General features: G+C 39.5%; 2 long non-coding RNA genes and 1 pseudogene across 10 annotated transcripts; all 3 read right to left on the bottom strand.

The window, feature by feature from the left end:
- Nucleotides 1-26,375: 26,375 nt before the first annotated feature.
- Nucleotides 26,376-26,747, bottom strand: LOC106559414 (annotated as a pseudogene).
- A 20,345-nt stretch (nt 26,748-47,092) lies between these two features.
- Nucleotides 47,093-111,265, bottom strand: LOC111093237. Of its 3 annotated transcripts, XR_005353338.1 has the most exons (7): nt 110,739-111,265; nt 89,548-89,585; nt 82,764-82,847; nt 77,992-78,103; nt 54,308-54,450; nt 50,834-50,962; nt 47,093-47,658 (listed from the first exon to the last, which is right to left on the bottom strand). It is a non-coding gene; the product is annotated as an uncharacterized LOC111093237 (long non-coding RNA). The 3 variants fall into 3 exon arrangements; XR_005353340.1 differs by lacking the exons at nt 47,093-47,658; nt 50,834-50,962 and adding an exon at nt 51,060-51,391; XR_005353339.1 differs by lacking the exons at nt 82,764-82,847; nt 110,739-111,265 and having other exon boundaries at nt 89,548-90,394.
- A 114-nt stretch (nt 111,266-111,379) lies between these two features.
- Nucleotides 111,380-141,675, bottom strand: LOC102152669. 7 transcript variants are annotated; one of them, XR_005353334.1, is made up of 7 exons: nt 141,274-141,675; nt 138,524-138,790; nt 121,159-121,259; nt 118,917-119,130; nt 113,822-113,940; nt 112,336-112,490; nt 111,380-111,574 (listed from the first exon to the last, which is right to left on the bottom strand). It is a non-coding gene; the product is annotated as an uncharacterized LOC102152669 (long non-coding RNA). The 7 variants fall into 7 exon arrangements; XR_005353333.1 differs by having other exon boundaries at nt 111,380-112,490; XR_005353335.1 differs by lacking the exons at nt 111,380-111,574; nt 112,336-112,490 and adding an exon at nt 113,129-113,226.
- Between the last annotated feature and the right edge of the window lie 2,504 nt (nt 141,676-144,179).

The following is a 144,179-nucleotide window of genomic DNA, read 5'->3' as shown; positions in this document are numbered from 1 at the left end:
GAATAAACTTTAGTTTTGAAGTGTCAACCCCTCTGCAGGGTTTTATGTGAAAATCTCAGCGTGCTGGTTTTGTAGCACTTAGTTTCCATGGAATGAGGGCTTCTGTTTGGAGCCCTCTGCCCCGTGTAAGGCCAACTTGTGTGTTTGCCTTTCCTGCTTGGCCTGGGGTTTTCCTGTGGGTTATGCTTATCTCACGCATATGGGTGGAAGAGCCACCAGACGTATGAGATCCCAGTCCGTACTCAGGGTGAGGGAGGGACGATGTAGGGTTTGCATTGCACTCTGAACCTGGTCTGCCTCTGCCGGGATTTCATGCTAAAGACAGAGGTGGAACCCAATGGATATCGTGATACACTTTCAATTTACACATTTCCCAAGAGTCTCCTCCTTCTGTTCTTTAGCTGTAATCTCTTTATATCATTCCATTAAATGGTTACTTCACTTAGTCTGCAGCTTCAACATTGGAAATGTGTTTTCACTTCCACTGTTGTATATTCACCTCTTTGGGGTGTACATACCTTATTAAATATGCTATGTCTTAGATATTTTTCTACTACTGATTTTCTTTTTTTCTATAACTTATTGCTTTTTTCATCATCCACTTGTTTCATGTGGCCCTTTATTCCTCATCTTATTTTTTTTTTAAGATTTTATTTATTTATTCATGAGAGACACACAGAAAGAGAGAGAGGCAGAAACACAGGCAGAGGGAGAAGCAGGCTCCATGCAGGGAGCCCGACGTGGGACTCGATCTCGGGACTCCAGGATCATGCCCTGAGCCAAAGGCAGCGTTAAACCACTGAGCCACCGGGCTGCCCTCATTTCTTATTCTTAATTTATTCTAGAAGTATTTAGTTATTTTGTATTTCAAAACTTTTCTGTTTCTTTAAATGTATTTGACTTGTTTCTATATTCCTAATTTTTTCCTTTACATTTGATGAGGCTTTTTATCTTTCTTATTTTAGAGGAATCATCCATATTTCTTTGATTTTCTCCATATTTTATACTCAGCTTTCAGAATTTTTCATTCATGTTCTCAACCTTTTAGGTTATTTTTCAATACTTTTGTTTCAATTGCTATACTTATTTTAAACAATCTATTTCTTTCTCTTTTCTTAAATAAAAATGGTATATTTAAAGATAAAGGCAGTAAAGAAGTGTGGCTGCAGAGAAGCTAGCACTTGGGGAGGGTTCAACTGCAAAGGGAGGTAACTGGGGACTTTTTCCTTTATTATCTATCCTCCAATGTGATTCCTCCCACTTCCCTATATAGATCTTTTCTCTTTTCTGATATCAATGTGCTGGACATTTCTTTGGGATGCTCAGACTCATAGGCTCATTATCCTATTTAGGATGTTTGTGATATTTACAAACAGTATGCACATGTGAACTTTCAGTGTAGCGTTGTACTTTGAATTTGAGCATGATTTCATTTGTGGGACAAAAATAGTTTGAAAAGTATGTTTTATGACAAAAATAAACATTAGGTTTGGGGCAGACTCTGTTGACAGTATTTGCAATGGCAGGAAGTGAAAGTAAGCAAAACCTACACTTAACAATAGGGTAAATCCTTCTTGCAAGGACTTGAGGTGAATTTGGAGAATGACCAGGAGGTACTAGGTTTCCTGATCAATAATACCTGAGACTCACAGGATGTACGCTGTGTTTCCTTAGAGGTAACAGCGATTCAGTATTCACTTATTCAGTGCTTGTGGTGACTTTATAGAACATCATTACTGTGAATAACAAGAATGGGCTGTATATTTAGAAGACACATGGGGCGCCTGGGTGGCTTGGTTAAACTACCCTCAGTTCAGGTCATGACATCAGGGTCCTGGGATCGAGCCCTGTGTCAGGGCTCTGCTTGGTGGTGAGTCTGCTTCTTCCTCTCCCTCTGTCTGTGTGTTCTCTCTTTCTGTGTCTCAAATAAATAAATAAATAAATAAATAAATAAATAAATAAATAAAATCTTAAAAAAAGAGGATGCGGTACAGAAGGGTGTGTCCAAGGCTTCTAGCAATATTTCTACAGTGCGTAGTCCCCTATATGCTTGTCTTGGTTTTATCCACATTCATTTTTAGCTCATCTTAAAAAGTTTCATCCTGCAGTAGCTTTCCTCAGCTACTCCCTGGAGTTCTACAGGGCCGACAAACCCTGGCCAGGACTAGACTTATTCCTGATAGAGATCTCTAGCCATGTCTCTATTAGATAGGTCCACCGATAGAACAATCCAAGACTATCACATTGGTTATTAAAAAAAAAAAAAAAAGGCCAAAAAAACTAAGAAAAAATGCTCCTTTCTTGAATTGATTTTCTGGCATTGGTCTTTCTGAGAATCCTGAGAGGTGACAAAAAGTTTTTATGTTCCACTGGTCTCTCTAGAATAAACACAGAAAGTCATTCTGCAAAGTTTAAAAGTCCCTAGGCAATCCAGACCACAGTGAACTTAGGGCATAAAGATTTTTTTTTTTAACTTAAACAGTTCCTTTGAGTTTTCCTCTCAAGTTTGCTTGACTTTGAGGACTCAGTGAAAGAGAATCAGAGACCTGGGTTAAGCTTCTCCACTAATCTTCATCCTCACTGATTGGAGTTCCGCTGAAAAACAGTAATTTCCCCTCCATCTTTAGAGTGTCCTCAGCAATTTCCTCATTGCCACCTGCCCCGTGGCAGACCAAGAGACTTCTCACCTGCTTGAATTGCCCTTGACTTCTGCTCTAAGACTTTTATTTGATTTAGGAATTATCTAGACTCTCCTACTTTCAGCTGTCTGATAGGTGATCCCTTGTTTTATAGTGAGTGAACTTGGCCCATCAGATATAATGATGACAAATGACAGATGACAAAATGCTGAGTGGCAAGACCAGCCATGATGTTCTTTCACATCTGACAGATTTTCCAGATTTAGTCTTTCAATGATTAATACTCTTTCCTAGAATACAGCTAGTTCTTGTCCCAAAACAGAAACTCAGAGCATGGAATGAAACAAAACCAAAAATGTACTTAGCATATTCAAGGCTTCAGACTGATGCCCTTCTACTCCCCACCCCGTGCAATCATTAGGGAATTAGCAGAACAGTCGTTGGTTATTTTACTCTCTGTCAAATACTCAGATTCCTGGCTCTTTTGATAAATATCTGCTTCTCCTAGGCTTGATTTCCCTGAAGGCTGATCATAATCTGTTTCAATATTTCAATTATTCCTGACTCCTTGGATATCTGGACATATTTGGATAATCTCTTAAGCTTTACTTACTCATTATCTAACAGTTTAGTAAAATACGGGAGTGCTTGAATTGGTAGGGGGATTAACAATGTGTTACTTTCCCTCTTTGAGCAAGAAGAAAATTGCTTCCCCAAGGGCAATTCCAGAATGCAAATACCAGTTGCAAATTTCTTTTCTTGGGGAAGAGTTCTTATTTTGGCTATTTCTTGGCTATCTCATAGATCCAGGGTGAAGAAAAACCTTTCATTGGTAATCAGGTACTTTCTGCTGTTTCAGGGTTAAACTGTACAGATAAATCAGGGTTTTTCATATGTAATAAAGACTTCTACAGAATGAAGCTCTGGGAATCCATATTGACTTGTTTGTCCTCTGAAACCCTATTGATTATAAACTTATGAAAACCTTGAAAATGGTCAGTTCTCTGAGAGGCCAAAGTATAGGAAATATGTATTTATACTAGATGAGTAAAATGAACGATAAAATTATTATTTAAAAAATGCTTTACTTGTTTTGACTTTACAATTTAATTTAAAGGATGTCACTAAAGAAACATCAAGGAATTTTCAAGTTTGTTGAGTAACTTCTTTAGGAAATTAGGTGTCAGGAAAAATGATCAATTAATTAAGCTAGAACTTACAAAATTGTTTTGGTAACTATTGGAGAATTTCCTGTTTGAGATTCTATTTTTCTGATAATTGTCATGGAATGTGAATATTGCATCACAAAATTGCCTCTTATTCTTATAACTAAAAAGAGAAAAATTATAAACTATTTTTGACAATTTCAGAACTGTAATATGATTGCTACAGTACCTTTGGCTGTCTAATACTCTATCTTGCCAAATTAAAGATTTAAGATGTAAAATGAGTTAAAAGACTCTACTGGAAGGTCTATAGGAATTCCAGTAGGATAAATGGTTATTCTCAAAATTTATACACACATATGACAAGAGGTGCCATGCCATTGAGTTATGCAATCTGTTTCAGTATTGATTTCTTATGTTTTATTTTGTGCTTTTGGTAAAACCAATTTTCAAGAGCATATTACTAAGGCATATTGGTTTCTTCATGGCTGCAGCAAGGACGAGGGTCAACTATCTTGTGTATGTGTGTGTGTTAACATATATATGGAATAATTTATTTGTATACAAGTTTTCATGAAATTTGCATGAATTTTAGAGAAGTCCGAGAGGTAGCCTAAAAATAAAGTCATTGGACAGCCCTTCTTTGGGTGACAGTTGGGGAATGAAGTGTAACATGGAATAAAAGCTAACTAAAGGAGTTTAGTAAGTAGTGAAAAGGAATGGAGAATTCATTACCAACAGTAAGAGAGTTTCTGCAGAGTTCAGTAACCCATCATTGTTTCATTGGCTGGAAATACTGTATGAGTGGAACACAAGGAGCTTTATAATGACATTGAGTTATTAATTCTTCTTATAAATCCCTTATGCTAACACTGTCTCAATAATTAGAGCAATCAAGATGGTCATCTGATCTGATTACACTCTATTCTTCTTATGCAACTTCAGTTTCTTTGTTTCTTTCTTTGTTTCCTCCTTTCTTTTTTAAGAGACTTCGAACATATGATTTATTCATGCTAAAGGAATAATAATAGTACACTGAATTTTATAGCACTTGAGACTATATTGCAGAGAAATACCACATGTAATTTTATCTTCACAACAAAGATCTTTGGAAAATAGGTCAGGAGTTAGCATTTTATTTAAAAATATTATTTAAATGTTTAAGTGGCCCATGTGTGATCATGACTGTTCTTGTGGTGTTTTTGCCCCCATGATGACATTCCCCCTGGGTAACCACCATTAACAGTTTTCCCATCAATTGTTCCTTAATTTTTCTAAAAACATATGTTAATGATGGACCTCAGTATTTACAAATAGCGTATATATTTGTACAGATACATGTATGCATATATTTTGATACAGGTTTTTTATTTCTTTATTTACTTACAGACTTGGATTGTGCTGTGTATTTTGTACTACGACTTGCATATAGACCTGACTTGTTAAGGCCATCTCTATAAACTGGAACATATACCTACAGCTTAATTTTTAAAGGTTTCATTCTTTTGCAGAGATGTCCCTAATTTATTTAACTAATTGTTCCTCTACTGATGCTGTTTCTATTTTATCATTATGAAAACGCTACATATATTTCTGTACATTTATCTGTTTCTATATCATTTTTAGGATGCTTTGTTGCTTACCTATTCTAGTGGTTCTGTTAGATTCGATTCTTGGAAGTGAGATTTTTAAATCTTTTCCAGTCAAACTTTGAGAGCTACTATGATGCCATCTACCCCTCAAATGTCATACTATTTTGTCTTCCCAAAGACATTCTACAAACATTTACATTGCTCCATGCTTCTGTTGATACGGGCTGCAATCAATCTCTAAAATTTGATTCAGTCTGTATTCTGTTGTTTGTTTTGGATTTTTTCTGATTACTAATGAGTTTGAGCAGCTTTTCAAATTTTTAAAAATCATTTGCGTTTCCATTGTTTTGGTTTACCTATGAATATTCCTTGCTTATTATTTCATCTTTTCCCCTTCTGTAGTAGTTCATAGTAGTTGCTTAGGTATTCAGAATATTAAATTTTTGTCTTCTGTATGTGTCTTAAGTATTTTCTTGTATGTTTTTGCTTATTATTTAACTTTGATTATCATGCTTTTGTTACACTAAAGTTTTTAAATGTGTGATACTTATTTTGGCAATCAAATTTTTTTCCCTTTCATCTGTGTTCTTTGTGCACTGTTGGAAAATTATTTTTTTATGACACAAATGATGAATATGTTATCTACATTTTCTTCTGTCATTTTTAGAGTTTAAATCTTCAAACTATTGGGAATAAATTTTTGTGTTTGGCATAAGGTATTGATCTAACTTGATCTTTGTACTAATGTATAGTCCATTGTCCTAATAGCACTTATTTGAATTATTTCCCATTGGGGTAAAGTGTCACTTTTATCATATGCTTAGTTTCTTCTTCAATTCTAGACTTTTCCTAGATTTTTAGTATGTTTAATTAGGATAGTTGCTAATTTCTACCCTGACTTTAGACTTTAAAAATTCTACATCTTGGGCATCTGGGTGGCTCCGTTGGTTAAGCATCTGCCTTCAGCTCAGGTCATGATCTTGGGGTCCTGGGATCCAGCTCCTCATTGGGCTCCCTGCTCAGTGAGGAGTCTGCTTCTTCCCTCTGCTGCTCCCCCCTGCTAGTCTTCTCTCTCTCTCTGCTCAAAAAAAAAAAATAAATCTTTTAAAAAATTCTACATCTTTAAATAAATTAAAAACAGATTCCTGCCATACACGACCCCCACTGTGGCCCCCATGTATGGCTAGCTTTGCAGATGTTATCTCCTAGGGATATTTTAGAATCAACATGCTAGTCACCCTAAAACAATCCTGTTGGGATATCAAGTGGGCCTAAATCAACTCTATCATTTATTTATTTTTAATTTTTTTTAATTTTTTTTTTATTTATTTATGATAGTCACACACAGAGAGAGAGAGAGAGGCAGAGACATAGGCAGAGGGAGAAGCAGGCTCCATGCACCAGGGAGCCCGACATGGGACTGGATCCCGGGTCTCCAGGATTGCACCCTGGGCCAAAGGCAGGCACTAAACCGCTGCGCCACCCAGGGATCCCTCAACTCTATCATTTAATGTTGATGATTATCACATAGTTTTGCTTATTTCTAAGAATGTGATCCTGATTACAAGGAAAATTTCATGCTCATCATGTCATCTTTATTAATATATTTTCTGTTTATTTACTTTTTCATTTTATGGATTAAAAATATTTAGAGTTTTAAATTTTTTGACATGTGCTTTTACATAAAGAATGAGGTGTATGGATCTTAGGCTTTTTTCCTTCAAAGTGGATAACCAGTTTTTTGAGTCACATTTATTACTCAGTCATTTCCTCACGATTTTGAATGGAGATCTAGAACTTTAATCAGGACTGCACAAAAGGTGATTCCTCCAAGATGACTCCAACTCATGTAGGCCAAGTACTCAAGTAGCCATGGAATCAGGTTTCCCAGGCTCTACCCTAAGTTGCATTTTTCTTCTTAGTGTTTGAATAACTGAGTCAGCCTGTCAGGGGCCTGAAAGAGGCATGAGCATGCCAGAGTCTCTCTCTCTCTATGCTTTCAAGAAGCTCCATGTATGTAATTTTGCCATTGCGGATGGACAGACTGGAGGGGTGGGTTGCATGCAGCACCTCTGAAGGAGATTTTACTGTCATTTATCTGAAAGAGCTTCAGAAAGGAAAGATATTTGTTCTTAGTTATGGGCAGAACAAACATCTCAATATTACTTGATATTATATCATTTATCTTTGATCTTGGCACAAACACATCTTTGTTCTTGTTGCACACTTTCCCACCAACCCAAAGCTTGTCAGTTGGTTTGTTTTCTGGAAGTATGTAATGCTGTTTATGAGGCCACCAAGAGGCGAGGCAACTTACAAATAATCTATTGCATCAAATATAAAGAAAACCCTATTTTTAAAAATTAGGATGAATGATGAATGGTAACACCTGCGCTTGAAATTTTCCAGAGTAAAATAATACTTCATAATCTATGGAAAAGACCAGAATTCTCAAAAGTATTGTCTAGGTAAGAATGACACCTAAATTTCAATGGAAGTGTTTTAGGTTAGTCAGATGGAAAAGCTCCAGGCATTTACATACTGATTAAGAAAAATTGAGAATGAAATATAAGTAATCCTTGGGGAAACAAAACCAGAAACAATTGCATCCATTTCACACATTTGGATTACCTAAAATAGGGGAAAATAGCAAATGTGTATAATGGCAGAATCAGGATTCTAAAAATGTACTCACTAGGCAGGAGTGACACAATGGCTCTCGCAGAATGAAAGCTGATTAGGACAGAAGTGCGTTCTATGGAACAGCACGTGTACACGGTGAGGGAGGGAAGAGTCACTAGTAGAGATGAACAGGATTTGTGATGATGTTATTGGTGTCAGAGCTGCTCCAATATACATAGGTAACCAGTGGTTTTACTTAATGGCCACTGAAGCCCGACATGTGAAGGTGGAAGGTTTGCTCCTGTTGCCTTCGGATGCTCACCAGCTCCTCAGAGCCTCCCGGGTGTGATAATACGTAGCTGCCAGGTTGTCATTCCAAGTGAGATAGATTTCCTTCATGGCCAAGCCAACATAGAGCCACCTGTATTCACTGCCTCTCCGTTTCTTCCTTCCAGATCCACTAAGGTTGCCACCGTTGCTCTTGTCAAGGCCCCGTGACCTCCACATTGTTACATCCCATGCCAATCCTCAGGCTCCTGAGCTTGGGCAGCATTTGGCACAGCTGATCATTCTTTACTCCTTGAAACACGGTTTTCATCTGGCTTCACAAACTGCTTTACCTCCTGGCTTCTGGGCCTTTCTTCCTCAGGCTCCAATGAGGTTTCTCCTCACTTCCCTCCCTCCTAGATGGTGGAGCACTCAGGGGTTAGTGTGATTTCTTCATACCATCCAGGTGCAGATGACCCTAAATTTAAATCTCCAACCTCGCCTCTCTCCGGAGTGCCAGATTGCATACCTCACTTCTCTTTTGGAATCTCCTTCTAGATAAGCACCTGAAAGTTTGTCCAAAAATGGAGTTCCCATACCATGAAGCCTTCTCTTTCTTCAGTCTTCCTCAGGTCAGTAAATGGCGATCCCACCTTTCCAACTATTTGAAATAAAACCTTTGGGCTCATCCTCTACTCTTGTGTGTCATTCAGAGACCACGTTCTATCCATCTGGAAGTTCTGTTGACTACCTTAAAAATCTCTTCCCAATGGAAGTACTTCTCATCATCTGCTCTGCTAAGGCCCTGGTCACGTCCTCCAGCAGACGTTGCCTGTGTTATTCAAACTGGCTTTTCTGCATCTGGCCTCGTCTCCTCTTCAGAATGCATTCAGCACAACAGCCAGAGGGACCCCGTGGAAACGTGTCAGTTCATGCTACTTACCTGCCCCAAACCCTCTCCGTCCATTTCCTCCAGAATAATTGCACTGCTGCTTACCTAGCAGCCTGCTCACCCCTTGCTCATCTATTCTTTCCCTGTCTTACACTCTCCACTCCAGTAACACTGGCTGCTTGGTATTCCTCAAGTGTGCCTGCCACACGTGCTCCTACGTTAGGGTCTCTTCCTTTGCTATTCCTTATTCCTAGAACACCCTCCATCCATGAAGTTGTCCGGAGACTTGGTTGTGACTTAGCAGAGCTACATTGGAAGGGATTCTACTATAGGGATACCTGAACTAATTGAATACATATAAGGCTCTTTCTGCTTTTGAGACTCTAACTTTATTAATTAGTGGAAGAAATTGACTGTATACTCTGTGACAATTACTGAGTTTCCACTAGATGCTGAACAGCTCAAATGTGCCTGGTTAAAATGGAAACATTTTATCTTGTATACAAGTAATTTTCAAATGTGTTCTTTTGACAGTGAATACTTTTTAATGACTAACTTTGCTTGGAACTTCATCTCCAGTACATAATGTCAATACAATCGGATCTACTTAGGGTTTATAGTAGGCTGACAAACAGCTGTCTGCCCATACCCTTATAAGAGAGCAGATGTCCCCTGGGGGAGTACCTATAACAACCCCATGTTGAATGCTTTGGTCATCACCCATGGGGTGCTTTGGGATTTGTGAAGTGACTTGAGCTCTCATCATTTTAAGGCAGCTGACTCTGAGGAACCCAGGGCAATCTAGTTATTTAGGGGAGCAGGAAAACAGTTCAGCTTTATTTGAAACAGCAGCATTATATTGTATATAAAGAATAGTGTCAGGGACATCTGGGTGGCTCAGTGGTTGAGCGCCTGCCTTCGGCCCAGGGTGTGATCCGGGGTTCTGAGATCGAGTCCCACGTCGGGCTCCCTGCAAGGAGCCTACTTCTCCCTCTGCCCATGTCTCTGCCTCTCTCTGTGTCTCTCATGAATAAATAAATAAAATCTTAAAAAAAAAAAAAGAATAGTGTCAGAAAGAGTAGGGAAAACTCTTGTGTGTGCAGAAGAATTCAGAGTACAATACTCCCTTTAGGAAAAACCCCAGAAGTCAGCGCTGTCTAGTTGCTGGTTATCCCCATGTCTTGCATTTTGTAAGATTCAGCTACAAGTAGAAGAGCTGATTCATGGTAAGAATGATCATTGATTAGTGGTCTTTCATCCATTTCCTCCAACTGAGCTACAACAGTAAAATTTTTTTTTCAAAAGGGGATTTTCCAATATCTGTGGTGGAAAGATAATGATCAACCTAAAATCTTTGAGAGGGTAATCACTTCTGAATGTAATGGAAAATACACGACCTTAAAACTTTTCTTTGGTTTTTATCAAGCAATTGTTACCCCAGTCAATATCCTGTCACCGTTAATTAGAAACCATTTGTGCCATGGCTGATTTGTCGCTCTGCAAAACTCCTACGGAGGGATGCAGGGCAGTCAGCGCCAGGCTCAAAAGGGAACAAAAGTCAGTTTTCAAAGGATCCAAAACACACTAAGTGGTGACCCAAGTTCTGCTCCCTCCATTATTGCTGTTAGGTCGGAAAGCTAATTAAAAATCTCTGCTGGCACAAATGTGTGTTTGGTGTTCTAAAATATGTCATCCCTAAAAGATTGGCAGATTGAAACCACTGGGACAAGCCTTTGACTCGGCTTTGTTTTCATGTGTTCATTGATTCTGACCCTAAAAATGCTACAGTTCTGTCTTTATTGGACCCAAATGTGGCTGAGTAAATTTGATGTTAGCCTGGAAAAGTTTCTAATCATGTGGAAAAAGCCAGGAAGGCAATTACTGCCAGTCTCATTAATGGCTCAAGAAAAATTGAAATCATAACTGTGATTTAGCTAGTTACCTAATTATCTATTTTCAAATCCTATTTTTCTGAAGCCTCACAGAAAAGTCCTCAGTAATTTTTATCTTTGAAAGGTAAGCTTGATGGTCCATAAATGAAATTAAGAAGACCAGATATTTTGCGATTGATTTATGTAAATATGCCAGGGACCGAAATGGGAGAAGTTAATAAAATATAACACTGAAAAATAAAATGACTTTTAAAAAGCCCATCACTCTGTGATATAAATCACCGATTTTTTGGTAAATGGATTATAAGTACTGGTTTTGGTGAATTAACTATTGCTTCTGTATTTTCTCTCACAATGGCCCAATAAATTGTTTTGTTGAGGCAGACATTCAAGGACTGCATTAGATTGTTCAGTGAAACTGTATATGGTTCACAGTATCAATTACGGTATGTAATTATATTTGGAGACCCTTGGTAGCACTTAGACACAGTCTTGCTCTATTTGAAGATGCTAAAAATAGAAATTGTTGGTATAGTTCCTGCAGACTGCTGCGTGAGCTACTCCATAATATGGGAGCTAGGGAGGCCACATCTGACAAAATGTGGGAGATGCTGAGTGAGTCTTAACTATAGGCTGACAAGAAAATGACTGTAGGTTGATTTCTAAAGATACGTGTGACTAATGCGTGTGCGAAGGGCCTTGGAAAGAAATACCTTGCTCTGCCTCTCTGTGCTATTTGCAAGAAACAGGGAAAATAAATAAGGGAGAAAACAAAACCATACTCGTACTTTTATGAGGATCAGAAATTTCTCTCCATAAAAAATTGAGTGTGAAGTCAGTGCAGCACGGCAAAGGGAACTGGGTAGATTTGCTTGCATGTGTGTTGAAATCGTACGGATTTTTAAAAAGGATTTTATTTATTTATTCATGAGAGACCCAGAGAGAGAGAGAGAGAGAGGCAGAGACACAGGCAGAGGGAGAACCAGGCTCCTTGCAGGGAGCCCAGAGCAGGACTCGATCCCAGGACCCCAGGATCACGGCCTGCAGCGAAGGCAGCCGCTCAAGCGCTGAGCCACCCGGTGCCCCGCATGGATGTGTGTGCGCAGCGGTGCGTGCGTGTAGAGGTGGACACCACCAAGGCAGAGGCCAGGGTGAATGATTTTTGAATAATTTTTATTGAAATTTAAATACTTTTAAAAGTATTTCCTCTGATTACTATATGAAGAGGAACCGCTGATTATTTGGCAATTTTTTTTTTTCCGGAGGGGGGTGGGGTAAGGATTCCAGGGTGCAGACCACCCTTGCACACCTTGTATAGCTCACGCCAGGGTTGCGCGCTCTGCCGCAAGGCGGGGACCTTGGCGGTGGGACCCAGGGGATGAGCACCGTCAGAGCTGGGGTAGCGGAGGCCCAGGGGGCACCGTGCGTCGCGTGTGCCCGTCACCCAGGGCACGTGTCCCAGGACATCAGTCCCTCCTCGGCATCTCGGCGGCCTCGCTGCTGCCCGGGATCGGGCCGTCGGTCGGGCTCGCTCCACTGGGTTGGGTTTCTGACGCTGACCCGCGACCTTCCTGTTCCTCCAAGGTGATGTAGAAGCTCCTAGAACGTCTATGCACATGTGCAAGCGACGGGGTATTTTTGTGTCGAGATGTTGCTTTTTGTTGGCGACCTTGCTTACCCTTTTCCTGAGAAAATTAAAGCAGGCAGAAGGGCATTTCCACAGGTTCTCACCACCCCGGGTCCCCACTGGCCGGAGTGGCCCCCCGCACCAGGCCGCCCCCCACTTCCAGCTCGGCCCGCACCCCCACTCCCGCTCGCCCCTGACCCATCGCCGCACCTGCAGGGGTGACCGCACACGGAGCCACTCAGCCAAGCTTTGTTGATCAGAGAATCACACGTTAGAGAAAAAATGAGCTGCTTTTCCCACTTTGCGCAGTGGTGCATCTGGGGTGCATTTTACATATTTTCCACTTGTGTGCCATCGCTGTGAATAACGTACTCCTTTTCCATTGTTCCTAAAAGAATCAGGAATCCTTTAGGTAAAAACAAACAAAAAACAAACAAAAAACAGGAAATACCTTTATATTTATTCCATGTTATTTATTTTATATTTTATTACTCCGTATGTATTCAGCACCTAAAAATGTCTGCATTTTCTTGAAATATTTCCTTGGCATTTTAGATAGCTTTTTCCTTCTCCCTGCACAGCACAAATTCCCAAAGAAGCAACAACAGTAAAAACACAACACAAACAGAAGAGATGAGCCAGGAGTCGAAAAGCGCTTAGTTAGGAGTGCTGAGCAGTTAACAAGCCTGGTGTGTTCTGGGCCGCATTGCTCCCCGCTAGCGGCAGGTGCTGGGGTGCTGTGTGCCTGGGCCCCCACCTGCCAGGACCCCTTCTCTGGGCGGTACAGCAGGCGTGCTTCCAGAGAAAACCAGAGAACAGAAACATTTGTCTACATTATTCAAATAAACACAACCCAAACCACCTCCCACCCTGGTTCATTTCTTTCCCAGAGTGCAGGAGTTAAGGTAGCCGAGATGATTCCACCCAAGCAAGCAGACGGAAAAACAGAGCAGCAATAAGACATGGAGCAGCGTGTTCATGTTTTCTTTCCTCTACACGAGGTCCAGGGAATATGTGTTTAATTTTGAAATAGGGGCAACTGCAGGTAATATTAATGGGAGCAAGAGCAGACGTGTCTGTGCTGGTTACCACGCACAAGGTCTTGATCTGAAACTTTACAGGTTGGATCCTTGGGACAACCACTGTGTGTTTGTAGGAGGTGTGTTGGGGGCCTCTGGCTGGTATATTAAATCAAGAATATGCAGGTTAGGACTTGCTGAATGAGGAGGCACAGGTCACCTGTATGGGGTTGGCGGGTAGCTCCCTCAGCATCTACACTCCCACTTTGGGGAGGTGAAAAAACCCCAAACTCTGGACCGATTTGAGTGTGAGCAGGGTTGTCATACCATAAATTGCCTAAGCAGCCATTCAGAACAGCAGTTTTCTCATCACACAGGAGTGCTGTTATTAATTGCATTTTACAGAAGAAGGAAGCAGAGGCACAGAAAGGTTAAGAGACTTCCTCTTGTTTCTGCTTCTACTGATCAGCAGAGGTGGGACTTGAACTCTGGCCATCCAGCCCTAGCATCTGGGCCCTGGACCTCGGGAGAATGTGGTGTCCTCAGGGAGATCGCCTTCCTCCCTCTTGCCTGGCCGTGCCCCCCGCCTCTGCGCTGTCTACACCTCTGGTGAAGCGTCTCCATGAGCTTGTCGTCAAATTGGGTCTCACAGTTGGTCATCACGCTTCAAACATTCATCCTTTTCTTTCCGGATCTGCTTCTCAGACCTCACAGTAGGAAACCACCAGCTAACGTGGTAGGAGAGGTCATGAAGGACTCTCTTCCCTCCACATCCTTTTGTAGACAGTGCCTTTATTCTGGAGAGCTTCTGTTGAGCCAGAGTTGAGGAGTGAGGCTAGGGTAGTTGTGTGTGTGTGTGATTTTGCTGATTTTGAACCAAATATACTTAATATATAACCTGGTCTAAATTGGCTCACATAGGCCAATTAATTCTCTTAACCATCCATAGACATGTAGATTTACATGTCTTGCTGACAGGTAAATGGTGTTGGTAGGATATATATCCAGTGACTTGTCCTATAAAGATTCCAATGATGGTTAATTTTAAAATCTCAGGGAAAAAAACTTGTGACTATTACTCTTACGTGATGATTAAAAACAGGACCTAATCCTTATGTTTGAAAATGTGTTTGCTTTTCTTTTCACTGTATTAGAGGCGTTTTGGAACGAAATTTAACCTGTTTCATTTGGCTTTGGGAAATATAGTCCATATGCTGAAAGAAAATAAGAGGTGTCTCTCCAGGTCTCTAATACATTGGTATGGAGAAGATAAATCACAGAATTTTCTGGAATGATTCTGCTATGCCATTGCAATAGGTAGAACTCTTGGGGGCAGCAGGATATTGCTAAATTCTCAAATTTGGAAAAATGTAAAACTATTATCTACTGGGCGTCTAGGCAGGTGCTCCTACCTGGTGTCATCTCCCAAGGTGTTTCTTCCTACCTCTGCACTCTCCCAGTGAATTGGCCAACATAAAAGATTCTAACACGACATGTATCATCATGATACACTACTGTGAAATTTTAATAGGTTTTAGATAGAACTGTTCTCTATTTTAAAGTATTCTGTAAGGCGAACGTCAAAATAAGTTGAAATTTTGATCCTACCAAGCATGCAGAGATCCTCAGCTTTCTTACCCTCTTGTGACAATAAAGGAACATTTACTAACTGGAAATTGCTCTCCATTGTTCTCTCTGACCTTTTGAAGGCTCTGCTGTAATAATATGTTAAATTACAAAAACTGTGATCCTAAATAAAAGTTATGGATTTTTGCATAGATTCATCTGAACTGTAATTGATTGTCTAACATGGAAACCATGCTATGTGAATTATTTGGCACAGTGCTAATATTGGCTAATTTAGAATGTAATTATAATCAGCATGGATCCTTTCAACTGCACTTATGAACTTAGCCACAGTGGGAAAGCATATAGGACTCCCCAAAGTGCAGAAAGCACTTGGTTCTTTGGAAGACATATAGTCCAGGTTTTTAATTATATTCGGCTGGAGTTCTTTTTAATTTTATCTTACTAGAAATGGATGGATTTTAATATGACAAAGGTGATGCTCACATCGTAAAAGAAGCACATTAGAGTTTGTAATACTTCCCACCGAGATGAGCTTTAGCATTTAAAATGAGAAAAAGGCTATTCTTTACATTAAACATTTGATCAATCCAAGCGATAACCAGAGTAAAATTTAAATACCATCTTGATAGCATAAGCTTATGATTATTTCAGATGTGTACTATACCCACCTACTTCCACAGTCTGTGTAGCCTCCAGAAGAATTTATTTGCTGAAGTCCTAGGAAAACAAGATCCAAACATCCTACCCCAGGTCATGAGAAGAGAGAGTCATTAGTTTTCCATGAATTACCCAAAGAACTGATAGTAGTGTTTCTTCTAAGAGTGGCATGAAGAGAAAATTCTGGTCTTGCGGTGATATTTTAGACATAGATAATCATAATATTCAGAAACATTTCATACCCAGAAATGTAAAGATACTCTATTTTCCTGAAACATGTGAAGTGTATAAATGAGTGGAATTGACTTGTTAGCAAAATATTAACCATTTGCAAATAGCTCTTGGCTCATATAAAAGTGGAGTTTCATAAAAATGAGAAACTTGGATTTTTAGTATAAAAACACTGTTTACAGGCCATGAATATGGTCACTGCAAGAATATAAATTGGGAAAGATAATTGTAGAGGCTTCAAGACTCTTCTTTTTTTTTAATTTTTATTTATTATGATAATCACACAGAGAGAGAGAGGCAGAGACACAGGCAGAGGGAGAAGCAGGCTCCATGCACCGGGAGCCCGACGTGGGATTCGATCCCGGATCTCCAGGATCGCGCCCTGGGCCAAAGGCAGGCGCTAAACCGCTGCGCCACCCAGGGATCCCTTCAAGACTCTTCTTGAAGAGGGTCACGGAGGTGGGCTGGGTACTGATAGTAACCCAATGAGTCTAAGGGGAGTGGTTCCTTGGAAGCCATGGGCCTGGGGGTAGTTTTAGGAGCTGCCTGCACAGCTCCTCACCTCTTCCCTCACCCTCTAGAACAGCAATTTTCAGGCTTCAGCATGCATCAGAATACCTGGAGGGCTTGTTTATACACATTATTAGGCTCCTCCTGAGTTTCTGATTCAGTTAGTCTGGGTTAGGGTCTGAGAAATTATTTTTCTCAGAAGTACCATGAGATCCTGTTGCATTTCCTCTGGGGACCCTACTTTGAAAACCACTTCTCTAAAGACACAGGACAGTTGACATGCTTGAAAACTTCCAGCTCTGAAAAAGAACTATTTTTTGTGTTCATGATCCACCGGTTGAGAATCATGGCAGTAGACAGACCACCTGTGCTAGCATCCAGTCCATGTCCTTGTCCATAGTCTGAGCATGTACTCACCTTATACATCCATGGTGGGCAGCTGCAGCCTCCCCAAGGCTGCTGGAGCCCACATCTTTAAGCTTACTCAAGGACTTTTCTCTGAAATTATCTTCATTCTTTTCTGCATCATCATGTTCTCCCTTTTTATGACGTCATTCCAATTAGCCTTCCAACATGCTCTATTTTTTTCCATCTTAAGAAAAAGGAATGAGGGCGCCTGGGTGGCTCAACTGGTTAAGCATCCAACTCTTGATTTCTGCTCCAGTCATGATCTTGGGGTCCTGGGATGGAGCCCTGCATTGGACTCCACGCTCAGCGGGGGTTTGCTTGAGGATTCTCTCTCTCCCTCCGACCCTCCTCCTTTGCTCTCTCATTCTCTCACTCTGTCTAAAAAAAATAAGTAAATCTTGAAAAGAAAAGGAAAAAGGGCTAGTCATCCATAAACCCAGCAATTCTCCAGATAAATGATTTCTTCGGTACCATTCATACCAAAACTCTGAAAATTTGAGGTTAGCTTTCTCTGTTTCTTTATCTCCTTATTTTTATAACTTATTTTTCTTCAATAAAATTTTCATTTTTGCTACACCACTAAAATTATTACTCAGTTTACCGGTAACCTCCTCCTTTGGGCAAATTCTGTAATCAACATTCACTTCTCATCAGCTCACCCTTGCAGAAGCATTGGGTGCAGCCGATCACACTGTTATTCTGGAAGTACCTACATCACCTGGCTTCCAAATAGCTTGCTTTGCTGACTTTCTTCTTCTCTCTCTGGCTGTTCCTTCTCTGCCTGAGGAGTTGGCAGCTCCTCATCTTCCCAGGGATTAGTTCTCAGCCTGATTTCCTTCTCCATGCACACTCACCCGCTGGACGATCTCACTGATTTCCATGCCATTCAGTCTGGTTCAGACGCTCATGAATCCCATACACGGATATCTCAGCGCCAGTCCCCTTGGCAAGCATCAGACTCGTGTATTCAGTGCTCTAGCAAATCATTTACAGATGTCTAGGAAGCATCTCAAACTTAACCTGACCAAAATAGAACTCTTGATTTACTTCCTGCAAACCTGCTTTCCACCTAGTTGTTGATTAAAGGCATCCCCATCTACTTTGAGCTCAGGTGAAAATCTTAGAAGTCTTCCTTGATGCTCTTTTCCATGCATCCCACATCCAATCCACCAAGCTCTGTAGCTCTACTTCCAAGATGTATTTTAAATGTGGGGCACCTGGTGGCACAGTCAGTTGACCGTTGGACTCTTGGTTTCAGCTCAGGTTGTGATCTCAGGGCCCTGAGATCGAGCCTTGGGTTAGGCTCCACACTCAGCATGGAGTCTGCATGAGATTTTTCTCTCCCTCTGCCCCTCCTGCCCATATTCCCTCTCAAGTAAATAAATTATATACATATTTTAAACGTGACTACTCAGGATCTTTCCACTCGTCACCCTTACTCATCATTTCTTCTGTGGACTTCTTTAGTCGAATTTTAACTTACCCCCTTGCTTCCATATTGGTTGCTCTGTAGTTCTTCATACAAAAGCCAGAATGCTGTTTTAAACCTAAAAATGAGGTTTACTTTGCTTCCCTGTTTAGAATCCTTTAATGAATTGTCATCACACTCAGAACAAAATCTGTAGTCATGACTTTTTAGCCTATAAGTTCTCCCACAACATGGTTTCTGACAATATGACAGACTTTGACTCCTGGAGCTTTTCCCCCTTTCTCCCTCTGTGCAATCTCCATGGTTTTCTTGCAGTTCTGGTTAGACATTAATTCTATTTTCCTTTCAAAGCTTTTCTTTTCCTCTTGCTGTTCTTTTATAAATCTTTGCTGGGCTTTCCTCCTGGCCTTCATCAGAGATACTACACACAAGTCTCCTCATCAGGAATCCAGCCAACTGCCACTCCCCCAAGTCATTGCTTGCCACCTCATGTGGCTTTATTTTTCCGCGTAATACTTGCTGCCATATAGTGTTCTATGTTTTATAATTCTGTTTCTTCATTGTCTGTTTTCCCAGTAGACTATAAGCTCTTTGAGGACAGGAGCTTTATCTGTCTTATTTGCTGTTTTACCTTTAATACATGGAACAGCCTGATAAAATAAGGAGTTGATAAGAAGAAACATGATTTATCATGTATTTTGTATTTTGTCATCGATTTTGCCTGTAGTTACTACAAAACATTACTATAAAACTATAAAACACAGTTTTGATTAATGAATAGGGATCAGTTTGAACTAGCAAATATATTTTAGAAACGAAATCACAGTTATTATTTCAAATATGTACAAGATTGTTGCAGGGTTTTGAAATTAGATATGGTATAAACAGTAAAATATACTTAAACCTGCAGTTTAAACCAGATTAATAATATTGAGTCGCTGATGAATTAATAACGATGATTTTGCCTTAAGCATTATTGATTTCCAAATGATAACTCCCTAACGTCTTAAAAATAGTAGCTTCTCTTGTAGTGTAGATAATGACATTTCAACTTTACTTCAGATATTCATTTCTTATTCAGTTTCTAAAAAATAATTAAATTTTAAACTCAATATTTATCGATTGTGTAAAATATCCTAACTTAGCACAATTTGAAGTTTTAAATGCTTATTGTAATTTATAAATGAAATGATACAGCACCTGGGATTTGTATCAAGCCAGAGAGGTAGGGAGTTGGTAAGAGCAAGGATGGAAGATTAATAGCAATGATTTCAAAAATGTTAAAATTGTGTGATGAGGAACAGGAAATTCACTCAACTATTCTCTTTATTTTTGTTTGTTTCACATTTTCTAAATACTGTAAAAACATAAAAATTGCTTACTCAAAGTTTGTCACCAAAGCTGTTTAAGGGACATTGTCATTAGTTTGAAAACATTTTCAAAAAAGCTTTGATGAGTTTTGGGCAGTTTTATTTATTAAGTGAAGATGTAGCAGGCAAAATTATTAAATATTTCTTATTGGTCCATTCAAGAACCAACTTCAGAAATTCTTTGATTTGTGACACTCATAATTTTATTACTATAGATTATTTATTTAAGTGCACATTTCATAAAATTTATAGATTTTATGTTTCTCCTTAATTTTATTAGATACAGGCTAGAGATATATGTAATTTATACTGTGAATCCATTGAGTCTTATATTAATCTGAGGTACAACAGTGTTAAAATATTGTGCATACTGGTGATACTGAAAATATGCTTTGTAAGGGCCATTATTAAATATTTAATTACAATGTGGTTCTCATTAAATGATAAAAATCATTTTGTAGATTTTTTAAAAATGAGCTCATGATACTTAATTACCATATTAAGACCCAACACTAGGACAGTTACCTGAGTGTCACTTCCTTCCCTCTTTTTCAGTGGCCTGTCTCAGGTCTGTCAAACCAGCATGATGCTTGTTGAATTTACCAAGATGTTTTTATCTGCTAATGAAACTCCAGTGGATTGTCAAAAGTGCAGTCATTGAACATTAGTATAGTAGTTAGAAAAAAATAGCCCAACTGCCATGTAATTACCTCTAAGTTGTATAGGGCATAAATATAAATTATGATGTCCTTAGAGCTCTGGTCAGAGGTTTTAAATATAAATGCCTTGAGATTTTTAAAATGTACTGTGCATACATGATCATAAGTACTCCTGAGAATTGAATATCGAGGTTTCACAGAGAATGAGGATAAATAGCATTGAACTTCATTGTAGAATTTTATGTTAAAAATTGATGTAATTCAATAGAACAGAAGCACTGTATGCACTCTATCACAAGGGAGGCAGCTTGCCCAGCTCTGACATCTACCAGCTGAGTGACCCTAAGAAAGTTACTTGTTATATGCCTCAAACTGCAATCCATGAAATGGGAGAGCTGCTAGCCCATAGCCTACTGATTATTTATTGAAGCTGAGACAGGTTTTTCTTGTATCAGTAAAATGATTTTATGTGTAGTATTGTTAATATATCATTCTTGATAATATCAAGGCGTGGTAACAAACATGCTTGTTTGACTAAAAATAGGTGTTCTGAAATTTAAATATGCATGCTAACAATTCTTTTTAATATTCTTTGTTTCTTTTGTGATTAAAAGAAACTCATTAAAAGAAGCCCGAGGTAATTCTTTAACTAGAAGTAATAGCCGAATGATTTAATAAAGGTTAGGTAAGTCAGAAAGTAGGGTGTCTGCAGGTGAAGTACCATGATCTGTATTTGTGGGGACATGGAGAAGGTCCTCAGGAAAGCTCGTTGATGGGACAGATTAAAGATGGCTGTGATTTCTTTGACATTTCTCTTGAGAGGTGGGACCTGTGTCTCCTTCCCTTGAACTGAGCTAGGTTCTGTCATGGCTTTGACCAGTTCTTAAGAAAATGTCAGATTCACCTTCTGTTTCTTTGAACGGTCTTTCTGGGATCCCTGAGCCACCGTGTAACAATTATGGATATTCTGACACTGCCCAAAGGGTGCAATCACCTGTAGGCCTGTCAAGTGACAGTCCCAGCTGAGCCCAGACTCCTAACCATCCCTTGCATCATTTCGAAGGTCCATGCACATGAGTGAAAGTGTGTTGGTTTTGCTTTCAGCTGTGTCCCACCAAGTGACCCATCAGTGCCATGTGGAGCATAACAACCACCCACCTGAACCCCAGTAGCTTCTCACCCCTAAAATGAGATATAATAAATCAAATGGATGGCTTTAAGCCATTGAGTTATAGGAGTAATTTTTTGGGTAGCCGTAAGCAAGATTGGTTCCCTAAAAATCACTTGATATGAAGAAACAAGTCAAAAAGCAGAAAATGATACTAAGAATATCTACAAAGGCAATCTTTCCATTACCCTTATTCGGTCTTTCTAGTTAATGTTACTGAGTGTGAACATTAGGTCAAAGAACTAATATTTGGAAAAAGAGAGAATTTATTCATTTTCTTTTGGGACACACAGTTATTGTGTGTAAATAAAAAAAAAAACCCTGTAAATTCTGATTACCATTGTTGAAAATAACTATTGTTTCTGCCTATTTCACAAGGATTATTATATATTAGCAGATTCAGATATAAGGTAGACGATTCTGGTGTGGAGACAAAGAGGATATTGTGGAGACAAAGAGGATATCGATGAACATGCATTAAACCCGTTTAGGAGTAAAGTATAGTTATTTGTAAACATTTAGGATGTCAATCTTAAGATGAGTGAAAAGTTGAACGTTAGAGCTTGAATTTGTCCTTTTTTCTCAAGGTTCAGATTCCAACACTGTTTGACAAGAAGGCTATAGCAACCTTGTTGCCTCAGGTGGCCTTTGCTGTCAATGAGATTTGCGCACTTCAAAGTGAGCACTGTTATTTAAATCCTTTCTGGGAGGAGTTGTACGCGCAGGAGAGGAATGGTGCGCTGAAGAGCTAATGATGTCTTTCAGAAATTGCTAACCAAATTTTGTGCTTCCAGAGCAATGTGAAAGAAGCATTTTTGTTTATAAAGGGGAGCTTGCGCTTTCAAGTTAAAGTATTGCTCTGTCAGAAACATTTGCTGTTCTAAAGCTTCTACATTATTAATAAAACTATGTTGCAGTGTGACTCAATGCTTATAAAAGTGTCTCCACGAACCAGTTTAGAGATATTCTTCATTCTAACTTAAAAGTCATTGTAGAGCTTCTTTATTTTGTTTTGTTTTCCTTCTTATGCTCCAGGCTGCTAATCTTTTGCCTGTTTTTTTTTTTTTTTTCTAGTTCTTCAGTGTACATACCAGAGTGTGGTCAGGGAGGATCTGAGAGGGCAAAACACAAAGCAATTAATCCAGCTTTTCAGCTAAAACAGTTTAAATGGCATTTTGGGCTGAAATCGAAAACAAAGAGGTCTCTCAATTATTCTGATCTTTCACTTCTCCGGTATGAACAAAAGTCACTTAATTATATTTCCCCTTAATTTCATGGATTTGTAAAAACAACCCCACTTGTAATCGATACTCAATGGAATATGTCATTCTATTTTTTTATCTATAATCTATAATTTTTTAAAAAGATTTTATTTATTGATGAGAGACAAGAGAGAAAGAGAGGGAGAGAGAGAGAGATAGAGACAGAGACAGAGACACAGGCAGAGGGAGAAGAAGCAGGCTCCATGCAAGGAGCCCGACGTGGGACTCCATCCTGGGTCTCCAGGATCATGCCCTGGGCTGAAGGCAGTGCTAAACCGCTGAGCCACCCAGGCTGCCCTATTTTGTATAATTTGCATTGAACATAGTATCTGGCTCGCAATGGTTGCCTAATCATACATTTTGAATAAGATTATCCAAATCACCAACTTCGGTTAAAACGTTTTAGCATTACCAAAGGAGAAGCAACACCTGAAATGTTTTTCTCTTTGTGGCTTTCTTGAGATAGAATTGACTTATAACATTATGTAAATTTGAGGCATACAACATGTTAATTTGATTCACTTATGTATTGCAACATGATTTCCAACATAGTGTTAGTGTCCATTTCATTTCTGTGGTGAGAAAAATGAAGACCTATTCTTTCACCAACTTTCAAGTATAAACCACAGGATTATTGGTTATAATCACCTTGCTGTTTATTAGATCACCTGAACTGACTGGTCTTCTAAATGGGAGTTTGACCAACATCTCCCAGTTTTCCCCACTCCGCAGTCTCTGGTAACTAACTACCTTTCTACTCTGTTTCTACGCATTTGGGTTTCTTAGATTCCACAGCATTGGCTTTGCTTTTCTGACTTTTTTTCCCAAAGATTTATTTATTTTTGATAGAGAGAGAGAGAGAGAGAGAGAGAGAGAGGCAGAGACACAAGAGGAGGGAGAAGGAGGCTCCATGCCGGGAGCCCGACGTGGGACTCGATCCTGACTCCAGGGTCGTGCCCTGGGCCAAAGGCAGGTGCTAAGCTGCTGAGCCACCCAAAGATCCCCTGCTTTTCTGACTTTTTCATGTAGCATGGTGCCCTCAAGGTCCACCTGTTTTGTCACAAATGGTGGAATTTCCTTCTTTTTTATGATATACATATCTTCTTTATCCATTCATCCTTTGGTGGACACTAGGTTGCTTCCCTATCTTTGGTATAGTAAATAATGCTGCTGAGAACATGGGAGTACACATATCTCTTTGAGATCCTGTTTTCATTTCCTTTGGGTCAATACCCAGAAGTGAGATTGCTGGATCATTCACCAACAGTGCAGAAGGGTTCAGTGTTTCACTGTTGATTTTTTGTCTGGATGATCTATCCATTGCTGAAGTGGAGTGTTGACGTCCCCTAATATTATCAGTGTCATCTGTTTCTCCTTTCAGGTCTGACACCATTTGCTTAATATAATTAGGTGCTCTGATGCTGGGAGCATCTATGTTTATGACTGTTAGAGCTTCTTGATGAATTGGCTCCGTTATAATGGTATAATGACCTTCTGTGTCTCTTGTTGCAATTTTTTCTTAAAGTCTACTGTGTCTGATGTAAGTATAGCTATCCCTACTTTATTCTGACTTCTACTTACATGGAATATTTTTCCCATGCTTTCACTGTGAATCTATGTGGGTCCTTGAAATGGAAGTGAATCCTTGTAGGCAGCATATAATTAAATTTTGTTTTTGTTTTTGCTTTTCTAAATCGTTCTGGGGTGCCTGGATGGCTCAGTGGTTGAGCATCTGCCTTTGGCTCAGGTCGTGATCCTGGGGTCCTGAGATCAAGTCTCACATCAGGCTCCCCACTGGGAGCCTGCTTCTCCCTCTGCCATGTCTCTGCCTCTCTCTCTATGTCTCTCATTAATAGATGGATAGAATCTTAAAAAAAAAAAAAATCATTCAGCCACTCTGTGCCTTTGGATTGGAGAATTCAGTCCATTTACATTTAGAGTAACTATTGATATGTGAGGGCTTACTAATGCCATCTTATGTTTTCTGGCTATTTTATAGTCCTCCTATTCCTTTTTTTCTACCTTGATGCTTCCTTTGTGAATTAATGGTTTTATGTAGTGGTTTTCATTGATTCCCTTCTCTTTATCCTTTTTGAATGTACTGTAGATTTTTGTTTTCTGGTTACCATGAGGATTACATAAAATATTTTATAGTTATAATACTCTATTTTATGATGATAACTTTATTCCAGGTGCCTACAACAGTTCTACCCTTTTATTCTCCTCCTTTTATATTTTTTGATGTCAGAATTCAGCTCTTTTTATACTGTGTTCATCAACAAGTTATTGTAGCCATATTTATTTTTAATGCTCTTGTCCTTTAACCTTCTAAAAGGCTAACTAGAGTTAAGTGCTTAACATTCCACCATATTGCAGTAGTAGAGTATTATGAATTTGACTATATGCTTACCTTTGTCAGTGGGTTGTGTATTGCCGTATGTTTTCATCTTACTAGTTAGCATCCTTTCATTTCTGCTTGCAAAACACCCTTCCACATTACTTTTAAGGCAGCTCTTGTGGTGAACTCCCTCAGCTTTTGTTTCTCTGGGAATCTATCTCTCCTTTATTCTTGGTTTGCAGTTTTTTTTTTCCTTCTTCTTCAGCACTTAGAATATACTATCCCATTCTCTCCTGGCCTGTAAGGTTTCTCCTGAGAAATCACTGATTGCCTAATGGGGGTTTTCTTGTAAGTTACAAGTTTTTTTTTTCCTCCTACTGCTTTTATGATTTTTCCTTTGTCTGATTTTTGAGTTTTACTGTAATACATATTGGAGAGGATCTCAAGTTGGTTTTCTTTGGTGACCTATGAGCTTCATGATCTTAGATATCCATTTCTCCCCAGATTTGGGTAGCTCATAGCCATTCTTTTATTCTTTTTTCTTTTTAAAGGTTTTTTTAAATATTTTTTTTATTTGAGAGAGCTAGAGAGTGAGAGAGAACATGCGAGTGGGGGGGGTGGCAGAGGGAGAGGGAGAGACTCTCAGGCAGACCCCTACCAGGCATGGAGCCAGACATGGGGCTCAATCCCAGGACCCTGAGAGCATGACCTGGACTGAAATCAAGAGTTGGTGCCTTAATGGACTGAGCCACCCAGCATTATTTCTTTAATTTCTCTGCCCCTTTTCTCTTCTCCTTTGGGAATTTGGTTAACTGAGAGCATTTCTTTTGATTGTGTACCATGGATCATGTAGGTTTCCTTCATTTCTTTTCATTCCTTTTCCCTTTTTGTCCTCTGACTGGATAATTTCAAAGTTCCTGTCTTCAATGTCACAGATTCTTTCTTCTGCTGAATTAAGCCTGTTCTTAGTACTTTTTATTACAGTTGTCATTTCATTCATTATATTCTCTCCGCTCCCCACCCCCCCCCCCCCGAATTCATTTACTGAACTGGGGCAGATGACTTAACAGCAAACTGCAGGATAAGACTGGGAGAGAAGACTTCTTGCTTCTCCTCTCAGGAGCTAGTTGTGTCTTGGATGCTTGTAAATTTTCCAAAATAGCCATCTATTGTTGGGAGGGCTGGGTCTGAATGGAGATTGCATACATGCATTCTAGGAGTCCCAGGCATTCCTTGGGCTTGTGGTCGACTCCTGAGGGCAGCTTTGTTCTCTGGATGTTCAAGAAAGTGGTTGGTGGGGAACATGCTTGAAGATTAATAAAGCTAGGGGAAAGTTTGGCTCGACCCAGAGGGATGGCATTACTTTCCACTTTGGCTTTTCCTTTGGAATGGCTGACATGCTGCTCCATCTGGACACACCAACAGGTGGGCTGCCTGTGCCCAAAAACCTCCTACCAGGCTCCCATCTTTGTGTTCATTCATTATATTCTTCAGCTCCAGAATTTCTGTTTGGTTCTTTTTTGTGTTTTCTGTCTCTGTTAAACTTCTCATTTTGCTTGTATACTGCTTTTTATGATTTCATTGAATTGTCTTTCTGTGTTTTCTTTTAGTTCACTGAGTTTCCCTAAAAAAGCTACTTTGAATTCTTTTTTAAGTAAATTAAAATTTTCCATGTTTTGGGATCCAGTTACTGGGACATTATTTCGATCTTTTTATGAGATTTTGATATATTTCCTTGTTTTTCATGCTCCTAGCTTTGCATTACTCTCTTTGCATGAAATAGCTGTCACCTCTTCCAGTCTTTACTGTGTTCAGGAGAGAGGTACCGAGGCTAGCTCAGACTTTCTGTGGGTACACCTGCTCCATCTTCTTGCTCCATCTTCTTGCTGCTTCTTGTGGCAGCATCCTTAAGCATATCTGTCTTCTCTGGATCTTGAAACACACCAGGCTGAGTGTTGACAAACTCTCTCTGTTTTCCCAAAGGAGGCACTAATCTCAAATTTGTGGTCTCTCCCTGGCCTACAGATTTGGATGGCTTCTGTCCTTGCTCACTAGCTCTCTGCCAAAACTGTGTGAGTGAGACGTATGGGGCATTGGAGATGCCATGTGCCAGATGGGGGGAGTCCTGAGTGATACTTCCCCAGTGGCTCATGGGTGGGCTTTTAATGTCCTCTGAGAGTCCTATCTGCTCTTCTCCCTGTTTCTTCCCAATTCCTCACCATTCAATTCTTTTTGATGTGGTGAGAGAGAAATGAGAATTTTGGCAGCATGTTGCACAGCTGAAGAAGCTGGATGCTCACCCACACCCTCTCCTTTCCCCTACGGGAGAAGTCATACATGGAGAATGATCTCTTTTGCCCCTAATCTGTGCTGCCTTCACGGATGGGTGACATGGTAAAAGTCAAACTGTTCCTCTTAGACCCACCTCTGTGGGTCTATTTGTTTCCTTCTTTTTTCTTTTCTCTAACAGGGTGTTGAAAATTCTTTTCTAGAAACCTGAACCTCCAAGAAGGGTCTCTCTCACAGGGGTGATTCTAAGTCTGTATTCTCCAGGGGTTCCTGGACCATGGCCGAGAGGGCCTGGAGATAGTTCACAGGCCATGGCAAGGCCCGCAGCCAAACTGAGGTCCATCTACCTGTTCCCAAGCACAAGGGTGAGTGAGAATCCTTCCAGGTCAGGTCCCTACGTGCATGGTTCAGGATTCCACAGATCCCTCAATGCATCTTTTTGTCCATAGATAGATGCTGAATTTTTGTTTTTTCATGGGGAGGAAAAAAGCAAGGGATGTCTTACGCTGCCATGATGTTGATATCATTCTCTGAAATGTTAATGAAGTTTAAATGTCCATCCAGTGAGGTTATCAACAGTGTAGCAAAGAGAATTTAGTTATATTCATTTCAAAGATATAGACAGAAAAATTGGAATTTCAAGATTTTTCAGAAAAGGTAATTTAACAGAAAACTTGAAGTTTTGTAAGTATGCATTGTCCTTTGAAAAGTAGTGACTTCTTGACAAATGTAGATTTTTATTATTACTGACATTTTGAGAAAACATCTGCACTGAAGATCCTGGCAATTGTGAAAAATGTCATAAGTTTTTCATGCACCCAGTTCTTTTGTCACAAAGTATTATCAGGTTTTCTGCTTAGAAAATGTTTTTGGGTGAAATAGGCTTAAAATCTCTCTTGGAAAAAAATCTCTCTTGGATATAGGCATATTGAAAAAGTGACAGGTAGTTTTCAAACTTTTCTTTAATGTATTTACATTGGGATACAATAACACACCAACTGTGGTGACAGAGGAGACACAAGTAATTAATTGTAACTTCTCAAAAATGTTTTGGTCATTCTGTTTTTATAGCTTTTTCTGTATCCAACCAAGAGTTGGATGCTTAATGGACAGAGCCACTCAGGTGCCCCTCTACGTTTAATCTTTTGAGGTAACTCCATACTCTTTTTCACAGAGACTACACATTTTACATTCCCACCAGTGATGCACAAAGATTCTAGTTTCTTCACATCCTTGCCAACACTTGTTCTATTTGTCTAATTTTTAAAATTTTATTTTTTAAAATAATAGCCATACTAACAGGTGTGAGGTTGTATTGTAGTTTTGGTTTGCGTTTCTCTTATGATGAGTGATGTTGAACATCTGTTCATGTGGTTATTGGTCATGCATATGTCTTCTTTGGATAAACATCTGTTTAAGTCCTTTGCCCACTTTTGAATGAGGGTGTTTGGTTTTTCTTGTTGGGTTATAGGAGTTCTTTCTGTAATCTGGATATTAATCTGTTTTCATATTATAATTTGCAAATATTTTCTCCTATGCCTTGGGTTGCATTTTCATTCTGTTGATGGTATCCGTTGATATACCAACATTTTAAATTTTAATGAAATCTAATTTATCTATTTTTTCATTTGTTTTCTCTGCTTTGGATAGCATAGCCAATAAATCATTGCCAAATGCAGTGTCATGAAACATTTGTTCAATCTTTTCTTCCAAGAGTTTTATGGTTAAAACTTTTATATTTAGGTCTTTGATTCATTTGAGTAAATTTTTATATAGAGTGAGTAGTAAGAGTTCATTATTTTGCATGTGGGTAATTCAGTTTTCCCATCACTATTTATTGAAAAGATTATCCTCTCCTACCAAAACCTACTGAATGGTTTTGGTGCCCTTGACTAAAATAACTTGCCTATGTATGCAAGGATTTATTTCTCTATTTTATTCTACTGGTCTTTATGTCTGTCTTTATGCCTGTAAAGTGATTTGGTTACTGGAGCTTTGTAGTTAAGTTTTGAAATCAGCATACGTGAGATCCTCCAGTGTTTTTCTTTTTCAAGATTGTTTTGGCTACTAAGTGTCCCTTGAGATTCTGTATGATTTTTTTTTTTTTAGATTTTTAAGAAAGATATTATTTATTGATTCATGAGAGAAACACAGAGAGAGGCAGAGACATAGGCAGAAGGAGAAGCAGGCTCCCTGTGGGGAGCCTGATGTGAACTCGATCCCAGGATCCTGGGATCACAACCTGAGCCAAAGGCAGACATCAACCACTGAGCCACACAGGTGCCCCAGATTCTATATGAATTTTAGGGTGACTGTTTCTATTCCTGCAAAAAATGTCACTGGGATTTTGAATAAATAATTTTTTTAAATGATTGTTTACATAAACTATGATCTAATGAAAAGAAGTATTTTGACTTTATTTTCTTTAGCAATAAATCATGAGATTCTTCCTGTGTGAAAAGAAAATGTTAATATTTACAATTCTTCCCATCCAATGACTAAAATACAGATTTTAGCTTATGGCTTTTGTCTCCAGCTGTGCATCTAAAATAGTTCTACTCTGGGTCATGGGGGACAGAATAGTGAGTGGGCAGAGAGAACTTAGACGTCTTCAGGTTGGTCTTTGCATTTGTTGTTTCTCCACATATGCCCAAATTCTGGTGGACATCTAGGAATAAATGAATGTGTGAACAGCTAGTAGCCAGATAGTACTGGGGAAAATACAGGCCAATCTGGGAGATTTTAAGTTTACCCCCCAAATTTTTAAAATATTGTTACAGTGGTCTTGAGCAGTAGAGGTAAAAATGGCTTTTGTTTCAACACACTATGCAGTGAATTCATGGGAAATCAGGTACAGAGACTCCCCACATTTTTCTCAAATATCCTTTGCAAAGATATTGGAGAGTTTGGAGGAGTCAAGAATCAGGGTTATGGAAGCCTAACCTCTGACTCTGCTAGTATAGATCTCTTCTGTACATTTTCCTTTGTTTTTCTCTTAACCAATATTTAATTTTGAATTTGTTCAGATAATATTCCAGAGTAACAGACTATTAGAACTATAAGTCACCTAAGTAAGTGTTTAGTCCAACTACCTTATTTATTTAAAATATAAAATAGGTACACTTTGCCCTCACCATTATTTCTTCTGCTCGGACAGAAGACAAACTTCCCAGTTCCTCATTATTTTGAACCAGATTTACTGTGTACCTTTTGCAGTAGCTCATGTAGTTGCTATTTTTTTTGTGTGTGTGTGTCAACTCTATCTTTGTGAGACAAAGGTCTGAGGGATGTGAATTATAGCTGTAAGGACTCCAGGTTCCCACTGCCCACACTTAGTGCTCTCTAAATGTTACCATTCCACTGATTCCTAGAATAATGAAGTCTAATTAATGAAAAATGGAAAAATACCCTCCACATTAGTGGAACGTGGTTTTTAAATGGTTTTGACCTCTGGAGAAAGGACACATTTAGGTTGCTTGTCGTCTTCTGAACTCTTCTGATCTCAGTACAGTTATACCCACTAGACTTGTCAAGACACTGGAAAATCCCACTCTTTTCTTTGAGTTTCTGAACCACAACTGTGGGACATGCAGAATCATCTTTTTATGGATGTGCTTTATTATTGAACAACCTAATTGAAACAATTAAAACAATTCACTGAAAGTCTTATTATTCCCAGGAAATATTTACATCCCCAAAGGTGAACTTCTAAAAGCAAATCCAACGCCTATAGTAGAGTGAACTAAGATGATACACACTCATCCCTACCACACAGCATGTAAATATTAGATAATATGTGTAAATAAATAAATAAGGCGGATTCAAAAACTAAATAGCCATGCTAAAAAAACAAAGAATAATACCACGTCCCCCTTCAAAACCTGAATTTCAGAAGAGCCACTTAGGTAACAGCTTACACTTCATTAGCAGGATAAAGGAGAAAAATCATAACTTTTCAATAGGCTCATAGGAAGCATTTGACAAAAACCAAACAGTTTTTAATGATAAAAACAATCAGCAAAGTGGGACTATAAGGGAATTTCTTCAATCAGATGAAGGGCAGCTATAAAAAATGACAGTGAACATCATAATATTGAAATGCTGCTCACTTTCAACTAAGATTGTGTACTCTTACCACTTTTATTCAACATTACCCTGGAAGTCCTAGCCCATGCAAATAAGAAAGAAAAAGAAATAAAAGACATTAAGATCAGAAAGAAAGAAGTGAAAATATTTTTATTTGCAGATGACATTATTGTATCCATAAAAATCCAAAGAAATTTAAAAAATCTTACTAGAACTAAAAAAGAATTTAACAAGTTTCGGTAAAGAAGGTAAATATACAAGATCAGTTTGTTTCTCTATATAAAGGAAACAAAATGTTATAATGCTATTTACATTAGAATGAAAAAAAACCCAGATGCACTCAAGAATAAATCTAAAATATGTGGCTGAACTTTGCAATAAGGACCATAACATACTGCAAGGAAAAATGAAAGAAAAACTAAATAAATAGATACATATGTGTTCATGGGTCAAAACCCTTAATATATTGTTAGCACTTAAGCCCTCTCTAAATTAGTCTACAGATACAGTGTAATCCCAGTCAGAATCACAGCAGGTTTTTGTTTTGGGGGCAGAAATTGACAAGCTGATTCTAAAATATTTATAGAAATGCAAAAGAGCTAGAAGAAACAAAATGATTTTGAAGAAGTACAAAGTTGGAAGAATTATAATACCTAATTTCATGATACCTAATTTCATGACTTTCTATAAAGCTGCAATAATCAAGACAATGTAATATCAGAGTAAGGGCAGAAGAAATAGGTTTATGAAACAGAATAGAGTCCAGAAATAGACTCTCACTGATGTGACTAATTAATGTTTGCAAAGTCACCAAAGAATTCAGTGGGGTAAGAATTATTTCCAATAAACAATGCTGAGACGACTAGAAAGTTGTATGAAAGAAAATGACCCTTGCACTGTACACTAAAATAATTTGAGGTTGATTTTAGACCAAACTTAAAATGTAAACTCAAATATAAATATAAAACTTAAATCTTCAAATACAAAAATAAGATATTTTATGCTTTTCAGATGCCAAAAAAGCAAGAACCATAAAAGAAAAAAATGGTAGACTACTTCAAAATCAAACTTTCTGTTCACTAAAAATTATGATTAAAAATTGATATACAAATTACAGGCTAGGATAAAATATTTACAACGTGTATATATGACCAAGTAATCTTGTCAAAAATATTCAAAGAATAAAGAGAGGTAATAAATAGGAACTTAATTAAGAATCACAAAAATACTTGAATAGTCTACAAAGAAAGTTTTACCAATGGCCAATAAATATAGAAAAAGATGAACGACATCATTAGTCATCACCGAAATGAAAAAAAAAAAATTTATTTATTTATTTATTTATGAGAGAGAGAGAGAGAGAGAGAGAGAGAGAGGCAGAGACACAGGCAGAGGGAGAAACAGGCTCCATGCAGGGAGCCCGACATGGGATTCAATCCCGGGTCTCCAGGATTGCGCCCTGGGCCAAAGGCAGGCGCCAAACCGCTGCGCCACCCAGGGATCCCCGATTAAGCCATAAGATATCTTTACATTCCCACAGAAATGGCTAAAATTAAAAAGACTGATAGGATCACATATTGGCAAGAATGTGAAACAACTATAATCCTCCTATTTTGCAGGTGATAAAGTTTTAAAAATCTTTTTAAAAATACTGTTGGACAGTTTCTTACAAAGCTACACATTCCTACCATCTTGCAATTCCACTTCTAGGTACTACACAAGGTGTGTGTCTGTGAGAAAAAGAGAAGATTTATGGCAGCTGGATTTAGAATGGCCAAAAAATAAAAGCAGCTCAAGTATCCATCAACCTGGGTATCAAAGTAGAGCATTTTCCTATCACTGATGAGTATTGAGCAATAAAAAGCAATGAACTCGGGGATCCCTGGGTGACACAGCGGTTTGGCGCCTGCCTTTGGCCCAGGGCGCGATCCTGGAGACCCGGGATCGAATCCCACGTCGGGCTCCCGGTGCATGGAGCCTGCTTCTCCCTCTGCCTGTGTCTCTGCCTCTCTCTCTCTCTCTCTCTCTCTCTCTCTCTGTGACTATCATAAATTAAAAAAAAAAAAAAAAAGCAATGAACTCCTGATAAACATTAAATATAAAGCATGGATCAGTCTCCAAACAGTTATTCTGAGCAAACAAAATGTTAAAATCCTATTTACATTAGAATGAAAAAAAACCCAAATGCACTCAAGAGCAAATCTAAAATATATGGCTGAACTTTGCAATAAGGATCATAACATATTGCAAGGAAAAATTCAAGAAAATCTAAAGAAATAGATACATATGTGTTCATGAGTAAAGTAAAGTAAAGTCAGCCACAAAAGTATACAAACTTTGTGATTCCATTTATAGACGCCTATGGACACTGTGTCGGCCTGGGCACTCAGTCCCCACCCGTCGGGTCACCCCAGGACCAGCTGGAGCTCCTGCATCAGCTGTAGGGCCTCCTGCCGACCAGTGATGGCGCTGTTCCCTGCAGCTGCAGCAGCACCTGGCCAGTTGCCCGAGTGGAGCGCGCAGCCCGAGGCGCACCTGCTTGTGCACCTGCTGGCGTACCTGGTTCTGCGCCTGGTTCTGCCGCGAGGCCCAGTGAGCCCGGATGCGGTGGGCGGGGAGGGCACCTTAATGGCTACAACTTACGAAGGCGACTCCTCACCTCTGTTTTCACACATACTAGAATGTTCCTCGTTTGTGGCAGAAGTACCTTTATTATTGGTATCTACATTCATCACAGAGAAACTGCCCTGATAATGTGTGCCGATCCTGAAAATTAGATTTTCTCTGGCCAGAGTCAGAGAGATGGAGTAGAAGAAGCCCGAGAGATTTGAAGTGTGAGAGGACCTGGTCCATTCTTGTAGGAGGACCACAGGGAGCACTGGCAGAAATATGGGCAGGGTCTGGGAGCACATACCATCCATTCCCTGACAGCTAGTGAGAAAACAGGGACCCCAGTCCTACAATTGCAAGGAGCTGAGTTCTGCTCAGGATTTGGTGTTTGTAATCATTGTGTACTTTTCTCTATGTTTGAGATGTTTCATGATTAAATAAATTTTAAAACTTAAAGAAAATTCATATAGAAGAATATATGGGAAATACATGGGAGAAGAATATATAGGACAAGGTTGGATGGGGAGTTGTGGGATTCTGGTCTTTCTGAGCAGCCTTCTATTTGGACAGTGGCCAGGAGGCAGCAGTGGCCAGGCTGACACATTTGGGGATGGGGCTGAGCTCAGCATAGGGCAACATAAAAAAGTCTGATGGGCAGGCAGATGATGTCAAGGATATCAGCAATCCCCAAGGAGTTCTACTGCACCAAAGGAAGCTCATGCAAAGAATCTCACATCAGACATCAGAATCACAGGGGCGGTCCTTATCAGAGATCGCTATCAGCACCTGCTCTTGGTCCCAGGTAAAGAGGTTTAGGTACCATTCTTCAGGTTCTCAGATAATTAGGGAAGTAAAGCCATATTTGTATTAAAAAAAAAAAAAAACCAGGACTAGAAATCATGATACAAAGAAATGAGACAGGGACCTTAGCAGATCTGGATCATCAGCAAAAATATAGAGACCTCAGAATGTGATCGTATTTGGAAACAGAATCTTTGCAGATATAAATAGTTTGGGTGATTTCATACCAGCTTAGAGTGGACCCTAAATCCAATGGCCAGAGGCCATGTGATGACACAGAGAAGAACAAGGGGAAGTCAGATCTGTGAAGATAAAGGCAGAGGTTGGAGTGATGCTACTACAAGGCAAGGAACACCCAGGATGATGGGCAACCAAGAGAAACTGGAAGAGGCTAGAAGAACCTTCAGGGAGCATGTCCCACCCACACCTAGATTTGGGCTTCTGGCCTTGAGAACTGAGAGAGAATGTCTATGGTGTTTAGCCACACAGGGTGTGGTACTTTGTTATGTTAGTTTTAGGAAACTAATCCAACCTGGTTCCCAGATTCACAGGACTCTATGCCAGGGGGACAAGTCAGTCCCAGAATCTATAGTAGGAATGAGACAGAAGGCTAGGTAGACTTAGTGATGGAAACCGCAGGAGTTTGGGGTGAGGGAATTGGGAGAGTTCTGCTCTGACACACTTGCTTGCACACACATTCATCCCCACAGGAGCCAAATGCACAAATGATCATCACTACTTAACCACCACACTTCTGCTCTCAATCTCCATCCCTCCTCAGGTCATGAGGCTCTGCAGTGTGTCTCGGTGAACAGTGTCACCCTCCAGTAGAACATCTCTGTCCCTGGGAAGAGTTAATCTCAAGCAAAATCAGTGACTAGCAGGCTCCTGTTCCACAATTACACAGCTTTCCTCTTCTTTGACATGAAATTGAAATTCTTTAACCATCCTAAGTGTTACTAGAATCTGCAGTTTCCTTTAAACAATTAATGATTGTGAAAATTACAGTTTGTTCTTCTTCTATCCCCCTAGGAACACCAAATGCTACTCTGAATGTCATTAATATAATATGCAAATGATCTGTTTGGCTCCTCTTCTCAGTTTGGGGCAACCTTGTCAATCAGCCTGTTTCCACTAATGAGCTATCTGATGAAAGCTAGCCCAGCTGCTGAGAAGGGCACTGAAAATCTCGACCTGTCCTTTCCTTGCTTAGGCCTACATGACCATATTTGATGGAAAAGGAAAGAACTTTGATTGACATTTATCTGAAGTCACCTGAGTGTTAATTAGGGACTATGCAGAGATCTTATTGGAAATTTCTTCCAACATGAATAAAGAGCGGCCATACTTTTTAAATGAGCTGTTTGAATATTTCAAGGTTATTATATAGATAGCTTCCTGAAGTGGAGATGAGGAGGCGTGCTGGATCATTCTATTTTGTATAACCACATTTATTTAATGCTTAGAAACATTATCTTAGTGTGTCACAAAACATTACTATATGACTGTTTTTTAAAACTGATGTTCTGGTTAATATCCTTATGTTCTGCGAAGCTTCCAGTCTGTTTAGGTAAAATGTTTATCATAACTGCTGAACTCAGTGGAAGGGCAGGAAAACATCTTTAGATGTCATCAAGGAATTCCTAACAGCAGGAATGTGAGACCTATTTAAAAAGCTGAGGACATTTGGATAAAAGTTTGTTAGAAACTTTTCAAGGAGTGTCTTTTTTCCACAAGAATTACTGTGGGTAGGAAATGTCCTAAGAGAAGGAGTTGGCTATGAAACAGAGTTAATGATGACCTTGGGTGTCTGGGGTGAAAAAAGAACTCAAATGGTTGCTGTACATGAATGTGGAATAAATAGAAGGCACAGTCTTTGTCTTGCGTGGACTACAAAGTTGGTGTGTGTGTATTCATCTAATTGGCACATTCCATTTAGTGTTTTCAGTTGATCTAAAATGTCCCACCTAAGATGTGGGGTCGGATTGACAATGTCATACAGTCCATCACCCAGGGGGCTGGATTGACATGGGCCATTCCATCTCTATCTCGGCAGATTTATCTTGTTGTCTTCAATCGGAGCCCAGAACAGTTGGCATCTGTGAAGTGTGAAGCTTATCCAGCCTGATAGTTTGAAGGTGATGTTTATTTATCTATCAAGTAGAAGGTCTTATCAGTTGGGGGTACCTTACTCTCCAGTGACAGCAGAATGAAGTGGTGACAATTATCTTGACTTTCAGATAAGGGAAGAGGCCCAGAGAGATCACACAGCTGCATGGTGGGGGAGCAGCCCAGTGGCCTGCTCTTGACTGCTACGTGGTGCTCCCTCCAAATTCAGGTCAGGCAGAAAGACCTAAACTACAGGTTAGAGCAGTGTGGGAACAACTTAGAGTACATCATAGTACCTGCCTCGGGAGGATACAGCCTTGTATGTCTTTCTATAACACTGTTCACAAAAGTGATCATGATTAAAATGTTAATTTGCAACTCCTCCTCAACATCACTAATTATCAGGGAAATGCAAATGAAAACCACGATGAGATAGGACCTCACACCATTTGGGATGGTTATGGTAAAAAACAAAGCAAAACAAAAGACCACAAGTGTTGGCCAGGATGTGGAGAAATTGGAACCCTTGTGCACTGTTGGTGGCGATGTAGACTAGTGCAGCTGCTATGGAAAACAGTATGGAGGTTCCTCAAGAAATTAGAATTACTCTGTGATCCACTTGTGGGTACTTATCCAAAAGAATTGAAATCAAGATCTTGAAGAGATATCTGTACTCCTGTGCTCATTGCAACACTATGCGCAAGAGCCACTATATGGAAACAACCTAAGTATTTGTCAGTGGATGAATCAAGAAAATGTGGTGTATACATGCAGTGAAATATTATTCAGCTTTATAAAAAGTGAAAAACTGACATTTGGAACAACACAACCAACCTGGAGGACGTGTATGCTATGTGAAATAAGCCCGTCATAGAAGGACAAGCGCTGCATGATTCCGTTTGTATGAGATACCTAAAACAGTCAAACACACAGAAGTAGGAAATCCAGTGGTGGTTTCCAGGAGCTGAGGGTAGGGAGAGAGTGTTGTCCAATAGGTATAAAATTTCAGTTCTGTGAGATGAGTAAGTTTAGAGATCTGCTGTGCAATATATTGTCTTTAGTTTCCTGTATTGTGCACTTAAAAAAAAAAAGTGCCTCTCACCTTTCTCTTCAGGCTAGTGACCTACCCGAGACATATCCTTTTCATGTTACAGCAGAAGGGCAAGAGTATAAACTCGACCACACAAACATGTTTTAAGCCTCATGTCATGTTGGAAACATCACACTGACCAAAACCAGTCCCATGCGGAGCCAAAAGACAAGGAGTGGGGAAACACACTCTTCCTGTGAAGGTGTGGGGGAGGGAAAGGAGTATGCATTTTTAAACAATATAACCCAATCTACCACACCTATCTGTTGTGTCCCTTATTTCAACTATTATTTTCATATGTAATACTTCTCTTTCTTTTATCTTCTTCTTTTATGTTGCCACTATCCTTTCACATCAATCTAATATATATGTCATGCTAATGTAAAGTTCTTGGACCCTGTATGATCATGTTGTACAAATTCCTACGAGAATTTGTACTTCCGGTGTGTTGTTTTCCTTCAGAAAAAGTTGTGTTCCTCAAATGTTATGTTATTTTGTTTTGTGGTTGAACCCGTTTATGTCAGCTCCAAAGAGCTTTGGAAGAGGGAAGACCTTTGGAAATAGGAGGTTGGAGACCTCCAAGCAAAGGAAACAGAGTTAATCCTTCCTTAGATTGTAATTCACTAGTCCTGAGGGTTTGAATGGAGAAAGGGAAGGAGAAGTGTCTAGTTTCTACCTGCACCAGCACAGGACATTGTACTACTTTGATTTTACTCCTGATGAATACTAATACCTTAAATAACGGAGAGGAATCCACCCAGATCGTACTCATGGAACTAAGAACCACCATCCAGAGATTCTGTTGAGCCGCTGCCTTGGAATCCAGTAGACCTCTATTTTCTACTGGCTTCTCTGTTGAGGACTGCACTCTGCTGAGAATGACCTTAGGTTGCATATCGTGGGCCTTCAAGGACTTAAGGCAAATGACTCTTAAAAAAGATGACTTAATTAAAAATAATATAATTTTTCTACCTCATTGATTTCTTATTCTATGTGAAATGGCACGTCTCCCAGTGGCATCCCATAGAATGATAATAAATAGCATAGGCTGAGATATGATTCAGTAGAACATGTTGAATAAATAAATTTGAAAACCATTTAGAATCAAGTGTAGATTTGTGTATTCAGTAGACAAACCGTGGACTTCACCTCTGCACTGCTGGTTCAGATCCTTCTGCAGTTGGTAATGATTTAAAGTGACTCTTATGATCATTATAAATCAGTTTGGTCTCTAAATATAAGGATTCCAGCGGGTAGTGGAGGGAACATTTTTATATTTCTTTTTCCAGCTCTTTCATTCTAATACCAAATGTCATTGTAAAACAAATGAAATGCCATTCTAAAATATTTATTAGATTCTTAAAGTGAAATACCAGTTGTGCTTCAGAAGAAAGTTTCATAAAATCTCTGAAACACCACTAACATGATCCTGTCTTTTTTGATGCTTTCTGACATGTAAGCCTATATTTACTTGAAATGTAAGAACACTGATTGACATATTTAAATGTATATATCAAAATTATTTGCAAAAGGTACAGTTATGGCAGAAATACTATATATTTAATTCACAAGCGGTCTAGGGCTTCTATCCATAAGTAAACTCTATACCATACAAAAAGAAAAAAAAATCAGTCCTATCCTAGGAAGATACAAATATCTTTTATAAAATGATATAAAATGTATAAAAATGATCTTCCTTCTGCCTGGACCAAATAGGTGAATTAAATAGGAATGTGGGATTAGTTACCAATACTACTGCCCCTTAGTCTTTATGGTATTTTTATGCTTTGACTAAATTAATAAGTTTCCATATAGATATATGAAATATAATATTGCTTTTGCTTTACTATTTAGTAGCAGAAGGTGTGGCGGTACCTGAATGACATCTATTTGGCTCTTCCTCTTTTGGGTCAGGTAGCCCATGTGAGGACTCTTCTAGTTGCTGAGAACTGATCATCCAGCTACATCTTCAGTAACTGGAGACATTCTCACAAGCTGAGTCTAAACCCACTGTGAGAGGAATGGGGGCCAAATTTCTGTGACTGTGTAAACTGCACAGTCTCCCTTGGGAGAGTTGACCACAGCGACTTTCCCTAGAGATTACTGTCAATTACTGTCAGTTGATCTGTGGATCAATTATTTGGTAGATCCCAGTGATCTGAGTTTTCTGTCTCCCATGTGTATAGCCACCCAAGGAAATGGCCACAGGTCCATTTGAGGAGGGCTTGGGAGAGGGGCTGATTTTACATAGCAGTGAACATGGTAGGATCCGACCGTAAGGGGATCCTTAAGCCCCTCTTCTCCAGTGAAAGGACTCTGGCCTGGGCAGAGGCTTCCTTCCGATCTGGGTAAGAGCATGTGCTCCTCTACTGTGGTAGGTCAAGCTGGTGTCTGCTCACCAGCCCTTGAGATGATCCAATTATATAGACCTGGTGATTTAGTGGGCTGCTCATCTCTCTTTCCAATGGACTGGTCACCACCAATGCTCCCTGTAGGTGGAAGCATTCTGAGTGCTCTTCTGGCCCTGCTGCCCTCTATGGCGATGTGTCCACCTTGCAAATCTGTACTGCAACTTGCTCTCTCATTATTGGCATAATAATTGTTGTTGTGAAAGGGATGAGGGTTGTTTTTGTTTTGTTTTGTTTTGCTTTGTTTTTTTTTTTTTTTTCCAGCTACCCTTCCATGGAAGCTCTTTGGTTCTCTGGTCATACCTTCAACTGAGAGTTTAAACACCTGAGATATCCTTTTTTTCCTGTATCTCTCATGTATTCAGAAGCAATTACCTACCCCACAGTTTTTTTTTTTTTTTAAGATTTTATTTATTCATCATAGACATAGAGAGAGAAAGAGAGAATGAGAGAGAGAGAGAGAGAGAGAAAGAGAGAGAGGCAGAGAGGCAGGCAGAGATGCAGGCAGAGGGAGAAGCAGGCTCCATGCTGGGATCCCGACGTGAGACTCGATCCTGGGACTCCAGGATCGCTCCCTGGGCCAAAGGCAGGTGCCAAACCGTTGAGCCACCCAGGGATCTCCCCCTCCACACACACACACACACACACACACACACACACACACAATTCTTTAAATCATCAGTGTTGGAAGTTACAGTTAAATGAAGTAGCCACTTGATTTCCCAAAGTCTTGTCTTTGATAGAATTTTTATCTCAAGATACCACAGGCGATTAACTAATTATAATGCCATTTCAAGCCGCATTTTGCTGGCTAGCCATTTCTACTGCTGATAAGGGCATCACACCATTTAAGCTTAAACAGGGTAGCAGATCAATACAAAAATCCCAGCTTAGAATGAGTGTTTCCTGGGAATCACTCCTGGTACTGAGCACTGTATTGGTCCAAGTCCTTTCAGCGAAACAGACACCCAGGCATTCCACAAAGAGGAGACTGAATCAAGGGAATAGTTTTTTTAAAATATTGGAAGCACAGAAAGGGCAGAACAGGGCTGGCAAGATTACCCAGAACTTGGTAACATTAGGAGTTTGCTGTGAGCACAGATTTCTGAGAAGAAAAGGAGGAGGTGGTGTTCTCAGAGTGCTGGGTGCTGGGAGGCGTGGCACAAGGGGTGTTGACATCTGTCAGAGGGCTGCCCATGGCTGGGATTGCAGAGGAGCATGCACTTGGGGCCGAGGAAAGCATGGAACGCGTGCTCCCTAGCCAGTGCCCGGACCAGGGATGAGGAGCTTCGTGGGTTGTGCTGGGACTGGAGAGGGGAATCCAGCAACTTCCAGAGACCCTGCCAGGGGAGAAGAGAGAAGAGGTGGAGAGAGAAGAAGAAGTGGGAGAAGGAGGCAGGGAGCAGGGGAGAGAGGGAGGGAAGGAGCCTCCCATCGTCCTGCACCAGCAGCCGGTTACTACTAAGGAACAGGGAGCCAGAGGAGGAGGTAGCCTGGGAATAGTCTGTGGTCGCCTAGCCCCAGCCTTATTGAGCCAAGAAGTGACGGGTGGGTGTGGGCTAAGTGACAGATAAAGAACTAGTCCTTTGAGATTTAGATTGACAAACAAGCAAACAGACTAAAAAAAAAAAAGATAGGAACATATCTTTTTGTTACCATCATACCTAGGAACATCCATTATTGGTATTTTGACCCCAAAATGATTTTCAAAAATTTTTTTTGTTTAAATTTAATTAACATATAATGCATTATTGGTTTCAGAGGTAGAGGTCAGTGGTTCATCGGTCTTATATAACACCCAGAACCCATCACATCACATGCCCTCCTCAATGCCTATCACCCGGTTTCCCCATTCCCCACCCCTCCCTCCAGGGACCCTCAGTTTGTTTCCTGGGGTTAAAAATCTGTTATGGTTTGTCTCCCTCTCTGATTTTTGTCTTGTTTTATTTTCTCCTCTCTTCTCCGATGATCCTCGGTTTTGTTTCTTAAATTCTGCATGTAAGTAAGATCATATGATGATTGTCTTCCTCTGACTGACTTATTTTACTTTGCATAATATCTTCTAGTTCCATCTATGTTCTTGCAAATGGCAAGATTTCAGTTTTCTTCATGGTTGACCCCAAAATGATTTCTTGGATGCATTTTTGGTGGACTTATAATAACTTATACACATAAGATAACCTAAAGAACACAGAAGACAATAATTGAAAGACTTAACAACTATAACAAGCTGCAAAGGACTGGTTTCCGAAATGATGAAGTTTCCTGTTATTTGAATACTCGGTGCCTTGGCCAGGATGACTGAAGATGTGGGCGCTCTTCTTAGGTACCTTGTGTTATCCCTGGACCATTATGCTTCAGCTCGCCAGGAAATGTGGAACGACTTTCTGCCTCAGATCTTATGTGGCACTAAGGAACTTTTTAGTACTCTCCGGTCATCCTCTGCTGACTGGTTTGATTAGAAGTTGGAAAATAACGAAGGAAGGAAGTCTGTAGAAGGAAGTAGCATGCATCCGTGCACTCATAAGTAGAATGTCACTGGAAACAGATGGGACCTCACAAGTCTGCATGCGTATACACATGTACGTATATACATATACAAACACAGATATATTCTTTTTGGTAAAAAAAAAAAAAGATAACTAGGATATCCCTCCAAGGAAAAGGTCTCCCTTAGAAAAACACATAGCTTTCTAAGTGGGGAAATCATCCAGCACTGGAGCATGTGGAGCCCCCAATTCTTGAGGTGGCCATCCATCCCAAATCTTCTGGGAAGGATCTACTTTGGAGAAGATACAAACACTGTGCACCTGCTCTGCGGACCACCTCCAAGTTCACGTACCCTCCTCTCCTTAGCAGTGACCTCCTCAGGCCAGGTGTCTTCCTGCTTTGCTGGGGCTATGGTTGGAGCTCCTGATGGATCTCCCCACCTTCAGCGAGACTCCTCCAGTCTTCAGATTGCTGAGAAATGATCATCAGGTCGTCAGATATGATTCAGAATGCGGCTTTTCACCTACCTGCAGGCCCTGCCCTTTGGCACCGCTCAGGGGCTCTTCCTTCTGGCAAGGGTGGTGGGCTCTTTCTCAGCTCCTGTCTGGGTCACTCTGCCCTCCACCCTCTCACTTCCATCTGCCTGGAACACAGGGCTCGTTTTATCCCAGGCCATCCCAGGGTTCTTCCCTCTCCATCACTTCCCTTGAACTCCTATTCTCCACAATTCGTGGAAGCAAAATCCTGGGCACTGAGAGGTGAATTAACTTGCCCGAAGTGGCACAGCTCCCAAGTTGTGAATCCAGGATTGGAACACCTTCTGCAGAGTCCTGACCCGCAGGGGTCCTGGTGTCTTTATGTCTGGGTTGCTAGCACCTCCTCAGTAAATGCTTGATGATTGAAATTCAGTGTCATTTATTAAAGAGGAATGTTGATGACAATTGTGGGGATTGAGAGACTTTCTTGATTTAAGATGGGAGAGGTAGAAAAATCTCTGTGAAGAAAAACAAGTTTTCTGATCCACCAGGCATCTCTTCTAGCGCGGAACACACTCTCAAATTCCTGCTGACAGAAGGACACCTTGTATAGAAAAGATCACATCCGATCCTTTTCAGAGATGGGCGGTGGCCGTTTATGCTCTGTTCTCTGAAGCACTATCACTAATTTATGATAGAATTGGAACGCATTCTCATTAATGCACCGAGACCCCCATGTGACCCCCATGAAAGACCGTATTTTGAGACAGTTCTTGATTTCAAGGTCAGAGAGAGGAAATATAGAATTTGAGGGCCTCTGACCCAACCATAAAATTTCACAGAAACTGGAATTAAAAAATAGATTTAGGGAATGCTAAGAAAAAAATATATAGTCTAACCACTTGTGAAACTGATATTTCATCGTTTCAGTTTTGGCTAATTTTCCAGTTATTACTATTTTCCTGGAGGGCCATAGCACAGTAACATGTTTGGGAAGCTAATCATTTGGGTATATAGTTCTGTTAAAAATGACAACCCCATTCTTTTTTCTACAAAATCTATGTGATAGAATGATGAAGATACGGTCCTAGAATTGGATGAAGAATGAGTTGTCAAGAAAGATTTGATTTTCAAATACACAGAGGTGGTAGCCGACTAAATCAAGGATGGATTTTCTTAGAGGCATGACACAAGAGTGGTAGATCGATGATTGAATCGGGGGAATGAGCACAGATACAGCCTGGGAGAGGGAGTGAGGTCAGTGTGTGTGTTGGGGGTGGGGGGAAGAAGCAGCTGTCATTTTAGAGGCAGGAAGACCAAATTAGTGTATTACCATATGAGCCAAAGGTAGTGTTTTATTTAGCAAGGAGGGAGGGGTGAAGAGTTTGATGTGCCAAAAAAATGTCACAAAATGAAGATCGAGAAAAACCATCATTTGATTTAGGGAGAAGTAGGGCATTCCCTACAGGGCATGGTGGTAAAGTTGCTTTCTGCTTCTCTCCAGGTAAGCCCTGAGAGGCATTTATGATTTAACCTGGCTTATTCAGAATGCTTTTAAAAGCAGAAAAACATATGATTCACCAAGGGCCTGCAATAAATAATAAAGTAGGTAAGCATGTTATAACCAGGGTACTATTCTTGTGCTTTTTATATGAGGGATTGGATGCTTTTCTTGTGTAAAGAAGTGAACGTGGATTGAGCTAGGGAAGTATCATCACGTGTGAAGCTGACATTCTGTTGCTTCAGGTTTGTTGAACTTTAACACTTGTGTAAAATAGTCCCATTAAAAGAGAAGAATGAAAAACAAATATGGTGGCACTTGTTAAATTTTGGAGATGGAGAAAAGTCACCAAATATCTTCATCTATTGATTATACCTGCAGATAGAAGAGGCCCAGGCACACTAATAATGTTGTCATTAATGTGCACCCGCATGCGCACACACACACACACTCCTCAGAGTGCTTTGTCTCAAAAGCACAAGTAACTTACATTAAAAAAAACCAACTTTTAATAAATCAATGTCTCCAGAATGCATCACATTAAAAACCATACTTTTGCTTCTTTAAAGTCGTAATAAAAGAAGCAGCTCCTTATGTTCCTCTCTAGAGTATTCCCAGCTAATGAGCAGCTGGAGGCCTTGCTGGAATTTAATAAACTCATTTTTGTGGAGGCAGCTTGGGCTGCTTCTCTTTGTGACTGACCCAGGCGTTCAGATGTGAATGGTTCATCCTGTTTCCGTCTTGCTTGGAAATTGCTTATCCTGTGGCCTTACCCATCTCACCCAGTTTCTAATTCTTATGCAGTTTATTTGGCTCTCATTGTTTGTACTTGAATTAAAGCTAATAAACACTCTATATCTTTCCTTGTTAATGTGACTGTTATTAATAGTGATGAATAATTTAATTCTGCATAATCAAAATTACCTTTGTAGATGCCACATGAGGCAGTAAAAAGTGGAGAGAGATTTTCTCAATTGGACACACTTGATTATCCTATAGAAGTTCGTTTTTTTATAAAGAAATAATTGGAATACATCTGAATAGCAAATAATTGTCTTATTAAAAAGCACAGCTGGCTAGAGACAAGAAAGAAAATAGTATAAGGGATTCGTGTGAAAATTAACAGTGAATATTGAATTTCCTGGATTTTATTTCCAGATTGCCTGACACGCTGTTTTCTTTTGCTTTCCTTATTTCCCACCTGGGGCTGGTCTTTTCACCGTGGATAGTAGTTTTCTTTTAATCTTGCAGTTAATCAGTTTTGGGGCAGTTTGAATTTTGTGATTATTATAGAGTGGGACAAAATTCAAAAGTAGGCCGAGAGTGAGAGCCTTGAAAAATTTTTTTATCATTGTCTACTACAGTCTCTCTTTGCCCTGAGAGTGGCAGGTTCTGATCTACTGTGATCACCCCAGGACCCAGAAGTAACTGTTGGCCTGAGGTTCTCCACTTTGACATTCTGGGTTCTGGAAGTTGTCACACAAAACTGTCTCCTCATAACGCTTACCTGTCCAGTTTGGTCTTCATGGTGAGCCATAGCAAGTGGTCTTTTAATGTGGTCTGGTGTGACACATGTTACACCCATTTTAGACACACACACACACACACACACACACACACACAAACACCCATTTTAGACAAATACACCTTGAGTTCAAAGAATGACTCAATGGAATCCCAGGCCTTTGGGTCGTGGATAATAAAATGGAATTTTATTCTCTACTTCAAATCACAGCACATCACATTTGTTTGCCAGTGGCTACCCCGTTGGGGAACCCTTTGTGGAGAAATGGGGAGTTCATCTAGCCTTTTATCTTATTGTGCCCCCTTAGCAGAATGTAGTAGCATTTTGGCTCATGTTACTGGCAGAGCAGTAAATGTTTGCTGAAGGAAGTTGAACATACAAATGATAAACCTTTCCAACATTTGAATTATAAATTGGTAGCCTGCTTGGCATGGCTGGTAGTGCCAGCTGGCTTACCTTGAGCCCGTGACACGTGATTGTCTTTTGCCTTCCTTTGAACAAGATATCTTTCAGCTGTCTCCCTTAAAAAGTGAAAATAAATAGCATCCATTCCATCTCGCATGGTAATACATTGTTTTTCTCAGTCAGGGAGTCCTCAGAAACTCACAAGTGAAATGTGGGTGATCAAGGCATTAAACACTGGGCATCACTGTCTGATAGGACCTTTAAGACATTCAACTCAAAGGCCAGCCTGAGGCTGGATTACACGATGCCCTAACTTTTCATTTTTCAGCATCTCCAACATCTTCTTGGCTAACAAGTGAAGTGGTTCCTGTTCGTTGCACCTGATTTTTCTTCCGTAACCCTAGAGCTTGCTTTGAAGGAGAAAGAGTTCTGTGTAGACTGCAGAAGATGAATAGCAGGGCAGGTAGAGACATTGGGATGGAGAGTTCATCGCGAGCTCATTTGCCTGTCGTGTCTGCTCCTTGCTCTTACTGGAGATGGAGAGAAAGTGCATCCCTGTGTCAGATAAACACGCTGGAGTTTCACGTTTAAGGCAGGATATATGTCCCTGAATCAGTGCGATGTGATTATTTGCTAAGTGTTCATGAATACTAAAAAGAAAAGGTAGGGCTGACAAAAAACCGTACCATGACGGTCCCCTGGGGTTGGGCACTGGCGGGGTCTGCATTCCTGCTTTTTGGCCTTCCATTGATCCCTTTCTGAATATGAATAAAATATACTTTGAGATATAGTTTTGGACTAAGGAAAATTAATGCCTGCCTTTGAGAAATCAGACTCCATTATTCTATCCGTCTTTAAGAAATTTAGGAAATCATCCAGAGTGTAATCAGGAGTCCCTCTTTCTTTCCTTCTCTCCAACTCACTCTTAGGTTATTGTTTAGCTCTTTCAAGGGGGCAGAAAACACCCTGGTTTGCCTCAGCTGTGAGTTTCCCACAGACACCACACATACAGGTCAGTGGGTGACTGTAGAGCCAAGAGGTGAATTTGGTTCCTCTGATTTTTATGGGGAGAGTTAGCCTTGCCATGTGGACCATACAAGATCAAAACTCAGACAAGAGAAGATCTAGCGTCTGTTGAGTCTCGCAGAAACAGGAGGTTGTTTAATCCTTTTGTAAAACAGTGGCATTTGAGCGGTCCTCTAACCACTCTTTCTGTGAAGCATAGCTTATTGAATAGGCAACATGTCTTTTGTAGGCATACTAGATCATAACTGAGCAGATTGTTAGGCAGACATGTATGTATTTACATTTACATCTTCAGATATTTATTTATTTTTAAGATTTGATTTATTCATTCATGGGAGATAGAGAAAGAGAGAGGCAGAGACACAGGCAGAGGGAAAAGCAGGCTCCATGCAGGGAGCCTGATGTAGGACTCGATTCCTGGTCTCCAGGATCACGCCCTGGGCAGAAGGCAGAGCCAAACTGAGCCACCCAGGGATCCCCTACATCTTCAGATATTTAAAAATACTCTACTGATGGGGTGCCCGGGTGGCTCGGTCAATTAAGTGTCTGCCCTCAGCTCAGGTCATGATCCTGGGGTCTCGGGATTGAGGCCTGCATAGGTGCATTGGCCTCCCCGCTCAGCACAGAGTCTGCTTCTCCCTCTACCCCTCCCCTGACCATGCCCTCTCCCTCTCTTTCTCAAATAAATAAATAAAAACCTTTAAAAAAAAAAACCCTACTGATTATAAGTCAGGGAAACATATTTCCCTGCTTTGGTGAGGAATTACAGTGATTCAGGCTCTTGGGAAAAATGTGGTAGATGTGCCATAAAATTGATCATGGAGAAGGCATCAGGTGACAGTGTGGAGTATATAACAGCCAAGCATGGGATTCTCATATTTCTACTTAATTGTCTGTGCTGTAGATTAGGATGATTAACTCAGCTCTGCATTGTAGTCGTGGGAGTTATCAGTTAGGGAAGAACCTTCAGGAAAGAACAACGTGACCTCGTCAGCTAGTGCTAAACAGGTGTGGGTTCTTCACTGGGGATGGCGGGCTGGCAGGGGGAGCACCGTGGGGTCTGAAGACCAGGTGTGAAAATCTCACCTCTACCATTTACAACAGGGTGACCAACAGTGTCACCTAACCGCAGATTTTTTTTTTTAGTACAGATACTAATTTGTGACTTGCACTAAAATTCAGTGCTTATGAGGATGAGACAGGGATGTGAGGCAGCTGTGTAACTGGAGGGCACCATGTAAAGGTAGTTATTTTAATCAATTTGAAAGTAACACTCCCCACATTAGAGATAGTAGTGATGTTTCTCTAGCCTGGTTCATTTCTCATCCTCATTGGCGATGATAGATGGGGCCAAGCTCGCATTGGGTAAGGTGACCATTCCCAGCCCTGAATATTCTGGAAAGAGGGTCAGTAAAACTCAATGATTAACAAAAGTTACAAAATCTTTTCCTGTAGTCAAATTTGGTCATGTGTTGTCTTCCAAAATGTAACGAATGCATGCCGTTTCTGTTTCTGGAATTCAGAGACAGTACGATTGCTCCTGTCAATTGTGTTCCCACGCCTCTCTCTTTCTAACAGTCTTCCTTTTATTTTAAACCTCGTTAAAATGTAAACTGAGGCACATGAACAATTTTTAGAATTTATTGAGCAAAAATCATTTTGTATTGGAGAGTGCCAAACTGGCAAGTGGACAGGAGTGCTTCCTTGACAGGAGCGGGGGGGGGGGGGGGGGGGGGGGGCAGCCTTATGTATAGAAGATGCAGAAGCAAAGAAAGGAAATTATTATTGATTGGCTATCACTTAAAGCCTAGTTGGCTCTGTGTAATTGGTTTTCCTTAGGTTCCAATTTCACAACCCGAGGATATACACAGGCTTAGATTTTGGTTCAGTTACTTAGGCTACCTTGGCAATAGGGCCACATCAGTCTCATGGCTCCTCAATTAATTTAACGACCCTAATTAAGTACTACTTTTTATGAAAAAGAGATCTTTCTTCAGTTGTACAGTAAACACTACCCTTAAAAAGTCTCTAGAGAAAGTGTAATCTCCTGGTTTGTATTGTTATCCTTCATACCATGTATATATTGGTGTGATTTGAAGTAGTGGGGTTTGGAGCTGATAGCCAAGAAAGAATTCTTGAGATGTCTTCGGTGCAAAAAAGGTGGTTTTATTAAAGCACGAGGACAGGATCCGTGGGTAGCAAGAGGTATACTGGGGTTATGAGGGTGGCCTATTGTATACTTTCAAGTTGGGAGGAGGTTAGAGAGAGCATAGGTCTCTAAGGAATTTTGGAAGCAAGGTGTCCAGGACCTTGAAAGGGCTAGCGATTGTTAGGAAAAGGTCGTTTATTGCTGTCTAATAAAACCTTAGTCATGAGACCCTTCAGATGTACGTTGGTGGATCATATGCTTTGGGGATGATTGCCAACATGTATCTTGGGGGAAAGAAAGGAAGTTTCGGAATGAATTTTTATATGTTAAAGAAGACCTACAGGATCCTGGGGATTGGGATAATGTTAAGCTGAGATTTCCTCTTGGCCTTAGCAAAGTATTGACGTCTAGGCAGCTGACCTAGAGGAAGGTCACTCTACCTGTTTCAAGGACTTGTTAGTGGGCTGTAAGCAGCAAGGAAATCTAAGTTTTCTCTTTTGCCTTTGTTTCCCACATCATCTGTGACTTACCTCCCGAAGTGAATTGTAAATTCTTTGTAGGCAGAAATATTCGCTGTACTTCAACTGTTAGAATATGATACTGGGAATTGATGGTGACAGGGATGGTCAGATGAGTAAGAAGAGCATCTCTAGTAGGAACTACTTGAGAAAAAAAAATTCAATTGGTCAGAAAGAGTTCACAAACACATTTATTTGATGGAAAAATGTTTTGAAAATCAATTTAAAGTTTGGTGAATTTGGGATCAAGGAAGCAAAGGATTGACTGGAAGCCACTGGTATAGGACCAACAGATTGTAAAGTAAAAAGAAGAAATTTAACTTTTATATTTAGTAAGAGACAAATCAAGGGAGAAATTAGACTAAGAGGTGTCTGGTGGGAGTCTTTCAGTCACCTTGCCATCTGTGTTCAATGTAATATAATGGTTGTATTTCTCATGCAGAAAAACCCAAGAGAATCTTGTCTCCTGCAAACCACATACTGATCTTTCTCTACGAAGGAACCTTCTTCCCACATCAGAATGTTCTCCTTTTTCAGATGGCTGCATTTTTGAAGGGACTGTGTGAGGTCCTGGGAATGAGAGGAATGCAGGATGGCAGCTTTATTTTCTTTCATATTTAAATGGAAGTCTCCTTCTACTTGTTTTCTTACCTCTTCTAACCAAAGTAAAAATAATGCGGACCTTAAAAGACCAAATGCTTTAGAATTACAGCTTTCATTCTGACTGTCCTTAATGGAACTAACTCTTCTCATGTGTCCCTCTCATTCTCCCAAGTTTTTCAGACAATACCAAGAAAATTTGCTTTTTCAGGCTATAGAGTTGTGTTACATAAAAATGAAATTACTGACATTATCCCTTCTCTTTATCCTTTTATGTTCCTGTTTTATGTTGTCTTACTGTTTTCTGTTCCTGTGGAATTTTCCATTATACTGAGTTTAAAAATAGTACAGTTTCTTAGAATCCAGTCAAAAATGGCCATTGTTCATGACCACTCAGCCTCAGGCCACTGAGAAGAGATTAGAAGGTGTGTAAATTCATTTCACAGACCACAAAACAATATTCAATCACATTGGCTTCTGTAGACTCACTATTTTAGGAATTATTAACAAATGAATAAAAGGAAAAAATTCTTTCGTCTTCCTATCCATTTGATCTGCTTTAGCATCCTGCATTGCCCCCATCTTATTGGCTTTCCTAATTTAAATGCACAGACATAAAAAGCAGACTTTCAAAGATCTGAACAGCGATTCTTAGAGGTGCTAATAATAGAGACTCTAGGGTCTCTACTTTGTGTATGAGCTTGGACATACAGTGGGTCTTTTGTACAATTTTCTTCCCATCTTTGAGGAGAAATTAAGTATTTTAAGTTTCGCTGAGAATAAGTGTAATATGTATAGACGTTAATGAACAAAATTCAACCTATTTGAAGATCTAATTGGTTTTATGGAAACATTCATGAATGGGGCAACATCCCATCCAGCTAACAGAGGGCGGCTCCAAGAAGTTGTACAAAATGGGAGGTTTTTGTAGGAGAAGGTTGGGGTGAGAAAGTTATTAGCAAAAGAAAAGGATTGTTCCAGACAAGGTGGTTTACTCCTAGGGGAAGAAGAGGGGGTCTTATCAGCAGACTGCCTCATCTTCCTTTGGGGGTTGGGGAGGGCCCACATGGCAGGCTCATTTTAACTGATAAGAAATTCTTGGTTTTTTGTTTTTTTTTTTTTTTTTTTTTTTTTTTTTCGAAATTCTTGGTTTGTTAAGACTGTATTTCTGGGGAAGGTTGCAACTGCAATTAGCTTAACTTAAGGCCAGTTTGGGGACTCAGTCTTAGAGATGCCATCTATGGTTTTCTTTTAAACACAGAGTATTAAGTATAAAACAGAGAAGTAGTAAGACAGAGCAGAAAGAAATCTATATACTAGAGGGAATTAAGTTATTGGTTGGACTTGGGATGTGTCATTATTTGCTGAATTATGTCAGCAAAATTATTTCCTGAACATGAATATCATCTTTCATAGTAAAACCTTACTGTTTTGTGAAGAGAGAAGATTTCAGAGTATAAATGCTCTGATCCCAGTGACTCCATTTGCTTTGGTTCATTGCTGTGTCTTTGGCATCCTAACCAGTGCCAGGTACACAGTAGGTGATGAATAAATGTTTCTCGATTAAAGGAGTGAATGAAAATGGAAAGAAGATGCTATTCTACAAATAGGTTTTTTTTTGTTTGTTTGTATTTTTTTGTTTTTTTAATAAGGCTGGTTAAACGGAGTTCTTGGATAGGAGGCTAATTCAAATGTTTGGTCATTTTGACTCTTGTTTTAGGCAGCAAAAAGCCCAGGCAAGCATCTAAGCAAGCACCTAAGAAAAAGCCTAAGTAGTTCTACAGACTAGTTGACATTGGCTTGAGTCCAAGAGCGATTCTTAATGCCCCACTTTACTGTGTTCCATGAAATTTTGTTTTACAGTAGCTTCTAGGAATTTAAATGTTTCTTCCTAAGTATTATATAATATAGACCTAAAGGTTGAAGACACAGGTGTTTTACTCAACTATGCTCATGATGCTTTGGGCAGCTTCACACAAGACTGTAGAATGTATAACTTCCCTTCAGTTCATCATGCTTTAACTGAAAAGATACCATTTTCCTGGCCTGTGAAAAATAGTTTTCTCTGTTGGTCTTTATGTGGATCAGTGCTGCCCAGTGGATGTCTGCTGTCTAGTATCGTGGCCACAAGCCACATGTGGCTTTTGAGCCGTAGTGCAACCAAAGAACTAAATTTCGAATTGATTTACTTGAACTAGTTAGAATTAAAAATATATATATTTATTTGAGAGAGAGAGAGAGCGAGAGAGCACAAGTAGAGGTAGGGGGGTGAGAAGCAGGCTCCCTGCTGAGCAGGGAGCCCTATGTGGGGCTCCATCCCAGAACCCTGGGATCCTGACTGGAGCCAAAGGCAGACACTTAACCAACTGAACACCCCATGTGCCCCCAAACTGGTTAGAATTTAAATTTAAATAGCCACACTGGACAGTGTAGTTGTAAATTGTAGCCTAAGAGTTCTTTAGCGGAAAGAGCACAGGCTTGGAATCAGATAGAGTTTGAATCCAGACCTGCTGTTTGTAGGTTACTGGAATTTTGCCAAATCAGTGCAATTAATAATAGTGTTTGAGGGGAGTATGAGAATTAATGAATATACTGATATCATTTATATACATTAGATAGGTAGATAAATATAGATAGATAGAGTGACTAATGTATATTAGGCCAACAATGATCATTAAAATTCTCTTGTTTTCTGGGTCTTATAGAGATAATAATAATTAGTTTGTTAAGAAATTACTTTGGGACAGACGCCATGCAGAGCACCTTACATGCTGTATAGGTAAGCAAAGTGACCAGGGCAGTATGTGATGTGGCCTGAATTCGAGCTCGAGGCTGAAGGCCAACCTAACACGTTTATGTATCTAATGTATACATTTATTTCCTTACCCCAGTTTTGCCATCTGTCTCTTTGAGTCTGGGAAGAATGGCTCATACTTCTGTTCAGTCTCCTTCAGCAGAGAACCTTGAATTTAATAGGGGCTCGGCCTGTGTGTATTTATGGTTTGGTTGGCCCATGTCCTACTGAAGGCCTGAGCAAGTAAAAGAAAGATAGCATGTTAGGGGTGGCATAGTCACTCTCCATAAAGTCTTAGCAAACAGGTCTCTTTTTCAGTTGCTTCTAAAGCTAAGAGAATCCCAAAGTGCTTCGTGATGGGCAGTTGTTACGCAAATGTCTTGGAAAACTGGCAGCTAGACCTTTGTATCACCTGCAGTGAGAGGCTTCATCTTGGTCAGAAAGCAGTATATGGACCTTATCTAAGAAAAAGCCTCAGCGGATATTTTGGGTTTATCAATTTGCAAAGACATTTCAGAACGTCAGTATCATTGCCTACAGTCCTTGGCTACCGAAGTTTATTGTTATTTTTTTTAAAAAAAACATAGATTTTTAGTTATTTTCTTGTCTTTGGTTCCTCATGTGATAAATAACAAGGGCTCTGAAACATAGACGGAGGCCCAAAGCCTGACAGTTGTAGAAGAGTGGGAAATTCGGTTCTCCTCCCTCAGAAGGAGCAAATGATACTTTACCAACTCACAGGACACTGAGAGGTATGGACGTAGTTTTAGGAAACATGGGTAGAAATAAGGGGAGCCCACACTGACCCCGATTCTGGCTGGGTTACCTAGGGGAGTGGATTTTGACTCCACCCTTACTGTGGGCTCCCTCCTCTGTAGAGGACCCCAGTGTCTATTCTACACAATGCACAGAGTGTGAGCACAGCTGTTCTAAGATAGATAGGGCTGCTCTTTGCAGCTGGTTGGATGTTTGCCACCTGCCCTGCCCTCTGCTCCCATCTTTAACTCTGGGACCAGGACAGTCTGGGCCCTTACCTGATGTTTATGCTCATAGGGGGACCTCCACTAGCATCTAGTAGAGTAAGATTTACCTCTCTGATAAGAACAATTTCAAAAAATGGACAAATGAAACTATATTTGGCCTCTCTTTCTCAACATGAAACTGCGCTGGATGCCCTATTGCTATTGAGGATAAAAAGGAGACAAGGCATTCCCATCAAAATGGATGTGGTCTCAATTGGTGAGTGGTCCTTCGCTGTCCAAGAGTGACTTAAGATCAATTACTCCGAAAACCTAGTCATTATTTTTGGCAGACATTCTTTAAATATAATTGGCATATAGCAGAAATCCTATTTAACTCATTTAGTTACTTGTATTACATTTTTTATCCAACTTATCTTGGAAGTGCCCCAAGAAGTTACTGTCATTAAAATTTGTTGTCCTATGGGTACAATACTGAAAACTTTTAAATTGTTTAAATGGGTAATTTGCAATATCTGCTTTAAAAACCCTCCAGGATAAAAGACTTATTTACAAGCTGTATAGTGCAGAACTTTGATACCTTTTGATTGAGCAGACTTGCATGGACGTGTTGGTGAGAACACATGACCATTTCTGTCACCTTTCCCTTTGCCTGTCTCCAAGAATCAGTCATAGAATTTTCTATTTAAGCATAAATCCTTAGTTTTTATTAGAGGATTAAAACCCCAGTCCTTTTCTTTGTTTATGCATGAAATAAATCAATCTGTCCTTAATTGGCAGTGTAGATTATCTGCAAGTTCTTCCAAAGACCTTTAACTCTTAAGCTGTAGAAACTCAGCATAGGCATCAGTTTAGAACATTTCTTTGAGATTACGTGAAGTACATGCAATCATCTATTCTTGCTGTTCTAAATTTTAGTCTTAGACCAAGTCAGATCACTAGAGAACCATGTTAGGCAAACAGATGACAGCTTTGGCCTTTAAAACAAAATTTACATGTACAGTTTTTCCTTTGTTTTATATACGTGGCCCATGTATGTTGTCAGAGAACTGTTATTTGGACATTTATGGGAGGGCTGATGTGGAGAATGTTGACCTCCACTTATGATGCAGTGTGTCCTTCATGGGAACCCACGGCCCAGACATCTCACAGGTCTTGGTACCAGAGAAAAACTGAACTTGTGAACCTTTTTTTCTCTTGACCATTGTTAGTGAAGCCATTTTTCCCAGACTATATTCTGCAAAGCCCTTGTCATAGGAAGGCCCCTCACTGGAGCATGAAGAGAAGTTTCCCGGGTCTCTACCAGGCTGACCTCTCAGGATGTCAGCACACCGACGGCCAAGAGACAAATGTAGATTTGTTTTAATCCCGCATTTGCCAGTATTTCTCACACCGAGTGTGTCTGTGTGACATTGCAGTTGTGACCTATCAGAAGAGCATTAAATAGATGCCAGTTTGAGGAATACTGTTACACTCTCATGACTTTCTTCTCTGTTTTGGTTGACAGGAGGCTTGGGGTAAAATCTGCAAATTCCTAACCTTCAATTTCCCATCTCTGGCCTGGCCAAGGTGGCCAGAGACAGCGTGGTGAAGCCTCCCATCCGCTGGGCCTTGCTGCCTTTGTGAGCTGTGCACAGGGCTCCCGCTGCCCGCCACCCCCCTCCCCCCTGCTTTACGCTCCCTTTCTCTGTGGCCCAGGCATCAGGCCCTGCCTTAGTTTTCTCATTTATTTCAACTACTTACCTCTTTCTGTCCTGGGCATCTTACTGACTTTTGCCCTTGTTTTGGTTCAGATCTTCCAAACACCCAATAGTGAAGGCAGATCCGTAGGCCGTGTCCCTCTACCACACATCTTCTCCCGTTTCTGTGGCTGAAAACTCAGTCTCGTGCAGTGAGCCCCACACATGCGATCCCCAGCACACACTCGGATATTGCTCCTTTTTATGACCTTTATTCCCACCACCTTGTTTTCCTCCCTTCATTTCTCTTCTCTTCACATTGCCAACTTCTTTATTCATTATTCTGTCTTCTGCACAGTTCTGCAAGCTGGCCCAGGTCCTTTACGCAATGAGATGATGGTATAAACTTGAAAACGAATAGGTTGCTCCCTTTCCAACACCGGAGGAAGCCAGCCAGATGGAAGTGGGGGTGACAACATGGATGGGTCATGGGGAGGAATGTTGGAGAGTCCTTTTGGAGGCTGGGAGATGCCAGGTAAAGCTCAGTGAGCACATGCCTCTTTCAGACACTCGCCTTCCTGGCCTGATGGACCTCAGTGGAAATCTCAGCTCCCACCCCTACTGGTTGTGCCATCTGGGTCAGGGTCTTGGGAGAGAAACCCTATGAATTGTCAGCGCCTTCCAAAATGTGCGGATCTGGAATGCTGGGCTGCAGAAGCACGTAGGCCGCGAATCTGTCTTCCAAGCACCTGCTTGTAGCTCACATGTGCTGCCGTGGCCGTGTGACTTTCTGGTCTCGGCTGCGCACACAGCAGCTACTCTGGCGACTGGCTGTGTCTGGGGAGGAATGCCTCGTGTGCTTATTACTTCATTGATCAGAATTCTTCCAACTGAAGTCAAATGACCTGCACTCATCCTGGCTGCTTCCTGGGTATTCCTGAATGACACAGTGGAATGATGCATTGAGAACCAGCGTTTAATTATTGAACAGGGCCTGCCTCTGAACTGTTTGATGAAAAGAAACACCACAGACGCACTTTCTGACCCTGGTGCCGCATCCTTTCTTTCATGCCTCGATTTGTCAACATTGATTTGTCTTTTTCAAAACCGAACTAGAGAATTTCATAAAAATTTCATTTGTCTTGCGTTAGAACAAACACACCTCACTTATTGGATTGAGGTCGCCTCCTTTTGCCTCCCGGATTCATCCTAACATCACTACCAATTTGACGTTTCTGAAATACATCTTTCAGCTTGTCTGTTGTGGCCAGAGACCCTTCCGAACTCCGGGTATCTACAGGTTAAAATCTAAACACATGATTTTTTTTTTTTTTTTCAGGCTTTCTAAGCTTTGACAGTTTAGATCCAGTTTCTGGTTGTAGCTTTATTTTCTGTTAGTGCTTCCATTCCACGATCCATTAGCTCCAATGACACTAGCTTTTTTAAGTTTCCATTTTAAGATTTTGATTAGAATGGGTACCAGTACATTTCCCAATGTGTGCCATAATGATGCTGACAGTAGCGGCTGTAGTGGTATCAGAAGTAGTGAAAGTGATGGAAACCACACTCAAGTGTTCCAATCTTATGCCTTTTTTTTGTCTCCCGGGCCTTTGTCTTTTATCTTCTTTTCACACCTTTTCTCATCTATCCTAACATCATTTCAAGCTCTTCTCAGGTCACTCCTCCCTCTTAAGGCTCCTCAACCTAGAAAATAAGCTAGAATAAGCTCTCTTCTGAGCTACTATGATTCTTACTTGGCAACCATTGCTTAGCACACCATTGCAACGGTGTCAACTAGCTGCCTTTTTTCAGGTGTGTTTAGAAAGTCCTTAGGTTGAAGGAGAGACTTATACACTTTCCTTACAGGTGAAGGGCATCTACTTCAAATCCTTTGTGAGATGTAGGTGATTCTATATAGAAAATTAAATTCCGGTCTACTCAATATGTACGTGTGGACACACTCATACACAGGAACAATAAACTAGAGAAGCAAAAACACTTGCAAGCAAATGGCAGGTGGTGATTCTTCACCTTTCTATAATTTCTTTCATTTCCCTCCTCCATCCCTCCCTCCTTCTCTCGCTCTCTCTCTCTTTCCTTCTTTCTTCTCTCTCTCTGTGGTGCTACGTCATCCTGACCAGATACAGTGAAATGAGGACTGTGAACTGAGTTGATTAATTGCCAGTTTAGCATTTAATTTATTATCTACTGTTAACTTATAAGAGGTACAATTTGTGTGGAAGAAAATTGAGCAAGATTTTAAAAAAGATTTTAGAAGAGATACATACTTGATCTTATGCTTCCTTGATATGTTCTGATACAGTCCTACAAGTACCCTACTGATGATTATAGTAGAACTGATGATGAAACAGGAATGCAAACATAAAAACTTTGAGTGGACAATTTGATAATTTTTACTCAAATTGCAGTAAAATAAAGAGAAACTTGTTGTCTTCCAATTGTTTGGCTCTAATTTTCCCTGGAAAGATCTTTTTCCAAGGGAAGCTGAGGATTTCTGGGAATAGTGTGAAAGAAGCCCTGGCATTGAGTGTGGTGTGGACTACAGGGAGGTTGGCTGCATCAGCATTAATGCCCTCTCTCAGGCTCCAGCTACACCTATGCATCATTAATTTTTGAGAAATAGGGATCTCACCTTGGGATCTAACCTACTTTTGGTTTATGGACAATTCCTAAATGGAATTGTTAAAATAAGTGTTGCCTAATTATAACAATACATTTGTTTTCCTTGACCATCTTTGGTTTTGACTTCTTTTTACTTGTTATAATATAATTATTTAGGGATGGATGATTGGCTTGTTTTATGTGCCGGATGTGTTGTGTACTGATTAAGCTAAAAAGTATTCGCCTATGCCCACAGGCCACTAATGAAATGAGAATCAGCGTAGAAACCTAATCAATCAATGCTTTGCAAGGATTCCATTTTCTCTAGTCACATAGGATGGATGAATCGGAGCGGGGGGTGAAGGGGGAGACTCATGGTACTTTGGTGTTTTTGCTGAGTTTTATGACACCAGTTGTGGCCTGAAAACCCTCCAGACACCATGATTTCTGTGTGTGATGTTCTGCACCCTGCATTCATTCTGTGCCATTGTACTTTGGCTCAATGGAGGGCAAATCAGTGGGGTTTACATGTAATTTCAGTTGAGCCTGGAATGTGGGGCCAAGAGCTAGAGAAGGATTTGTGTGTAATCTCCGCTGATTATTTTCTAATTGTGTAATTATTACGTTTTCAGTTAAGTCATTCATTAAATGCATTTTATGGAGATTAATGCTAGTGAGTGGGGCTTTGGAATCTTTGGAACTCTTCTTTTGTGAGTGGACAAGATCCTCCCTCCTTTCCTTCCTTCCTCCCTCCCTTCCTTCCTTCCTTCCTTCCTTCCTTCCTTCCTTCCTTCCTTCCTTCCTTCCTTCCTTCCTTCCTTCCTTCCTTCCTTCCTTCGTCCCCTCCTCCTTCCCTTCCTTCTTCTCCTTTGTTGGCTTCCTGATTAACCTAGAAGCAATCCAGGTGAAGCCAGTTCCAGACTTCTTGAGCTAACCGCCATGAAGAAGAAATGCAATAATAGTGGCATATCCCCATACTTTTTACATCCCAAAACACTTGATTTTTTTTCTCCTTTGTGAAAGATTTCAGTTTTTTGAATCCCTGAACATATTTGTTTGTGTTTTTTAAAGAGACGCTTAAAACTTTCAGACTTGTGGGGATCCCTGGGTGGCTCAGCGGTTTGGTGCCTGTCTTCAGCCCAGGGTGTGATCCTGGAGTCCCGATTGAGTCCCACATCGGGCTCCCTGCATGGTGCCTGCTTCTCCCTCTGCCTGTCTCTCTCTCTCTCTTTCTCTCTGTCTCTCATGAATAAATTAAATCTTTAAAAAAAACCTTTCAGACTTGTATGAAATCTAGTGTATGAGATGATAGTAATTATGGGAGGAAATTGGGAAAAGAAAACAAAGGAGAGGGATCCCTGGGTGGCGCAGCGGTTTGGCGCCTGCCTTTGGCCCAGGGCGTGATCCTGGAGACCCGGGATCGAGTCCCACATCGGGCTCCCGGTGTATGGAGCCTGCTTCTCCCTCTGCCTGTGTCTCTGCGCCTCTCTCTCTCTCTCTCTGTGACTATCATAAATAAATAAAAATTAAAAAAAAAAAAAAGAAAAGAAAACAAAGGAGATAATGTAGATTTTAGAGTAGATCACATGTAGGCATACACACACATGCACATTTGTGCACACATTTTACAAGCAGCCTTAGAAGAAGGAATGGTGATCTAGACATGAATTTGGAGTCACAGTTCTTTGCTGGCATTGGCATGAGACTAAGGAGGGAGAAATGACGCTTTTACCAAGTACAATAGGGCAGGACTTGGGAAACCAGTCACCCAGGCATGCTGAATTTCCTTCCTTAGATGTGATGTACACAATATGTTAATTTGAGTTACCTAAATCTTTCTCTAAAGTTATCAAGTGACTTGGCATAATCAGACATGATTAAATAGGGAAACTAGAAAATATATGCATTCCTTCTTTAAAGAAGAATGCACAAAACTGAACCTTGCTTCTCAATATGCCTGAATGCACATCCAGGCACTGGTTTCATGTCAGAACGGGTGTTTGCTCGCAGGGGCAATCTCAGAACTCAGGGTCATGTTTCCATCTGGAGGGCTGTGTATTTGGGTAACACTTCTGCGTCCCTCTGCCCCCTCAATCACTTCTTCCCAGTAGAGGGGAACATGACACTTCTCTGGTTGGTAAAATGAAGGAATCAGACAAGCTTGGCTCAGCCCTGCTGACTTCCTGTTTTTACTCCCACACCTGCCCTGGATTAGCCGTCCATCTAAAGGATGTGTTCTCCTCTGGAGCCAATTGGCTGAAGTTCAAATCTTACTTCTGCTAATGACTACCGATGTGATCTTGGGGACATTTCTTAAATTTGGGGTGTCTCACTTTGTTTTGTCTTTCTAGTTTGAAAGTACATAATAGAATAGATTGCCTCCTTGGATGTTGTGTGGAAGAGCCTTTAATTGGTTGAAGATAATGGAGAATTTTGGGGAGATAAACAGATTAAGCACTGTATACCCTACCCCTCACCTTCAGAGAAAGCCAACAAATTCTGAAGTATGTGTTTTGTTGGAGACTGAAATTAAAGTTGGGGTGTTGTATATACCAAAAATGATGCCTGGCACCTAACAGACACTTGACAAATATTTGTTGAATGAGGCCTTTATTAAAAGAAGGAATGAATATTTTGAAATTTTGTCAGGTAATTCTGCTAAATATTCCCTCACCCCCACAGCACACACGCATGCGCACATATGTGTGTGCAAACACTTCACTTATGCACTCATTCATATCACCTGTAGAGATTCCTTGTAAATTTTACTTTTTTGGGGGCTGATTCTTATTGAATTGTCTGTGATGCATATGCTTTCTAAGGATAGTAGGCTAGATTTTTTTTCCATTTATAAGCATTGTTAAGAATATATTTATTTTGCACTAATTTAAAAAGTCGTATTTACAAACCATCAGCATTTTCTGAGTGTATTTGACAGATTACACCACTTGCTTCATGATCCAAATATAGTCTGCTTAATAGGTAGCAATGTCTTATACAATCACTGTTGAGTCATACACTCCAAAGGGAGGGAATGACTCATGGGAAGTGTGTCTCATACCGGGAAAGAAAAAGCTGGGACACAATCATCAATTTCTTACTTCTTTTATAATCATGGATTTTTAAAAGCTTCAAACTCAAAATCTAAAGTTGTCTTTCTCCATTTTATATTCATTAATACAGTATATTATGGCCAGATACAGGTAACTATAGATCCTCAGAATATTATCATCTAGGCTAATTATTATCAAGCAATCGATTTTTCCTTAGGTTTGTATTGGAGAAACCGCATAGTAGCTTGATGAGGGTTCTTATCACTCATTACAAATTTGCTTTAGTTATACTACTGCCTTTTTAATTCAACGTTGAAAATACATAGTATGATGGAGATTTTCTACTTGGATGTAATGTGGAATGATGAAATAATAGTCTTTCAGTAGTTGAAGAATATAGAGGTTTTAAGAGAGTTAAACTCAAAATGATATAGGAGTCCACATCTTGGATTAAAAAAATACAGGTTATTTACTTGCTGCTTGTAATTAGATCATGTAGTTTGTAAAAAGTAATGTTTAGTTTTATGGTAAAATAGAAAAAAGAAGTGAAATTTACTTAGTATTTTCTTCCTAATGGAAGACTGGTGTTACATGTTTTTTTTATTTTTTTTATACTCAGAGGTAAATGCAGTGCTTCTAAGGGGCTCACAGAGCTCCCAGTACTGTGATAGGTGCCTGGTGAGCATTGGCTAATTTAATTTTCGCAACAACCTGGTGACTATGTTCACCCTGGTTTTTTAAATGGAAGAAAAAAAAAGTATTCAATAAATAAATCCAAAAGCATGATATCTCCAATAGAAATAAATTCTATGAAACATTTTGCTGTAATAGATTTATGACATTTGGGAAGAAAATCTCAGTAGGATTTTGGGAATCCCAAATTTGCACATACATCTTCCCATAAAATACAAGCACAGTGGTCTGCTGATGATAGCAAAGCTCATTGGGGAGGCATGGGGTATCAGAGGTGGGCATGGCTCACCTGCTAACAGCCACACCCATGTTCATATACCCACAAGACCATGCACAGGGGTGCGGTTCCAGGGAGGGCACCAGAAATATGACAAGTCAAGGCCCTTCATTTGTGGAGAGCTGAGATTATGTATATTAAATTTAAGAATGCCCATGTATTCCTTATAATCTCTTTCCGTGCTTGTTTTTATGTATTTGAATAATGCACTATATACAGATATGTATCCTGCTTTTCCCCTTAAATTATCAAAGTATTGCCCATGTCATTAGAAGAATTAAAATTCCTTATAACATCAAGTATGGATTTGATTATATTAAGGAACTACTTACCATTTATATTTTAAGTGTAATAGTGATACTGCAATATTTTAAGACTCCTTATCTTGGAATGACATACTCCATAATTTATGGATGGAATGATATGAATGTGAGGATTTTGCTTCTAAATATGTTTGGGGGGTAGAGTTAGGGGGAGTACAGATGAAGTCAATTCGGTAGTGTATTGATAATTGTTGCAACTTGGTGATGGGAACTTGGGAATTCATTATACATACCATTCTCTGTATTTTTTGCCCATTTAAGCAGTTCCATGATAAAAAGTTAAAATTTTTTACAAATCTAATTTCTTAAATCTTTATGATGTTCACAATATGGATATATTTTAATTTTTTAATCATTTATTATTTGGGCACATTTCCTGATTTATCTGATTTTTCATGATCATATATGATACAACAGTCAACATTTTTTCCCCAACATTTCTTTGTGCATGAAATTTCATCCACATCTAAATTTCTTTCCTTGGGAGAGATTTGCACGTGTCATATTACTGCATCAATGAGTGTAGTCATTTAAATGTGATATGCCATTTGTTTTCAGGTAGATTGAATATATTTGCCATTCTTAAACTATCAGCATTACATGCCATCCTTTAAAAATATATCTTCAATTGATATTTTATTAAAAATATTGGAAGAATATGTATTTCCTAAAATAGGTATTTGAATAATATACAGACATTTATGCTGATAGCAGAAAATATGGAAACTACAGAACAGTCACCACTCTACTAGAGAATCACTGGTGAAATGTGATGATGTTTCATAACAATCTTTTTTCAAAATATTTTGAAATATTCTCTGCTGTTCAGTTATAATGATAGCTGGAGGCATTATATAACTTTATTTTGTAACTTTTTTTTCAGTACAGATGTGAAAAGTTTCACATCTATTATTTACTATTGCAATGTCAAATAAAGTTAGTTAGGAAGAAGTTTCAGAGAAAAAGATAAATTGGGAAAAGACCATAGTCACCGAGTTGGAAAGTGACATGGGGAGTTCTTGCCATATTGCAGCAGTTAGAATGGAAATGTAACATCAGGGTTTCAAAGCCAACTCTCAAATGCATGTCTTCACTTTCCCTTCTTTATGGCCAAATGAAGACCTCATTTGAGATTTATAGGTAGGGCAGCCTTTTCCTGAGCATACGAGATTCCTCAGAAAAGGGTCTTAAAGTCCTATCTTCACCTTGGGATTGGGTTGTCCCTGGATGTTCCTGGTCTCTCCATCTTGTACTTCCCTGAGGGATGACTGTGGAACCTGTTACACCCTCTTCTTGAGATACTGTTTGCTTCCATTTTATAAAGTTATAAAGGCAATATATACTCTTGGAAAAAAATTCCTACAGAACCAAGGAGTGTCATAGGAACAAAGTTTATACACAGTTTTTTAGACTACTTTCCCTTAGTTTTGTACAATTGGCAAGTTTTCTGGGTCATTAAAATACCATTATTAGGGTTGTAAGAGACACAGCCACATCTTGGGCATGTCCCACCGCTGGTTTGATATCCCAGGATATTGCCACATTGGGGTGATGTACTTGCTGCCATAGGGTGAGCAGCCTTTGCCGACTGGCCAGACTCTGCTCCCCTTGCAGCCTCCTACACTCAGCAACCCTGAGTCTGTTTTTCCCTAGTCACTTTAGAACTTGATAAAGTGGGCAGCCTGGGTGGCTCAGCAGTTTAGCGCTGCCTTCAGCCCAGGGCATGATCCTGGAGACCAGGGATCCAGTCCCACATCAGTCTCCCTGCATGGAGCCTGCTTCTCCCTCTGCCTGTGTCTCTGCTTCTCTCTCTCTGTGTGTCTCTCATGAATCAATAAAATATTTTTAAAAAAAGAACTTGATAAAGCAATGCATAATGGGTTGTGGTCTGGCTTCCCAACGAATAAAATTGGAGCTACAACCTGGATCCCTGAGTGAGCTCACTCCCCATGGAAAGAGTTTTGGCTAATGAGAGGAAAAGACCTTGGTGAGAGACCTGGGCAGAATGGTTCTCCCCATTGCTTGCTTCTTTGCCTTCCCTCCTACCATGGACTTGCATCTCCTTAAATACAGCATCAGCATTTATGTAGTCATTGCCTCAGACCTGGCTTCCAGGAGAATAGGAGCTCAGGCAGAGAATTAGCCAGGTGAAGAGGGGGTTAACGTGTGTCAGGGAGGAGACAAAGGATGTCTAAAGCTTTGCGGGTCGGGGAGCATGGTAGGTTAAAAAGGTTTGGCAAATGTGGAGAGAGAAAGAGGAGAGATGCCTGATGTAAACTGGGGTGGGTGAGGGTGGTGGGCAAGGACATTGAAGGCAGTGTAGACCACAGGAAGCAGTTTTGTCCTGATCCTAAGAGCAATAGCAATCCACTACTGGGTTTTTGGCTGGAAAGAAGTGGGATGGGATGGGGTAGTAAAGTCCCATTTGAATTTGTAAAGAGCGCTCTGGCTCTGTTGGGTAGAGTAGATGGAAGCAGGGCTGCACTGTTGGCTGATGCGTAAGGCAGTGCCTGCAGATTGCAGGACAAGGATGACCTTAGCTCAGACTACCATGGAGAAGAGGGCAGATCTGAGAGTCATTTGAGAGACAAAACAGTTAGGACTGGTAATAGCTGGGATGTGTAACCTGAGGCACCAGATGACCCCTGAGTGTCCAGATGGGCTACCTTTTGGGTGCTGGTGGCACTTATGGAGTGGGAAGCACTGGGACATGATGAGGCTGGGGAAAGATCTTAAATTTGATTTTGGAAATACACTGTCCTGTGAATAGTGTAACATTTGTCTGACCTTGGGAGAGAGATCTGGGCTGGGTAGAGATATTCGTGAGGCACCCAGTTTAACTGGTGGTTGGACTGGGCGAGGGAAGGAGGAGAGGGCAGATTTGGCCCCTTGGGATTTCATGTTTTCAAATGACTAAGAGTGTGAGTTGGGTTAGCCTTTTGCTCAGTACATCCATGTAACAGGGAATCCCCCTCTCAAATCTGAAGTTGAATTATATGCTAAAGAGCACATTATGGCCTGAATTATGTCTCAAAAGCGTTGTCCAAGGTAGAGCTTTTAGGCTGGGATTCACTCTTCTCTCATTATTTGGGAGTATTTTATTTTCAAATAATTGGAGACATGCTGGAATTCTTCCCCCAAACTCCAGTTGCCAAGGCTGGATGTATCTGTCCTTGAACACCCCCATTTATGGAAGAGCCCATAGGCAGGGCTCAATATCCTGTACTTTCTGTATTGCTGTCTGTGAAATGTTGCAGTCACAGATCAGCTTTAGAAAATTAAGAGGCACATAACTTTGACTGCCTGAGATAATAGCACCACCATACTGTCATTATGAGGGTGGAATGAGGTAGGGTGAGGTAGCCAACCACGTTGCTGTAGGTTACAGACACCATATTTCTGAGCTAGGTTCCTTATATCAATGTCTAAGGAGATGACAATTCTGAGAACAAATTGGGTATAGACCACTGATTAAGTTTAAAGCCGAAGCATTATTTTCTCTGTATTTAGAAGAAATTGTATCAGAATCCTGCAAATGGCGTATAAATGTCTTGTTTACCCAAGCAATTCAGATTTTCTCTTGATAGTATATTGACTGGTAAGTGGGGCATATCATGAGCAGGCATATTACTACGAGGCCATTGTGAAGCTTCATTCTCAATAACTTTTGCTTTAGATGTTCTGTGTGCAGCTGTACTGAATTATCATTTAATATTCCAGAAGGTAAATGAGCTAGGGTAAGCATCCACAACTGTACATTATTAGTATGTTCTCTAAGTATTTCGGACCCTGAAATTAGCAGAATGTGGATCATTATTATTAACTTGGCGATCATTTTTAGCTCTTTACTTGCTTGGGAGTGTTTGGTCTCCTGCTTCAAATGCTTTCGGGAATGACAGCTCATGTGGACCGTGACAATGCTACGTCCTTTCTCACATCTATCCCTTGGTGGAAGATTTTACTCCTTTCCCAACTGGCTTCCAGTCTCTGTTTGCCCTACACATCTGTCATTCAACCCTTGCTGTTTCCCACTTAACACCAGTAGGTAGGACACATTTATAACAGGATATAGTCTAAACTAATGATTCTTGGGGCACTTGGGGGGCTCAGTCAGCTCAGCATCTGACTCTTGATTTTGGCTCAGGTCATGATCTCAGGGTTGTGATGGGCGTGGAGCCTGCTCAAGATTCTTTTTCTCTCCCTCTCCATCTATCCCTCCCCACCGCCTCCAAAACAAACAAACAAACAAACACACAAACAAACAAAGATTCTTTTCCTGGTATGAAGAAAACAAGTCTGAATAAAAGTGTGAGGTGGTTTGAGAAATTTCACTCAATTAGAATAAGTTTGTATTTGGAATGCAAATGTACTTGGGTACGTGGAAAAGCTTACATTATTTCATAATGTAAATAAAATAAAATAATAAATGTTAAATGAAAATGGAAAAGTAACCCTTGGCAAAAATTTCTTGGCAAGTGGAACTATGCTGACTATGGAATAAGAAAGCATTTGATGTAAATCCCACTATTATGAAAAGTGTGGCATGTTTGTTAATTCTAGATAATATTCTCATGTGATTTAGGTGGACAGATACTGTTGGCCTATGGCCGCTCATTCAATGTTTATGCTTCTATTCATTCTGGCTAACAAAAATTACAGTTTTGGGGATCCCTGGGTGGCGCAGCGGTTTGACGCCTGCCTTTGGCCCAGGGCGTGATCCTGGAGACCCGGGATTGAATCCCACGTCAGGCTCCTGGTGCATGGAGCCTGCTTCTCCCTCTGCCTGTGTCTCTGCCTCTCTCTCTCACTGTGTGCCTATCATAAATAAATTTTAAAAAAATTACAGTTTTGTATAGATGGTAAAGTATTTAGTTTTGGTGGACAAATCATAGTTGGTCTCAGAATCATAGCAATTCTGTGTTGTTTTTTAAAAAGACTTTATTTATTTATTTGAGAGCACACATGAGCAGGGGAGGGGGCAGAGGAAGAAGGAGACTCCTCTACTGAGCGGGGAGCTCAACATGGGCTGAGAACACGACCGGAGCTAAAGGCAAATGGTTAACCGATTGAGCCACCCAGGTGCCCCAATTCTGTGTTTCTTTGAAGGTGAATGTTGTAAGGGGCCATGAGACCCAGTTCTAGGACATAATCTATGACAGGAAGACTGATAGGCTTCTGTGGGAAAATTTTCCTCCTTGATAAGCGAGAGATCTGTAATGAGATCTTATTTTTGCTGTCCCTTGCTTTCTGGGTTTGACATGATGCCTGCGCTGTGGCAGCCATCCTGTGACAATGAAGATTTAAGCCTGAGGACAAGGCCAAGACCCTGAAACAAGGTTGAGGGAGCTTGGGCTTAATGGCCTTCTTGAACCATTGAAACAACTCTGTGATTGCCTCTCAAATGACTTCTTTTTAGTAAATCATAAATATGCTTATGCACATAGCCACCAGTAATCAAGTTTTTGATTACTCTTGTTAAAATCAAATAATTTTTATACTATAATTTAGTACATAAAAGCCATTTTTGAACCCCTAGAAGCATCCTGTCTCTTATTTTGTCTTCAGCAGGAGTTAGGTTTTTTTTTTTTTAATTTTTATTTATTTATTTTATTTTTTTAGGAGTTAGTTTTAATATTGGCTTTATCAGCCAAGTATCAAAAGATTATCAATGTAAAATAATTTATTGTGGGCATCACCAATTACTGACTAGTGATAGACTGAATATAGATTCCTACTGAAAATAAACACAAAGTTCCTTTTTCATCATTCATGAAAGAACACATGCTTGGAAGACTTCTATCTGCTTTCTATCAAAAGCAACCAGCATTGTTTCTTTCTCTGCAAGAATGATGGGTCAGTACTCTTTGTTTTCCTCTTCTTTGAGGTAGCTAATGATGGAAATATAAAATCGAAAAATTTACAAGGCTTATATCTAGGATTGATTCACGTATATTGAAAAGAGTGGAACTGTAGATGGGGACAGAGTATTTCATGTCTAAAAGTTCTGAGCAAGAATTTCACATGGCCCCTCTCGACTACTTTGAAAAATTTCAAGTCATCCTCATGCAGATTTTATGTAAGAAAAAGTTAAAATCTGAGAACTTACAGTTCCAATTAAAAATAGATATTTTTAAAATGTCTTATCTTTGAGGAAACCTGATGGAAAAGTTCATTACAAGGACTTACAAACTGTACCTGGAATGAGGAAGAAATTTAATACGAATTTGTTTATTTTTTTTAAAGATTTTATTTATTTATTCATAATAGTCACACACAGAGAGACAGAGAGGCAGAGACACAGACAGAGAGAGAAGCAGGCTCCACGCAGGGACCCCGACGTGGGATTAGATCCTGGGTCTCCAGGATCACGCCCCAGGCCAAAGGCAGGCGCCAAACCACTGCGCCACCCAGGGATCCCTACGAATTTGTTTAGATGTATAGTTGTATTAGAGTTCTCCAGAGAAACAGAATCAATAGCGTGTGTGTGTGTGTGTGTGTGTGTGAGTGTGTATACATTTCTTCATTTCTTTTTACTTTTTTAAGGTTTTATTTATTTATTCATGAGAGACACACACACAGAGGCAGAGACACAGGCAGAGGGAGAAGCAGGATCCATGCAGGGAGCCAGATCCAGGACTCAATCCCAGGACACCAGGGTCACACCCTGAGCTGAGGGCAGATGGTTAACCATTGAGCCACCTGGGCATCCCTGTGTATACATTTCTTTTTTTTCTTTTTAAAGATTTTATTTATTCACTCATGAGAGACACAGAAAGAGAGAGGCAGAGACACAGGCAGAGGCAGAAGCAGGCCCCATGCAGAGAGCCCAATGTGGGACTCGAACCCGGGACTCCAGGATCACACCCTGGGCCAAAGGCAGGTGCTAAACCACTGAGCCCCCTGTATATACATTTCTTATGCATCAAACATGAACATATAAAGAATATTGGCTCACATGAGTGTGGAAGCAGCAAGTCCTAATTCTACAGTGTAGGCCAGCAGGCTGAACAACCAGGAAAGAGCTGATGCTGCCATGTGGATCTGAAGGCAGAATTCTTTCTTCTTAGAGAGAGGTCAGTCTTTGTGCTATTAAGGTCTTCAACTGATTGGGTGAGGCCCACCCACATTGTGGAGGCAATCTGCTTTAATCCAAGTCTACTGATTTAAATGTTAGTGTCATCTAAAGAAATGCCTTCACAGAAATACCTAAGATAATGTTTGTCAAATATCTGGGTACCATGGCCCAGTTAAGTTGACACATGAAACCAACTGTCATAGTAGTCAAGAATTAAATTAATAATTTAGTGTGTCAAAAAAAAATTTAGTGTGTCAAACTGTAAAATGTGCCAAGAATGATGTCATTACTCTTATGCTATTCATTGCAATGAATTTTACAGCAAAACAATTTTTTCCAACTTCTAATTTATACATATGTGGCTAAAAAAGGCCTATGGAAAAAAAAAATCCAAATTTGTCTCAAGCCCTGAGGATTACAGTAAAGCTTATGATAGCCATTGCCAGTGAATAAAATTTTTTGATATAATGAAATAATCTGGGGAAAAATGATTGAAGCATTAACTGATGAAGTGCCAGCGATGCTGGTGTTGTAATAGAGATTTTCGGTGGGAAGATCAAGAAGGGACACATGTTATTCTCTCTGGAATGCATCAGATTGTTCACAAGCAAATATTAACTTTGAAAACCCTGCCCTGTGATCCAAGGGAGGACTTCATTCTTGCTATTAATTTGGTTACTTACCAACCAATGTTGAATAGCAGATTGTTCACGTTGCAGTGTGAAGATTGTAAATGCTAGAATTTGCTTATTTTCCACAGTGACATCATTTGAACGTCTATCAGAATTTTTGAGATTCAGATTACAGTATCTTCTCATTGGACTTGAAGTTTTAAAAAAATGAAGCTATTTTCCCATTTTCCCCCTGTGTTTGGGAATTTCTTTTGAAGATGCTTTCACTACTCAAGGGAGGGGAAAAAGATAAAACCAAGGGCTTACTTATTTTTAGAGTTGATGTAGTGAATATATTTTGTCCTAATGTATTACACATCAAAAGATAACTTTCTAAGAAGACTATTCTGAGTTATTTAACCCTAAGAAAGATCATAGTTCATCCAATGATCCTTAGAACTCTGTACACTATTAGGGTCTTAGAAGAAAATCATCAATGCAATCTGTACCCTCTTTCTGGAAGCTTTGAAGAAAAAAGATTTATTATTTTTAGAAGGAGAGAGAGTGAGAGACAGTAGAGGGAGGGGCAGAGGGAGTGAGAGAATCTCAAGCAGGCTCCTTGCTAGGCACAGAGCCTGACGTGGGTTTTGTCCCAGGACCCTGAGATCATGACTTGAGCCAGAATCAAGAGTCAGCCACTTAACCAACTGAGTCTCTCAGTGCTCCCTTCCTGGCAACTTTAATGGTTCAGTGAGAATCTGGTTTTGCTTTTTTTTAAGGCAAGAGTAGGTACTATTAAAAAAATATATAGCTTTGCCACATTCCACTGTGGTTGATATGACAACTTTTCCATTAACATGATGTATTGGGATACACCCCCCACAAGATTTGCTTGTGCTTGATAAGATGTTGCTCAAACACTTGGGTCTTAGGTCCAGGAGGAGCCATTAACATGGATTCCCCCCAAAGTAATGACCACCCCAGGCTTATGAGCACCCCGAGCATGGATCAGATGGTGCCAGGTGATAGGCATCATTCCAAAATCTTTCTTTTTTGTCCATTCATCCAATGGACTGACTTCTTTTCTTTAGTAAACGTCCAATGTTAAAAAGAAAAAAAAAAAAGACTTAATTGGATGTACCACAAAGGTTGGCTCAAGAGACCTGAAATTGGCTGCTTATAAATTATTGTAATTAGGCTACAGAAAACATGTTGCAATCTTGTCAAAGGGAAATATGCTTGTCCAGATCTATAACCTGAAGTTGCTCTGGTTTTGGAACACCAGGGAAAAACACTAAATGCTTCAATCTTCCAAAAATGGTAATTTTCAAGAGAGCTTAGCATATTTGGCAAATAACTGAGCTTCAAAAATGTTGAACTTGCAACTGAGGAAAAAACCTACAGCATCTGTAAATAAGTTCCAGCCACAGATATGAGACACTGTGGCACCGAATGCCTCATCCTTTTAATGAAGATCTCAAAGGGCCCTGGTCTTGATAGTGATTGAAAGGAAGGAAAGCACACCTTATCTGGGGAAGAACCAATCTGGAGAATGAGTGCATGGCCTCCTATGCCCTGGTGTAGAAGGGAGCTTGCACAAAACCCTCCTCGGAGATGTTCAGTTTCATCAAATGATCCAGAAAAGTTTTAGTTTTTAAAGTTAACATTTGACAGATTTGGCATAATTAACTTCTAGAAAGTAGCTTTTAGGATTTGATCATGAGGCAAATTGGTGTTCCCTTGCTGGCTTTGGACATGCTCTCATCTTTTAATCTGTATGTGATGGAGAAGTACTTGCCTTATGTGTCTTGTTGTCTATAACTGCATTGATATTGAGCATGAGCTGTGTTTTCTCTCTTTCATGACCCACAGAATATAAAACTTGTAGCCAGATCATATGACTAAATTGTGCGTGTGTTGTGTGTATGTGTATGGATATAATTCTAAAGTTATTCCTTTGTTTTATTTTTAGTTTCAATATTTAATTTATTTTTGAAATTTCAGGGGTGCCTGGGGCAGCTCAGTCAGTTAAGCATTCAACTCTTGATTTTGGTTCAGGTCATGGTCGCATGGTCATGAGATGGAGTCAGACTCTGCTCAGTGAGGAGTCTGAGATTTTCTCCCTCTGCCCCTCCCCCTGTGCTCACTCTCTTGTTCATGCTCTTCTCTCTCTCTCTCTCTCTTTCTTTCCAAATAAATAGATAAATAAATAAATAAAACTCAATTAACATTAAAGGCAGGCAGGAGATGTTTCTGTTTATCTAAGGGGCCATGGGTTAAAAGTTGATAACCCTGATTCTAAACTCTTTAGTCTTGGAAGCAAGCCTGTTAGAAACACAGGAACCCTTTTCTATGACTGTTCCCTCTCCAGGACTCACCATATTTTGTCCTATTTCTTTGTTTTCTCATACTCTGTTGCTTTTCTCTTGATATGCACCACTCTCATATTTCTACTCAGAGTATTCCTATTTATCCCTGAGACTAAATTCAGATGGTACCTCCTCTAAGATGGCTTTCATGATTACACTGGCACATTTAACATTTCCTTCATCCATGCTAGTACAACTTTGTATATAATACTATTTGTGTTTTTGTAAAGACTTTGAAAAATACATAACATGTGCAAAAATATATTCATCTTATAAAAGTTGGAGCATTACAGGTGAAGGTAAATCCTCCTTTGACCATTGTCTTCAGTTCCTCCTCCTACACTCCTTAGATGGAATCCCTATTCTCAGCGTGGGAAATATTATACCAGGCCATTTCCATGTATATGTGTATATATATCTTTATATAAAGTAGATAGTACTGTCTTTTATGTGAGTTGCAAAAATTGGCAGTTATAACAATGCTTGTGGTGTTCTGCAGATTGGTGATTTCTTTGCATATCTGTCTCAGCTTGTAGGAGAATTTCACCCATCCCATCAGATGGCAAAGTCCTTTGGTCTAAAGATGATGATGATGATGATGATGATGATGATGATGATGAGTGTGTATGTGTGTGTCATTTTATCCCTTGGACCTTCTCTGTGCAGTCCTGTCAATAGTGCCTAGACAATGATCATTACGTAGTATTTTAATGTATGTCTGTTGCCTATTAAGTATCCATGTTGCTCTTTCATGACTATAGGAAGACAATAAAAAAAATTTAAAATCTAATCTTTAAAAATTAAAACTAAATCTGCCATACTGCCCAGAAGTTTTACTTCTGGGTATATGTTTATTGCAGCATTATTCACAATAGTCAAAATATGGAAACAACATAAGTACCCATCAACAGATGAATGGATAAAGAAGATTTTATATATATAATGGAATATTGTTATATATAGAGAGAGGAATATTGTCCAGCCATGAGAAGGAAGGACGTCCTGTCATTTGTGACAATCTTGACGCCGGAAAAGATGAATACTGCATGATGTCACTTACATGTAGAGTCTAAAAAAGCCAAACATATTAAAACAAAAGGTAAAGTGGTAATTACCAGGGGCTGAGAGGTGGTGGGATAGGACAGATGTTGTTTCAGGAGACAAACTTGCAGTGAGTAGTGAATAAATCCTAGGGACCTAATGCATGGTATAGGGAATATAGACCAGAATATCATCAGATTTGCTCAGAATCCAGAGCTTAATTATTGCAACCATGTAAAAGAAATGCTAATTACGTAATATAATAAAGGTGCTAATTATCTTTACAATGGCAATCGTATTACAATATGTATCAAATTAACATATTTTTTTCTGGAGAGAGACAAAGCGTGAGCAGGTTGGGGGTGGCAAGTTGGGGCAGAGGGAGAGGGAGAGAAGAATCCTAAGTAGGTTCAATTGTGGGGCTCGATTGACCCTGAGATCATGACCTGAGCCCAAACCAAGATTTGGGTGCTTAACCAACTGAGCCACCCAGGCTCCCTAATATGTTATATGTTTTAAATTTACACAATGTTATGTGTCAAATTTATTTCAATAAAAAAAGATTGTATAGGCTGGTCACAAAGTGATAAACAAGTCTATTTCATGTGAGTGTTTTACTTAAGGAACATAAGAGAAATTATTGTTGGATTATTGAAGGGAGTTAATGGAAGAGAAGTTTACTGAGGCCAAATCAAAACCAGCTTGGTTACATGCATTTCTTCTTTTGTTTTTACAAAGCATGTTGCTAGTTATACTCTGAAAATTAGTTCAAGTTGTCCTGGGGCGGATAGTAGCAGACAAGTAAGCATAAATATTAACCGTTCCAGTATTATAGAAATGACAATGTCTTCTCTCAGGGGGTATACATGCCTCTGGCAAAGAGGAAAATTGCCTGGATGGCACATTTTCTTCTTCCAGTATGTGTCTCCAGTAGATGCAAAGGCAAAAAACAAACTCTTGATGGCTGGTTCTGTTCATGTTTAATGGATTTTTTTGAATCCATACCAAGTCTCAAGGATCTTCTGCTATGGCTAATCGTGATACAAACAGGGTCAGGTAAAATCTGATCTTCCCTAGTGGAGCTACGTCTCAGGCCAGCGGGAAATCGCACTCACGTATTCCTCAGGATGTGGGGTCCCTACAGGGAAAGTGTGTGATTTGAAGTCAGAAAGCTTTTGCTTCAAGTCCCAGCACTGCCCTTTGCCAGTTGTATGAATTTGGGCAATTTATTGAATTTTTCTGCACGTCGGTTTACTCATCTGTAAAATTGGACTAATAGTTTCTCCACAGATGGTAAAGCATGATGTCCAGTCAGGTAAAGTCCAGTTAGGTAAAGCATAACCCAGCCTCATTCCCATGTTTGCGTGGGGGTCATTCTTGGCTCTCCTTTTGTTCTCACACCTTTCCCAAACCTGTTTGAGGGAAAAGTCTCTGACTGTTGTGTGCTTTTGCTGGGGGTTGTCTTGGGTATTGTCTGGGTGTTCCTCAGAATCTACTCAGTCTCCACCGTTCTCTACCCTGCACTGTCTCATCAATCCATCTTTCTCTGGCTGCATGGAGGGATGCTGTTTCCCCTGGCCTCTTGTCAGGCTTGGCCAATGTATGGCGTTGGTAGAGCTGAGCTGAAAAGAATTCTGTTATCTCAGGAACAAAAGGGCTCCTGGTCAGCCTTTCCCCCAGGGATCTGGTGACATAGTATTTTAATACCTATTGCCTGATAAGTATTATGTATCCATATTGTCCTTCATCACTAAAAGAATCAAACCAAAATTTAGGACTGAATAATGGCCAACAAGATATATAATATGTGTAATCTCTAGGCAGGTGACATATATGTACTGGAATTTATAGAGGTGATCTTCCTCATGGGTTAGAGGAGAGTTTTCAGAGTGATGCTTCCATCACAGTTACTACAAAAGACCAGCTTTGTCCATTTTCTTTCAAAATAGTTTCCTAATTAAGATGATATGGCTTGATGACAAAGTGATAAACAAGTCCGTTTCAGTGAGTGTCTTCCTTAAGTAGGGAACATCAGGGCTCCCTCTCTTGCCGTGAGGTCTCCTTCTCTTGGCAGATGCCCTATTCTTGCTTATTGGGTCCCCCTACTTTATAAATATCCCTTTTGTGGAACTCTCCTGTGTTACCTGTGACCGTTTTCTGTGCCCTGTCTTTCTGATGGTCCCTGACCCACTGAGAGAAAGGGTGGGTTGACTCTGCCACCCTCTCCGTGCACTCTGCAGACATCATAACTAGGGCAGTAAATGTACCCTGCTAGCAGCTCCAGAATGAACGAATGGTTCTCAAGTCTGGTACAGAGTTGAACTGCAGAAAAGTCTGTTTTCTGAGATCCCAGTGAAGTTGGATAGATTTATTTATTTCTGGAAAGTTTGGAAATTTAATGAGAACTCTCCTTCTGTGACATTTCATAGCAAGGAGTCAGTTATTAAAACCAAAAACAACACAAAACCAGAACTGGTAGAAAAATGGAAGAGCTCTGATAATTTTGTATGTGGTTGCCAAGATGGATGTGATAGATCGATGCAATCATTTCAATTGTCTTCTTGGAATAGAGTAATTTTTATACTCAAATGGATCATGTAATAGCCTATATTTATAACAAGTATTCCTCAATGTAATCCATTTGTTATTCTGTATTCTGGTGATTTTAGTCATATACGTTACATTTGATCATGAAAAACAAATACACCCAAATTACTGAAACCCAAGAAACAAAGAGTTTTTAAAAAATCTTCCTTCTAAACTCATCTCTATTTTACAGGTGATTTAAAACTTAAGTATTCAGTAACAGAGAGCAGTTATAAGTATAATCTTAAATATTTATTTGACTTTATGACACTTATGTTAGGTATTTTTAGAATATTTGACATTAAGATTAAAGTTAATATATAGTTTCTGACAATACATCAACTAAGGCTTAGAGTATTAATCAGCTATTGTGATACTAACAACTTAATCACTATTAATCTATCAAACACAAAATCTTTGCTGAAATGATTTTAATTATGACAGAGTAAAAATAGATCTCCACTCACCTTGTCGTGGTTGGGAGAAGATATCTACCCTACAATTAACACTGGTTGTGCCTTTTTCTAGCCCTCTGACTTTGAGCAAGGGACTCCAGTTTTTAGGCTTCCGTTTCCCCATCTGCAAAATAATGAAACGATAACTGGTTATAAGTTCTCCACAAGGTTATTTTAAGCTTTAACAATGCTAGTGCTTTGAAAAGCGTAGGATGTCAACCTTGAGGGTGTATGTCATTTTATTTCAAAAGTTTTCTTCTGAATTGCAGAAGACCTTTTTTTTAATGTAATGGGGAAAATGAGTAGAAAATAAATATGTGAAAAAATAAAAATTTCTTCTTGCCTAGCTTGTTCAGCATTTCCTTTAATATGGGGAATGGGCCTTTGTTAGTGCATAGGAGTATGTGACAATTCACAGAAGAATTTGTTGCTATTTGGATGGGTTAGTTCTCCTGTGGATTTAATTATAGCAAAAGCATCAATATTTTCAGCTTGAGAAGGGATGATTTTTATCCTTTTTGGCACAGATGACAGATTTGTGTTATCTTTCTTTCTTAATGTTGTATAATCCCAGAATAGGGAGCAAATATCTAAATTTGTTGCCTCTGCATTTTAGGAGGACACTTAACTGGATCTAAAACTTTCTCTTTGGGTGATATCTTAAGGTGTACATAGACCCAGTATATATTTAAAATTTATAGTTAAAGTAATCATCATCTCAGAATTTTAGAATTTAAAGGTAACCATCCTCCTCATCAGAAAACTGAGATCTGAGATGCATTACTTGCACAGTTCAATAGTGAACCAACCAGTGGTGGAGAGGACTAGAGCTTGGGCCTCCCAATGATCAGATCAGCACTGTTTTTATTTTTATTTTTTAAAAGATTTATTAATTTATTTTAGAGAGAGAGAGATTGAGCATGTGGTGGGGGTAGGGGGGGTGGGGCAGAGGGAGACAGAATCTGAAGCAGATTCCATGCTGAGCATGGAGCCTGACATGGGGCTTGATCTTCCTGAGATCATGACCTGAGCCAAAATCAAGAGTCAGATGCTTAATCCACTGAGCCATCCAGGCACCCCTTGGCACTCTTTTTAATATTTATTCATTCATTCTGTGAGCCCATCAATAATTCCCTCTAATTACTACTATAGAGAGACATGCAAGTACTTATAGGTTACTTCCTTCTAGCAGAAAAGATGCAATATATTTCAATATATGCATCAGAGTAAAAAATTATCAATTTTTACTCATTTTCCTATTACCCTATAACCCTGTTTTATTTATTTTGAGACTTTTATAGTAAGGGCATTCTGGTACAGTAGTCTAGGCTCTCATCCTCTCGTTCATACAACTGAAGGACATTAGAGTTTACACTTTATTATTGTTTTCCCAGGACTTAGTTTCAATGGCTGGTGCATGAGAGGTTTTTCTGTCTGTCTGTCTTTCTTTCCCTTCCTCCTTCCCTCTCTCCCCTCCTTCCCTTTCTCCCTTTCTCTCTCTCTTTCTTTCCTTCCTTCCTTCCTGAAAGGCTTATCTTGTTCACTGATTCCATACGTCCACCTGTCCATATATCAAGGAAACTTGGAAGATATAGTTCTATAGGTAAGATACGAGGTTGGGAATACCACACAAAGTCAAGTTTAGGAAGCTGAGGTGAAAAAAAATTTAAATTATTTCCTAAAATCCCACTTCTCCTAAAGTGAGGAATGAATTAAGGGAGGACCAGCATTTTGACCACTTCATCCATGCAGCCCTAACTCGGTGCTTTAGCTACTTTATTCATGGCTATGTATCCAATACTTAATAGTGCACCTGCCACATAGTGATCTTCTAACAAATATCTCTTGAATAAACAAGACTTCTCTTTTGTCTACTTCATGAAATTAGTGCTGCTTCAATATCATCCCAAACAGTGAATCATGCAATTTTTAAAGTGTTGGCAATTACTTTAACATCATTAGGTACTCTAGTCTATTTCCCTCAAAATGTTTTCTCATAATTATTTACTATTACTTCTATTAATTTTTTTCTGTACACTTTCACAAATATATAATGTAGTCTGTAGGAAAATATGAAATCTCTTATGAGTTTAATAAGTAGTTAACAGAATTTTAGGGGCACCTGTGTGGCTCAGCAGTTTAGCATCTGCCTTCGGCTCAAGACGTGATCCTGGAGTCCTGGGATGGAGTCCCATATCAGGCTTCCTTCATGGAGCCTGCTTTTCCCTCTGCCTGTGTCTCTGCCTCTCTCTCTTTGTGTCTCTCATGAATAAATAAATAACGTCTTTAAAAAATACACATTTCGAAGGATGGTATAATGAAAAGATGATAAGGTTTTAAGTGAGAAAAATTTGAGTTAGAATTTTTAAGTTTGCGTTTTACTAGGTTTGTGGCTTGGGGACTATTAGTTGCTTTTTTACAGCTTTGCTTATCCCAAGAAATGTTTTCAGAATTAAATAAGTAAAATCATGTTGGTGAAATCCTTGGCAGGGGGCCTGGCATGGTGGAAGCAACCATTTGTACTCCTTTACATCTGCCTTTATCCATCTACTAGACCTCTATCTGAGACAGTGACTAAATTCATTGATACAACTTTGACAAATACTTGGTTTTTATCCAACCAAGTTGGGATGAACACATGCATTGCTGTTCCGTTAATCACTCTTAAAAAATGCCTAGCGATCAAAGCTTTGCTGTGTCTATTGTTTTGTTGTCTCTATTGCTCTGCAAAGAAAATAGGATGAAAATAATGGCCTTCGCTGGAACCAGGCTAAGACAGTGTCGACATCTACATAACCTGCAATATTTTTGAAGACAGAGAACAAACAAGATACAGGTTACTGCTCAGGTCAGTGATCACACTCCTAGAGCTCATTCCATGGAGGGAGATTTTCTGTGATGGAAACAGTGCCTTGAGCATGATGCCCCTCCCCTCCTCCTGCACTAGGTAATGCTCTCTCTGAACCAGTGTTCTAGAGGTACAGAATTTGAACCACAGCAGAATCCTCAAAGAGCATCATGAATTTAAAGTTGCAGGTGCTGTCAACACAGTTTTCAAGTAAACAATGCCCATGTCCATCACTGTGCAGCTCATCATCTATTTAGAATCATCTTGGAACTCAGCCTTGTCAGGTGCCAGCTGAGGTCTTGCTACATTAGTGATTGTGAGTCTCCCAGATGCCATTTTGAATTACCAGGTACCATTCTATGTGTTTAAAAGTGAAGTGTGGTTCACATAGTTAAATGATCCATCTTGAATATTCCTCAGCCATTAGAAACGACAAATACCCACCATTTGCTTCAACGTGCATGGAACTGGAGGGTATTATGCTGAGTGAAGTAAGTCAATTGGAGAAGGACAATCATCATATGGTCTCATTCATTTGGGGAATATAAATATGGTGAAAGGGAATAAAGGGGAAAGAAGAGAAAATAAGTGAAAATATCAGTGAGGATAACAGAACATGAGAGACACCTAACTCTGTCTGGGAAACGAACAAGGGGTAGTGGAAGGGGAGGTGGGTGGGGGGTTGGGGGTGATTGGGTGATGGGCACTGAGGGGGGCACTTGATGGGATGATCACTGGGTCTTACGCTATATGTTGGCAAATTGAACTCTGATAAAAAAAAAATGATCCATCTTGTTAACTTGATTCTCTGAGATGAAGTGCAGGTCATAGCAGAATCTACTCAATCTACTCAATCTACCCTGGCTTCTAACTAGTTAGGTTTTTCATTCAGACCTAGTACCAAGTTCAATGGCTTATACATATATGTATTTTAAAAGACTTAATTTATTTATTCATGAGAGACACAGAGAGAGGCAGAGACATAGGCAGAGGGAGAAGCAGACTCTTTGCAGGGAGCCTGATACAGGACTTGATCCCCAGACCCTGGATCAGGCCCTGAGCCAAAGGCAGATGCTCAACCTCTGAGCCACCCAGGCATCCCAGCAATTCTTTATATTAAAACATTTTCAACTAAGAAGTTCATTTCCAGTTAGGTCATGCCTTTAGTGTTTATTGCTTAAACTAACATGTGAATGAGAGATTTAAAAAATCCCTAATTTAAAATAGTAATCTGGAGGACCCCGTGCTTCTAAAATTTGTTCATAAATCCTACAGTTTATAGTTCCCTCTGATGGGTAATGTAAAGTAGAATATATATATATATATATATATATACACACAAATATTTTCTATAATTATATATATGTATATAAATATATTTTCTACTTTACATTATATACTACTTTTTACATTACCTCCTGGCAGGTAGGTAATAGTAAATAATATACAGAGTATATAATATATAACACATATAGTATATATAATGTAAAGTAATAGTATATAATGTAAAGTAGAAAATATACTTTCTACATATAAAGTAGAAGATATTTTCTACATGATATATTATTTTTCTATTTTACATTGTATACTATTACTTTACATTATGTATATATTTTATACCATATATATACATATATATGTATTTCACACTGTGATATTGCCTGTCGTTTCTCTAATTTAAAATGGCTTGGTGTATGAGAGAAAGAAGAGTTAACCTTCCATTTATGCTCTTTCTCAGATTACAGAGTAGATACAGGGAGAACAACAGAGTAAGACTATCCATGAGAACAAGGCTGACTTATTTTTTGAAATCTTACAGAGACCTTGGATGTTCTGGGGAAACAAGGAGCCAGAAAAAGATGAGGTTTTGGAAAAAAAATCAGTGGGTTGAATCAAGATGTAAACAAAAATAGTAAACCAGTCATTGCATTTTCACCTTTAAATGGAGTATGTTGGATCAGCTTCTCTGTGAAACATTTCTACAATCGTACCCTTCTCAGTTCGACGGCAGCAGTTCAGGCTGTAGTGAGAGGTATGTGGAAGGACCATAGGGAAGAAGATATACAACTTGAGGTTTAACCACCGGAAAGCCAATAAATAATTGTCAAAAGCTATAGCAGGTGATCTGTTTAATAAAGAGAGAATTGGGGATTTCTTTTTTTTTTTTTTTAAGATTGTATTTATTTATTCATGAGACACACACACACAGAGGCAGAGACACAGGCAGAGGAAGAAGCAGGCTCCATGCAGGGAGCCCGACATGGGACTCGATCCCGGGTCTCCAGGGTCAGGCCCTGGGCTGAAGGCAGCGCTGAGCAACCCGGGCTGCCCTGGAGATTGTTTTTGATGAGAGTGTTTGTGTATTTCCGTAGCCTCAGGGTTCTGTGTCCTGGGAATCGAAGAACATTCTGACTTTACATAATGGCAGAGCAATCCGTTTAGAGGAGACAAAAATCCTTTTAGAATGAACCGCGTGCAAATAGGGCCGCCCCACAGATGTCACCGGGCCTCCTCCTCGGTGCTCCCGGCCGAGGCCCGGCACCTGCAGGCCTGCCCGTTCTCTCTCTGGGAGCCTGGTAAGACCCGAGCGGGCAGGCCCAGATGTCCGGGCCTGGCCCTGGCTCCCCAGTCCCCTGGCCCCCCGCCAGCCACTGTGAGGCCTGACAACTGTTACTTTTTACTTGCAACCACTCTGAGCTTAAGGAAACTGCAGCAAGGGTAGTAATCTCTGCTCTAACAGTTGGTTTGGCATAAGGGACTATTCTTAGGGAACGTTTCTTCTCTTTCAACTGAAAAATTGCAACTGGCATCACTACTTTTGATTTCAGGATGCTCTCAGCTTCTGCCCCGAAACCCTGTCATGCAACAATACAGAAGCGTTTAATCAAGATCGTGCACCGAACTTCGTAAGGGTGATTTCATAAGTATATCCAGTTTTTTTTTTTTTTTTTTTTTTTTTTTAAGTGGAGCCATGAAATGAAATTCTGGTTGTTCAGGACCGGCTCTGTCAAGGGTGGCGGTCACTGCTGAGCTTCTGATCAGTCTTCAGTAATAACAGTGAAATTGCCTGGCTGTGACCCCCCTACCAGAGCTGTGTTTCCCTTGTTGTTGACGTTCTGTCTGTGGAAGGCAGACCTGGATCGTCTGAGGTGTGACATTAAATTAGGTGACAGTGCTGCCAGAGGAGCCAAAAGGTAGGATGTCAGCGAGTGCTGCGGGACGGCCTGGGAGGAGTATCAGAAATGAACCTTTTCATTTTCCAAGCATGGAGCTCCAATCAGACGACTGTTGTGAATGCCTATGAAAATCGTAATTTGTAATTCTGGGCACCTTGAGCTAAATCCTATAAAAGATTTCTCTTCATTTTTTTTCTCCCTCTTCTCAAATGTTGTGGTTACCAAGGGAGATATTGGGATAAGAAGGTAGGTGAGACCAAAGAGCAAGAAAATCTGCATGATCAGGTTGTCTTTACTATAAATCCAAAGAGCCCTTGGAAAGAATCAATTTGGCTAACTTATGATGATTTGGAGACATGTTACTAGCGAATTGAAGTTTTAAATTTTTCAGTAGAATACTTGGGGTCATGTGAACAGGAATTGACAACTACAGTAGCACAAATAAAATGCAGGCCTCTTACGACTTTCTATTTTGTTCTATTTGATGTCATAGCATCCTTGAGAGGCATGTTCCAGGACCCAGAGGTGTAAGACACAGAGGACTGTGCTGTCCTCTGCTTTCCTAAAAAAGCAATTTGTTCTACATTACTGATCTTTAGTGATTTTTAAATTTTTTACTACTTTTCTTAAGATAGAAATCTTATTTTTATCTGATAGGGTCATCAGTGCTTCGCCATATGCATTCTCTTCCTTGGAGGTTGTAGTTACTCTTGTCATTGCCCATTTGAGTGATTCCCAAATCCATGCCTGGGCTCACATCAGACCCCCCAGGCCTTCCTTCCATCCGAGCCCTTCCATGGACATATCCACCTGCTCTGTGGATTGTCCACCATTTTTATGTCTCTAGGCTTCATTCCCAATGGGCCCTTCAGTCTTCAGTGCTGTTTCATGGCTCCTGTGTTGTTAGAGATCCTGCCTATCTTGAGGCACATCAGCATAACAGAACCTATCACCAGGTTCAGGTGGTATTCAAAGTGTTTGTTAGTCGGTGTGGCATGGGTATCTGTCACTAGGCAGAGCTGACACGAGCCTGTATGCTGCTGGGCAGCATGGTTGGATGTCAGCTCTGAGTATCACACTCTTTGACATTTGTGTTTGCAAATCTGTCTCCCCTACGACACTTGTCATACTGAAGTTCTCTGATGTCTGGGCCTTGCTCGCACTTTAAATCCCAATCATGTTCAAAGTGATTGGGTAACTAAAATGTTCCTTGAGTGAATAAATCATCTTTTTTTTTTTTCAGTGCTTTGTTTCCATTCATCTAGCCTTATTTCACATTTATTGCTTGGATGTCATATTCCTCTGGTGACTTATGTTGGCCCTTTCTGTATATCAAATTTGTCTCTCCCTCTGTTTCAGCAGCTTAATGTTACAAACTTCAAGCTGTTGTTCTAGATTAAAAGGATAATGTTGAATGATAATTATATCATCTGATCAAATTAGCTACAAAAATCTATCTTACAATCAAATTCTAAAAAAAAATAACCTTTTATATCTATATTAAGTAGCAAAAGCCAAGGGTGGAGCTCTGTAATACTTTAAAAACATTTTCTCTCTTTAAAAAAATTTTATAGGGCAGCCCCGGTGGCGCAGCGGTTTAGCGCCGCCTGCAGCCCAGGGCGTGATCCTGGAGACCCTGGATCAAGTCCCAATTCAGGCTCTCTGTATGATGCCTGCTTCTTCCTCTGCCTGTGTTTCTGCCTCTCCCTCTCTCTGTGTCTATGAATAAATAAATGAAATCTTAAAAAAAATTAAAAAAAAATTTATATCAACCCATTGACCAAGATTTTTAGGGTAGGCTGTATATCTAGCTGTATGTCTATATTATTATATTATTTTCTAGTTTGTGTTTATCAATACATTCCCAAAAACACTATTTTAAGTGTCCTATTGAAATCAAGACATGGCATGCCTATAATACTGTATTTTAAATCTTGAACCTACAAGCTTAGTTATCATAGAAATAGTAAAAACAGGACTCTGAGATAATGGGGCTCTGGAAGATCTTTCCTCCCTAGGGGACCAGGGTCTCTCCTTATTTGAATCTAGAGTGTATTGCTATGCATAGGCCCTTTAGATAGAAGACCCCTGGCTTCGGGTGTCAGTGTGGTGGACATTTGAGAATATCACTTGCCCAAGCAGGAAACCTTAACATAACACGTAAGGCTGAAAGGCTTGGTAACTGGGACGATAAACTCAAGGAGTCAATGAGCAGGGTTGAGTGCACACAGCAGGAAAAGCAGGAGTGTGAAGGAATGCAGCTCGTGTCGAGGAAGAAAATTTATTTATAACTAGATTGTGGGATCAAGCATCTCCATGGCGTTTCACTCTGGTCCAGACAGATGCCATGCCTCTCCATGACCTAACTTTTCTCTACTGGACAGTGATGATCCACCATCCATTTTGGCTGTGATTGAACACATGCACAGCCTTTTTGAAATGACTTCTCCATTGGGATCATAAAGGACTTTCCATTCTTAGATGTGTTTTTACTCAGAGAGAGAAAAAGTATACCTGTAGAGCAAGTTCAACTGTGGGCCTCCCAAAGTCCTCCTCACCCATGGATTCTGACCCATTCTTGCCTTCCAGGGCACCAGGCCGTTTTCCCTGTGCCTTTTTGCAAGAGTTATAGAATGCAGAAGCCAACCTTGTGTAGTAAATGCTAAATGTGTTGCACAGAGTTTTCAGTTAGGTCTGCTTTATTTGATTTTATTCTCGATACTAAAAAAGCACCTTAAACATGACCCTCGAAAAAGTGCCTTAACCTTTGGAAAACATGTCTAGAAGCAGAGGAAATTAAGGCATCCACAGGATCCCCTTGAGCAGTGACAGAAACCTGAACTGTGAAGACTCTGACAGCGCTTGCTGGTTACCATGGTGAGAGAAGGCCTTCTTGTTTATAGGCCATGAATGGGATGTTTATGCTCCTCAAGGTTTTAAATTAATTGTTTTGTGCACATCTCCTTCCTCCTACATAATGTCAATGTGTTGAACCAGTGCATAACCCTTACGTAAAGACTGGTGGGCAGGTTCCTTAGGACAAATGAGGATTCTCCTTCCACTTATCTAAATTCTGGGTGTATAGTAACTGTGCTATGTATCATTATTCTATCTCAAGTATATGTTTGCCAGCACCTCCAACCATTTCCAATATTTTCTTGTAAAATAATATGTATCCTGTGGCCTGACTTGCAATACAAAACCGTGGAATTAATGCTAGCCGACTGTGGAAGCCTTGCGTGTGATGAATAGGGCACTTAGAGTTGATGTACCTTGTACCTTCATTTCAAAGCTGTGCTTTTGTACCATAAAACACATTTACTATGCAAAACCAGTTTTTACATCCTGATTTTTCATTGCTCTTTGGGATAGCCTATGAACATTAAACAGTTCCTCGCTTTCTTTTTTCTCAGGGCTGATAATTATTTCGCTCTCTCTCCCTAAAGTCAACGCTAACGTCTTTTGAGCAAGTGGTCCCTCTATGATATCACCTTTGTATGAGTACGTGAACATCATCTCAACCATATCACACACTAATTTCTTTTCCTTTTTTCTTATCATGTGTTAAAGAAAAATAATGAGAGGATATTAATAATAAAGGCAGTATTGAAATGAGCAGAACCAACTATGCTACAATTATATTGTTATCACACAATTGCATTTTTTTCTTATTTTACCATTAAGGCATGTATCATTATTTGTGGGAGCAAAAAAAACTTATAAGGAATATACAGGGATCTGTTTTAGTCTCTGGTTTCAAAGACTAGGAGTACTTACCACATGATGATCTGCTCAATTGGTGAGAAAAATACCTAAAATCCTTACCTTCTGGGAGTGCCTGGGCAATTTGTTAAGAGAAGTATAGTAAAGAGTTTTGGCTTCAGTAGAAGCTATTTGCTGGTGATTAAAGAACATTCAACTATCAACTATCAACTATCAACTAACAAACCTTATCATAATTTATGGTCCTTAACAACTAATGATCTACTCTGTAACCAAGGATAAACTTCTCTTATAGGTGTAATACTTTATATTTCAGAGTCTTGTTAACTGTGCACCTGGTGAATTGTGTTGGGAAGCAAAGCCAAGAAAGAGAAAGTAAACTCTGTTAAGTGCTGAGCCACTAATTATTCCTGATAACTTTTCTTATTCTTCCCATAATTATATAACTGCTGGTTCCTAGTCGCCAAGGTTAAGAATTATGTTTCCTGTACTCTCTGGCAAAGAAGGGGAGCCATATTCTGGCCAGCTTGGACTTCTGACCAGCAGGACTGCAGATGAGGGAGTAAGCTTCCTTGGACCAGGGATGAAGCCAATCCTCTAAGGATGGCTGAACAACAAGCCCAAATAAGGTGCTCGTGTCCCTGGCATTGTGAAATGACCGTACCAGCTGTGGACTCCTTTCAACCAGAGTATTAGGTGAGGGAAGAAAAAGAGATTCGATCATGTTTAAACCATTGTTATTCCAATTCTCTATCAGCCATATCTAATCTTACAAAAAAGATTCAAGCAAAAATAAGTAGCAGAAACATAATGAAATAGAGAATTAGACTGTAAAGGTTGACATTCAGTAAAAAAAAAATACATTTGGTGAAAGAAAAGCAAGATATGTTTTTCTTTCTTTTTTTTTATTGAAGTATAGTTGGTACCCAATGTTCCATTAGTTTCAAGTGTAAAACATAGTGATTCAGTAACTCTAGACATTATGCCGTGCTCACTGCAAGGGTAGTTTACCATGTGTCCCCATACAACACTATTACTATACCATTGACTATATTCCCTAAGCAAGGTGTCTTGTTCAACTGTGTTTCCGCAATGCCAGAGGTAGAAAGTAGGGGCTTGAATAATGTTTGCTAAAGCTTTTGTTAAGATAAACCTGTAGGTGAATTAAGAGGATCTTACCATTCCCACATAGTGGAAATATAGAGGGATTGAAAGGCCATCATGTTCCTATAGTTCCTGTCAGAATACTGCTCCTAGTATCTCAAGAAAAAAACAAAGCTTTGGGGGGTTGTTCTTAGTGCTATTTGCAAAACCTAACTCCCCAAATTAAACATTGTAATAATAGCAGCAGCAGCAACCCCAACAATAAATAATATGTGTTAACCCAACAAATCAGGAAGAGTAGAGAGTACATTTGTTTCCCTGGAGAAATTGAGTAAAAGCTTTCCTTGTGGAATAGAAAGTGCAGAATGATTGTTAATCTTGATAATCTACTCAAAGGAAACTAGTCTTCAGAGACTAATATTTCAAACTAAGGGAAAACAGGCTGCCAGAAACAAGGGCAAAGGAAATCCCTCCACATGATCGTCAATTTGGAACACAATTTATGAAAATATCTTAAGATGGGCATGCTTTTGAGTTACAGTGAATGAATTTTAATTGGAGATGGAGCAATTAATTATAATCAAAACTCAATGATGCATTATCTACTAAGATATCAAAGAAATAATTTAATTTAACAAATACTTATTGAGCACTCTGCTAAGATTTATGAACGAGACAAATAAGGCAACATATTGTCTCTGCTCTTAAGTGACTTACCCTCTGAAGAAAACGCCTTGTATTTGCAAATGCAGTTTCTGGAGGAGAGAGAAGTGGAACAAGACAAGAAAGCTAGTTATCACTGTTTCTATAGGAATTTAGGACCTCCTCTAAAACGGAGAAATATGTAATCATGTTGGGTATTGTTTGGGTAAGTGTGAACTCTAGTAATCCTTAATGCTTTGCTAATAACTATAATGCATGTGTTATGACTTTTTCAGTTGCCTGAGATAAAAATTAACTCAAACTTTCCTTGGCAAAAAAAGAATATGAATATGATGACTGCTGAAAATAAAATAACTGCCTTGTTTTCATAGCTTGCAGTTTGCAAGCAAACCAAGATTCTTTTCTTTTCCTTCCTTCCTTCTTTCTTTTTTTCCTGAGTACAGAACTTCAGAGATGAATCTATTTTGCTTTGCTTCATGTGTGCAACCCTCACTGAAGGTAGGTAGAGTACTCCTGTCTTTTTCATCCCTGGGCAGGGTTGGTCCCAACCAGACTCAGCATGCTGGGCAGTATTTTTTCGGAATAAGAGAAGTGGATTTCCTAAATGAGCTAATTCTAGGTGGACACATCCACACCTTCTTATGTTCCCCAAAGTGTGGTTGACTATTCAGGAAAAAAAAATTGGAAAACGAGTGAATTTTTTAGTAGGTAGAAGATGGAATGAACAGAAAACAAAGATAATCTTTTAATCTCTTCTTACATATCAAAGGTCATAATGCTGAAGAGAAAGGACAATATGAAAACTGAATACCTGATTAGATGGATGATTTTAAGGAATAGGATTTTAAAAAATTGTTTGTAGTAATTGCGAGGCTTAGGGCAGTAATTCCTAAAGTGTGTTTTCCATGTGATATAATATGATAGAAGCATTCCATTGTCTGACATATATTGCAAACATTGTGCATTATATTCTTCTATTCAGACTTTCCAGTACATATTACTATGCCAAAGACTGAAGTGTTTTAGAGTAAATAAGCCCATTTTACACGGTTTAAAAACACCATTTATTATATTCAGGGATTTTTTTTTTTTTATATTTAGGGATTTTAAAAAATGCATACTATAAACATTCCAAACACTGATTTAGGAACAAAGAGGTACAATCCTTATCAAGAGAACCTGAAATGGAATTTGAACTGGAATGAGAAAAGGTTAAAACTTCTTTATAAAACCACAAAATACAGAGGATATAAGTTAGAGCATTATCACGAAGGGGCAATGAGGAATTCAAGGGCCCACTTTATCTGGAAACCGTCAGATGTTTATACACTAACTAGTAGGATATGAGTAATGATTAACCACAGAGATGTAAATATAATTCCAGGCATCCTATTAAACATAGGATTTCTGCATGCTTGTTGAAGGAAAGATGACTACCTTGAATCATGTTGGAGCAATTAAGTATTAGTCACTCCAAATTAAGCTCATTTCCTATATAGATTAGTAAAATCTCTTGAACATTACCTGTGTCCAGATTTTAGTAAGGTGTGTGTTGTGGACTGAATTGTGCTTGCTCTCCCCTGCAAAGAGATAAGAAGTTCTAACCTGTGTACCCTAGCAGGTGACCTTCTTTGGAAGTAGAGCCTTTACAGAAGTAATCCAGTTAAAATGAGATCATTAGGGTGGACCCTAATCAAAAATATTTTTGGTGTCCTTCTAGAAAGGGGGAAATTTGGACGCAGAGACAAACACACACACAGGGAAGATGACGTGAAGACAGGCAAGGAGAAGATGGTCATGTGATCGTAGCATTGCATTAAAAAGCCAAGGAAGGCCATGCATTCCCTGCAAACACCAGAAGCTAGAAGAAGCAAGGAATGAGTCTCCTCTAGAGTTGTCAGGAGCATAATCTTCCTGACACCTTCATTTTGGACTTTTACCCTCCAGAACTGGGAAGCAATATGTTTATATTGTTTTTGGCTACCCAATTTTCTTACTGTGTTACACTAGCCCTAGGAAACTAACATAGCTTATGGCAAGGTCATGACATCAGAGTCTTTGATCCCTTCATGTCATCTCTTCCGCTATATATGGATGACAACTAGCACTCCCAGAACATGGAGACTTGTTTCAGCTGTTGTTTGGCCAACACTCTCAGGAGTCACCAGTACCTAAGCAGCACCCACTCAGTACCTTTGGTTTCTGGGGCCACACTTTAACCAAGGCATGCCTCCTGCTTGCCTTTGGCTTGTCCAGTTTGACACAACGAAAGTGCCTATAACCTTTACAAATGATCTCATACTAATTTGTGTAAGGTAATACATTAAGAATCTTCAGAAGGCACTGCATGTGCTGGAAAATCATCAAAAACAAGTGATGTTAAATTTAATAGGGATGGATATGAAAAACTCTATCTGTATTCCAAAGGTAGGTTCCAGAACTCACATCTCAGATGTTATCTGATGCTCTTGGATTTATACTGGGAAAATCTATTTGTCTTTGAAGTCGCTCAGCTTTTGGCTTGTTTCTGATGGACAGGAGGACTTCTGCTGGAAAATTGGGCTTGATGCAAAAGTCCACTGCAGCAGTAATCCAGCTGTGTTACTATGTGTGTCCTTTTTTATTTTTTTAAGATTTTATTTATTTATTCATGAGAGACACAGAGAGAGATAGAGGCAGAGACACAGGCAGAGAGAGAAGCAGGCTCCATGCAAGGAGCCTGATATGGGACTCGATCCTGGGTCTTAAGGATCATGCCCTGGGTTGAAGGTGGCGTTAAACCACTGAGCCACCCAGGCTGCCCTGTGTGTCCTTCTTTTGACCAGAATGCACACACAGCCCTGCCTTTTCATGCACTGCATTTGGGCTCAGAGTGGGCCCATTCTGTACATTTTTGAAATGTTGACCTAAAATCCTTTTAGTTAATATGGAGAGGTTTTGGCAGCATAGATAATTTTGTTAGATATATTTCAAGGAATTTGAAAAAAAAATCTATCCAAAAAAAATAATGGGACACTTAATGAGAAAGGAATGAGGATAGTTATTATAATGTGATGAGTCAAAGAGCAGAGGTCAATAACTTAGATGAGTCAGACTGAGTTCCTCAGGCCCACTGTTTGACAGCAACCGTGACAGTTTTTAGATCTTCTTAACTAGTGCTCCTGCATTTAAGCAGCATTCTGCTAATGTCTTTCTTTTATTCTTGTTCAACTCCTCTTTGGTTAGTGCAATAGAATACCGTTTACAGGAAGCAGTCTTTTATTAACAACAAATGTTGCTGTACTACTTCCCAGAAAGAGTACTTTTTTTTTTTTGTTAACAATACCCTTTCATATTATTGATATATATTTATTGAACATCTGTTAAGTCCAAGACACTAGAGATACAAATATGTTTAATCCACTTGAGGATATTACCATTTCGAATGGGAAATGTTACCCATATTACTTAAAAACAATACAAGGTAGTATATAAAATACATGTCATGGTTGGTACAAATAGTACCAACCATGGTACAGATAGTAAGTGCTATGATATTCTAATGAATAATTGTTGCATCTGGTCATAGCTGGGGAATATGTTCTCAACTGGATCCTGATAAAAAGAATCACAGTTTTTATGTAAGTGGAGATAAAGTGTCAAATTTGCAGAAATTCACTATTCCCATTACCTAATCAATTCTGTCATTAATTTTTAAATAACAAGAGAATATTATTATATTCATGCAGTGGTTTCACAGAAAGCCCCAGAGATTTCAAGATTTGCTAAAATGTTACAGTAATTAAAATTATGTAATCATCATAAGAATAGGCACACAAATCAATAGAACAGAATAGAGAATCCAGAAATATACCCAGACAATATGATCAATTAGTTTTTGGCAAGATTGCTAAAGTAATTCAAATAGGCAATAATAACCATTTTTACAAATGGTGTTGTAACAACTAATTATACATGAGACAAATAAACATCAATCCTTATCTCACCACAGACAAGATTTAACTTGAAATAGGCTATAGATCTAAATATGAAAGATAAAACTATAAAGCATCTACTAGAAAACAGAAGATAAAATCTTTGCAAACTTGGATTATGTAATAATTTCTTAGTGTTCTAAAAGCACTTACCATAAAAGAGAAGAAATGATAATTAAGTGTGGTGGACAACATAATGGTCCCCTCCCAAAGCTGTCCATATCTTAATCCTCTGACCAGCTAAATATGTTAGCTTACATGGTAAAAGTGACTTTGAGATGTGATTATGTTAAGAACTTGGAGATGGGGGAGATTATCTTGGATTATTAGAGTGGTTTCCATTTAATCTAGAGAGAGAGAGATGAGTAAGGAAGAGTTGCCAGAGAGTTACAGTGTTCTTGGCTTTGAAGATGGAAGACTGGGACCATGTGCCAAGGAATGTGGGCAGCTTCTGGAAGCTGGGAAAGGCCAGAAAAGTCATCTTTCCCTTTCCAGAAAGGAACAGAACTCTGCCAACCCCTTGGTTTTAGAGTAGTGAGGTCATGTCAGATTTACATACAAAGCTGTAATATGATAAATTTATGTTGTTTTAAGTGACTAAGTTTGGAGTAATTTGTTATAGTACCAAAGTAAACTAATACAGTTGGTCTTCATTAAAATTAAAAACTATTTTTTAAAGTTTTAATTTAAATTCCAGTTAACATACAGTGAAATATTAGTTTCAGGTACACAATTTAGTGATTCAACACTTCCCTACCGCACCTGGTACTCATCACAAGTGCCCTCCTTAATCCCCATCACCTATTTCACCCATCCCCCACTACCTCCCCTCTGGTCACCATCAATTTGTTCCCTGTAATTAAGAGTCTGTTTCCTGGTTTGCCTCTCTCTCCCTTTTTTCCCCTTTGCTCATTTGTTTTGTTTCTTAAATTCCACTTATGAGTGAAATCATATGGTATTTACCTTTCTGACTGACTTATCTCACTTAGCATAATATACTCTAGCTCCATCCAGGTCATTGCAAATGGCAAGATTTCATTCTTTTTAATGGCTGTGTAATATTTGAATATATATATATATTTATATATATTTTATTTATTTATTTATTTATTTATTTATTTATTTATTTATTCCATATCTTCTTTGTGTATGCATCTGTTGATGGACATTTGGGCTGTTTCCATAATTCAGCTATTGTAGATAATGCTGCTATAAACATCAGGGTACATATATCCTTTTGAATTGGTATTTTTGTATTCTTTCGGTAAGTACTTAATAGTGCAATTGCTGGATGATAGGATAGTTCTATTTTTAAGTTTTTGAGGAAACGTCATACTGTTTCCACAGTCACTAAACCAGTTTGCATTCCCATCAATAGTGCATCCCTTTAAAAATTACTTTTTAAAAGATCATTAAGGTGATAGAAAAATAAGTTGCAGACTGGGAGAAAATATATGCATTACATTTCTCTGTAAAGACTTGAGTCTAGAATATACCTATTCTATGTCCGTGTCAACTTTTATAATTAAATAAGATGAAAAACGTGCCAGTTGAAAATGAGCAAGAAAGCTGAACAGAAAATTCACAAAATAAGATATGTAAGTGGCCAGGAAGTACATGGAAAGGTACTTTACTGTCCTTTGCTTGTCAGGGAAGTGAAAATAGAAAACAATTTGAGATAACTCTCTACTCACTCACTGGAATAGCTTAGATTTTCGCACTGACAGTCCAAGTTGTTGGTGAGGATGTGAAGCAAATGGAACTCTCATTTATTGTTGTTTGGAATTTTAAACTATCCAGTGTCTATCAACTACTGAGTGGATAAAGAAATTGTGGTACATCTGTTCAATGAACCACCACTTAGCAATAAAAAGGAACAAACCACACACAACATGGATGAATTTCAAAAACTATGCTGAAGAAGGTGGGCACAAAAGAGTACGTGTTGTAGGCACAAAACTCTAGAGAGGACAAATCAAACCTACAGTGACAGAAACAGATCAATGTTTCGTTTGGGGGGCGGTTTGAGGAAGTTCTGTATTTTGATTTTAGTGGAGGTTTAGACTCGAATATACAATATCCTGTGGTTTATAGAGATGTCTGACTCACGAATCAGTTTGTACTCATCAGTGTCTTTCAGCCAACATAAACGAACAGTAAGCACATCTTATGAAAATTGTGGGGAATGATGTGTCTCTCTCCCTCTCTCCTCTTCCCCTTCTCTCTCCCTTCCTCCCTCTCCCACTCCCTCCTCTCCTCCACTCCTCCCCCTCTTTTTGGCATTCTTCATTTGGGTTGTTCATCTTCTTCCTACCAAAATTCTCCTAGGGAAGAAGAATAGCTGGATTAATTCAAGAGAAATACATTCTTTATACAAAGAGAGACAATAATTTTTCATCTGCCTTCCTCAAGAATGAATGGTTTAAAAATGAGGTGTGATGTGGAATCATGGATTATTTATTATCGATGGTGGTAATCATAGATGCTATCACACCCACAACTAAGAAATGCTGTCGCAACCAGCCCTGCCTTGGTGGAACTTGATAAAGTTCTTTTGGTGTGGATTTTTAGCTGTCCTGATTGTCTAGCCCAATTTATCTCTCCTAGAGTTCATATTTAAATTGATGGTAGTTATAATAGTTTAAGGCACATAAGAAATACTACAGTGAAATTTCTAGTGGATTTCTCTTCAATGACCATCTCTAGCACAAATAACATGCAGTATCTTAGTTTACAAAGCGAGCGATCACTTCAGGCTTTTTGCAAGGAGTTGGTTTGGCTTTGAGAACAGTCTGGAAATACCAACTTTCTGCCATTCTGTGGACTGAATTGTATCTCCACTTCCCCTTTCCTCTGAGCCTTCAACTTCAGTGCACACTGGGTTCCTTCTCCTGGCAAAGTCTTATAGCTCTCCCTGCACCCATCATCCGGTCCCACCATGTCTCGACAGAGAACTTGATTATCCCTTCCTCTCCCTTCCCCATTATTTCTCTGTCAACTTGCTCTTTCCAAACAGCAGACCTTTCCTTCCTTAACACCCTCAGAGTTGTCTACATCAGTGTTTTGTTAACTGAGCTGCACACCAGGACCATCTGGGAAGACTTGTCAAAATATATTTTCTCCAACTTTATTATTAGAAATTCAGATAATTCAGATTTTGTAGATATTCCATAAGAATTAGTAACCTTCCTTTTAATGAGATACATTGTGATTCTAAATGCAACTAATACACACATAGATCAGCTTTCACTTTTTTAAATCTCAACTTTCATTCATTCATTCATTCCTTGGCTCAGCTGCTCATCAAACTCATGTCTCTGTTTAGGAATTAAGCAGCTTTTCTGGCTATTTAACAGGAATTTATTTTTAGCCATTTGTCCTGTTATTTGACAAATTTAAAAATACATTAAAATTTGAAACCTTGAAAGACATATTTGGAACACTTTGAAATAGCCAGATACATGTACACAAACAAAAGTACATACATGTTCACTAAACTTTCTGTCACTTGACTTCTATAGAAAAGAACTTTAAAAGTCTATGGAGAGGGAAGCCTGGTTGGCTCAGTCGGTTAAGCATCTGACTCTTGATTTTAGCTCAAGTCATGATCTCAGGGTGGTGAGGTTGAGCCCCTTGTTGGGCTCCATGGTGGGTGTGGAGCCTGCTTGAGATTCTCCCTCTCTCTCTTCTCCTCCCTCCCTGCTTGTGCACTCTAAATAAATAAATAAATAAATAAATAAATAAATAAATAAATAGCTATGGGAGACTTTAATAACATCCTCAAGCATCTGTAGATTTTGAAATTTTAGCTATTTATACATTGGAGTCGCACTGTGACAAAACCCTATACATGCCAGATGTGAGGCTGCAAGTCATAGATTGTGATATGTAGCAATGAAAGATAGGGCTCGTTCTTAATAGAGCAAAGCTGTCTTTCAATAGAGCTTCCAGCACAGGTCCAACTTTTTGGCTGATATCTTTGCAAGCTGTGATTCTCTTATTTTGGAGTACTGTTTTATTCAGAGATGAGTCATGTGGTGTTACTAAAAGAAGTGGCTCCGATGTCGAACAAGCGGAAGGCATATGTGTAACAGCTCTCTTGCCTACACGGTTGGAGTGAGCGATTAATTATTGTCTGTTACTAGACTTCTCACAATGTCTTCTACAACAGGCTCATAGGTGGTTCTATGTAGGTGAATTCAAAGCATTTAGTTGTTATACTCTTTTGATTTGTTACTCTCTTTAAGGCTAACAATTCAGACTTCCCAAATGAGAAGACTGTAATATTTCCCTTCTTAACTTTTTATTGGGTGTCTGATATGCTTTTCTGAAATTCCAAATGGCCTAATTTTTTGCCACCATTTATGTTGAGTATTCCTCATCCATACATCATTCCCACTGGGACTTTTATTTCTTCATTCATGCATTCAACAAAGTTGAGTTGAGTTCTGGGGAATCATTAATGAACCAAACATGTCCTTACATTTGATTTGTTTTTTTTTCTTTTTTAAATAAGATTTTATTTATTTATGAGAGAGAGAGAGAGGCAGAGACATAGGCAGAGGGAGAAGCAGGCTCTATGCAGGAAGCCCAGTGGGGGACTCGATCCTGGGACTCCAGGATCATGCCCTGAGCCAAAGCCAGATGCTCAACCACTGAGCCACTCAGGTATCCCCTTATATTTGATTTGATGAATACTGTGGTTCCCATGATAAATTTGAGCCTTGTTATGCAATGACATGAAATATGACCAATTCAGAAATTTCCTGCCTTTTCAGAGTTATTATTCCATGCCTTACCAGTGAACTCCGTATCTCTTTCCAGTCTTTTTTTATAACTGTAACTCCTTTGGAGCATGTGTTGGGTTTCATCTTCATACTTAGCAATCCTTTCATTCATTGCTATAATAAACTTCTAGTACTTGCTATTTATCAGACATTGTTCTTTATATAATACATATGCATGCTTTATATAGGTGAGCTCATTCAGTCTTCACAACCATCATATAAGATGGATATTATTGTTATTTCTGTATTACAGATGAGGAAGCTGAGGCACAGACAGGTCAACTAACTTGCCCAACTAACTTGTAAGCTAGCTTGTAAGTTCCAGACCAGGAGTTCAAAACTGTCGAGCTCTGAAGACTATGCTCATCCCTGCTACCAGTAGTGTTCATTTCATATGTGTATTTTATACATTTTGTGCATATAGTTTTACTGATTTAATATATAACATACCATGGAGCATATAGAAGTATTTGTTTTGCCAAAATGACTTTAACTGAAATTTTCACAGATATTTGCTATTGATTCATAATATCTTTACCCACAGGATCTTATATCTTTCTACCTAATACATATACTTAATGGTGACATCACTGGGCCTCTAGCTGCCCAGTGTGTTCCTATCTCCCATATAATTTTCTTTAAAAAAAAGATTTTAATTTATTTATTCATGAGAGACACACAGAGAGAGGCAGAAACATGGGCAGAAGGAGAAGCAGACTCCTTGCAGGGAGCCTGATACGGGACTTGATCCCTAGACCCCGGGATCATGCACTGAGCCGAAGGCAGATCTCAACTGCTGAGCCACCCAGGCGTCCCTCCCATATAATTTCCTTTTGATGATAAAAGAAGTCATGAGTGAAGCAGAGATGAGAAGAACCAGGGATGAATTGTATACCTACTAAACTAATATATTGAAGGCCTGATCTGCAATGGGATGGTATTTGGAGATGAAGTCTTTGGGAGGTAATTAAGGTTACATGAAGTCAGGAGGATGGGACCCCTATGCTGTGATTAGTGGCTTCAAAAGAGAGACCTGGCTCTCTCTCTGCTCTGTGAAGACTCAAAGGAGACATGACCATTGCAAGCCAGTAAGAGAGCTCTCAACAGGAACAGAATACATAGGCACAAGTCCAATTTATTTGTGTACTTTTCAATTTCAGAACTGTGAGAAATAGATGCCTATTGTTTCAGCCACTCACTCAGTCTATGGTATTTTGTTACTGCAACCCGAACAGATTAATACAAGGAGGGAGAAAATAAAGGGGTCACAGTTTCTCACGGGCATTATAACTGACCTTCACCAGGTCCCAAACCACTTGCTTGTCTTTGTTTTGTTTACAAAATGCCTAATAACTATGACTATAACTTGAACATTTTATTTATATTTAGTTACATATACTTGATCATATAAATATATGCTTAGTTACATAAATGTATACTTTAAATGCATAGTTACATATGTGTGTGCATGTATATGTGCAAGTGAATACGTTTTTGTTGAACTTTCCAGTTTTATTGTATTTTTAAATAGAATCAGTGTTTAAATTTTTTTTTCAGTGTAATTTGCGTGTGTTTAAAGATCACTTCCTGGCATATATTGCCATTAAATGTTATTCTGTTGTTTCTTAACATATATATTGTTTACTTATATGTGTTGATTTGTTGGCATGAATGAACAGATATGATACAACCTGGTTATAACATCCATAATTCCTTTAAGAACTCATATCAATGGTAATTAGTAATTACATTTTTCTTTATAAGCCCTTATAAGATCTCACAACTAGTATTAGAAGAATTTATTTGCACTGAGGTTGGTATTTATATAAAGAAAATATTTAATTTTTTTCCATATTTACCTGTCATCTAGCACTGAGTAGTAGAATTTAAACACATTTTTTCCTAAAAAACTCAGTGAACACCAAATAACCAACTCAAATATGGAAACCTGAAGAAATCATAGCCACCTTTAGATCTAAATAAAAGATTGTCAGCTTCTAAAATCACTGGTCTTGTGAATGTGGCTTGTGAGCACCTTAAAATTTTAATTTAAAAAATCTTATTATACCAACTATACCGCCTAGGAGAAGGGATCAAATTACAAGACCGAAAGAGCAGTCCTATACTTGGTGTGCTCCACAGTTGTTTCTATGCCACAAACACCCCTTTCTTTTGAAGATACCTTTCTAATGCTACCAAATCATGCCAGGCAACATATGTGGACTAGAATCTCTTTGTGGGACTCTCAATTATATTTTTATCAGATTTGGAAGATTCAGCCAGGAGCAATTATGAAATCATAAAATATTGTTTGTGTGTATGTGTGTTTGTGTATTTGCATTTTTGTGTGTGTCAGAATGGAGCATTTGGCTAGAGAAATGTATGGTATATAAGAAATAGCTTTAGAAATAGAAAATGAGTGTTAATGGGATATAGATTGATTTTATTAAAATGTCCTCTCAGCTTTAAATATAATATAATAATGATACGTACAAAAATATTAAGGAAACACATTGAAAAGATAGCTAAATTAATACTTTTTTTAACGTTTAAGCAAAATTCTAAATGGCATTAACGACTAGTAACTAAAATGGAATTTGGATTTGCATAGCAGGAGGAATTAAAACCATTTTTCTTTTTTACTAGACTTTAGGCCATTTATCTGTCATCCCTGTTGTCCCTGACTCTCTTCCTGAGGGTCATTGTTCTGTATTACCCTTCACTCACAGAGGTGGTTTTGTTTATTTCATATTTTTTTTTATCTTTTATAAGCAGTTCTCCACATAATCATGAAAATCTGCCTGTAAGCCTCAAAGCATTTAGACATGCTTTGAATTAAGGATCCAAACCATAGTAATAATCTACTCTCAGAAGTTCTTAATACACTCTGCACCAGGAGGATCCTATTCTGTTATAGACAGCATGCTGGTTTTGTTTTCCAAGTGTTTTAAACTCAAAGGAAAAAAATGTTAGCTTCTTAAATAAAAGTGGTCATCAACTGCTGTTCCCATCTGAGCATAGTTTGTCTTGACTTAGCAGACTTTATTACGAAGGCTTTAGAATATTTTTAATGTAATGAATTTTAAATGCAGAATATTCAGGACGCAGACGCTGTTTAGAATAAGGCAAAGTGAAGTATGATCAATCTTAGTAAAGGATACTCTTTTTGATCATTCAGAGAAGACAGAGCAATAGAATGTCATATAAAACAATCAACCTTTATTTTAAAAGCCGTCATTGCCCATGCAGCTTACCAAGGGTGAGTGTGGGAAGGCCAGCTGGACAGCATTGCCTCCTTCACGGCAGTTCTGTTTTACTGACCTGAGCTGCTGGTTATGTGAATGACCTCTGGAAAGACTTCATGGCTGTGCCAAAGCAACCTCTTCCACTCAGGACCCTTGAAGCATTTCTTTAGTATAGTAAATTCCTCACGTAGATATGAGTCTAATGGCAGTTAGAATACTTTCTGTTGGTACCCAATGTCAGGAACTGTTTGAAGCTGCCTGTCAGGACAACTTGCAAGAGCTCTCCTTCCTAAAAGGCATTAGATTAGCTGATGCTTGCACACCAGGTAGTCTTTCCCTCCTTAAATCTGTCCGGTCCTGCCAAGCTAGGTCATCATGAGAGCGCTTCACGGGAGAGGTGGCATGGCTGGTGAGTCACTAGTGAACATCTTTCTTTTTTTTTTTTTAAACACAACATTTTATTTATTTATTTATTCATGAGACACACACACACACACACACACACACACACACACAGAGGCAGAGACACAGGCAGAGGGAGAAGCAGGCTCCATGCAGGGAGCCCGACATGGGACTCGATCCTGGGTCTCCAGGATCATGCCCTGGGCCAAAGGCAGGTGCTAAACCACTGAGCCTCCCGGGCTGCCCAGTGAACATCTTTCCAACCACTTACTTACTTTCCAGTGGGTTTCCCTAAGGGAACCCCCACTGCAGCTTCAACTACCAGCTATATGATGATGATGATAATTTACAGGTCTTGCGCCTGTGCTCCAGATGCATTTCTCCAAATGGCATTTCCCTTAGATCATCAGAGAAGCCTTGTTCTTACAGCATTAAAAACTGAAATCAAGTCTACTGTGACCTCTGCCAGACCTGCTCTTTCTTCTAAACTCCATATTTACCTTTGTACCAGGCTATGAAGGGTTGTGTGGGAGTCGCTCTGGATTTTAGATTCTCCATTCTAGCCTTCTCTCTCCTTTCTTACCCTACTGGTCCCATTGACCTTTGTCATGTCAACTGGCTGACGTCAGGACCCCTAACATTTGGCATTGAAGAGCAACTTGTACTTTCCAGTTTGGTCTCCCTGCTTTCAAGTTCATATTCCTATGATCTGTCCACTACTCATTTTAGAGAAAAAGGAATGAAGGGTTACTCTGATTACTCTTGCCACAGGTATTTTTTAAAAGATTATTTATTTATTTATTAGAGACAGACAGAGAGAGAGAGGCAGAGACACAGGCAGAGGGAGAAGCAGGCTGTCTTGTTGATTTGCAAAATAATATGTGTGAGGTCCCTAGCACAGAGCCTGGTATAGGAAGAAACTTCTTTCACTGGTTAAATATCATATGTGCATTTACATCTTTAGCATTGACATCTATACGTTACCTATACCTGTACTCGTATTTATATTGCTATCTATCCATATCTGTATCCAATCATTCATACCATTAGTAGAATGATCTTGTTGAAACATAATGGAGACCAGACTTGAAAATCCTCCAAGCAGATAAAAACCATTTAAGTCATGCAGACTTATTCCAAATCTAGCTTACTTCATGAACATACATGAAACTTAGCTTATTTCTTGTAAATACCTCTGGCAATCATAAGAAAAACCCTAAAATTATCTTCCTGAAAATGGTATAAGATAATCACTTCTAACCAGTACCCTGCCATCTGGAAACTTCCATTGTGATAACCAATCATTGTAAAGGTTAAGCAATCCTCATTTTCATTTATAAGCCATCCTGTGATCTTAGGCTTCTGAGCTTCATATCCTTTTTGGATTTGAAAGTTCCTAGTTCATGAACGTCCTTAGGTGCACAATAAGCTCATAGTAATTACTATTTTATTGATCTGATGATTTTAATTTTGCTATTTATGGATTTTTGACCATCCATTTAAAAATGTACATTTCATTATGACACATCCCTTCTTCAAACCACTCAGGTGTCTCTTCAAAGTCTAGAGGATAAAACTCAGAGTCCTTGATGTCTAAAAGGCTTTTGTTCTGATTCTTGTTGGACATTCCTGTCTTTTGTCTGTAGGGACCCAGATATCCCAGAGCTGTGAAGACCCCCTAGATATGCCTGTGACCTGTGCGTATGCAATTCTCAATATCTGGTCCCTTTTTTTTCCTACTCCAGATGCAGCCCAGTGTCAGCTCTGAGAAGGAGCTTCTAAGCTTTTAATCTTTATTATCTCATTTTGTCCTCCTCACTGCTGGATGGCATCTTTTTCACTATAATTTCCATCATGTCGTTGAGGACACCGAGGCACAGAAGTTTAAGACTTGCCTACGGTCCTGTCACATTCTTTCTCTACTACAGTTGAAATTTGAAGGCAGAGACTGTGTCCTGTAGGGTTTAATAATTAAACCGTGCAGCTCAAATATTTGCTGGATAAATGAAAAATCCAAGCCAGGTATGTTTTCTGATAGCAGTTCCATCCTCAAAACTTTATATAAAGTCCGTGAGCTTTGCTGTGTAAACTTTACACTTGATTTTTGCCAGCCTGGGTCATGCTTCCAAAGAACCTCCTGCACTTGCTTCACCCTGTTGCTGATTTGTGAATCCAAGCATGGCCTAATTACCAAAATGGTGTCAGGTTTCAGCGCTGAATTTTCAACCATATGGGCTGGGTGTGGGATCTCCCGGAGGTGGCCTGCTACTTGCTTGTAGATACTAGAAAGTACCAGCATGATTAATCCACAAATGTCAGTTGTAAACACCCAGAAAAAAATATGCTGCTCCTGCAGTTGTGCATAAAAGACATGGCAAAGACTCTGGTAGTTAAAATGAACTGGGCACTAAGGAGACAGTGCTCAGCCATGTGTGATGTTAACTTTAGGAATTTTGTCAGATACTTGAGACATGGTGTCATCATCTATGTGGCAGATCCAAGCTCCCTCTGCAGCACAGCTGCACACACTCTCTGGTGAGAGTCAGTGAGATGCATTAGCAAGCTTGTCTATGGACTTGGACATCAGCAAGGGTAAGGAAGAGAGCATCTTTAGGCCAGTAACACACCTTTCCAAACTCAACTCACTGCATGATGAACTTGCAAATGACCAAATCGCCAAATTTATAAAACGTACAGACTTAACACCCTGTTGTTTTTAATAGTTTTGATGGGATTGTTATCAACTTGGAAACCATGTTTTAACAACTTTAATGAGGGATTTTGATTTATTTGCTAGGTGTAGAACACACTTCTGTATATTCTTGGCAAAATGGTGAATTGGTGAATTCAGCAAGTTGGTACTACTGCTAAGACAACTCTTCTAACACCAGCAGGTTTGTGAATTAAAGCTCCAGGAGGATATGAAACGTGTGTCTTATTTAATGTTTCCTTAATGAGCAGCAGTGTACCTAGGATGTGATTAATTGAATAATTCTTTGCTGAATAAATTAACAAATGTACCCACATGTGAGATTACAGATGACTTTCTATCATCAGAAACAGAATTTAAAGTAAGGATAGAATATGCCAGTTCTAATGCTTGTGAACATTTTGATTAGCAGTATTATTTTGCTGTATTATATGCAAAGTTGCATTAAACACACTTGAATTAGGTGAGAGATGGTTCCTTGAAAAAAAAATACAAGAAAATATGAACATGGGTTTCTAAATTAAAGTAAACTTAGTGGTGACTAATAGATTATTTTAATAGATGTTTCCATTCAGCATTAGTATTTATCCAGAAAATCAGTTGTAATGATTCTGAAATTAAAGAAAAATCATAAACTTCAGTATATATATTTAATCCATTCTTACAGGCAACATAATTGTTGAATCAGTAGGTGGTTAGAAGTCAGGAAGACAAAATAAATTTCACTAATGTCTTATATAATTTGTCTAATTTTCATGGCAAGGACTGAATTGTTGCTCAGCCTTAGAATCACCATATTCAAGCAATGTGATTGTAATTGATGACATAATTAGCTTCATTACCAACACAAATTGTCATATTCTGATACAGTGCTTTCTTTTGGATAACAGAGGGTTATTTCAGCCTAAACAAAGTAGTTGAATGATGGAATGGAATGCCAAGTTGACTTCTGTAAGGTCTAACTGAAGTAGCCATGAAACATGAGAATATCATTTCCTATTTTTCAACCTCTAGTGAAATCAAATATACTATACTAAATTGCCTACTTTAGACAATGAGATAGTTTATTATGACAACTAAGACTAGGTGCATGGCTGTCAGACTGTCCTTAGATACAAGTCTTAATGCTTAATCAAAACCCAAGCTCCTGTTATTCAACCTGTATACTTTCCTGACTTTGCTGTGTAATGAACAATTATGTATTTCTTGGAAAATAAAGATAAGCCAAAGTCCATAAAAGAAAATATGTTTGCTTGGAGTGTGTAAGGGGTATAATGGTGAAAAATAGAAGCTACAAGGATGAGAACCACCAGAAAAGCATGTATATATTCATAGACATCTATGCTCTTATTTCTTATTCATATTTATCTTCTCTGGTTTTCTTCATCGATTTTTTAATTTTTTTAAAATATTTTATTTATTCATGAGAGACAGAGAGAGAGAGAGAGAGGCAGAGACACGAGGCAGAGGGAGAAGCAGGCTCCATGCAGGGAGCCTGATGTGGGACTCAATCCCAGGTCTCCAGGATCGGCCCAGAGCGCCAAACCACTGAGCCACCCTGGGATCCCCTCTTCATCGATTTTAAAATGTAGATTAGTTTTAAAGTTTTCTTTGAAAAATTTTGCTTCTAGATAAATAGTGTCTAAAAAATCCTTTGAATTTATGCCAGCTAAATGAGGTTTACCTTTGTATTTGTAACACATCTCTACCCCTCATTAAATACATACATATATGTGTATATATGTATAAATATAAATGAATGTGTGTATATTAAACACACACAGTATATATGTAAGTATATGTAATTATTAGATAAGATATATGACATATAATGAATACATAATAATATATATACACATCTGAATATATATATATTTATATTCTATGTAATTCAAATAAGTTTTTGTTGAAGGAAGGATAGCTAGAATATTTGTGCCCCCCTCATAAATGGAACTCCACATTTAATAATGAAGTCACTGACACAATCATGACAAAGGGGTTAATGTGGTGGAGGGCATTAATTCCTGGTATTCTTTAGTAGAGTGGTATTTGTAAGAAGCAGATTGCAGCTGAAATTCTCTAAACTAATTTTGTTTTGTCTCCTCCCCCTCTCCTGTAGAGAATGGGAGGGTGCTTTTCTCGTGGAGCCAAGCACTTCGTGTTGTACAACCAAAGACTAAAAGGAATTTCATCTTCAATGGCTCTCAATTTATATTCAGTCCTTTCTGGGAATTCTGCTTGGGAAGACTCACTTTTTAAAAAGAATCCACAGAAATCCTTAAGATTCTATTGCCGTCTGGATGTTCTGGAACTTTGAATCTTGATGTCATGTAACACTTAGTTCTCAAGTGAATTCTTTGTATGGTAAACTCACAGGGTTATTCCTTCACATACGTCATTTTATATGTGGTGAGCTGGAGCTTCCTCAGAAGACCAGTCTGTTTTCCCAATGCTGAATTGCCCAACCACCTCAAAAGTGTTTTCAAGGAAGCCAGTCTTGAGTGTTCAGTTGTCAAACGTGGTATAATGGTTAAAAGCAGCAGTTCTAAAGTCAGATGTCTGCATTCATGTTCTGTACTCAGTAGCTGTATGGCCTTGGGAGACCTAATAATCTTTGTGCCGTCAGTGTCTTCAACTCCAAAATAACTGTTGGATCTGATTGATTTTAAATTTTTTTTTTTTTTTTTTTTTTTTTTGAGGAGTGGAGGGAGAGGCAGAGAGAGGATCCCAATTAGGCTTCATGCCCAGCACACACAGCCTGACCAGGGCTCGATCTCACAACCCTGATGTCATGGCCTGAGCTGAAGTCAAAAGTCAGATGCTTAATTGACTGAGCCACCCAGGTGCCCTGATACTAATAGATTTTAAAGAGTTTAATAGAATGCCTCGCATATTAGTAGGAGTTCAGTAAGTATCAGCATCTACTACTGCAACTGTGCTTCCACTATTGCTACTACTACTCTACTATGGTTACTACTATTCCCCCTGCCTCTCCTATTCCTCTCTAACTCCCACCTTCTGCCACTCCTCTTCCTCCTGCCGCTCCTACAATTGCTGCCACTCCTACTCCCCTCCTATTCTTACTCCTCTATTACTACCACTTGTCACCTGCTGTCACCACCACCACAGTTACCATGCAGTTATCATCATCATCAACTGGCATAAGATTTTGCCAGACTTTCATGCCAGAATTGACTTTGCTTCTGTGAGGCTTTCTCATTTACAATGCTTCTCAGTCCCAACTGCAAATAGGAATCAGCTGGGGAAAATTTCATAAAAACATCAATGCCTGAATCCTAACCCCAGAAAAATTAAATCAGATCTTCTGGGTAGACATATTATGGGGGTGGAGGGCATCCACCATTCACACCACTACAATCACCTGTCCACAGGCTCAGACAAGGTAATGGTGGAATTGCAGCCACATGCCACTTTCTGTCCCTGAATTGAGCAAGGCTGCAGATGTGCGTGCGTCACTGTAGGCTGTGCTTTGACATAGGGGAGAAGTGTCACTGAGCTCTTATGGGCCAGATCTCAGCTGTGATTCATTTTCTTCATTCACTGTTGTGTGTGTTCTGAAACACACAAAATTGGGGGAAAAAGAAGCGTGTAATGAAAATTGTTGAGATTCTGTTCTGAGTGATGCTCCTAAATCTTTTCTACACTCTTTGGTCCAATTATCTTTGTAGATATATTTCCCTCCAGGAAAGAATCAATAGGTGTTCTATCCTGTTTCAGTTTCTTCCAATATTAGTTACATGTTTTCTTCCTATACATAAAAAGTAAGGTTGAGTTGTCCAAACTATTTTTTTTTCATGAGAATCAGTTTTTCTACTCCACAGACACAAATCTGAAGGCATTCATAGGCACCTGCATACATTCAAAGAAGTAGCAGTGTAGTGCCTGTTAGGGCTAAAAGCCAAGTGAAGATGCCAGGATATGTAGAGAGTGGTCACTATGTCACTAGCCACTAGTTCAGTGTTTCCCATCAGATTGGTTCTGCTATTTGTCCTTTTCAAATCTTGCACCTCAGCTCTCCGTTCTTTCTTTATTCAGTCAACACGTATTAGCCAAGGGTTTCCTGGGTGACACATTCTGGCTCGATACTCAAGATGAGAAACAAATACACTTTGCCTTCTTCTGGCCCAGTTGGGTGGGCCAGGTCAGACATTGAATGTATAATAATAAGGATGACAAGCGTTGTGAAGGTGGATGTGCACGATGCCACCGAGCTCACCTCATCTTAAGTTTTAGAGAAGCAGTCCTGAGGGGGAATGGCATCCATAAACTCTGAGGGGTGTGTAGGAAACAGAGCAAGGAGAAGGGCCAGAGTGCTTCAGCCAGGGCAGTGTGCGAGAGGCCCTGATGTTGGACAGCAAGCTCAAGGAACAGAAAGAAGACGGTGTGATTAAAAGGCTGAGACAAAGGGATCACAGGGCAGAGGGTTTCTAAGTCAGAACATGGTTTCTGACGTGCCAATGGGAAGTTATTGAAGGCTCTTAAGGACAGAAGAGATCTGATCAATGAGGCATAGTGGGGACCCTTGCTCTAAGTTCCCATGCTGCTGTCTGTGATGGACAGTTCCCATGCTTATTGTTGCCTCCCAATCTTGGGTGCCCTTATCTGTGGGTCTGCTTTATTCAGTACCCCAGGATCTTGTTCAGCTGGCATGTGAGCATTTCATGCCTTGGCCATCAATCCTCCACAAAGGAGGGAGTTAGTGAAATTTTTCATCCCTCAGTGAAAAAATAATGAGGAATCTCTACATGAGTCTTCAGAAAGCCCTAGAGGGACTGAGTGGCAGTCTCTCCTCAGAGTAGCCTATTTATTAGCTTTCTCCTTTCTCTGGCAACACTGTCTCTGCTGCTGTAATTCCAGGATCATGTCCTAAATAAACTGCCTGCATGAACATCTTTATCTCAATGTTTTCTACTTGAGGAACTGAAATGAAAAGGGTTAGGACTAGAAGTCATACCGAAATGCAGACTCCGAGAGCTCCAGCGATTGAACCATTCACTGGTTGTATGGCATCAAGAATTATTGCTGCTTCCAATGGTGAGTGGGGTGGTGTTAATCCCTAGCATCACAATTATTCAGTTCCCCTCTGTGGATTGGGGTGAGGTAAAGGTTGGAGTAGAACTGCTCACTTATGCAGTAACTCTTATGCTTCAGCACAATGTGAGGGCAATGGTAATTATATAGACTGTGGAATTGACTAGCATTTGTTAATTTCTTTAGAACAATAAGGAAAGCAAATAATAGGCTCAGTTCAACAGCTATCACTTAGGGCACGCATGGAAAACTGGAAGGCTTCATATCCATAGGACAGACTGTATTAAAAATTGAACAGGAGATGAAAATCTAAAGGAGATAGAATGTACAGCCTGGTAGGTCTCTAATGCACAAGTAAAAGTCCTAATGATAAAGTAAAAGGAGCCTGACACATGCGGTGGGGCCTTTTGGTGGACTCATGATAACCTTGAACCCCCAAGTTCTCATGAACCTTCCAGACAGGTAGACGTGGCTCTCTCATGCTTGTTAAAAGGGAGAGGCCTCCCAATGTTGAACACAATGGCAAAGACCTCTTGTTTTTTTTTTTTTTTTATAAATATTACTTATTTATTTATTCATGAGAGACACACAGAGAGAGGCAGAGACACAGACAGAGGGAGAAGGAGGCTCCCCATGGGGAGCCTGATCACGTCCTGAGCCAAAGGCAGACCCTCAACCACTGAGCCACCCAGACGCCCTGGCAAAGATCTCTTGAAGACTTCCTGAAATACCATGTGGATGGCCCTTTCAAGGTTTTTATACAATAATGGTCTACAGTTATAGACGTGTCTTAGAAAATCATTACGGAGTGGGTTGAAAGGCTCAGGACAAGAATGGATTTATTACATGGGTTGAGAAATGCCAATTAGTAGTATTTCCTGGGAATATTCAGAAGACACTCCTTTCATTAGAGGAGTGAGGAGTACTCATGTGAGTGAGTTATCGGAAACACTGAGAAGCTCAGTGGTGGTTGTTCTCCATAGGTTTTGGTTACCTAGGGCATGAGTGGTTTTGTGTCATGCAAGGGGAGAGGTAGGGCAGATATTGCTGATGTGCTGTCCCAGATCCCTCATACCTTCATTCATCTGTAGCACAGTATTTCACCCATCATGCTGACAGCTTCCAAATCTCTAGCATCTTCATCTCTGTATTTCTGCCTGACAGCTGCCTTAGGTGACAGGAAAGTAGTCCAGGTGAATGGCAGTAGCGGGTTAGACTAGGATTGTGGCATGGGCCAATTTGAGAGATAGAACCTATGGTACAAATTTGTGTGAATATGGGGAAAGGATTTATTTTGATTAATTTTATATCTGCAATAGTTGCCTCTTTTCCTACCTTGGAACCCATGTCTGTAACCCCAGTGGCTCTTAGCATTGGTTTTTCTAATATTTTGGGGGAAGGGCATTTTGCCTCTGAACATGTGTCCGTTTCAGGAATTTTGTGATTTATTTCCAGATTTCTCTTGAAATCAACTATCATGTGTGCTTAGATCTCCACATATTATCACTTATCAGTTTTCAATTATGTTTCACTTGCCTTTTAAAAAAAGATTTATTTATATATTTGAGAGAGAGAGAAAGAAAGAGAGAGACAGAGAGAGAGAGAGAGAGAGCCCGCACATGCTGGGGAGGGGCAAAGGGAGAGGAAGAGAGAGTCTCAGGCAGACTCCTCGCTGAGCATAGAGCCCAACTTGGGGCTTGATCTTACCACCCTGAGATCATGAACTGAGCCAAAAACCAAGAGTCGAACACTCAATCAATTGTGCCACCCAGGTGCCCCTTCACTTGCCTTTTTAAACATCTTGTAATTGCTTCCTGCTTAGCCCATTCTCCTGTTTAACTCTGGTGGTCCTTTCTTGCTTTCCAGTCTGGTTCCTCATGATCAGTCATCCCTGATCTAAATGAACTCATGCTCAGGATAAGTAACAGATTATCATCAATTATATTTCTACCAGTCTAAAGAAATTCCCCCATCATGTTGCCCTACTCACACAATTATTCAGAGCTGTTGACATACTGGTGTGATGTAGGGATATATTATTTTCCTTAAAACTCACTGCTCTGGGAGGATGTTGAATGTTATTTTTCTCTAACATGAAAGAGATGGCTTGAGTGCTTTGGAAGAACTATAGTATAACCCTGCCTCCCTTTTCTCTTAAATTCCTCCTGTCTGCTGGAGTGGGTAAGCCTTATGTTTGGCTGAGAACACAATTCCCTCTTTCAACTTTCACAACATCATGGCAACTCTGTCTCCTTACATCTGGTGCATAAAACATATAGTTCTGGCTCTTTACCACCTCCCAAAATATCTGCTCTTCGGAGCCCCTGTTAGTGAATTTAGAAAGGATTGACGACAAGCCAGGATCTGGAAAAATCTTACCTCAGATCTCTAATATTTGCAAAGAACTATATCTTTAAGTCAGTCAGTAATGCACATGTAAAGTGTTAAATAATAGGAATGATATAAATAATGATTGAGGGAGAAATGTTATAAGTATCTGAAGATGCACCATTATACTATTTCTGTGGCAGAGAAACCTAGCTATTAGAAAAATCCACATCACCTTCTTTCTGGCCACATGGCTAGACTACATTTTGTGGTTTCCCAGGAAGTTAGAAATGGCATGTGACGGAGTTCTAAACAGTCGAGTTGTGGTTAAATATGATCCCTACCTCAAGTTCTGGCTAGATCTTCTATTGAGACCATCTGTACCCTTTTGGCGGGCTGGAATGGAAACCACTGCCACAGTCACCTTGGAAGCAATGTGCTGGAGACCCTTTGTCTTCCTGGTCTCTGAATGACAGTACTGAGGAGGCCTGCCTCCCATCTGTGAGCAAGAAGCAAACTTTGTGCTTAAGCCATTAACATTGTGATAGCCAATAGCTTACCTGATTAATATCCTACAAAAATTAATTAAAACTAAAAACAGAAGAGTTTATTTCAGTCTGTATATTCTCAATTATATGTTTTGGAAGATGTGGATTTTGATTGGATATTGAAAGACGGGGTGGGATTTTCATCAGTGGAGGTCAGGGTGGATATTCAAGGTATATGACAAGATAAAGCTAAAATCAAGGAGACATTTGTGAGCAAATCAATTTGAGCAAAGAAGGAAGATTTTTAAGAATAGCTCAAAGCATGACTGGATGATAGTATTGAGCTAGATTGTGAAAGGCCTTTAATGTCTGGATAAATATTTTGATTTGATGAGTTTTGGCAGTATATGTATATGGAAAAAGCTAAGCATTGTGCGTATTGACATAATAAAGTAATATTCTAAGAAGATTAATACTGTGAACATAGTTTGAGGCCAACATGAACTAAATGGCTTTTCTAGCTTTGAAGATAACTCTTGCTTTTCAATTAATCAGATTTAAATCCTGAGGATTTTCTTCTGTTTTGTAAATAAAAATTAAAAGGCAGAAACAAGCAGTTTGAATGACCTCTCCACACGACTAAGGATTTGCCTAATTATTTTTATGAAAGGATGGATGTGTATTCTTCAGAACTAGGGTTGCTTGACCAGCATTTGTAATGGTCCTTTTACTCACCGTGGTATCAGCCTGATGGGAAGGAAAGACATTACATGAATAATTACATAATTACAGTTGTAACTAAGTGCTTGCAAGGAGGGTGACAAGGAGGCATGACTATATAGCATGGGATAGGGTGGTATTTGGGAGAGCTTCCCTGACCAGTAGAAGAAATTGCGGTCAAAGCAGGACATTGATTCTTCCTGAGATCATCAATTGTTTTATAAGGTCATGAGGTCGAATAGAGGTGGGGGTGGGGGATGTCAAAAGGGTTGGCCATACACACGGGCAGGTGGCACAGGATGCAGGAAATACGAAACCACAGATAGATCAAGAGGAAACGAGCAATCAATAACTCCCTGGCTCTTTGAACGTTCTGTAGTGTGGAGAAGGAGAGCATAATGGGTGGGACCAGAAATCGTATAAGTCAGTTTCAGGTATAACTATTTAAATCCATTAGAGCCTCCCTATTTGGGAAACTGCTCAGACAGTGGTTACAGAAATGGGATAAATAGCACTACTGTCCTCAGTGAGGTACTAAGAGCTATTTAAAAATGTTTATTATCAGGCTGCCTTTAAAGTCACTAGGAAAAAATAGTTCTTGTCTCAGACTAATGCATCTTACCTTCATTTCCTCTTCAATCCCTCCCCTCGGTTTAGCTGAAGACTCCATTTCCTCACTGTAATTCTCACATTATTCATAGTTGATTCTCCTTAAAATAGGTTGTTTTTTAGCACGATCATCTAGAAGCAATTTAAACAAAAAGCATTTGTATATAAGCCCAGTTCTCTGATTTCCAAAGACTTTCAAAATGATTAATGTTGGCTAGTTAAATATTGCACTGGTCAGATAAGACAAGTAAAGTCGCTGGAACAGCAAATAAACATCAAACTCTAATTCTGACAGGAAGGAAATGGGATTCCAGCAGCCCCCACCCCCAGCAAACCAGAATCTCAGGTGATATGCCATGTGATTTTATGCCAACACCTTTCCTCAGTATAATTCATTGATTACATGGGTCCTGTCTATGCTTTGTTTAATGAATAAAAAGCAAGACAGACTTAGGCTGTTTGCCATGTTTATTAAATCATTTATTAATATGTTTTGGATGCCTACTTTGTGTCAGGCATGGTGATGGGTTTTGGGTGACCTACAGTGGAAAGGTAGCCGTAGTCCCTTTTCCCCTGGAAGTTCTGTGAGAGGGAGGAAACAGATGCTACATAAGAATTGATGATGACCTGGGACATGTGTTATAATGGGGGTGTGCAGGGCGGCAGGCAGGCATACAGCAAGGAACCTATGCTAATCAATAAGCTAGTTACGTTCTCCCTGAGAAACCCAGGTTTAAATTCCGACCTAGAGGAACAGTGAAATTTGCCAGAAGAAGGTGAAGGAAGAGGAGTGTTCTTGGCAGAAAGAAGATCACTGGCAAAGAGCACAAACAGCTTAGCAAGATGCAGGAAATGAAAGAATTCGGATACATTTTGCGAATAAAATATGTGATAGGGTATCCAGAAATGAGTCTGGAAATGAAACTAGAGGCACAGACCATATAGTAAACCCGGGACCTTATGTTGGATGTTATCCTAATAGCAGTGAGAATCCACTGAGGAGGTTCAAGCAGGGAGGGGCATGATGTTATAGGGTGGGGATGGTGAGATGGGGAGGCTGGGTGAGCAGTGATTGTAGTAATACATGTGAGAGATGGTGGGTGTGAGCCCTGGGTGGCAGCAACTAGAAAAAAGCGAGGGCCGTGATGTGTATAAAAACGTGTGTTAGAGGTTATAAAGCTTCTAGATGGCAAGCCTAGAACTGTGCTCTATTGACTCCTGACCTCTGATGCTGTACCTGACTCATGCTATGTTACCATTTGTCCATTAGTCTTCAGTATTTTTAAATGTATGCAATAGATTGCTTAAAATAGTGATCTCTTAGGGTACAAAGGTAAGGCCGGAGGTTCCAGTGAAGAGTTTTCACACCCTGTGAATTACTAAGAGCACTCATTTGTCTGGGTACTATTTTCAACAATACTGCCCTAAAACAACTTTCTTATCTTTTAAGGATATACGAATGTTTCTATAGAAGTTGAAGTAAACTAGCAGGTGAGAATGTCAATATTTCAAATTTTTGTATCGCTTGTCACATTTCTCCTTGGGGCAGACTACACACTGAAAGTAGACTTCAGAGAACTAGAAGAGAACATAATATTCTTCAGATGTGAATTTATTAGCATCTCTCTGGGGGACAGAAGACACCCACAAAGCAGTCCTTTCATGTGGTGGGCTGTTTTTTACTAGTTTTTGGTATAGAAACATGCATACGTTTTCTCTTTTCAGGAGGAGGTTGTTGACCAGAGTGTTGAGGAGGCCTGGTTCTTGGTGGTATTAAAAAATCTAGTCATAAGAATTCAAGTGATCAGTTCAACATTTGCAGATACTTTATTTTTTAAGCTTTATTTATTTATTTATTTATTTATTTATTTGAGAGAGAGAGAGAGAAAACGAGTGGGAGGAGGGGCAGAGGGAGAGAATTCTCAAGCGGACTCCCCACCGAGCATGGAGCCTGATGCAGGGCTCAATCCCAGAAATTTAAGATCATGACCTGAGCCAAAATCAAGAGTTGGACACTTAACTGACTAGCTAAGCCACCCAGACATACCAACATTCGGATGCTTTATAGGTCTATTAAAAAAAAAAAAGATGAATATCCCCTACATGTTAGTTTTTCTATTGTGAAAACATCACTAAGAATTATTTTACCTCTTTTAATTAAGTGCGTTTAGCATCATCTGAGTATTGTAATGATTCTGATTTGCCTGTTGTAGGCTAATGCTGTTATATACTAACAGTGTTAAATAGGACATTGGGTTCTCCTTGTTTTTCAATTACCCCAAAGACCAGGGTTATAAGTTAGCAGAGGCTTTAGGTCCTATAAAGTGCCGGTGAAGGAGGTCAAGGTCCATATCTCCAAATGCCTCCTGACTAGTTCTGTGTTTAATTAAAGCTAGCAGGCTTGGTAAAAGTAGGATCTTTACCAAGTAGGACCCAACACAATAAGCCGAGCACTGGGAGGAGGGTAGTAAACACCATTTGAGAGGAGAATCCCAAGTACAAATACTGTTAGCATGCATTTCTTTTTAATTTTGCATCGCTTTGATATTCTAAACTAAATATATCCAAAATGTAAATGTTTAAAGATTCTTACATTCTGCCTCAATTTATTCCCTCAACACTCTTTGAGAAGTAAATGGGCAGAAAGATGGATGGGCGGATAAATTAAAAGGCTAATTTCACTTGGGAGAGGTTGTTTAATATAGGTTCATCATTTAAAATATTTTACTGTATGTTTTTCAGTAAGAAGTGAATCTTTCTAATATCCAAGGTGAAATTTCCAATGAATTCGATGAAATAGAACAAAACAGTAGAACTTTTTATTTTATTTTATTTTTAAAGATTTCATTTATTTATTTTAGAGAGGGAGAGGGCATGAGCAGGGGAGAGGCTGAGGGAGAGAGAATCTGAAGCAGACTGTACATGCTCAATGTGGAGCCTGACCCAGGCTCAATCCTATGACCAGGAGATCACAACCTGAACTGAAACCAGCAGTCAAATGCTTAACCAACTGAGCCACCCAGGCACCCCGAGAATATTTTATTCATTTTTTATTTTTTAAAAAGATTTTATTTATTTATTCATGAAAGACACAGAGAGGCAGAGACATAGAAAGAGAGAGAAGCAGGCTCCCTTTGAAGAACCCAATGCGGGACTTGATCCCGGATCCTGGCATCAGGACCGGAGCCGAAGGCAGAAGCTCAACCACTGAGCCATCCAGGCGTCCCCCCAAGAATATTTTAAATTGAAGAAGATCCAGTATTGGGTCTGAAATGAATTAATATTATCAAGAGAATTCTGTTATGGATCCAAATCATATGCATCTTGCTTCATAGTTGATGTGTTAGTCTATTCTGAGAAGTCAGAGTTCTAAATTGTTAACAATTATTACAGTTAAACTCCAAGTTCAGAATTTTGAGAAATAGCTTTATAATTGATACATAGCTATATTTTTTCCTTTCTTCAAATTTTTATTTGAATTCCAGTTAGTTAACATAGAATGTAATAATAGTAGTTTCAAGGGTAGAATTTAGTGATTCATCACTTACACACAATACCTAGTGCTCATCACAAGTGCCCTCTTTCATCCCCATCCTCCTTCTAGCCCATCACCCACCCACCTCCCTCCATCAACCTTCAGTTTGTTCTCTATCATTAAGAGTCTTTTATGGTTTGTTTCTCTCTCTCTTTTTTCATTTCACCCTCCCCATATGTTCATCTGTTTTCTTTGTTAAATTCTACATAAGAGTGAGATCGCATGGTATTTGTCATTCTCTGACTGAGTTATTTCACTTAGCATAATACCCTCTAGCTCCATCCATGTCATGGCAAATGGCAAGATTTCATTCTTTTTGATGGCTGAGTAATATTCCAGTGTGTGTGAGTGTGTATGTGTATGTGTACACTCCATATCTTCTCTATCCATTCATCAGTTGATGGACATTTAGGCTTTCTCCACAGTTTGGCTATTGTTGATAATGCTGCTATCAACATTGAGGTACATGGATTCCTTCAAATCGGTATACTTATACCCTTTGGGTAAATACTTTGTGGTGCAGTTGCTGGGCCATAGGGTAACTCTATTTTTAACTTTTTTGAGGAACTTCCATACTGCTGTCCAGAGTGGCTGTACTAGTTTGCATTCCCAAGTGTAGGAGGGTTCCTCTTTCTCCACATCCTTACCAACATCTGTTGTTTCCTTTTGTTAATCTTGGCCATTCTGACAGGTGTGAGGAGATATCTCACTGTAGATACACAGCTACATTTTGACCTTACGTATTTGTCACTTTACACGTTGTTAAATTTCCTGTTAGACTTCCTCAAAAACAGTCCTCTTGACCAGCCTCCTCACATTACTGGTAGCAAAAAAAGAGAACTTCTCCTGAGTTCTTTCTGGTCAGCATCCTGGCTGTCTTCAGATTTGGTGGGTATCTGAAGCATGTGCCAAACTGAATTCTTGTGTTACATCTGTCTGTAATCCTCTATCTCTTGATTTTCTTGTTTTCTCGTTTCACATTCAGTCCAAAAGCAGACCCTGGTGACTCTGACTCTCCCTCATGGTACATCCTGAAATCAATGCCTTCTCACTATAGCCACAGCCACCAGCCTTGCTTAAGACACCATCATCTAATGAAGCTACCTTCTAACAGGTCTCTCTGCTTCTATTCTCATGCTTTTCCATGTCCTACTGACAGTCTCATCTTGGTGGTCATACGTCACCCTTTTATGGGCACATCATGTCACTTCCCTACTGAAAACCCTCCAAGAAATTCCCATCCATATTTTAGGCTCTAAGGTATCTGCACAAGTAGAATGCCACTTCCAAAAAAGCCAGTTATTTGGTTGCTGTTATTTGATTATTTGGTTACTGTTGTATCCTCAACGCTCAGCATAATACCTTACACACAGCAGGGACTCAGTAAGTGCTTGTCAACTGGACGAGTGTGTCAGTGAATAAGTGAATGCATGTTCCATAGAGTCAGTGAAACCATCACTTGGTCTAAGGATTCCAGACCCCTCTTTATCACAAGGGAAAATTTCCTGTTTCGTGATACTATCCAAGTTAGGAGTAACTTTAAGTAACTTCTCTATATAAATTTGAATTGTACTTTTTCTCCTAAATGAGTAATTCTGTCTTAAAACTTGTGGTTGAACACCAATCCCAGGAGGGAGCAATGAGAGGATCTGTGTTTGAAGCTGGGTTTCCAGGGTCAGGTTGATGATGGAGGCGGTTCTGATCTGAGAGGGAGAGTTCTTGTCCCCACATGGTAGGGGCCCTGGGCCTGTCTTGGGTATCCGAGGAGCTGGTAAGAAAGGTCATGGCTGCGGAGAGAAAACAGGTAGCAATTTAGAGAAAGTTGTTCTGCAAGGTGGAGTCTGGAAAGATCCCATGAAGGGGAAATGGGGATGGGAAGAAGCCTTTTAGGGATCCAAGCGATGAGCACCTGGGTGAACAGTAAGTCTTGATGGTGCTGAGTGGTTTCTGGCCTCTGAAAAACTAACTAGGTTGTCAAACAGCAGCACAATGAAAGCATGTTTTTTTTTTTTTTTTTTTTTTGAAAGCATGTTTTTGATGAAGGTGAGAATTAAAATGATAAGACACACCCATGCTGGTCCAAAAAGAAAGAAGGAAGAGAAAAGAAATGTAGGAGCCTTATTTTATTTTATTTTATTTTATTTTATTTTATTTTATTTTTCTTACTTAAGAAAGATTCTAGTTTTCAATACTGTGATTTCATGATGTCTATTAATATTACTAAGTAAATACCAGACAACATCTCACTCACGCCTCCAACACTGCCTCTTTTGTCAAAGGCGAACTGCTGTTAAAATTTATGGTCACCTATAGTTTACTTGGTGTTCGTGCCCATATTATACCTGGAAAAGGTTTGGCTAGTTTCTTCTTTTTAGCGGGCTGGCCAGATGTTTTATGACAAATAGACACAGTTTTTGCAATTACCCACTAAGTATGACATTTAGCAACTAGACAGTTGGCTGCAATCTTTAAAATATGATGCTTGTGGAGAGAACAATATCTGTTAATAATTGAAATGCTTTTCCAAGTTATTAGCTTTCAGTTTTTATTTTCTCTGTGCTTTTTCTACCCATCTATTGAAATTTTCCATCCTCTTATTTTGTCAAACAATAATTTGTAAGAGTTAAATATTTTAACCATTGGCTCTAAAATATTGATAAAATAGCCACATGGACAGTTTAATACCTACTTTAAGGTATGGATAAATTTTTTAGGAAAATATGCTAAAATTTATGTATGCTTTTATTTACAAATATTAGCACATAAGAGGCACATGGATCCTGATAGCCCTCTGATATGGAAGCATTCATACTGCCTTCTCTTTTGAGAAATACAAAAACATACCGTAAGCTTCCGTTTTGTTTTCACTCCCCCTCCACTCCACTACCCCATCCTTCTCATAGTTTATCTTCTTGAGTTCTTGGCTCTCTAAACTCAACACATCTTGAGGGTATGTTGGCACCCTCAAAGCAAAAGGTGCCTGGAATGTACGAGGTTAGTCTGTTGGGAGTGCAGCCATTCCATTCGCCATACCTCTTCACTCTCTGGTGGATGTGATGGCACAGCTCAATTCTCTGGGGAGGGAGTAATCTAGCCTGGTGATCTTGGATGACCTTGGGAAAACTGGGTGGGGGTGGGCATCTTCCTCTGTCCCTTGGAGAACATCTTGTTGCACTGCCAGAAGGGGATCTGTCTCTCAAATTACATTTGTTAATCTACAGTTTGACCCAGTTAAAACTCAAATTTGGGATAATTAGGCATTGCTGGTATTCAAAAGAATTTCCTTTTTCTGAGTGCATGCCAGCTTAGTGGAAAGCACATGGGTTGTGCACCCAGGGAGGCCTGTTGCTCATTAGGTACGCAGATACCCAAGAGCAAAGTGCTTAACTTCCAGCCCTCACTCTCTAGGGAGTTAGAAAGATTGAATGGCCTATTACTTATCCATCCACTTCAGCAGAGTAGCCTCCTTGTTGGTCTGGGTCATGTCCAGAGTCCCTAGTGTACAAATCTAAGATGTATTTGCACAAAGCAAAAAAAACCCTGATTTAAATTTTGAGCTGAGCTGACTTATTACTATGGAGATAGACTACATCTCTATTTTCTCTTTAGGATTAAATTGATTTATCTGTAAAATGGTGATTAATTGCTTTAAAATCTTCAAGGGATAAAATTGCTGAAAATGTGAAAGCAGAAACAAACAGAAAACCAAAAACCTTTCTGTGTGGACCCATTCAGGTAGCCATGTATTCAGGCAAGTGTTCTGAGGTCATTAAGCAGAACTGAGAGATAATTTGGTGTAATTAGAAGTGAATTACCTTGGAGCCAGGTACATCCAGTTTTGAATCCCAGTTCTGATTTGTGGCCACTGAGGAGCAGTGATTATGCCGCTTGACATCTCTGAGTGCTAGTTCCTCATCTGTAAAATGGAGACAATAATAGATTAGATCTGATGTTTCTAAGGCACCCAGCACAGCATGTGACCCATGGAAGTCAATAACAAAACATCACTATTATTTTAATACCATCCTGTTAGGATGACTGAATTTTCTTATATTGTAAAATGTTCATTGCAGAAGTGTTGATTAAATATAAATTTTTATCATGTGTCTAGTGAAACCTTCAGCAAAACAGAAAAGAAATTCAATGGCATTCATAGCTCATCAGAGCATATGAGTTTTGGGAAGAGGTGGGAAGTTGCCATATTTGGTGTGAGTTAAGAGGGAATCTATAGGCTGGTTGCTAAAATACTTTTCTCCCCGTTTTTAAAGGTATTTCTGGTGTTCTCAGGGACCACAGTGAATTAGACTGCCTGTTCTTGAATTCGTTAAACCATGTGTGATATGGTTTTTTAAATGCTCTTGACCCATGCTTGAGGCCTTGGGTAGAGGCCAGGCATTACCCTTCTTAGCCAACTCTTCCCCAACCTACTTCCCTCACCAGGCCCCCACCTCCTGGCTCATAACTTGGCTATAATCATTCTGGGGCCAGGCACCAGCACAGAGGGACAGACCATGTCCCCAGGCTGACCCTGAGCCTGTTCACTGCCTTACATATTCCTTCCCAAGGAAACCACAGTGAAGATGTTTCCCCACAGCCCCTTCTGTGCCTCCCTTAATTCCCTGTGTAGCCCCTTCTGACATGACATGTGCCCCCTCTCTTTTTTATCTCTTTTTTCCCCATAGGTTTTATTAGATGTAATTAATAAGTAAAAATCACATATATGTAAGGTGTACAGTGTGACATTTACACACACACACACACAGACACACACAGCAATACCTTGTGTGCAGCCATTCTCCATTGTTTTTTTGTTGTTTGGGTTTTTTTTGGCTATACTTGTGTTGTTACAGCTTCTTAATTGGACTCTGGAACACTCCTAGGGCTATTTTCATTGTGGATAGCTGTCTCATTGTTAGTTTCTGTAGAGGACAAAGACTTGTGTCCTCTTCTCTGCCATCTTGCTGACATCATTCTCAAAATGATCTTTGCAGTGGCAGTTGCCTACTGCTGGTCTTGCTATATCTAAATAAGAATGAGCCTATTAAAATGCCACGGTCCTAATTCAGGAAACAATGGACTTTGGTGAGGATGTGGAGAAAGGGGAACCCTCTTACACTGTTGGTGGGAATGCAGACTGGAATATATAGCCACCCTGGAAAACAGGATAGAGGTTCTTCAAAAAGTTAAAAATAGAGCTACTCTACAACCCAGCAGTTGCACTACTAGGTATTTATCCAAATGATACAAATATAGGGATTCAAAGGGACATCTGCAACCCAATGTTTATAGCAGCAATATCCATAATAGCCAAAATATAGAAGGAGCCCAGATGTCCACTGACAGATGAATGGATAAAGAAGATTATAGCTATGCAATGGAATATTACTCATCCATCAAAAAGGATGAAATTTTGCCGTTTGTAATGATGTGGATGAAACTAGAAGGTATTAGATTAAGCAAAGTAAGTCACTCAGAGAAAGACAAATATAATATTATTTCATTCATATGTAGAATTTAAGAAACAAGACTGAGAACATAGGGAAAGAGGAAAAAATAAAACAAGGCAAAATCAAAGAGGAAGACAAACCATAAGAGACTCTAAATCATAGGAAACAGACTGAGGGTCACTGGAGGGGAGGTGGGTGGGGGAATGGGGTAACTAGGTGGCAGGCATTAAGGGCGGCATGTGATGTAATGAGCACTGGGTGTTATATGCAACTGTTGAATCTCTAAATTCTACCCCTGAAACTAATAATACACTATATGTTAATTAAATCAAATTTAAATTAAAAAGTAAGTAAAAATACCACAGTTATATAGAATTGATGCTAAAGGCTGCCTCAAATCTTTTCCAGGCACTTTGATACAAAAATGATTTTCTTGTGTACATAGATATGACAGTTGAATGTGTAAAAGAGTATATGCACAATGTGTGTACTTTCTGTCTCCTTGAGCAGGGAACCAGACCAAGCTCAGGCATTTCATTTTGTCTCTTTATTTCACAGTATTGTTAAAAACCAGAGTTTACTTTGAAGTAAAAATGACAATTAAAAAAAAAAAATCCTAGAGGCTCCCTGGCTTTCACTCTCTGCTACTCTCTCTTTCTAATAACTGTTATATCACATCCAGTCATCCCAACACCACTGAGAAATCTGTGCTCACCTGAAATGCCATGTGTATGTGAAAGGGCCTAAATTATGTTTCCAGGGGAAATACAAATTTGAGTTTTTTCTTCTAGGTGAGTTTAAAATTTTAATTTTAATATGACAGTAAAGTGAGTTGATCTATATGCCCTGGATTAACAGAGAACTAAGTCAGGAGAAGGAAATCCTCCACATTTGGTGGCTGCTGACATAGTGACCTCATATTTCCATGGCTTAAAAAAAAAAACTTTCCCCTAATCAAAGCTAGCTACCTTTCTGACATTTCCATTTTTCCTTGGAAGAACTGGAAAGAGAATATTTTTCATAACACAACTATTAGTACTGATTACGATAATAGTAGGTTTTAAATTTGATATTTTTTCTGATGTCAGCAACTATTTTCCTCCTCAAGATTGTTTCTTATTGTTGAGCCATAATGATACGTTTATGTTACTATGTGTGCAAATTTATTTTTGTGTTTAAAATTTTCCAAAGAGACTGGATAATTAAAAACTTCTCAGAATTTTAATGCAACTTTTATCGGAAAAGTTGCATTTTTTCCCCCCTGGGAATGATGTTTCATGATATCATATGTCTGAAGGTTCTCTAATTCTCTTTGCAGCAACTGGGACCAGATGGATTTATAGTTAATTTACAACAAGACATTTTTAGATGGCAGTGTCTGAGACATCGTGACAAATAAACGTAACCAGGAAGGATAATGGTTGAGAGCGAGACATCAAGGGTCAGGTGGCCTGGGTTTTAATACTGGATCTAGCTCTAACTAGCTATGTGGCTTTAGGCAAGATACTAAACTGTCTGCTTCGATCCACTCGATAGATGTGGAAAATGCAGTGTCTGCTTTTTATTATTTGTCTAGACGGATGCAGTATTTCATAGAAAACTTAGTACGCCCTCAGTAGGGGAAATTATGCGAACCTAAAACCGCTTCAAATACTATTTGATTATGTTCGTGATGAAATTTGAAGCCTCTTAAACATTATCACTTATTTTTTGTGATGTTGCAGTATTTATCTTTATGATACGTGATAAGGCAGAGAGATTCTTGTTTTTAAAGGAAAATGTCAGAGCAAGATTAGCATGAAGTACATTTATGCAGCATAGTAACAGCTAGATATAATAATATCCCATTTAAGATAAAAGTCCGTGTGTCCCATGGACCAGGAACTGGAGGCCACGTTTGGTGACCAGGCCTCTCTCCCTGTACAGTTTGCTAGTGATGTCATTTTATCATCACACCTGCTAAACAGACTCAACTCTGGGATTGGGCAGATTTTACAGAAGTGAAAATGAGGTATACAGAAGGTGGGAGAGCTTCCTAGATGGCACACAGGGTAACCAACACCAGGTTTTCAATCCAGACTGTGTCTGACTCCGTCTTTGACCCATCTGAACTAAACATGAATCAATCCAACATAAATCAATTCAGGAAATATTGATGAGATGTTTTCCTCAAGGCTCTGGAAATTCCCATTTGCCCTCAGAAAAATGGGGGAGGGGGACAAAAAAAGAATCTTAATATATGCATTTACCCCTTAGGGTTCCTACAGACCTTAGAGTCTGGCATGCATAATGTAGTTTTGCATTATGTTAATGAAATGATACATGCATTTGCTTTATAACTTTGCAAGACATGATCTCCACTGAGGAAATTATAGTCTAGTGTATAATAATATTAAAATACCGGGTCATCACAGGAAGTAATTATCTACTGATCTTACTCTAACTTGGAATAGTAAATTCAGATGGAGTAGCCTGGTACTTAAATTTGGATTTCCAATTTAGTTTTAGCTGAACTTAACTAGGTGAGCCATCAAAGCTAGACGTTTGGATGGCTGAGCAAGAGCAGAAGTGCTGGTGTTTTTGGTAGGTTGAAACTGGCGTGTTTGTACCCTGAAGGACTCTAGGCATCAAAGACATGAAGTATTTGAGAGGATAAGAGGGTGAAAGCCACCAAAACTGAGATTTACTTAGACTAGCAAAATTCCTTTACTTTTTTGAAGACTTTTCTAGGACATTGCTTCTGGTTTCAATGTTACAGAGAGTAAAGGGTTGTTCTGATGGAGAAACAGCTTAAAAATGTGGAAATTTTCAAATGACTCCAGCTCAGTTTTTACTATAATTTTGTTATTGAGGGATTTTGTACCCTTTTCAGTTAATGTTGGTCAAAATTAATTGTTGGATTTATGCAACCGTCAGAGCCAGAGTGTGTGATGTTTTCTAAGAAAAGCAAAAAGGAATGATTAACAAAATATTAGATGTGTCAAAGAATGGCTGATTTTTCTCATTTTCTCTTCCCTACATCCAAGTGAGGATTAATATTGATAAATGTTATTTAAGCTCATTTAGCAGAAAACAAGTTGAGCATTATAGAGTGCTAAAGTAAATCTTTGTGGGAAATAAATCATTATTTTGATTATACGCCAGATTTCCTGATGAGAAAACACAATTACTTGAAAGTATTTCATATGTTAAAAAGAATGAAAATTATTATTTTGAGCATTTCATTAGATTCCCAACTTCCTGATACTATGACTATTGTCAAGAAAATGCCATATATAAGAAGAACGGTGTGATTTCCATGATTTATCAAGAACTTTGTTCCAAAGATAGTCAAATGATTTTTTTTTTGTCAAGTAAATATTTCATGACATAGTTAAAAATAACTGTTGTAAAAGACTAATACAGGGTTTGGCATGCAAATGATGCTCAATGGCATAACGGATGGGGCTTGGCTTTCCAATGGTTCTTTCATAGGATTTTTCATTTCCATCTATCAGATGCCGTTCCCTGTGTGGTTCCCATATTACAGCCATTTCTCTTCAGCTATGACAGAACACGGTGTCACACTCAACCAATGGTCTCCAGGTCCCTATGGACCACATAGGTGCACAGACAGGAAAGACATACATTTTTTGTGTCAGGGAGTAATGAGCATCCTTCTTTCCACCTGCAATTTTCACCACGGTTCTTTGTTTGCCTGTTGATCCCAAACAATTCTTTGCTCATGACATTCACACTCTCTCAAAGGGTTCTTTATTCCCCTGTACCTTGCAGCCCGGGACGGCTATGGAAATTTGAAATGAACATGAAAATAGGATTCCAGCTAGGTGACACCGAGAAATAATGATGAAGGTAAACGATGAGCCCAGTTTTGATGTATTATTTAGAAACCTTGCATCGCTTCCATGAAGCTGTTCCCCTGAGCACCGACGAGGCGTGACAGTTGGAAATGCCGTGATGGGCAGATGGAGGGAAATCATGTTAAATATGCTTTTTCTCCTCCCCTCCCCATGTGCCTTTGTGTACTTGCTCAGGGGTCAAGAAAAAAAAAAAAAGCCTTGCTCATCGGCATGACTTATAATCATTGCACTGCTCCAGATAATTGTACCTTGTTGGTAATCAGTGATTAATGATTTGTCTGTTTGTCAGGAGTCATTTGCCACATGCTTGTTGCTGCTTCGCCTTCTTTGTGTGAATGGTGTTTTATTTCATTAATGATGCTCTTCTGGACTGTAAAACAAGAGACTTGGAAACAAGGATGGATGCTTATACAGCAGGCAGGCTTGGCTTTCGCTGCTCAGGTAACAAAGAATGCGAAGGGATACTGTAAAGCAAGAAGCCAATTTTGCCTCTACAGTACTGGAAAGATGCAGATGCATTCATTCTGCCTGTAGAAATCCCCAGTGATTCTGCTGTATAATTAGAATCTTTTCATGAAGATTTTATTGTGCCTGTATAGCCATCTCATTTATGGAGCCTGTAAAAATGTGTATTTTTAATTAAACAATGGAAGCAGGTTACTCGTAGGTGAAACTGCCTCCACTGCTCGTTTCACACCACGCTCCTTCTCCTTCATAAAAAATTAGTCAGTGGCTCCTTTTCTCAAGGATTTGTTCTGGGGGATTGAGGGCTGCCCCTACTTAGGCTGCAGCAGTTAAAGGTTCCACTGCCCCATACCATTAGCGCCCCTGCAGGATATGAAGGGGTGAGTGGCCTACAGGTGGAATGTTCTGCAAGTGAGGCCCCAGGCAGTCTCCAGGGGGGCTGCCTGCCATGCTCTGCTTGAGGCGTGGTGTGAGAGGCGGTCATCAGAGGAACGACTTACCAGGTATTGGCAGGCAGGGTTACATTTAACACCAAATAATAAAATTAAGTGATAAAAGTGGAAATATTAGAGAAGACAGCACTTGGGGAATGATGGAAGAGCACTCCAGATGAGATAAGACTCTCGGTAAAGGTTAACCTGACTGACTGATGAAGAAAAATTAGGACAAGAATAACCACAAGACAGCACAATTGTAGGACTGTGCGCAAATTGAGTGTTCAGTGTGAGACATAAATGGGGAGGGGGTAAGAAAAGTTCTTCAAAAGGGCTGGGACAGGATATGCTTCTTTTGGAATATTTCAATAACACTATGAAAAGATGTCTCTTTTATGATGCCTCAAACCAGAGACTGAGAAATAACCTACAATTGACGCTGATGATTTTATTTGCTCGGTGACCCTGAGGCTCTGGGTAACAGTGACATGTACAGGAGCATATGAAGTGCACTGGCATCCCAAGTTTTGCATAGGAGAGAGCAAATAAAAGGGACAAAAGCTTCTATCCATATCTGTCCTGATAATATTCTCGGCCAACGATAAAAGCTGGAAGTGCTCATACAAGGATCCATGGAGTTGGGAGACTGATGGGTTCTCTGGTCCAGGAGAACTCTGGGGGGTGCTATTCAGGGGACCCTGTCAGAGGGCATACCTTCTGACAGGAAGCTTCTGATTAGCCAAGGGAGATTCATCGCTGGCACTCATACCTGTAAGCCTGAAAGCCTCAGCAAGTTTGCTACAGAGAATGACCCCAGGGCCTTTACTCTCAAAACTTTGACAGCTGGGGATTGCGCTAGACTTGTCCCTGGCGTTAAGGAGGCATCATTCCCAGATTCCCACTTTTCTTTTCCTAAAAGCCTACAATCAATGTAATAATCAATGTGACAAAACTGGCCCAGATGCATACTTTGAGCAAGAGGCTCTAAGTTCCTGAGTGTTAATTGTTGGCAATGAGCTTATTCATATGCTTTAAGTATTGTTTCTAGAATAATTACACAATTTAAAATGATGTTAGTGGTTTGGAAACTATGGATTTCCATCCTTGTGGAAAAATATGATAATATATTATATAAAATTATAATTATAATATATAATTATAATACATATATATTATATATGTATAGATACATATAATATGTATCTATATGTATCTTTTAGAAGCTGCCAGGTCTAATTGAATTTACTTCTCTAGGTTTTAAGGCTTAAGCCTTGTGATGGTATTTGTTTTTTAGGGAAGAAGTCCTGTGTTAGGACCTTTCATCTTGCTTTATTTTCCTCCCTTTGTGTTTGAGTGACTTTACATCTGGAATTCAGGACACACATATTCATTTACTCCTTTAATACACGTTTATTGAGTGACTACCAAGTACTGCTCTTCTATGTGCTGGGGAATAGACACGAATATAACAGACCAAGCCCGCATGGGGCTTGCATTCTACCAGAAGAGAGAAATAATCAGAAAGCAAGTACTTTCATAATATAAAGTTAGACGCTAATGAGTGCTAGGAGGAAAAACCCAGGCATGGTGAGCCATGTGGTCAGAGGATGCATTACGTGTGACGCTGTATTCAGGCCTCTTTGACGATGTGACATTTGAACAAGAAACGAGACAGAGGAAAGAAAGACGTCTTGCCAAGATCCGTGGAATGAATTTTCTCAGAAGATTAGCTTTATATGGTTTACCTTAAAAGATCAGGACTGTACCTTAGCTAGAATGCTTTTTAACACTTTCTCACGAGTCTGTATTTTGTGGTTTTATTAGTCATTTTAGGGGACCTATATCGTCAGCTTAGATTATGTTGATAAAAAACTCCTTAGATGGCAGCTTGCAGATTTCTCTCTAGGTTTGACTTTCTGAGACAATGGTTCACAAAGAGAAGTGGGAGAAGAAACGGGCTCCAGGTGGAGGGGATGTGTGTAAGGTGAAGAATGCATATACTCACAGCACGAAGCTCTAATTTATTGCTAAGTCTGAGTGAATTAATTGCAAAACTAGATATGGAGTGAAGATTCGTTTTGCAGAAGGGCAGTAGATTAAAAGGCCGAGAAACCCCCCCCCCTCAGACAGCTATTCTTTTAGTCTCATTTCATAAAGAAATCCTAAACAAATGAGTGCTCCCTTGGGAGAGTTGTGCTGTTGGAAACATTGGTATTTTACCGCAATTGTGTAAATTCCTTAAGAGAAAGTTCCTCCGTAGCAGCCAATACAGCCTGGCTTGGTGCTGAATTACCTGGAGAAAAATCGATAGAGTTTTCATGGTACCCACAAGGTAATCCATATCTTCAGAAAAAGAGGATCACAGTGACCTGTCTTACTTGGGAGTTTATTCTAGAAGCCAGTCGTTGGAATTTGTTAGAAGCTTGAGGAAAACAGTACAGCTCTTACTTAGCTGGAAGATGAGTCCAGAAAAGGGAATATGCTATATTTTACGTATAATCCATGCAGACAAGGTGCTCGGAGTCTGAGGGACATACGAAGAAGTCTAGGACAGACGATGTTTTAATCTTTAAGTATTGCTTGGTTGTTCTGCCCTTGTGGTGATATGTGAATTTCAGAAGCTCAAAGTTGAGGAACTTTTCCTACTTCTATTATCAGAAAATTGAAATCGTACACCTGTTAGCTACTGTAATTCTGTCCATTGCATATAATCACTAAAATTAAAATAAACTTCTCATGAAAATAGAATCCCAACACAGAAGTTGAACTTAGTACGTTTGAAATTTAAGGCAGTCACTTAATCAAACATATTACTGTCCCCAGTTACAGCCTATGGGAATTCACAGGTGTTCAATTAGCTTCAGAAGGAACCCCCATTGTTTCTTAATGGAAAACTAGAACATATGGAGACTTGCACATGGAAAATAAACATAAATCAAATATAAGAGATACTGAGCATAGTCTAGGCATTTGTCTTTAGTTTTCCAAGCATGCACAATTCTGTGCCAATTGAGCTGTCTCATGTGGCTTGCTATTTCATTTCAAAATAATAATGCAACAGTTTCAACATTTTAGCTTTAACCTTCTCCATAACTAGAGGAACTATTCAAATGCTTTTGATGTGATAGTAGAGTGATTCTGTCTTTTGAGAATGACAATCAGTGCCTTTGTGATTTCACAGTATAAACTATTTGAAAGGGAAAGATGTGGAGGTGAGTAGCCTGTGATGATACTGAATCACTTGGGTATGTTTCTGAACAGTTAGGAACAGAGAGGAAATACAAAGCCAGACTAGAAAGAGTTCTTTTTACCCCAGGGACTTTTAGAGTTTCTTGGTGCATATGGATTTTAGAAAAAAAATTTATTTGGATTTGATTTATTCTTTTGACCTTGACGGTATAGAATGAAGGACAGTTTTACAGTCTTCATATAGCAGAGCTGGGGCAGTAAATGTTCGTGTTCACATGTTGTTTACAGATACCACATTTTATGGGTTGTTTGTAGGCCGCTGGCTCAATCGAATTTTTGGTGAGCATTTCCATTTCCATGTAATTTTGTAAAGCCAAAATATCTGACCTGAAATCACTACATAGATTTATTTTGTCAACAGAACTATGGGAAGCAAAATAGGCTGATTTCAGCCCCATTGTTTTAAAGGCTTATTTTAGTATCTGCCTGTATTCTTGCATTTGAAGGACAGCTACAAAACCCATTGCCTTCTCAGCATTAAAAGGTAGCAGTCATGCAACAATACCATTCTTCATGACAATAAGGACAACAACATCCAAGAACACAATGAGTGAATGAATGACTGTGTGCATGCATGAAGTGACTCGTCTGTGTCGGGGTTTGAGGGACTGTGACAGTAATGATCATGAGTTAGACAAAACCTTGTCTCATGATGGCCCCTAAATTTAAGAACCCCTCTCCTGTAATGTTTAGCCAATTATTACAAAAGTGAAAGCCTTTGGAATCACTCATTTATTTTATATTAATTGTTTCTTCTGCTAATTGGTACTATTGCTTCATTGTTGTTGTCATCATTCTGACCTGCCACTACTTTACATCCAATTGTCTTCATGGAGAGATACTCCTCTTGGTCTGCCTTAGGAGAAACAAATCAATCAGCTGCAGCCCTCAGATAGGAAACATTTGTATGTGATAGGGTAGGCTATCCCACCTCTGCTTCTCATTTGTAACAGCCTGAGGTTTCTCCAGGAAAAAGAGCGTCTGTAGCAAAGAAGCCATGGATTGAATTCAAATTTAAGACTTCCATCTTTCTAAAGTCTTGTTCAGTTTATTAAGTGTCTTGCCTCCTGCTCTATAAGACATAGATGAAGAGATCATGATTTTCCTGGGGGTTTGAAACTCAGGTTAAACAGACATCAGAAGGGGATTCTCAAATGAATTTTCAGTAAGTGCATTGACAGTCTCAGAAATTTCAACTCTAGCAAATACAAGGTTCTTTTCAATTAATGTCAAAACATCAGCTACCTTGCAGGTCTGTTAAACTAAAGTGGGACCTATAGTCTGTGGTTTTCAGCATGGCCCTGTTGGAGGTGAGGTTTAATTGTAGCCAGTTTCTTTGAATATCCATTGGATAATTTCAGAAATATCTTTTTTTTTTTTACCTTCTTACTTGCCCTAAGGTTATTCTGATCTGAAACCTCTCTTCTTGATTTGCAATATGCTGTGACTGCATCCAAAGTTGACTCAGTAAGTGGTTTAGAAAATCTTTCCCGAGGAAAATAGAGGTTTTCATTCATGTAGTTAGGAGTTTGATGGCAAAATCTACATATGTATTCTTTGTAGGGAAAACAGCTGGAGATTGTTTCCTTCTGATTGTGTCTGATGTGCTTGTTAGGATAGGATAGCTTACATAATTTGTAAAGGATACCGTCCTATCATTGGTAACCTGTGGATGGAGAGAAGACTGCTAAGAAGCAGGTGCTCATCGTGTGTTTTGAATAATTGCATGTTGTCAGCTTTATGGGCTCTCAGAGCTTCCGAGTGTCTGGTACATAGAGGATGATTAATAGCGGCATTGAATTAATGAAAACATGGCAGAATGAATGAATGAATGAATGAATGAATGGATGAATGAATGAAACTTCATAGCACTGTAGTTCATATATTTTTGTAAAATGCCTACTCTTTCCAACTGAAGGCTTAGGGAGGCCAGGTATCTGAGGATATTTGGATAGAAACCAAGAAACAATTCAATAAACAGAAGACAGAGAGGAAGGCATCTGGAGGGAGCCTCTGCTGACACGCCCATCTATTCAGCTACACACGCAGATAGGGTAATAAGCCCAAAAAAGTATTTTTTTTAAAAGAGTAATAAATATAATTAGATAGGAAGGTACCACCATATAACATATTCAAGAATTGTTTTACACACCTGTTTGGTACAGGTTAATTTGAAGTTAGCTAAGCCAGTGTAGTTGAATGTTCCATTTCTGCATTTGAGAGAATGTAAGAGGTAAGTCACTGAAGGATGGCCCCAGGTGGCACCTTCTGGATCCTCCGTCACGTTCACATCAGGGCCATGCTTCTGTTGGCCACTCCACGCCTGTGATCCAGTGTGGCAGGAATACTAGGGTAGGCTCATTCTGAGATGCAGGACTCATCCTGAGGGTGACTTTCAGTTGAGGACTTGGCTGAACATTTCTTGAATTGCCCTGCAGTCCAATACTCTTTCTATTGTATGTTCCCTTCTTCCGTCTCCTTCTGCAAGCCTCAGACTTGCATTGTGATCTGAATTATCTTCTTGCCTTCTCTTGCCTCTTCCTACAATATGTTTCTTGTGTATCTGATCCCATCTTGGCATCTGCTTCTTGGCCAAGTAATAGAAATGGTACCAAGAATGGTCCAAAAGCTTGGCAGGAAGACAGGGGTTTTGGACTGGCTCAATCACCACCCAATGGGTGAAGAACACATTATGCTGAGTGGTGTGTGGCGCCTGGGTGATCCCCGGAACCAGGAGGCGGCCCAGTTGCAGGGATGCCTTGCAGGTTCCGCGACTCATGAATTTGAAAGACATGGGGAGGGAGGGAGAGTGACAATGCTTACAAAGACAGTGGAATCAGTTGGTTTAGGCTAACTTATATGGATATGCCCTGATGAAGGGTAACAAAGAATCGAGAGCCATTAACTAGCAGGCAAAGACTTGTTACTTTGTAAGAGCCAGAGAGCCTCTGTAGTGGCTTACAAACATGTCATTTCCCCTTGCAGTGGAAGAGCAGATGACTAAGGATTTTATAGAGTCCCAGGGCTTCAGAGACATTTGAATGCTCAACCAAGGTAGGTCTATGATACTAGGGAAGGTGTAAGATTGGGAAAATGAGAGGCCTTGAAATATGAGGTAGGGACGTCTGGATAAATGCCTCTGAAGATTTTGGCTCTGTAGATCCATGAACCTCAGAGCTCACAGAGGGTCCACCCTTCCCTCCTAGTGGCTACAGGGAAAATGTTGCAGAAATTTCTTTCCTGCTAGGAAACAGATAACCATCAGGAGCTGCCCTAATCACTCCAGGTCCAGGTGCCAGACAACAAGGGACAGCTCCATGTCCCAGAGACCACTGAAATTATTCAAGCCAGCCAATCATAAGCCACTTACCTGGTTTTGCTTGTTCTTTCCTGTAGAAACCACAGTAAAAGCTTTTGCTTACTGTTCCCCATCTCCCTCTGCCTCCTGAAAAATCCCAGGGCTTCCCCATGTGGCCCCTCTATGGCATGACATACCCTCTTTTCTTGAGAAGGGTGAGTATTAAGCTATCTTTTCAATGGCCATCCTTTCCCAACCTGTTGGTCTTGTTATCCTGAAATTTCCCATTAATACACCGTATGTTAAATCAGTGCTAGCCCAATAACTAAAACCCAGCATGACCTAGCTAGAGACATATCAGGCCTGATAAGTGAGGAAGGACACTCTGCCCTGAAGGAGCTGTAAGACTTGGCTTAGTTGGTGTGAGGGGAGCATGCCTAGGGTTGGATTTTAAAGTTGTTTGATCAAAGGAGTAGGAATGTAAAGTTGGATGAGTAGGAATTCATTAACTTAAGAGCACCTTCTCAGGCCTTGGAATTTAACACTCTGGCAAGGAACCCACATGATGGGAGTTTTGTAGCTCTTAGAATTCTGGAAAAAAAAAAAAAAAGGATGGGCTGTTCTCCATGAGGAGGAAATGCCTGAGTTACTCTGGCAGATGGCAGAGGAGGAAATCAAGAGGCTGAGGGGGGGAAGTAGAGAGCAGTTGTGGGTATTTCAGGTAAAGCCAGAAGACCTTGAGAAGGCCCAGAGGATACAACATTCACCAGAGACATTAATCACTCACTGGCAGTTGGGGCACAGCATCAGTAAGAAGCTCAGTGGTGGCTCTCTCTCAGGCCAGGGCTGGCAGGAGGAGTGGTAGCAATGGTAATGGGTCAGTATCACCCATCAGGATGATGGAGTAATAGAAGCCAGGTGGTGAATCTGTTGTGATGAGATTTACTTTGCAAATGGGGTGCTATTATTAAATGTGGACCAGATAGAGTATTTCTAGAACTCTTAGAGGGAGAAGAATCGCTGGCTTACAACCTGATAATAGCACAGCTTGATTACCACTCCCCCATGCCTCCTGTATGGACACCCTAGACTTTGAATGTGTCCCTAATAGCCTCTTGACCAAAGATGGTTAAGATTTGGGACATATAAAAGAGGCTGTACTTGTAAATATTTCAATAAATCTTGCTATATTCTTGCTGAAAATGCCCAAATACTCACTGAAGAAAGGAATCTATTGAAGGACTATGGCCCATTATATCCATGCACCTCCAGCAAGGGCTTATTATTCTCATACTAGCCTTGTAATACCTCTGTCCAGTCCATCTCAAAGACAAATTGTTGTGACTACCACTTTGCACAAGATTTGAGGGCGATTAGGGAGATTTCACTTCCCTGCTTCTGTTATCTCTAATATCATCATCTTCTCGATCCCTGAGACTACTGCTTACTTTCTAGCTATAGAACTATGATCAGCATTCTTTACTATATCCTTTCTCCTAGACTCACTGTACCCATTTGGATTCACTTTGGAAAATCAATAATACACATGGACATTTGTGCCCAAGGGTTTACAGAAGCATCCTCTTCCTTCCCGCCAATATTCAACTATACCTGAACTATTAGAGACATCCAATTTCCCAAGGACTCCACTTTTATACAATATATGGATGTTCTTCTGCTTGTTCTTAAGATTGAGAGTCTTACAGAATCAATTTCTTCCACTTGCTGACATTATAAGTGTATGGGGACACAAAGTCTCTAAGGATAAACTCCAATTTTACCAGACCCAAGTACATTTTCTTGGCCATGACGTCAAATAAAAATTAAGAGTCTCTCTCCCCTTAAAGATTGGAACCTGTTCATGACTTTCTTGGCCAATTAACAAAAGACATCTTAGAGGTTTCTTGGTCCCATAGGATATTGTAGACTTTGGATTCCTAACATTTTTTGGACCAGCTTCTCCTTCCTATAAGCTAATGAAAGCTGACACTCTTGAGCCCTTGTATTATACAGAGTCACTAAAGAATGATTTTTACAACTTAAAGGATTCTCCGATAATCATAAATCTTTCTTTCTATTTGTACATTGAGACAAGTTCTGTGGATTCTAACTTAACAAGAAAATGGACATCCAAGATCCATTGCTTATTATATCTTCACATTTATATCATAACAAAACCTGCCCTCCTTGTTTGCACACAGTGGCAGCAGCTCAAGGTCAACAGAGGGCCCTGCTGACTTAGACTTAAGATCTCCACTTAACCCCATGATCCCTCATACCATTCAGATCTTCCTTTTGACTGAAAACACAGGACATTTTTCTGTTTCTAGAATGTTTCTTTTGAAATCCTTTAGCTTTTACCAGCACACATTTCTATCCATTGCTGAAATACCCTAAAACCTGCCATTCTTCTCCTGGAGTAGGGACTCCTGACTGCTATGAACTTATTTGGAAATTTTCCTTGGTTTTATCTGACCCTTCTTGAAACCCCTTTAGATATCCTAGATTGTGAATTATGTGTAGATGAATCCTGTTTGAGAACTGAACAAGAAAGCTATCAAGCTGGATATGCAATCAACCCACTGAGACTTGTTTAAATCTAACCCTCTCCAAGACATGAAATCTGTGCAAGTTGCCAAAATTGTAGCCCTTACTAAGGCTTGCCAGTTAACTAAGACAAAAGAACAAATGTCTATACAGAAATGGCCTGCCAGTTCGCTGAGATAAAAGAGCAAATGTCTATACAGAAATGGTTTTGGAGTGATTCAAGACTTGGATCTACTTTGGAAGAAACACAACTTCTTGACTGCAGCTGATGTACTCCAGTTAAACAAGGCAACCACATATAAGCAGTTCTCAAGAAGCTAAGGTTCATCTTTTAGCAGATTAATATACTAAACAAGCTATGTGAACACATTCAGGATACCCAATAAGTCCAAAATTCAAAGCCAAAGTGAATTTCTGACTATTGGCATCAGATCTTGAGTTGATTCCAGATTCCACCACCTGATTCTGAAATAACACATTTGGAAAGATCGGATTGTTTGCTTCACCCAGATGGCATCTGGTGGCACCAAGATGGTTATTTGTTCTGCACTGAAAGACTGAGATAAAGTGTCTAAAAAGCCAAGCCATAACCATCCATGGAAAAGAAAATTGAAAAATGTCCTAAGTATTAACAGGGAAACCTTAGTGAGATTACAGAGCACATCTTTGCTGCATGTTCCAGTTGCCAAGCCCCAAACTCTTTGAAAAACTGTAAAAGTGGGGCAAGGACATGGACCAAAACTTCTAGTCATTTAGAACATTTGCAAATGGATTCCCACTTGAGTAACACATCTATTTGTCTTCTTTTAGGGGTTCTCATGTGGCCAGAATGGAACGTAAGAAACTTTGTGTGGCTTTGCCTGTCACCCACAAGCTTCATGGGTCCAACCATGACCAGTCCTCAGAGAAATCAGGAACCATGAATAACACATTAAAATGGAAACTTGCAAAATTCTCTGGGCAGCTACAGTTGCTGTGGCCGAAGGTTTCACTCTTAGCTCCTCGACTATGCAGATTATAACAGGAATTCATAGACTATCCCCATTTGAGCTGGCCACTAGATGCCCATGTGTATGGGGATATTGGCCTTATCCTTGACTCTGTTCACAGGCTGATACAGGCTAATGTTATAAAACTTTTTTAAAAAAGATTTTATTTATTTATTTAGAGAAAGAGCAAGCTTGGGTGGGGGGTGGTGAGTAGGAGGGGGAGGGAGAGAGAAGATCTCAAGCAGACTCCCTGCTCAGCACAGAGCCAGACATAGGGCTCGATCTCACCACCCTGAGATCATGAACTGAGCCAAATCAAGAGTCAGAGGCTCAACCAACTGAGCCACTCAGGTGCCCCAATGCTGTAGAACTTTAAGGCCAAGTTTATTTTCATTAAGCTCATTTGGTTTTACCCAAGGATAAATTACTCTAAACAATGCATGACATTCAGCTTGGAGATGTTCTCTACTGAAAATGAAAGTGATATTAAAGTGCTCTTAAACCTTAGAGGAGGGGTTCTGAGCCACCAACACTGCAGTGAAACTCCTGGGAACTGCGCCTTGGATTCATGTCTCTTTTTTTAAAAGGGAACAACCCACACCCACTTCCTAGACATTCATGCCAATGTAAGATCAAACACTGAGAATCTCTAGGGCTCTCCAAGAACACATGACATCTTAAAGTAGACATCTTTCTCCAGAACTTCAGATCCAAACCCATTGCGAGCAATTGATTACTGGCTCCTTCTTTATCTTTTTCCTTTTTTTTTTTTCCGTGTCCTAGTATTTTCCTTCTCTGACATTCTTTAAGTTTCTTCCCCTATTCATGTCATTTTGGGTCAGTCCATATTATATGGAAATCTATTCATATCAGGCCTTCCTTTCTGCATACCTGGCTAGAGATGAGATTTCTCTGATCAGACTGGATCAGACTGGATCTTCGTTAAGAGGCATTGTCCAAGGCTTACTAGTAATCTCATGTTAATGCTTTTCTCCATAGTTATGGTGGTGTTTTCTCCAGAGGCTGTAATGCTTTTTATGCAGTCACCCACTCATCAAATGACTGAAATTCAACTATGAAGTCACAAGAAGCTCTGATGGCAGTCATCAGCAAAGAGGCCAAGACTGCTGCTGTTGACCAGTGGTATAGACAAGTATCCTGAAAACAAAAATGAAAACAAGATATGGTTAAATGATGAGACTTGAAATCTCAATGGACCAACAGGAGAGAGAGAGAAACTCTGAGTGCCTGAACTCTTCCCCTCTGAGCCTTGTGTGGCTCGGGACCCTGTGACCATTCCTCCTCAGCTCTCCTGGCAGGTCCTGCGAACATAGTGCCTACACATGTTGATGAGCTGCTCAACTGAAGACTCTCAAACCACAAGAATCATTCTTCCTTCTGCTGGGTCCCATCTTTGATAAACTAGCTTCTGAAACAAACTGAAGCAAATCTCTTTCAAAGTTCTATATCTCTTTCTTTCTTCCTTAAAGCAAAACGTACCCTCCCACCCCAACCACCCAGGGTCTGCTCGAAAGACTCTCTTAGCCACCTCCACTTAACTTTGCCTAACTAACTCCTACTCATTCTGCAAATCTCAGGATTGCAAAGGCCATGCTTTTGGTAAAGCTCCTGGCCTTGTTACATGCTCTTTTCCTTATGACACAGGAAAAGATACTAATTTGCAGGTAATCTTTCAGTGTGATTATTTGATTATTATCTTTCTTCCCTAATAAACTCTTAACAATCACAAGGGCATGGACTGGATTGGGTTTGGAACCATTGTCTTCCCAGCCACTAAGCACAATGCTTGGTGTGTAGTAGCTTCTTGGTCAAATGTTTGTTAAAAGGTTAAAAGAATGGAATGAACAAAGTATATGAATTAATTCCTTCAGAACAGTGGGCAGGAATGATTTAATCTATGGAACCAGTAGATCTCAGATGCCTAAAGTATACATTTCTGCCTTGTCTCTTTATCAGAGGTGACTCCATCCTGTTTTGTTTCATGATTTACTTCATTTACTTCATTTCTTCTCATGGAACAGCATTCTGTGTTTAGATTTGTTAATATATATAATCAGATATCCATCACATCTTGTTGCTCTGAGAGCTCAGACTATTTTATTAGTGAAGGAGGAAGAGATAGAAGAGAAAGGGAAAGAGGATGAGAGGGAGAAGGAGCAACGTTCATAATAAGAACTGTTTAGAGTAGAAAAAACATATTTCCTTATTGTATTATTTTTGGAGTTAGTTTGACTTAGTTTATTATACACTTAGAGTTATCCTAAGTTACAGTTTGGCTGAAAGAGATCTGAGTTTTGCCCGATTCGGCAGGGCCTCAATTAGTGTGTGATGTGTTTTCTATGCCCTTTTAGAGGGAAAATTGTGAGCTGTCGTAACATGGCTCTAAATGGAAAGATAATGTCAAAACTTCTTATAAAGCACTGTAGGACATTTCAATTCTTTTAGCAAGAAAGAGCACAAATTTAATTATGGATCAAAATGCCTTCTGCATCAAGTAGAGAGAGGTGGATATTGGAAATCCTGTGGTGCTACTTATTTTTCAATGTGACAAGAAGCTAGAAACCTAAATATCCAAGTGATTCAATTTATGTTTGTTCCCATGGTTTCTAGTATGTAGGAATACTTCACACAGTTCTCTCTGAAAATAAAAAGGTTAATGAATTTTTCTGACAATATGCAAATATATTTAAGCCTGTTTTTATGGCCTCAGGCAACACCCACAAACGCACACATTTGTAACCCATGGGGTGCTGGTAATTTACTGCCAATACCACACTTACTAACAGTGAGGTAACACATTGTCACATATTACTTGATTATATCATTCCTGGAACGAAAGGTCTGGAAATAGAGCCTTCTATAATAGCATCACATGCTAAACCCAGAGGTGGGAAAACAAATATCGAGACAGAGAATCTGCTTTCACTAGTCTTCAGCAAATGTCTTATCTGTAAAATTAAACCTCATCACAACACTGCTGTCATCCGCTGTTTTCCTATGGACAACCTTTAATTAATGGAAGCTATTTTCACTGCTTTTAACATTTTCTATCTTAGATTACGAAGAAAAATGACATGAGTTTATTATCACATTAGTCAATATGAACTTATCTATTACATCGTAAAGACTTGGAGGTCATTGATGAGTGACTTAACCACTATCAGGCTTCAAGAATAAGGCTAATGACACATTCTCCAGCCTTCATTAGACTGTAATAACTCAGATAAAGGCAGCTAATGAGTAATTTTTTTGAGTTATAGTGAATGAAAATAATCCCAACGTGAGATTGTTGGCTTTACTTATGATGCAGAATGTTTGAGAGTGTATATCTGAAAAATATCGCTTTACAGAATTATTTTTATACCTAATTTTTCAGTTTTGAAGGAAATACGACTTTTCAACTTGCCTCAATAACTGTAGGTGTCATAAGCAGAATGGCCTGTCAGAGATGTCCACAACCTAATTCCAGAACATGTGAATATGTTGTGTTACGTGGTAAAAGAGACTTAACTTATGCAATTAAGTTAATGGACCTTAAAATAGAAAAATTTTCTTGGACTGTTTGGATGGGCCCAATCTAATCCCATGAGCCTTTAAAAAAAGCACAGGATTTTCCCTACCTGGACTCAAAAGATAGGAGAAGGTAGTAGAGACGTGGAAGAGACATTTGAAGTATGAGAAGGACTGACTGGACCCCTACTGTTGCTGGTTTGGAGACAAAAGGGATGACAGGATGAGGGATACAGGAAGCCTTCTGTATCAAGGGAGATTCCTGGCCTGGCCACCAGCCAGCAAAGGAGGAGCTCAGCCACAGCACTGCCCATAGCTGAATCCAGCCAACAACTTGAAGGAGCTTGAACTGGGGTGTTCCCCAGAGCTTCCACACAGCATTGCTCACACCTTGATTTTGGCCTAGGTGAGCCTCCAGCAGAGGATTGAGCTGCTCCATTATATACTGGGATTTATGGTTCATAGCACCCAGGTGGACAGGAGCCAGGGGAGAGACTGATACAGGTGAAGTGCAGAAGCAGGAAGGGAAGTTATTGACTGGCTACAGCGCCAAGCATCGCCAGCTCTTTGTGACTGGTTGTCAGCATTTTGACTTCATAACCTGGAGGCATTCGCAGGCTTAGACTTGGATTTGCTTATGTAGGCTGCAGGGCATCACACCCACTCAGTCTGATGGCCTCCTGGATTAATTAAGCACACAATAATCTTGAATTTTAAGATTTAATGAACCGAGAGTCTGATGAAATGGATCGATGTGTAAAATATTTTATGGAAAATATCTATCCACATATATTTTAGTTTCAAGGGTTCATTTTCTATGAAATGTTCCAATTTCTCAGCAGGAAAAAAAAAAAAAAGCCAACCTGAGAAGCTAAAAGCTTTGAACTCTATTGAAAATCTTGAAGGAACATATTCTGAGACAGTTTTAAACTTGGCACAAACGTGTCCTTCCATCTTTTGCCTTTACTTTCTTTGTCTTGCCCAACCAGGCAGAAAAGCCCTCTCTGGAAAATTGGACGCCATAGGTAACCCTGTCATGCTTCCGTTCATCTCACACCTGCTGCTGCAGAGAGTCCTTCTTCCTTATTATCTCCGCAATGGATTTTGTCCTTGAACATTTTGTTCAGTGGAAGTATAAAAAGAGGCAGGCTGTTGACAAAAAGGATTTTGTTTTTTTCAATTGGTCCTTTTAATTTAAAAGGGAGGTGTGGAGAAGAAAGTGATTCCTTTGCTTGATTTCCCTGCAATCCCACAGGACTGAATTTAGTGCCTATAGGATCAAGGTGGGCATCACTTGTGATTTCTAACTCCTCCTGTTGTGGTCCTTTGCACTAAGAGTGTTCAGTAAAGGTTTGTAGAACATGTGAATGATGATATGAGTAGTCATTTATTGCAAGTTTTCAGGGGCTATATCACTGAGTGCTGAATATCACTGAGTGCTGAAGTCCAATTTTTATGCAAAATTTTTTTTTACATACATTTGTAATAGCATTGCACTGTGCTGGCTCACTATATGTAATATCTCATAATTTGGAGTACTGTGTCTGTACATCACAGGAAGGAGGTTGTCCTGTATTTCTTGTCTATAGAAACCTGTACCTGCTCTTGCTCTGCAGATAATACAAAGACCTCTGAAGTGTGGGGTTTAGCCTAAAGCTGAAAGGGCAGTGACTCTTTGAGCTGTCATCATTTCTGCAGGCCTTGGAGTGGTGCAGCGATGTGTCATCACTCAGGGCAAATGGGGGACTTACACTGGGCTGTGCTTGTAGGTCATCTAATACTTAAGGTATGCCCCAGTGTGCTATCTGTAAAACCAAAGAATCCTACCGGCTGGAGAGCTAGCCAGAAATAGTTTAATTTTTAGAATATACACAATACATTAAGGTTTTTTGATTTAAAAAAATAGATATTTCTTTTGAAAAAATTTGAGGCTGGGGTTCTAATATTCTGGGAAGAATAACTGTGAAATTTGACTTTTTAACTTCACCAGAGCCACTTTCTTCAAAGAGTAAAAGAGTTTCCCTGAGATGATTATATAAAAATTACCTTCTGTCTTCTGTATTCTTTATTTATGGATCTTTCTCATGACCCAGAATGCTTAAGAAGCTGTATCTGAAAAGAATTACATTATGAAAATATTTTATAATTAATTCTTAAGATTTGAATGAAATATCACTTCTCAGTATGTTACGGGCTGAATTGTGTCCCTTTCAAAATTCATATGTGGAAGTTTCTAAACTCCCAGGCTCCTCCTAATGTGACCTTCTTTGAAAATACAATCGTTGCAAATATAATTAATTAAAATGAGGTCATACTGGAACAGGATGAATCCTTAATCCAACCTGATGGTGTCTTCATAAGAGAGGAAATTTGGACACAGGCAAGCACACAGAGAGAATATCATGTGAACCTGAAGACAGCCATCTACAAGCCAAGGAGACAGACCTCAATCGGACTCTTCAAGGAACTAACCCTGCTAGAACCTTGGTTTCAAACTTCCAGCCCCCAGAACTATGGATTCTCTATTCTGTTCCATTGATCTATGTGTCTGTTTTTGTGCCAGTACCACACTGTCTTGATGACCACAGCTTTGTAGTACAACCTGAAATCTGGCATTGTGATGCCCCCAGATATGGTTTTCTTTTTTTTTTTTTTAATATTTATTTATTTATGTATGATAGTCACAGAGAGAGAGAGAGAGAGAGGCAGAGACACAGGCAGAGGGAGAAGCAGGCTCCATGCACCGGGAGCCTGATATGGGATTCGATCCCGAGTCTCCAGGATCACGCCCTGGGCCAAAGGCAGGCGCTAAACCGCTGCGCCACCCAGGAATCCCCCAGATATGGTTTTCTTTTTTAAAATTCCCCTGGCTATTCGGGGTCTTTTCTGATTCCACACAAATCTTAAAATAATTTGTTCTAACTCTCTGAAGAAAGTCCATGGTATTTTGATAGGGATTGCATTAAACGTGTATATTGCCCTGGGTAACATTGACATTTTCACAATATTAATTCTG

Source organism: Canis lupus, chromosome 1, assembly GCF_011100685.1.
Source record: "Canis lupus familiaris isolate Mischka breed German Shepherd chromosome 1, alternate assembly UU_Cfam_GSD_1.0, whole genome shotgun sequence".
Lineage (NCBI taxonomy): Eukaryota > Metazoa > Chordata > Mammalia > Carnivora > Canidae > Canis > Canis lupus.
The sequence above is the reverse complement of the archived record's forward strand: the minus strand, read 5'-3'. Positions and strand labels throughout refer to the sequence as shown.